At 47.5% G+C, this 114,530-nt stretch overlaps 7 protein-coding genes and 1 non-coding gene across 13 annotated transcripts; 4 read left to right on the forward strand and 4 right to left on the reverse strand.

Moving 5' to 3' along the window:
* Positions 1–1,766: 1,766 nt before the first annotated feature.
* On the forward strand, positions 1,767–7,112 carry LOC118881233 (serum basic protease inhibitor-like). The gene is made up of 3 exons (XM_036825916.1): positions 1,767–1,860; positions 6,026–6,218; positions 6,681–7,112. The coding sequence occupies exons 1-3, from the start codon at positions 1,767–1,769 to the stop codon at positions 6,712–6,714; spliced, it is 321 nt and encodes a 106-aa protein (XP_036681811.1). The 3' UTR covers positions 6,715–7,112.
* Positions 7,113–20,540: 13,428 nt separating this feature from the next.
* On the reverse strand, positions 20,541–25,694 carry LOC118882076 (serum basic protease inhibitor-like). The gene is made up of 4 exons (XM_036827614.1): positions 25,529–25,694; positions 25,163–25,304; positions 21,591–21,782; positions 20,541–21,130 (listed from the first exon to the last, which is right to left on the reverse strand). Exons 2-4 carry the CDS (start codon positions 25,236–25,238, stop codon positions 21,120–21,122), a joined length of 279 nt encoding a protein of 92 aa, XP_036683509.1. The 5' UTR covers positions 25,239–25,304; positions 25,529–25,694; the 3' UTR covers positions 20,541–21,119.
* Positions 22,545–22,617, forward strand: TRNAG-UCC. The gene has a single exon. It is a non-coding gene; the product is annotated as a tRNA-Gly (tRNA).
* A 12,169-nt stretch (positions 25,695–37,863) lies between the features above and the next one.
* On the forward strand, positions 37,864–41,272 carry LOC118881442 (colostrum trypsin inhibitor-like). Its single transcript, XM_036826376.1, has 2 exons — positions 37,864–38,561; positions 40,457–41,272. The coding sequence occupies exons 1-2, from the start codon at positions 38,486–38,488 to the stop codon at positions 40,729–40,731; spliced, it is 351 nt and encodes a 116-aa protein (XP_036682271.1). The 5' UTR covers positions 37,864–38,485; the 3' UTR covers positions 40,732–41,272.
* A 4,010-nt stretch (positions 41,273–45,282) lies between these two features.
* On the reverse strand, positions 45,283–57,293 carry PIGT (phosphatidylinositol glycan anchor biosynthesis class T). The gene is made up of 12 exons (XM_036826567.1): positions 57,054–57,293; positions 56,324–56,501; positions 54,412–54,539; positions 54,010–54,110; positions 53,771–53,857; positions 53,156–53,243; positions 52,950–53,047; positions 52,683–52,848; positions 51,786–51,986; positions 46,996–47,161; positions 46,796–46,879; positions 45,283–46,120 (listed from the first exon to the last, which is right to left on the reverse strand). Exons 1-12 carry the CDS (start codon positions 57,238–57,240, stop codon positions 45,868–45,870), a joined length of 1,737 nt encoding a protein of 578 aa, XP_036682462.1. The 5' UTR covers positions 57,241–57,293; the 3' UTR covers positions 45,283–45,867.
* A 1,143-nt stretch (positions 57,294–58,436) lies between these two features.
* DBNDD2 (dysbindin domain containing 2) lies at positions 58,437–67,682 on the reverse strand. 4 transcript variants are annotated; one of them, XM_036825508.1, is made up of 4 exons: positions 67,607–67,682; positions 65,164–65,310; positions 64,835–64,972; positions 58,437–63,705 (listed from the first exon to the last, which is right to left on the reverse strand). In XM_036825508.1, exons 2-4 carry the CDS (start codon positions 65,300–65,302, stop codon positions 63,500–63,502), a joined length of 483 nt encoding a protein of 160 aa, XP_036681403.1. In that variant the 5' UTR covers positions 65,303–65,310; positions 67,607–67,682; the 3' UTR covers positions 58,437–63,499. The 4 variants fall into 4 exon arrangements, with proteins under 4 accessions (XP_036681403.1, XP_036681404.1, XP_036681406.1 ...); XM_036825509.1 differs by having other exon boundaries at positions 67,507–67,609; XM_036825511.1 differs by lacking the exon at positions 67,607–67,682 and adding an exon at positions 66,992–67,387.
* On the reverse strand, positions 65,196–102,463 carry SYS1 (SYS1 golgi trafficking protein). 3 transcript variants are annotated; one of them, XM_036825515.1, is made up of 4 exons: positions 102,330–102,463; positions 101,871–102,112; positions 100,460–100,527; positions 65,196–65,310 (listed from the first exon to the last, which is right to left on the reverse strand). In XM_036825515.1, the coding sequence occupies exons 2-4, from the start codon at positions 102,030–102,032 to the stop codon at positions 65,304–65,306; spliced, it is 237 nt and encodes a 78-aa protein (XP_036681410.1). In that variant the 5' UTR covers positions 102,033–102,112; positions 102,330–102,463; the 3' UTR covers positions 65,196–65,303. The 3 variants fall into 3 exon arrangements, with proteins under 3 accessions (XP_036681410.1, XP_036681408.1, XP_036681409.1); XM_036825513.1 differs by lacking the exon at positions 65,196–65,310 and adding an exon at positions 98,072–99,306; XM_036825514.1 differs by lacking the exon at positions 65,196–65,310 and adding an exon at positions 98,072–99,306 and having other exon boundaries at positions 101,871–102,133; positions 102,330–102,410.
* TP53TG5 (TP53 target 5) lies at positions 66,802–93,135 on the forward strand. Its single transcript, XM_036825105.1, has 6 exons — positions 66,802–67,156; positions 67,243–67,676; positions 89,632–89,706; positions 89,909–90,039; positions 91,746–92,241; positions 92,965–93,135. The coding sequence occupies exons 1-6, from the start codon at positions 66,802–66,804 to the stop codon at positions 93,064–93,066; spliced, it is 1,593 nt and encodes a 530-aa protein (XP_036681000.1). The 3' UTR covers positions 93,067–93,135.
* Positions 102,464–114,530: the final 12,067 nt, after the last annotated feature.

Consider the following 114,530-nt stretch of genomic DNA (forward strand, 5'->3'; position numbering starts at 1 on the left):
TGAAATGTCTCAGGAGAGAGTAGACCCTCCACACACAGCGGCTCGTTTTGTGAGTACCCCGCTCCCGATGCCCTTCTGTCTGGGGTCAGCTCGGTATTGGGAGCTCCTGCCCTTCTCAAGGGAAAGGGTGACTTTGTGCCAGGAAGGCAGCCCCTCCTGTCCCCTGCAGCTCATCACCCAGCTCTGTGCCCGTTTGACATTTGGCTGGGCTTGCTCCTGGGGCTTCTGGGCATTGAGCCAGCTCCCTTCTCCTTGACCCTGGAAGTGGAGCACAGGGTGTGTGTGTGTGTGTGTGTGTGTGTGTGTGTGTGTGTGTGTGTGTGTGTGTTAGTGGAAGAATGCAAGTCTGTGTGTGGATGAGTGAGGGGGGTGGGGCTTGGTGCTACACGGTTGTAACTGGGAGTGAATGTATGGGAGTGAATGTATGGGAGTGAGTGAAGAGACTGGGGGTGTGTAAGCCCTCACACGTGCACTATAGTTTACAGCTTACAATGCAGCAGAGTGCATGTGCACAGACTCTGAAGCCAGATCCCTGGGTTCAAATCCTCTCTCTATAAGGTATGACTTTAGGCAAATTATTTCTTGTTACCTCAGGTTCCTCCCCTGTATCATGCGGAAGTACCAACAGTTTCTCTCCCCTCTTTTAGGATTTTTGAGGATTTGATGAGTTAATATGTGTCAAGTGTTTAGGATAATGCCTGACACATAGAAGAAGCTAAGTTTTTTCTGCTGTCATTACTCATTATTATTCTTATTACAAGGACTTTGACTTTGCAGGGAGAAGGAATTTATGTCTGTTGTCTCCACTGCTCCCATAGCAACCCTGTGTTGTGGGCAGCACAGATATCAGGTGACACCTGATGACAATGGGGCTCTGGGAGGTTTAAGTCCTCAGGCAGAAAGTTAGGAAAAGACAGAGCTGGTACCCAAACTGAGGTCTAAAAATGCCAAAACCACAGGGGGAGAGAGCAGGAGGAAGGGGGCTCTTGCAGGTGATCTTCCAAGCTCCCCTGAGGTCCACTCAGGCAGGCAGCTCTCCTGTTTCTGAAACCAGGTGAGGGGTGGTGGGAGGTCGTGCTGTGGTGACGTGTTCAGCTCCCTGCTTCCCCTCTGCCCACACCCCTTACTCCTTTTTCTACCCAGAAAACACAGTTGCTTCCCCAGAGGACACGCCTTCCTCCAGTTCAGCTTCAGCCTGAACCGCAGTGCCAGGTAAACAGCAAGTGTCCATCCAGTTGAGAAGCTGTGGCAGCGGTTACAGGAAGGTGTCCTGCGTCACACCTGTCTTCTGAGTTAGGTAGGGGTAGGGGTGCGGGTGACAGGTATTGATGCTGAGATGGGATGACACCTGCAGGAGCTGAAAAGAAGGACCTGAGCTAACATACTTCTGATCACTTAGCTGTCCTTTAATTTGCTCTCGTTCCCCCACTGACCGTCCATCACCTGCTGTGCACTGCTCTAGGTGCTGGGATGATCCCTGAGTCAACATATTGGACAAAATTCCACCTGTGGAATCACAGTCTGTGTTTCCACGAGACCCACAGGCAGAGTCAAGTCTGAGAAGTGCTGTTACTGGGCATTTGGCCCCAGCAGGCAGAAGCAGGAAGCCTGGTTAGGTGGGGAGATTACGCAATAAACAGGACTGACCCCAGCTCCTCCCCTTCCTCACTCCCCTCCTTATTGCCTGATCCCACCCCTCAGCTGGGTTATGAAAAGCTCTGTCAGCCCCCAGGTTTCCTCAGAAGCCCTCCTGCGAGGCCACGAACATGAGACGGCTCTGCCTCTCCGTTGCCCTTCTCGTCCTCCTGGTCACCCTGGTGGCCTGCACCCCGGGGGGTGAACACAAGAGCCGTGCCAGAGGTAAGTCCCGGCTCACCTCACCTCTGCAGGCTGGGGGGGATGAGGCGAGTCCATGGAGGGGGCTGGGAGCAGGGGTGGGGTGGGTGCTGACAGCCCTCTCTGGATTTCTCCTGGGAAGTTGGGCAGTTTTAACTCCAGGGACATTTCATGACTCTCAATAGGAAAAAAATTAAAAGTCAAAATTTTTAAATATATATCCCGCTGACCTCTACCAGATCAGGAATCCCATCTCTGACACTCTCTATTCCTGGTCAGTGCCATGTCCCTGAACTTCACTGTAGTGTAATAAAAAGATCAATATTTGATCCTTGTCCTGGTTCCTGGAACAGACCTCCTGAAACTCCTGGAATTTACTGTCTTTTTTATGGTAATGAGGTGAGTAAAGGAATGGGACCCGAGAGGCCTTCAGAGTGGGGCTGGTCTCCAGAAAAACCCAATCATGTGTTTAGAGGCTAGAACTTTCATCACCCCACATCCCAGCACCTCTGGGGTGAGGGGAGGGTATTGAGATGGAGATCAGTCACCAATGGCCAATGATTCAATCAATATGTCTATTTATTGACACTTCAAAAAAATCCATAAATATTGGGGTTCAGAGAGCTTTCGGGGTGGTGAACAGATGGAGGTGCTGTGAGGGCGGTGTGCTCCCCTAGGGCACGGAGCCTCCGCCCACCTCTCCTCCCCCTTTGCCCTACGCATCTCCTCCATTTCGCTGTCCCTGAGCTTTATCCTTTATAATAACATGAGAACGGTAAGTAAAGTGTTTTCCTGATTTCAGTCACCGCTTCTATTGGTTATTGAACATGGAGGTGGGGTCATGGAACCTATGATTTTTTAGCCAGTGGGTTACAAGTGTAACTCGGGATCATGTGGCTGGCATTTGAAGCAAGGACAGTCTTGAGCCCTCAACCTGTGGGATCTGCACTAACTCCACGGATTTAGTGTCAGAAGTGAATTGACTTGTGGGATGCCCAGTGGATGTTTGGGGAATTGGTTAATGTTGGTAGAGACACCACATATTTTGTGTCAGGGAAAAACCCAGACTCACTCTTCCCTGTGATTCGGGGGCTCAGGTGAGACTCAGAGATAGGGGAGTAATGAACATGGGACACTGCACCCAGAAACTCTTACCAGTTTTCTGTATTTTCAGAATTCCTGGCAGAATCAGGTAGTTTATCAAATGGATTGTGATATGATAGTATCTTGTCCTGACCCTAAGACCCACATGCCGTGTGTCCCGGGGCAAGTCATCTGCAGTTTCCTCACTGAACAGGGGAACCATGTTACATGGGTTCTTTGAACAGCTTACCAGTCATGAATTTAAAGAGTTTAATCACATTTTATGGCCAATTTTGTCCGTTTTCCACCAAGGTGGAAAAATTAATCTGAAAAACTTTCTCTACCCACCTCCTTTGGGCAAGAAAAAATATTTAGGTGTAAAATAATGATTATTCCTCTAGTATTAAAATTAATCAGAAAGACATGGGACCACTGAGCAGAGCAACTGCAGGGAAAGCAAGAAACACAACGCTTGTGTGAGTTGGCTTCTGGGACCAAGGCTGATACAATCTTAGTAAAGGCTCAAGGCCCTTTCCCTTGCCCCGCCAACCTTTTAAAAAAATATTTATTTATTTGGCTGAACCAGGTCTTAGTTGCGGCATGCAGGATCTTTTGGTTGCAGCATGCGGGCATGCAGAATCTTTAGTTGTGGCATTCGAACTCTTAGTTACAGCATGTGGGATCTAGTTCCCTGACCAGGGATTGAACCCAGACCCCTGCATTGGGATCACAGACTCTTAACCACTGGACCACCAAGGAAGTCCCTCCTTTGTCCCCTTTTCACAATTATTTTATTATCCTTTCAAGATACAGAATGTTAAAGGTAGATTGATAATTATGTAGACCTGCCCCATCATCAAGTAGACTTTGCACTAACAGGAATTCCATTATATCCATTCTATTCAGTGATTGTGCACTTGGCGTGAGCATGAAATGGGAGATTTATTCCCTTGCCATATATTTATTAAGTCCCCACAAAGCATGGTTCTTGGTGTGGGGAAAGAACTGTAGACAAAATATGGCAAAATACCTTGCCTTCTAGGAGGGAGACAGACAATAGCAAAAGGGGGGAATACTAAGCTAGGTTATGAGTGTTTTGAAGGTAGAGAGTGATGGGGATAAAGGAGGCTGTGCTCTTTCTGTAGACTGATCAGCGAACCCCTCTGTGATGAGGAGGCACTGGAGCAGAGGCTGCAGCAAGAACATGCCTGGTGTGAACCAGCAGCAGCAATTACCAGGGTGGTTGGAGCTGAGTGGGTGGGGGTGGGGGGGACGTGGAAGGAGATGAGGCAGAGAGGCCATGGGGGCAAGTAGGACTTTATAAGAATCAGAATTTGACTCAGAGAGATGGGGAGTCACTGAGAGATTTGTCGTGGGAGCAATGGGGTAGGACTCAAGTTGTAACAGGATCCCTGCGGCTGCAGTGTGCAGAATGGCCTCTAGGGGGCGAAGGGCAGAGACAGAGAGGCCCAGGGAGCAGGCTGCTGCAGTGGTCCAGGTGAGCAATGATGGAGCGTGTACCTATGTTGTACCCTGGGTCGATGCCAGTCCTTTTGAATAACATGAATGTCTTGCTGTGTTTAGGTTTCTATGGAGGCTTCATTACCTAGTCATGATGCATTAAATCATTAGCCATTGGTGACTGTTCAACCTCCAGCTCCTCTCCAATCCCTGAGGTTTGGGGTTGGGGGACGGTGGATGGAAGGCCTTGGAGGAGAGTAGGAATGAAAGTTGCAACCTTCCTGTCAGGCAGTGGTTTCCCCTGGCAACCTGAGCCCATTCTGGGGTTACCAGGGTCTTCCCAAAAGTCACCTACATCACATAACAAAAGACACCGTTATTGCTCTCAGCATTTAAGAAATATTAAGGTTTTTAGGAACTTCCCTGGTGGTCCAGTGCGTAAGACGCCGTGCTCCCAATGCAGGGGGCCCAGGTTCGATCCCTGGTTGGGGAACTAGATCCTGCATGCATGCCGCAACTAAAAGTTCGCATACCACAGCTAAGAAGTCTGCGTGCTGCAACTAAAAGATCCCGCGTGCTGCAACTAAGACCCGGTGCAGCCAAAATAACTAAAGAAATATAAAACAAAACAAACAAACAAAAAATTCTTTAAAAAGAAAAAGAAATACCAAGGTTCTTAGGAACTCCATGCCAGGAAAATGACAAAGAACAAATGTATATATTTCTTATTATAAATCACAATATGAATATAGTGTCAATATTCAATTTATACAGTCCCCATGAGGTAACAAAAGTGAACACACTGGTATGTTTTCTTCATGCCTTTCTCCATTACAGCCTGATGTCTTCACATTTTTATTAATGGTGGAAACCTTTTACCATACACATAAGTGCAGAGAATAGTATTATAAAACCCAGGTACCAGCTCCAGTAATTATTGATATATGGTGAATATTTTTTTACCTGTATCCTCCTTTTTTTTTGGTAGAGGTTTTTTTTTTTTCCCAACTTTATTGAGATATAATTGACATGGGTAGAGTTTTTTTGTTTGTTTGTTTTTGGCTGGTTTGGGTCTTCGTTGCTGCACGTGGGCTTTCTCTAGTTGCAGCGAGCAGGGGCTACTTTTCATTGCGGCGCGTGGGCTTCTCATTGCGGTGGCTTCTCTTGTTGCGGAGCACGGGCTCTAGGCACACAGGCTGCAGTAGCTGTGGCTGGCGGGCTCTAGATCTCAGGCTCAGTAGTTGTGGCGCACGGGCTTAGCTGCTCCGCCGCATGTGGGATCTTCCCAGACCAGAGCTCGAACCCGTGTCCCCTGCATTGGCAGGTGGACTCTTAACCACTGCGCCACCAGGGAAGCCCCAACATGGGTAGTTTTTTGAAGCTAATCAAAGGCATCATACCAATTAATCTTAAATACTTCATGAAGGAGATATAAACTTTTACATGATTACCATATCATGGTCATGCCTAGCAACATTAATAATAATGTCCCAGAAAGCAGGTTGTCAATGACCTTTTCAATTTGACCAGCCCCCAGAACCCTAACATTCTCTATCGCAAACTGGTGGTTTCAGTTCTTGACCTTGTAGACCGAGCTGTGATGATGGCCCTCATAACTGACCCATAGCCCCTCCCATCCCAGCAGGTTCTCAGCCTGCCTTCTGCCTGGAGCCTCATTACACGGGTCCCTGCAGGGCCCGGAAGATCAGGTACTTCTACAACGCCAAGTCCGGGCAGTGCAAGATCTTTATATATGGCGGCTGCCGAGGGAAGAAGAACAGCTTCCTGACAGCAGAGGATTGCATGAAGACCTGCGGTGGTCATGCGGGGATCCAGGGGTAAGAAAGGGGGCAGGGCAGGGTAGGAGGGGAAGGGCTGGGGAAAGAGATGGCGCTCAGGGGGCCACACACCATTCACATCTGCACAGTGTCTTTCCTCCTCGCTGCCACCCAGGAGAAGTGGCTGCAGTGTCTTGTGAAACCACACACTGAGCACATCCTCCACGGGCCAGCTTGGCAGAAGGTCACCCCTAGAAGCCCTGTCATGAGAATCTGAGCCTCCTCACATGCTCCCCTTTTCTCAGATGGGAACACTGAGTCAGCCGCCCTACAGAGCAGGTCTGCAGAGCTCCTGAACTCCCCACCTAGGCTTGGAAACTCACTTCCTTCTTGTTGGTCATTCCGGTTCTGGAGCGGACTTTGGCTGCATATTTCTGGGAAAGTCTAGGATCTGTCAAGATGAGCGGTGTCCAGGTCTGGGGCTTCAGAGGTGTCAATCAGCAAGTTCCTTTCTTTTTGCAGAGGATCTGCGAGCTGTGCTCCCCCGAAACTCTGAACTCAAAGAGGACGCACACAGGGCTGGGCTGTGGCTGCTTCTGAAACAGTTCAGTCTCCTCTGAGTCCTTCTCAACCCCACCCTCCTCAGCAGAACCCTGCCTCTTTCCTTCCCCCCATGGGTCTACTTGCTTTAGTTCTGTCTCGTCCAGTCGGCTCTAAGCACCAGGAGAACAAGTCTTCCCTTTATCCCTAGCACTTAGCACAGGTCCTGGCACGAAGGAGACAGTCCATAATTACTTGAGGAAGGAAAGAATGAATGCAGATGCACATTCCTCACAGTGGGAGAGATCTTTTCAATAAAGAAGCCCCTTTCCCTCACAGTGATGTTGCACATTTTCCTTTCTATGGCTTCAAACTGTCTGTCTTATATTCCAATAAATTCATATTCAAATTAAACTAAGTGGAGTGGACTCTGTGGTTTGCAACTAAGAACCTGAACCAATAGGGTCCATGGAAATGGTGGTCCTTCTCACTATTCTGCAGAGCAGCCGGCACCTCCCCTTTTCCTGTCCTCAGACTGGGCCCTGCCAGGTATAGGAAGCAAACCCTTTACAGCACCGTCTACCTCTGAATGGCCAGCCCAAGCTACACAAAAACCCGTGGGACAGACACCTCAACATGAAAGCTTTCGTTCCTTACTTCTTGGGCCAGGTCAAATTTGGGTGCACGTTGTTCTCCTGGACTTTCAGAAGGAGAAAAGAAGAAACATGTGGCTTAATCATCCATTTTTCTGAGGAATCCCCTTGCCTGAGGTCACGTGTGGGAGGGGGCTTCTTACTTCAGTTAAAGAAGGGCAACTACCCTTTTAGTGCGCCAGGCTCTGTGTTAGCATTTTGCCTGCATTCTTCGACTAATCATCCTAAGAATCCTTCAAGGGAGGAAACGGCGACATAGCAATGTCACTTAACTGCTGTATGAGTTTCCTAACACAGGAGGTCCAAGCTCTCCCAGGTAGAGTGACTTTGACAATGTTTTCATGCTCCTGCCTCTGGGAAGATGTGGGATGGAGGCACCTTTGGAGAACAGAGTATCTGGTTCACTACAGATGAGCAAATTGAGTCACGGGGACCACAACAAGTGTAGTATTTAAATAAACAAAGATACAGATTAGTGCTGGTTCTGTTACTCACTTCTTTGTAGTCTTGGGCAAATTTCTCAACATCTCTGAGCTTTACATTCTTTAATTTTAAAATAAGGATAATGCTTGTACTTGCTAATGTCTCTAGCCAGAGACCACTAAAATCACTCCCGTTCCTAGTTGAACTAGTTGGGTTTATTACTCACTGCAGCAAGGAAGAGCAATCACCTTGGAAAACAATATGGTATCTTATTAAGAGAATGTTAGAAAGAACTTACAGGACGTGGGCTTGTGTTGGGTGATTTTGGGGAGGGTTTCAGGAAGCTGGCTTTCCTCTGGATGAATGCTGTCAGGAAGTGGGGCAGTTCTCCGAATGGGTATCTTTATCTTAACTCTAAGAAGGGAAGACTAGATAGAAGTTAGAGCTGTATTTGGTAAAGCAGCATCAGTTACTCATATGAGGCAGAATAGGGGGATGCTTGGTCATTTGGGTGGCTTGTGTAATTTAGCTGGTTTTGTCTGTGTTTAAACATGATTACAGAGTGTCCTATTTTTGTCATGATATATCATGGTCCCAGAATGGCCTTGTTTGATGTTGATGTCTTGTGAAATGTTTACATTCATCAGGAGAACTTAAGGCCAGTGATGGTGCCAGGTCAGCCCCCGAATCAGAGTTTGCTTTTCTCCTTCTCTATCAATCTCAGAGAACTATGATGAGAATTAAGAGGATGTGATATTTGTAAAACGCTTTGCACAAGTGTTGAGACTAAGGCCTCAATGAATGACTGTTCTGATAACAATAATAGTAGTAAATAAGTTGCAAATTGTAACAAATAATTTATTTAATATATTAATAATTATTATTTTATAACAGTGTAATGGAAAAGGACTTATTACTAATTAGAGGAATTTGACTTCAGTAGGTGTGGATATTGCTGTGTGATCTTGGGAAAGTCCCTTCACCTCTCTGAGCCACAGTTTCTTTCTTTGCAGAATAGGATGCTGGTATCTGCCTTAAGAAAAACACGGGTATTTTGGGAACTACATTCATTATGGTGCTGAAGTTCTTTGAACACTTCTGACCAACCCACTTTTTTTTTTTTAATTTAAGTATAATTGATTTACAATGTTGTGCCAGTCTCTGCTGTGCAGCAAAGTGACTCAGTTATACACACATAGACATTCTTTTTTTATATTCTTTTCCATTATGGGTTATCACAGGATATAATATAGTTCCCTGTGCTATACAGTAGGACCTTGTTGTTTATCCATTCTAAATGTAATAGTTTGCATCTACCAACCCCAAACTCCCAGTCTATCCCTCTCCTTCCCCGCCAACCCCTTGGCAACTACAAGTCTGTTCTCTCTATGAGTCTGTTTCTGTTTTGTAGATAGGTTCATTTGTGTCATATTTTAGATTCCACATATAAGTGATATCATAGGGTATTTGTCTTTCTCTTTCTGACTTACTTCACTTAGTATGATAATCTCTAGGTCCATCCATGTTGTTGCAAATGCCATTATTTCATTCTTTTTATGGCTGAGTAATATTCCATTGTATATATGTACCACATCTTCTTTATCCATTCATCTGTCAATGGACATTTAGGTTGTTTCCATGTTTTGGCTATTGTGAACAGTGCTGCTATGAACATAGGTGCACGTGTATTTTTTTTTAAGTCTTTTTGGCTATAGTCTTTTCTTTTTTTTGATAAATTTATTTATTTTTGGCTGTGTTGGGTCTTCGTTGCTGCACGCGGGCTTTCTCTAGTTGCAGGGAGCAGGGGCTACTCTTCGTTGTGACGTGCAGGCTTCTCATTGCAGTGGCTTCTCTTATTGTGGAGCACGGGCTCTAGGTGCGTGGGCTTCAGTAGTTGTGGCTCACGGGCTCCAGAGCGCAGGCTCAGTAGTTGTGGCGCACAGGCTTAGTTGCTCCATGGCATGTGGGATCTTCCCGGACCAGGGATCGAACCCGTGTCCCCTGCATTGGCAGGCGGATTCTTAACCGCTGCGCCACCAGGAAAGTCCCTGCATGTATCTTTTTGAATTACAGTTTTATCTGGGTATATTCCCAGGAGTGGGATCGCTGGGTCGTATGGTAATTCTATTTTTAGTTTTTTAAGGAACCTCCATGCTTTTTTCCGTAGTGGCTGCACCAACTTACATTCCCACCAACAGTGTAGGGGGGTTCCCTTTTCTCCACACCCTCTCCAGCATTTGTTATTTGTAGACTTTTTAATGAAGGCCATTCGGACCTGTGTGAGGTGGCACCTCATTGTAGTTTTGATTTGTATTTACAAAGATGCAAGCCTTTGTTTGTGGCATCATTTGCAAATATTTTCTCCCACTCTGTAGGTTGTCTTTTCAATTTTTTGTTTTTTTTTTTTATGGTTTCCTTTGCTGTGCAAAAACTTGTAAGTTTGATCAGGTCCCATTTGTTTATTTTTGTTTTTATTTCTATTGCCTTGGGAGACTGACCTAAGAAAACGTTTGTACGATTTATGTCAGAGAATGTTTTGCTTATGCTCTCTTCTAGGAGTTTTGTGGTATCATGTCTTATGTGTAACTCTTTAAGCCATTTTGAGTTTATTTTTGTGCATGCAGACCAACCCACTTTTTTTTTAAACATCTTCATTGGAGTATAATTGCTTTACAATGCTGTGTTCGTTTCTGCTGTATAACAAAGCGAATCAGCTATATGTATACATATATCCCCATATCCCCTCCCTCTTGCGTCTCCCTCCCACCCTCTCTATCCCACCCCTCTGGGACGAAGTGAGAGAGTGGCATGGACATATATACACTACCAAATGTAAAATAGGTAGGTAGTGGGAAGCAGCTGCATAGCACAGGGAGATCAGCTCAGTGCTTTGTGACCAACCCATTTTTAAAAGTACATGGAGTATTAGTTTCCTTCGTTCCCGGCTGCTTTTAGATTTTTTTTTTGGATGCAGACCATTTTTAAAGTCTTTATTGAATTTGTTACAGTATTGCTTCTGTTTTATGTTTTGGTTTTTCGGCCCCGAGGCATGTGGGATGTTAACTTCCCAACCAGGGATCAAACCCGCACCCCCTGCATTGAAAGGCAAAGTCTTAACCATTGGACCACCAGGGAAGCCCCCCCTGGCTGCTTTTAAAGTGTGCTGTCCACTGCATTAAAAAAAAAGAACAAATAGAATTTGGGGGGATGTCACCTTTCATAAGCCCCCTCAGGAAATTCCTTAGTGCCCAAGGAGTGTCACTGTTTCCTGAAATGGTCCCTTTCTTCCTCAGAGGTCACCTAAAGCCCTTTTGCTTCAGTGATAGATCTCACCCAGTTCCAGTTCCTTGCCCACCTCATCCCACCCTTTATTTGACGCTCTGGTGTCTCAGAAATGTAGGTGGGATTGGGGGCTTCTGCTGATTCTCTTTGGGATCAGGTCACTTGTTCTTCAGCCATTAGGAACCACGCTTTAAGGAAGGCCCTGCCTGCCCCCTTGAGGCAGCATGAGGAAGTGCGACCTCTACCTGAAGCTGCGCACACCCCCTTCCCTGTGAGGCAGGAATATTGAAGTCTTTTGGTAGCTGCCTTTAAAAGCTGTTGCTGTTGTTGTTGTTGTGTGTACACGATGTGGGTTTATAAATCATAGGTTAACATGAATAATTAACTTATAATATTTATTCAGCTACTGAAGTACACAAAGCTGACTCAGTCTCTTCTCTCCTGTAGTCCATTTTCCAGCAAGAAATTCTGAGATAATGTACAAATAAGAAATGTGGTCACGGGACTTCCCTGGTGGCGCAGTGGTTAAGAATCCGCCTGCCACTAGAAAAATGGTACAGATGAACCGGTTTGCAGGGCAGAAATAGAGACACAGATGTAGAGAACAAACGTATGGACACCAAGGGGGGAAGTGGCGGGGAGGGGGTGGTGGTGGGATGAACTGGGAGATTGGGATTGACATATATACACTAATATGTATAAAATGGATAACTAATAAGAACCTGCTGTATAAAAAATAAATAAAATATAATTCAAAAATTAAAAAAAAAAAAAAAAGAATCCGCCTGCCAATGCAGGGGACACGGGTTTGAGCCCTGGTCTGGGAACTAAGATCCCACATGCCATGGAGCAACCAAGCCCGTGTGCCACAACTACTGAGCCCACGCGTCTAGAGCTCGTGCTCCACGACAAGAGAAGCCACCGCAATGAGAAGCCCGCACACCGCAACGAAGAGTAGCCCCCGCTTGCCGCAACTAGAGAAAGCCCGTGTGCAGCAAAGAAGACCCAACCCAGCCAAAAATAAATTAATTAATTAATTTTAAAAAAAGAAAGAAATGTGATCACTTTATTGAGAAGGAAGCACAGGGTGTGAAGAGAGGGTTAGCAGAGGACTGGACAAGTGTGGAGATGGTGGGAGTTGGATGGAGGGACGCCCTGAGGAAGTGAACTTTCAGCTGAGGCCTGAGGGAAGAGCAAGAGGCCCTGAGAGGAAGGTGGGGAAAGTGTTCTCAGCAAATGGAAAAGCAAGAGATGGATGAGGAGGAGGAGAAGGTGTGTGAGAATGAGTGGGAGGATGGGACGAGATGGTACTGGGTATAAACATGGGGACCAGACCTGAGGAGCCTTGTGAGACGAGCTAAGAGTTTGGGGCTTTATCCGAAGCCAGAGGAAGGACCTGGACATCTTAGGAGACTCTGGTGGAGGATGGAGAGGAGGGGCGGGGCCGAGGCAGTGGGTTCGTGACAAGTGTCCAGAGGGCACACGGGAGGGGTCTGGACTCAGCAGAGAGCAGAGGCTGCAGAGGAGACAGTGAGGAGGAACAACCAACAGGCTTTGCTACGAGATTGTTCCTGGGGGTGAGGAAAGGGAAGAAGCACGGACAGCAGGCAGCTTCCTGGGAGAAGGGAGGCGAAGCAAGTCCTTGCGGGAAGGGCAAAGAGTTCAGTTTGGTCAATGTTGAGTCCATGGCGCCTGTAAAACACTTAGGCAAAAACTTTCTCCTCCATCCGTGTGCCCCGTCCCATCCCCTTGGCTTCAGAAAATCCACATTCTGGTAAAAGAGATCAAGTCAGCAGGGGAGCCCCAGAGTGCTGGGGAGGGGTGAGGCCGGGCAGTTTCCTGACTTGGGGTGCTGGCTAGGTGCCAGAAGAAATCCGTGGGCAGCAGTGTCCAAAGCTGAAGTTCCAGTAGGCAGCTGGGTCCACAGGCTAAGACCATTTGCTCATCAAAGTGTCCTCTGCTGCCCTAGACTGAGTTCCAGGAGCCGCCCTGGGCTGCGCCCCTACCTGGCTCCTGCGACATGGCTGTTGACTGTTCCCTGTGCCCAGAGTAAACAGCCCTGGCCCCTCCCAGCCAGGACCTGTCTCCAGTCCCCAGGCTGAACATGGGAATTGGGGAGGCATTCTCAGCCTCTTTCCCCTGGGACCCATCTGTGGGGACAGTGGCTGGATGTATGTCTGTCGCCAGCTCCTACTCACCTGTCATCCCAGTGGTCACTGCCCCCGACCCCTTCTGCCCTCCAGCAGCAAAGACCTACTGAGGCTTACAGACTTTAGATTTTGGTTTTTGTCTGTTTGTTTGTAATCTTTATTTATTTATTTATTTTGGCTGAGCCGGGTCTTAGTTGCAGCATTCAAACTCTTAGTTGCGGCATGTGGGATTTAGTGCCCCGACCAGGGATCAAACCCGGGCCCCCTGCACTGAGAGCGCGGAGTCTTACCCACTGGACCACCAGGGAAGTCCCCAGACCTCAGATTTTTGGGTCAGAAAGGAAGTTTGAAGGCACTTCTTGCTGGGTAACCGTGTTTTGGCATTTACCAGCCTGCACGTTAAAGCTTGGTGTATACTCAGCAGTCTCCCTTCTAACAGGAGACACCATTTTTGGACCACTCACACATCTTTTTTCTTTTTTAAAAAAATTTATTTATTTATTTATTTATTTATTTGGTTGAGCCGGGTCTTACTTGCAGCAGGCGGGCTCCTTAGTTGTGGCTCGTCAGCTCCTTAGTTATGGCATATGAATTCTTAGTTGTGGCATGAGTGTGGGATCCAGTTCCCTGACCAAGGATTGAACCCGGGCCCCCTGCATTGGGAGCTCAGAGTCTTAACCGCTGCGCCACCCAGGGAAATGCACCACTCACCCATCTTTGGAGGTGACAACGTGGCAGCTCAGAACAAGGAAGTGATTCATTCAAGGTCCCTCAGCCGGGAGGTGGTGGAGGTGGGAGACAAACCCAGACCCTTCCCTCCAAGGCCAGTGTCGAGGGCTCCTTTCGTTACTTTCTCTACACCAACTGTGCACCCTAGATGTGTCACGAAGAAGACACCTGGGCAATATATATGATGGAAGGGAAAAAACAAGGGCTTGGTGGGATAGAGACCTGGGATCAAACCTTTTCTCTACAGCTTCAAATGGGACTTGGGTAGGACCTTCCCACGGGACCTCTCAGTCTTGGCATGGGAACCCCGGAGTCCTGGATCTAGCCTTTGGCCTCCTGCTGCCCTGCCCACGGGCCCCAGGAGGGAGGTGGGGAAGGAGGAGTGGACAAGGGTCCAGCTGCAGCTGGTCGAGCTGCACCCGGCCAGGAAGCAGCTTAGGTTCCTGGTTCCCACTGGGGCCAGGGTGACACCTGATCCCCGGGGACTGGGAAATGGCAAAGGTGGCAGCCTGCCCGCCTGCCTTGTCCGCTGAGCCCTGCACTCCAGCTGACTCAGACCCGCCCCCCCAGGCTACTCCCCCGCCCCCTACCCCCGAGGCACACCGTTAAAACCTCCACGTGGGCAGCCCCTCACTCCTGCGCCCGCCGCAAGCAAGCACATGCCTATGTGCAGCCCCGGTCCCCTCGCTGCTGGCCTCCTCCTTGGCCTGCTGCTGAGCCTTCCCCCCCAGGTCCCAGGGGAGAGGCCTGGCACAGTATGACAAAGGCTTAGTTCTGGGAACAGAGAACCGAGCATCCCCAGGGCCAGAGTGGGGAGACCCGTGGTGAATAAAGATTGGGGGTCTCTGGTGCTTAAAAGTGATGACCCTTGGAGCTTCGGGTGTGGGGGACAATGTGCTGGAGGTGGGGAGACCACTGAAGGCTGACATTTGAGGGGAAGCTCTGTGCTAAGCGTTGAGACTCAGTGGCCAGAGAGGGGACCTCCTGCTTAAACATCAGAAGCTCCTAGATGCTCAGCTGTGCGGGGTCACCTAAGGATTGAGGGCTCTGAGGCCAAGGGCTAGGTCACTCCTGTGTGGGGTGCAGGGACCCCATGCCTGGAGGTGGGGCTCTCTGAAGGCCCGTAGGGGGCGCCAGGGCCAGAGATGGAGAATCCCTCAGAGGGAGCGGGGTACTCACAAAACGAGCCGCTGTGTGTGGAGGGTCTACTCTCTCCTGAGACATTTCACATGTATGATTTCATTTAGCCTGATGTTGACCCTACAGCATCTGGGATTCTCATCCCATTTTGCCAGCGAGAAAGCAGAGGCTCAGAGAGGTGAAGCGACTTGCTCAGGACCCACAACCAGCAGATGGCACAACTGGGATTCTAGCTCAGGAGGCCCTCTGGTCCTGTCCCTCTTCCTGCCTCAGTCTGTCCATCTGAGACCAGGGAGCAGCAGAGACCCCCCCTAACGGCAGAGACTCCTCTTTTCTCCCCCCTCCCCTCTCGTCTGTGTGTCTTTCTCTCCCAATGTCCTCCTCTCCTGGTCCTCGTCCCTCTGGTCCAGGTTAGAGGCCCCCAGACCCAGGAGTCCCCGAGGGGCCTGTCCTCCCTCCACCTCCCACCGCCCTGCTCAAGTGACTGAGTCTCTAATTACAAACCTTCCCAGCCCCTGGGGGCATCTTCAGACAAATAACAAGCTGGGAGCATCACAGGGGCTGGATTCTGGGTAAAGATCAGTGACCGCAGCACTTTGGGACCCAGGTCACATCCCTGCTTCTAGTCCTCAGTTTTTGCCTCTGAAAAATGAAAAGCTCAGATTCCACGCTGTCTAAGGCCGCTTCCTTCGCTGATGGGAGCTCCCGTGGCCTGCTGGCCAGTCTTGAACTCCAGCAAGTGCTTTTTATGACAGGCCAGCTTCACATGCTTTCTCTCACTCAATCCTTAGAGTGGAAGAGAGGGTGTTAAAGAGGAGGAAAGGGGAGGGGTGCTCAAGGGAGGGGTCCTGATTTCTTCAAACCACTCAGGCAAAAGCTGAACCCTCTTGCTGTGACTGCTGCCCAGCCAGGGATAGCGGTGTGACCTTGGGCAAGAACCTGCCTCTCTCAGATGCTCACTCCACATCCTTAAGATGGCCTGGGCGCCCTCCGAAATCTGTAAAGTCTCTTTCTGCCTGAATGGAGGAGTTCGGGGTGCCAGGCCAGGTGCCCCAAGTACTTTCCCAGGGCTGGGAGTTGGGGAGGGCCGGGAGGGGGACTCAGAGTGGGACGAGTGTCCTAGGCTTTGGGAGCCAGTCCCCTCAGCAGCCTCTGGCTGCCCTGCGACTCTGGCCCACAGAGAGGAATCTCCAGACCAGGTCCCCAGGCCTCAGGCAACAAAGTCCCCACATCGTGTCCCAGAAGCCAAGACATGCACTAGAGCACGGAATCCAGCCAGGTGCAGGGGACTTCCTTTCCCTGGCTGCGCTTCAGATGCCTTGTCTCCCCAAGGTCCCTGGAGGGAGGGCCTCGGCTGAACTGCTTCCATCTCCTTCCACCCAGCCAGACGCCCCAGAGTTGGGAGCACTCCCCTTCCCCGAACCAGACGCTCCCACCTCTTACCAGTACCCTCTCCCGTCCTGCCTGGTGGAGGCCCCCGGGGTTACCACTGGGCATCTGGCAGACGGTGGCACAGCCGGCCCGGCAGCACTTGAGGTTGGCCATGCGTTCTCCATCCGAGAGGCACGCCTGTGTGCAGTCAGGTCCACCTCCAGCGCAGGGCACACGCCTGATTTCTCTGCTCCTGTGCCTGGGAGGCGGATGGGCAGTGAGGGACCAGAGTCCTAGTCTCAGAGGACGCCCGCCTCCTGTCCTAGGACCACAAATCTCAATCTCCCAGGAAATCTCCGTCTCTGGCCCTGGGTGCCTGCCTACAGCCTTCAGAGAATCCCACCAGGCCCCACTGCTGCCACCAGGGGGCAAGAAGGGCCTTCCTTAAAATATGGTGCCTAATGGTTGAGGTACTGGTGACTTGATCCCAAAGGGAACCAGAAGTCCCCAACCCCACCTACATTTTTGAGGGACCAGAGGGTCAAATAAAGGGCAAGATGGGGTGGGCAAGGGACTGGACCTGGATGAGACCTATCACTGAAGCAAGAGGGCCTTAGGTTACCTCTGAGGAAGAAAGGGACCATTTCAGGAAACAGACAGTGACGCTCCTTGGGCACTGGGGAACTCCCTGAGGGTGCTTATGAAAGGTGGGTGACACTACAAACAAAAGGCTATTTATTCCTTTCTTTAATGCAGTAGACGGCACATTTAAGAAGGAGTCAGGAATCAAGAAAACTAAAAGTCTATGTGCTTTTAGGCAAGTGCTTTGGTCTGTGGTATTCAAAGCACTTTAGCACCATAACCAACATGGTCCTCAAAAATATACAAACCCATGGGGCTTCCCTGGTGACGCAGTGATTAAGAATCCGCCTGCCAATGCAGGGGGCAAGGGTTTGAACCCTGCTCCGGGAAGATCGCACATGCCACAGAGCCACTAAGCTCATGCGCCATGACTACTGAGCCTGCACTCTAAACCCCGCGAGCTACAACTACTGAGCCCATGTGCCACAACTACTGAAGCCCGTATGCCTAGAGCCCATGCTCCGCAACAAGAGAAGCCACCGCAATGAGAAGCCCATGCTCCACAATGAAGAGTAGCCCCTGCTCACCTCAACTAGAGAAAGCCCGAGTGCAGCAGTGAAGACCCAACACAGCCAAAAATAAATAAATAAATAAATAAATGGACACCTTGTAATCATGGTTGAACACAGACAAAACAAGCTAAGTTAACAAGCCACCAAAATGACCAAGCATATCCCTGTTCTGCCGCATATGAGTGACTGATGCTGCTTGTCCAAATACAGTTCTAAACTCTATCTCGTCCTCTCTTCTTAGAGTTAAGAGTAAGATACACAGTCAGAGAACTGCCCCACTTCCTGACAGCATCCATCCAGAGCAAAGCCAGCTTCCTGAAACCTTCCCCAAATCACCTAACCATAGCATATTTCTTTAGGTCTTTTCTAACATCCTCTTAATGAGATGCTAGGTGATTCCCCAAGGTGTGTGTTCTCCTTGCTGCAGTGAGTAATAAACCCAACTGGTTCAACTAGGAACAGGAGTCTTTCTGGAGGTGTGTGGCTAGAGACATTGACAGGTAGACTCATTAGCCTTATTTTGTAAAAAAGGAAAGAGAAACTCATTGATTTGGAGAGAGATTCCCAAGACTATAAGGTAGTAAGTGACAGAAGCAGCTCTTTCTATTTTCTCATATTTAAAGACCCTGCTATGTGAGTCTCTATGCATCAGTTTCCTTATCTGTAGTGATGCAGTTAGACACTGTTCTCCAAAGATCTCTCTAGCTCACGTCTTCCTAGAGGCAGGGGCATGAAAACATTGTCAAAGTGGCTTGGCTTGGGAGAGCTGGGACCTCCTTTTGGGTGAGAACCCAGTGGATTCTAAACAAGTCATTCCCACAATGCCTTGCAGCTGGGAAGGTCTAATAATGAACTTGAAGTGTGGTGCCTCCTGGGAAATACCTCCATAAGCCTTGGATTCCTGCCCCACCTACATCCTACCCGCTCCTCTCAGCCACCCTCACTTAGGTGTTCATATTTCCACAGTATCTGATTGCCACAGCTCTTGGCCTACTGGGGAAAGCAAGACTGGAGGGTGGGGCTTCCCTGGTGGCACAGTGGTTAAGAACCTGCCTGCCAATGCAGGGGACATGGGTTTGAGCCCTGGTCTGGGAAGATCCCACATGCCGCGGAGCAACTAAGCCCGTGCGCCACAACTACTGAGCCCGCTCGCCTAGAGCCCGTGCACTGCAACGAAGAGTAGCCCCCACTCACCACAACTAGAGAAAGCCCGCGCACAGCAACGAAGACCCAACGCAGACAAAAATAAATTAATTAAATTACGAAAAAAAAAAAAAAAAAGACTGGCGGGTGACCTGGGAGCTGTGATCCTACTGACCATCCTCTTATTCTTACACTAACCTCACCTCCAGCCCAGTGAGGGGGCACCTCAGGAAGGTGCCAACCATCCTAGCAGCATAAACTGTAGGGAGCTCTAAAGAGTCATTCCCTTAACTCTGAGTCCTGAGAATCTGAAAGATAGTGAAAGGGACTTAGCAAATGTTAAGAACCGAAAAGAGACTTGGGTGGTGGTGGAGGGGTACTTCCCTCACGGCCATCTCCCAATGTCTGTAGAACTAACACAGACAGCAGAATTTGTCTGTAGTGTTCTTAGGAGCAGAGTCAGGACCAATGTGGAAACACAGGGCCAGAGAGGAGGGGGACTCTTATTGGTTCAATAGGACAGAAGAGTGTTCTATTCATGAATGCTACCAGCTGGCACCTGCTGCCCAAGAGAAAGTGAGCTCCCCCTAGCAGGAGGTAAAAAACACCGAGGCTGGTTGACTAGCTACCTTCTATGAAATTTTAACATTTAATTATTCGGAAGCCTTCTCCAATGTTTTTCCAAAACCTAATTTCTCTTCCACTGGTACCTCTACACACCCACATGGCTCAGCTCTAATGGGTCTGTTTCTTAGAGATGACAAAAGCGGCTGCCTCACCCCCCTCAGGAGCTGGGACTAGCAGAAGGGAGCAGAAAACTCAACCAGGGCTCTCATGCAAATACGGTGGTTCCCCCACCCCTCCTAGGTAACTTCTGTTGCCCTACTCTGTACAGGGGGACTCCCAGGTTCATTGTATTCAGGGCTGGGTGGACTTTGAGGAACAAGTTGAGGTCTCCTCGTGATGCTCAAAGGCTACTTGGAAACAAATACAGACTCCGACTTGGGAAATGGATGGATGTAGAATCTCTGTTCTCATCTCCACCTCTTTGTTTTGCCCCAAAGCTCCTGTTTGCCCTCTTCTCTCTACCTGACAGAATACAACTCACCCTTCCAAACTCAGCTCAGACATTGCCTCTTCTGGGAGGCTAGCCTTGACCTCTTCAGGGAGGCTGGCCTTGACCTCCTCAGGGAGGCTGGCTTTGACCTCTTCAGGTGACAGCCAGGGCCTCCACCTCGGCTCCCACAGTAGCCCCGGGAAACTAATCCTCCAGCTAACTGACATTTCCGTGCTCCCATTTCCTCCCTCGCAGTATCATTAGGAAAATACAAACAAATAATTTGGGGAAAATGACAAGCACAGAGCCTGGCACATGGCCAGTCTCACAAAAGAGGGTAGTTGCCCTTCTTTAACAGAAGTAAGAAGCCCCCTCTCCATACAAATGACCTCGCAGAAGGGTGTTCCTTGGAAAACTGGACAACTGAGCCTCATGCTTCTTCTTTTCTCCTTCTAAGAGTCCAGGAGAACAACTTGCCCCAAAATTTGACCTGACCCAAGAAGTAAAGAAAGAAAGCTTTCATGTTGAGGTGTCTCCCAGATAGTTTTGTAGCTTGGGGTGTCCATTAAGAGGTAGATGGTATTGTAATAGGTTTTCTTCCAATACTTGGTAGGGCCCAGTCTGAGGGCAGGAAAAGGGGAGGTGTCCACTGCTCTGCAGAATAATGAGAAGGACCACCATCTCCATGGACAGTGTTGGATAAGGTTCTTAGGTGCAAAAATCAGATTCCACACAAGTTAGCTTAATTAGGAGATTAATTTATTGATTATAAGGATGTAGAATTTTAAATGACAGATAGGAAAATGTTCAACATCGTGGTGGGGGAAAGGGGCTTCTTTAATGAAAAGACCTCTGCCATCACTGATTCTCAGAACTAGATTCCAGAAATTATACCAACGATACCCACAAGGAGAATAGTGATGGTGGGGAGGGGGATGAAGGTGAGGATGCAGCGAGGATGAGGGTTAGGACTAGGACACTTGCTTCAAATCCCAGGCCCCGTAGTCACTCCAGTCATGAGGAATGTGCTCCTGCATTCATTCTTTCTTTCCTCAAATATTTATGGACGGTCTCCTTTGTGCCAGGAACCGTGCTAAGTGCTAGGGATAAAGGGAAGACTTTCTCTCATGGCGCTTAGAGCCGACTGGATGAGACAGAGCTAAAGCAAGTAGACCCATGGGGGGAAGGAAAGAGGCAGGGTTCTGCTGAGGAGGGTGGGGTTGAGAAGGAAGCCGGGGAGGTTGAACTGTTTCAGAAGCAGCCACAGCCCAGCCCTGCGTGGCTCCTCCTCGGACTTCAGCATGTCGGGAGAGCACGGTTCACTGGTCCTCTGCAAAAAGAAAGGAACTGGCTGAATGACATCTCTGAAGCCCCAGACTTGGACACGGTACATTCTGTTGGGTCCTAGACCATCCCAGAAATGAGCAACCACAGTCCTCCCAGGACCAGAATGACCAACAAGAAGGAAGTGAGTTTCCAAGCCTGGGTGGGGAGCTCAGGAACTCTGCAGACCTGCTCTGTAGGGCGGCTGACTCAGTGTTCCCATCTGAGAAAAGGGGAGCATGTGAGGAGGCTCAGATTCTCATGACAGGGCTTCTAGGGGTGACCTTCTGCCAAGCTGGCCCGTGGAGGATGTGCTCAGTGTGTGGTTTCACAGGACACGGCAGCCACTTCTCCTGGGTGGCAGCGAGGAGGAAAGACACTGTGCAGGTGTGAATGGTGTGGGGCCCCCTGAGCCCCTTCTCTTTCCCCAGCCCTTCCCCTCCCACCCTGCCCTGCCCCTGTCTTACTCCAGGGCCTGATGGCACCACCACAGGTCCTCATGCAGTCCTCTGATGTCAGGAAGTTGTTCGGCATGCCGCCACACCCGCCATATTCGAAGGTCTCGCAGAGCCCGGAGTTGGCATTGTAGAAGTACCTGATAAAGATGGCCATGCAGTGACCAGTGTAGGGAGGCTCCAGGCAGAAGGCAGGCGGTGGGTCTGCAAGGATGGGAGGGACTCTGGGTCAGTTATGAGAATGGTCATCAAAGCTTGGTCTAGGGGCTTCCCTGGTGGCGCAGTGGTTGAGAATCTGCCTGCCAATGCAGGGGACACGGGTTCGAGCCCTGGTCTGGGAAGATCCCACATGCCGCGGAGCAACTAGGCCCATGAGCCACAATTACTGAGCCTGCGCGTCTGGAGCCTGTGCTCCGCAACAAGAGAGGCCGCGATAATGAGAGACCAGCGCAGCGCGATGAAGAGTGGCCCCCACTTGCCACAACTAGAGAAAGCCCTCGCACAGAAACGAAGACCCAACACAGCCATAAATAAATAAAATAAATAAATAAATAAATTAATAATTAAAAAAAAAAAAGCTTGGTCTATAAGGTCAACAACAGCAACACCCAGCTTGTTTGCAATAGAGAATGTTGGGGTGCAGGGGTGTGAAGTGTGAAAAGGCCAGTCGAGGGCCTGTGCTCCAACACGTTACTATTAATGTTGTGGTGTGACCATGATATGGTAATCATCTTAAAAAACTATATCTTCTTCATGAAGTATTTATGGATTAATTGCCATAATGCCTTAGATGAGTTTTGAAACAATCTACAAAAAAAAGAGGACCCACATCAATAATATTCTCCACATGATGATAATTGTTGAAGCTGGATGATGGGTAAATGGGGTTTATAATACTATTCTCTGTACTTAATTGAATGGTTGAAAGTTTCCACTATTAAAAAAAAAAAAAAGTGTGAAGAGAATTCCCTGGTGGTCCAGTGGTTAGGACTCCGTTTTTCCACTGCAGGGGGCCCAGGTTCGATCCCTGGTCAGGGAACTAAGATCCCACAAGCCAAGTGGTGCAGCCAAAAAAAAAAAAAAGTGTGAAGGAATCACGATGTAACGGAGAAAGGCATGAAAGAAAACACACCGGTGTGTTAGCTTTGGTTACCTCATGGGGACTGGAATAATGGAATATTGAGGGAATATTGATATTGTGATTTATAATAAATATATATTTGTCCTTCATCCCATTTCTAGTAACAGACTCCTAAAACCCCTGGAATTGCCAAAGTGAAGAGAGCTATAAGTTGCCTTTTGTTATGGGACAGAGGTGACTGACTATTGGGAAACCCCTAGTAAGCCGAGGATGGGCGCTGGTTGCCACAGGAACTAACTGCCTGACCAGAGGGTTGGAACTTTCATTCCCACCCTCCTCCATGGCCTCCCCCAGCTCCGCTCAGGGAGGAGAAGGGGGCTGGAGGTTGAACAATCACCAGTGGCCAATGATTTAATGAATCGTGACTAGGTAGTGAAACCTGCATAAAACCCTCAACAGACCAAGGCATTCATGTTATTCAAAAGAACTGGCATCGACCCAGGGAACAACATAGGTACACGTTCCATCATTGCTCACCTGGACCACTGCAGCAGCCTGCTCCCTGGGCCTCTGTCTCTGCCCTTCGCCCCCTAGAGGCCACTCTTCACACTGCAGCCGCAGGGACCCTGTTACAACTTGAATCCTATCCCGTTGCTCCCATGACCAAGCCCTCATCTCTCTCAGTCAAATTCTGACTCTTATCCTACATGGCTCCTTACGACCTGCCCCCATGGCCTCTCTGCCTCATCCCCTTCCACTCCCTGCCCTCCACCCACTCAGCTCCAGCCACCCTGGTCCTGGCTGCTGCTCAAACACACCAGGCACTTTTTACTGAAGCCTCTACTCCAGCACCTCCTTATCATAGAAGGTTTGCCTACCAGTCTATGGAAAGAGCACAGCCTCCTTTATCCCCATCACTCTCTTTCTTCAAAATATACATCACGACCTGGCATGTTATTTTCCCCTTTCTCTGTGATCTGTCTCCCTCTTAGGAGGCAAGTTAGTTTGTTACTTTGTGTACAGCTGTTTCCCCACATCAAGAACAATGCTTGTAAGGACTTGAGAAATATTGTTAATGGAATTGACCTCCCATTTCATGCTCATGCTAAGCGTACGTTCATTGAATAGAATGGATATCATTGAATTGCTGTTAGTGAAAAGTCCATTTAATGATGAGGCAAGTCTATATAACTATGAATCTAGCTCTAACATTCTATATCTTGAGAGGATAGTAAAGTGATAGACAGGGGGGCAAGGGGAAGGGCATTGAGTTTTGACTAATATTGTTCCAGCCTGGAAGAAAAACAGCCTTAGGCCCACGAACAAACTCACAACAGTGCTAGATTTCTTGCCCTCCCTGCAGTTGCCTCAGGCAGAGCAGAAGCTCAGCTGTCCCAGACTTTTCTGATTAATTTTAATAATAGAGAAATAATCATTATTTGACACCTAAATATTTCGGGCTGGGAAGGGAAAGGTAGGTAGACTAAGTCTTCCAGATGAAGACATCTTGGGGGAAAATGGACATCATTGGTTATGAAATTCATGATTGGTTGGTTATCCCTTCAGAGAACCTGTGTAACAGGTGTCCCCAGCCAGGTGAGGAAACCACAGACGACTTGCCCCAGCACACACAGCAGGTAAGTATTTAGGTCACCATGATACTATCATGTCACAACCCATTTAATAAACTACTTGATTCTGCCAGGAATTCTGAAAATACAGATAACTGGTAAGAGCTGCTGGGAGCACTGACGCATACTAAACACAACCCTGCCCCCGAGCCACAGTCACCAAATTAAAGGGAAGAGTGAGTCCGGGTTTTGTCCCTGAGAGCAAATATGTGGTGTCCCTACTGACACCAACCAATTCTGCAACGCCACCTGGGCGTCCCACGAGTCAATTCACTTCTGACACTAAAACCGCAGAGTTAGTGCAGATTCAACAATATGAGGGCTCAGTCCCACAAGACAGCCCCCATTTCAAATGCCAGTCACAAGTCCCGGGGTCACCCATACGTGTGACCAACTTGCTATAAATTCAGAGGTTCCATGACCCCACTTCCCATTTTCAGTAATTCATTAGAACCACCCACAGAACTCAGGAAAGCCCTTTACTTACTGCTCCCAGTTTATTACAAAGGCTGAAGCTCAGGGACGGTTGAATGGAGGAGACGCATAGGGCAAAGGGGGGTTGAGGGGTGCAAAGCCTCCAGGCCCTCTCAGGACACTCTCCCCTCACATCACCTCGAATGTTCACCACTCTGGACATTCTCCAAACCCCCAAAGTTTAGGGGTTTTTATTGAGGTTTCCATAGGTCGGCAGATTGATTGAATCATTGGTCACTGATGATTGAACTCAGCCTCAATACTTACCCTCTCCTCTCCCCAGAAGTACTACAGGTTGAAAGTTCTAATTCTCTAATCACCTGATGAGACTTATTGGAGACCGGCCCCATCCTTAAGCTATTGTGGGTCCCCTTCCTTGACTCATCACATTACCGTACAGAAGACAGCAGATTCCAAGGGTGGCAGGACATCTGGGCCAGGAACCAGGACAAGAACAAATATGGATGTTTTCATTACACCACAGTGAGCTTCAGGCACAAGGCAGTGACCAGGAATAGTCTCAGAGATGGGGTCCCTGGTCTGGTAGAGTTAGGGGGGATACTTGTTTAAAAAGCTGAAACATAATGATTCCTTTTGAGAGTCATGAAATGTCCCTGGAGTTAAAACTGCCCAGTTTCTCAGGAGAAATCCAGAGAGGGCTGTCAGCACCCACCCAACCCCTGCTCCCCAGCCCCTCCCATGGACTCGCCTCATTCCCCCCAACCCTGCCCCAGCCTGTAGAGGTGAGGTGAGCCGGGACTTACCTCTGAAACGGCCCTTGTATTTACCCCCCGGGGCGCAGGTCACCAGGGTGACCAGGAGGACGAGAAGGGTGACGGAGAGGCAGAGTCAGCTCATGTTTCTGGTCTTGCAGGAGGGCTTCTGAGGAAAGCTGGGGGCTGACAGAGCTTTTCATATCCCAGCTGAGGGGTGGGACAGGCAAGGAAGAGGAGAGTAAGCAAGGGAGGAGCTGGGGTCAGTCCTGTTTATTGCGTAATCTCCCTACCTAACCAGGCTTCCTGCTTCTGCCTGCTGGGGCCAAATGCCCAGTGACAGCATTTCTCAGACTTGACTCTGCCTGTGGGTCTCGTGGAAACACAGACTGTGATTCCACAGGTGGAATTTTGTCCAATATGTTGACTCAGGGAGCATCCCAGCACCTAGAGCAGTGCACGGCAGGTGATGGACGGTCAGTGGGTGGATGAGAGCCAATCAAAGGACACATAAGTGAACAGCAGTGTGTTAGCTCTGGTCCTCCTTTTCAGCCTCCTGCTGATGTCATCACATCCGGGCATCAATGCCCTTCACCCCCCACCCCAAACTCACTATCCTCAGAAGACAGGTGTGACACAGGACACCATCCTGCAACCATTGCCACAGCTTCTCAGCTGGATGGAACTTGCTATTTACCTGGCACTGGTCCAAGCAGAAGCTGAGCTAGGGGAAGGCAATGTTCTCCTGGGAGACAAACCCTGATTTTCTGGGTAGAAAAAAGAGTAAGGGGCGTGGGCAGAGGGGAAGCAGGGAGCTGAACACATCTCCACAGCATGATCACTCACCACCCCTCACCTGGTTACACCAACAGGAGAGCTGCCTGCCTGAGTGGACCTCAGGGGCTGGAGTGATCTGTGGGAGGCTGGAAAGATCGCCTGCAACATCTCCCTTTCTCGGGTCTCTCCACCTGTGGTTTTGGGGTCGGAGGATGTCAATTTGCATCCCAGCTCTCCCTTTCCCTAACTTTGTGACCTGTGGCCAGAAATCTCCCAGAGCCCCGTGTCGTCAGGTGTCATCTGAGATCTGTGCTGCCCAGGTCGTGGGGTTGCTGTGGAAGCAGTGGACTCAACAGACATATATTCCTTCTCCCTGCAAAGTCAATCCTTGTAATAAGAATAATAGGGACTTCCCTGGTGGCGCAGTGGTTAAGAATCCGCCTGCCAATGCAGACGACACGGGTACGAGCCCTGGTCCGGACTCGAACATGCCACGGAGCAACTAAGCTCGTGCACCACAACTATTGAGCCTGCGTGCTGCAACTACTGAAGCCCGCACACCTAGAGCCCATGCTCTGTAACAAGAGAAGCCACTGCAATGAGAAGCCCGTGCACCACAACTAGAGAAAGCCCGCGTGCAGCAACGAAGACCCAACACAGCTGAAAATTAATTAATTATTTTAAAAAGAATAATAATAATGAGTAATGACAGCAGTAAACACTTAGCTCCTTCCATGTGCCAGGCATTGTCCTCAGCATTTGACTTATATTAACTCATCTAATCCTCACGATAATCCTAAAAGAGGGTGAGGAAATCTCAATATTTCCTAACAATACAGAGGAGAAAATTGAGGCAACAGGAAATCTGTAATTTGCCCGAGGTCATGCTGGGTAGGAACAGGATCTGAACCCAGGAAACCGGCTTCAGAGTCTGCCCACCATGCACTCTGCTGCTTTGTAAGGTATAAAGTGCAGGCACATGTGAAGGCTTACATATCCTCCCCTCTTCACTTGTCCCATCTATTCACTCCCAATTACAACCATGTACCACAAGGCCCCCCCATACACACTCACTCATCCACTCACAGACAATCATCTTCCCACTAACACACACACACACTAACAGCTAACACTGCCGAGATGTGCTGATTACAATTCCCTCTGTGTAAATCTTTTATCTCCTTTAATGATCACATCTAATCTCTCCTCTCTAGGGGATATTTCTACCTTACCACCTATCACAGAGGAGAAAAAATGCAGCACAGAGAGGTGAAGGCCTCACCCAGCATCAAACTGCTGATCAGCAGTAAAAACAAGACCACAGCCCAGCCTTCTACGCAATCATACACACATACACACACACACACACACACACATACGCACACCCTGTGCTCCACTTCCAGGGTCAAGGAGAAGGGAGCTGGGCTCAGTGCCCAGAAGCCCCAGGAACAAGCCCAGCCAAATGTCAAAGGGGCACAGAGCTGCATGATGAGCTGCAGAGGACGGGACGGGTTTGTGGCTGGCCTTTGAAGTGGGGCAGTTTTGTGGCACAGAGTCTTCCACCTGTGGGCTCTAGTCTAACTCTGGAGACTTAATGTCAGAAGGGAATTGACTTGGGGGATGCCCAGTGGGTGTCGGAGAGGTGGTTGGTCTTGGTAGAGACACCATGGATTTGGTGTCTGGGGGAAAAAAACCCAGACCCACTCGTCGCTGGGCTTTGATGGCTGAGATGCGGCTTCGGGACAGGGGAGTAATGAGTGTGGGGCAGGGGAGTAATGAGTGTGGGGCAGGGGAGTAATGAGTGTGGGACAGGGGAGTAATGAGTGTGGGGCAGGGGAGTAATGAGTGTGGGGCAGGGGAGTAATGAGTGTGGGGCAGGGGAGTAATGAGTGTGGGGCAGGGGAGTAATGAGTGTGGGACAGGGGAGTAATGAGTGTGGGGCAGGGGAGTAATGAGTGTGGGGCAGGGGAGTAATGAGTGTGGGGCAGGGGAGTAATGAGTGTGGGGCAGGGGAGTAATGAGTGTGGGGCAGGGGAGTAATGAGTGTGGGGCAGGGGAGTAATGAGTGTGGGACAGGGGAGTAATGAGTGTGGGACAGGGGAGTAATGAGTGTGGGACAGGGGAGTAATGAGTGTGGGGCAGTGCATCCAGAAACTATTACCCATTATCTGCATTTTAACAATTCCCTGCAGATGTCAGGTGCTTCACTGACTGGATTTTGACAGACTAGTATCTTGACTTGAACTTACCACTTACCATGAAGTGACCAGGGGCCACTCACGTATCTGCGGTTTCCCCACGCAGACAGGTGACACCTGCCACGCAGGTTCCAGGAAGGGATTACCTATCGTCACATAAAGAGTTTTTTCACATTCCATGGCCCATGCTATCCATTTCCAGCACGATGTCTTAGTCTGGGGAGTTCGCTGGTGGCACAGTGGTTACGAATCTGCCTGCCAGGGTCCAAGGTTGGCGCAGGGCCACCCACACCTTACCCGCGTCGAAACAGGCCTGGCTCTACCCGAAGGCCCTGTGTGGGTCGGACTCTGAAGCCTCCCTTGGCCACACCCATAGCCCAACCAGACCGTGCCCAGACTCCAGTGAAGCAGGAGGCAGGCCGTGGCTTCGTGCTGCCCCCGCCTGGCACCGACCTTCTGTTCTGACGGGAGGGTGCAAGCAGTCCCGCGTGGGTGCCTGGACCAGCCCCAGCTTCCACAGAAGCTCTGTTACAGGAGGCCCAGTGCCCTGGCCTCAGTTGGGTTGTGGCCTTACCCCAGGTGAAGCAAGAGAAGGCGGATGCCCAGGAGGACTGGCCACCAGGCACAGCCATCCTGACTTCTCCTGTATTGCTGCTGGGCTGCCCCAGCAAGGCAGTAGACCCAGGCCTGCCACCTGTGAAGCAAGAGCCACCTGACCCTGAGAAGGACAAGGATGACTCCACCTCTGACTTGGCCCCAGAGGAGGAGGTAGGAGGGGCTGGCACGCCCTTGATCGCAGAGAGTTTCAGCCTGGGTGGAACCCGCCTCCAGGACACAGAAGTCTGGTTGCCAAGGACAGGCAATCGGGAAGGGAAGACGGATGTAAAGAGTGGGAGACCGAGGATACACTGGCGCCCACGAGCACAACCTGGAAACCACACGGATGGCCCGGAACCCATGTCAGCCTCTCACCACCTCTAACTTCGATGATGTGGGTTTCCTGCAGAAGAAGCTGGGGCCCTTCATCACAGAGTTAAATACGCATCTGGGCCAGGAATTAGAGAAGCTGAAGGAAGATCCTGGGGAAGGTGGAGCAGCTGCAGGCCTGACTGCTGCCCCATACCAACGAGGTGAGCCAGCAGATAAATGACATGTGTGAACCGCAACAGTGCCTGGTGCCCCTGCACCAACCTTCCGAGTGCACTGCTGCTTCACTTCTGCCCTCCAGTTATCACGCAAAATGTCTCTTGTGGCCCATCCTAACCGGAAGCGTATGAGGAAGGGAGTGCTGGGAAACATAGCCTAGTCAAGGTGACACGTTACAAAGCCACCCTGCCATGAATCAGCTCCCAAGGGTCTCACTACTCACCTGAGGATAACTTGATAAAGCTACGTTGCTGAAAATGCAAAGCTGAAGACCATGCATTTCATGGTGACCCCAGCAAGTACAGAAATTCTGTCAAGCCCACCCAGAAAACACTTGCTGGTCTCGGCTATTTATGTGTCATTCAAGTATTGAGAACCTGGCCCATGGTAGGCACCATACTTAATGCTGGGATTCAGGAATGAAAAAGATATAGTCGGGCTTCCCTGGTGGCGCAGTGGTTGAGAATCTGCCTGCTAATGCAGGGGACACGGGTTCGAGCCCTGGTCTGGGAAGATCCCACATGCCGTGGAGCAATTGGGCCCGTGAGCCACGACTACTGAGCCTGCGCGTCTGGAGCGTGTGCTCCACAACAAGAGAGGCCACGATAGTGAGAGGCCCGCGCACCACGATGAAGAGTGGCCCCCGCTTGCCGCAACTGGAGAAAGCCCTCGCACAGAAATGAAGACCCAACACAGCCAAAAATAAATAAACAAATTAATTAATTAAAAAACAAACAAACAAAAAACACCAAATGAGTTAAAAAAAAAAAGATATAGTCCATGCCGTTTTATTAAATACCTTAGTATGTATTTAAAAATGGTGGGGCTTCCCTGGTGGCGCAGTGGTTGAGAATCTGCCTGCCAATGCAGGGGACACGGGTTCGAGCCCTGGTCTGGGAAGATCCCACATGCCGCGGAGCAACTGGGCCCGTGAGCCACAACTACTGAGCCTGAGCGTCTGGAGCCTCTGCTCCGCAACAAGAGAGGCCGCGATAGTGAGAGGCCCGCGCACCGCGATGAAGAGTGGCCCCCACTCGCCGCAACTGGAGAAAGCCCTTGCACAGAAACGAAGACCCAACACAGCCAAAAAAAATAAATAATAAATAAATAATAAATAAAAAATTTTTAAAAAATGGTGAATGGATTTCCAACTTTATTGTGGAATTTAATAGTGAAAATACAGAATTCAGGAAACTGTTGGGAGGACAGCCCTGGCTTGAGCCTTGTTGGGGCACAATAGGCATTGGAAAATATATAAATAGTTTCTATCTCTCTGCTGTTCTATTTTTAAATTATTTTTAAACGAAAAAAAAAAAAAAAGGAATCTGCCTGCCAATGCAGGCAACATAGGTTTGAGCCCTGGTCCAGGAAGATCCCACATGCCACGGAGCAACTAAGCCCGTGCGTCACAACTACTGAGCCTCTGCTCTAGATCCCACGAGCCACAACTACTGAACCCGCATGCCACAACTACTGAAGCCCCCATGCCTAGAACCTGTGCTCTGCAACAAGAGAAGCCACCGCAATGAGAAGCCTGCGCACTGCAACAAAGAATAGCCCCCACTCGCCGCAACTAGAGAAAGCCCACATGCAGCAATGCAGCCAAAAATAAATAAATAAATTTAAAAATAAAAAATAGAGAGGGCAGACAGCAGAAGCAAGATGAACAGTTCTACAGCCTGTGGAACAAAAACCACATTCACAGAAAGACAAAATGAAAAGGCAGAGGACTATGTACCAGATGAAGGAACAAGATAAAATCCCAGAAAAACAACTAAAGGAAGTGGACATAGGCAAACTTCCAGAAAAAGAATTCAGAATAATGATAGTGAAGATGACCCAGGACCTTGGAAAAAGAATGGAGGCAAAGATTGAGAAGATGCAAGAAATGTTTAACAAAGACCTAGAAGAATTAAAGAACAAAAACCTAGAATAATTAAAGAACAAACAAACAGAGATGAACAATACAATAACTGAAATGAAAAAATACACTAGAAGGAATCAATAGCAGAATAACTGAGGCAGAAGAACAGGTAAGTGACCTGGAAGACAGAATGGTGGAATTCACTGCTACGGAATAGAATAAAGAAAAAAGAATGAAAAGAAATGAAGACAGCCTAAGAGACCTCTGGGACAACATTAAACACACCAACATTCACATTATAGAGGTGTCAGGAGGAGAAGAGAGAGAGAAAGGACCTGAGAAAATATTTGAAGAGATTATAGTTGAAAACTTCTCTAACATGGGAAAGGAAATAGCCACCCAAGTCCAGGAAGCACAGAGAGTCCCAGGCAGGATAAACCCAAGGAGAAACACGCCAAGACACATAGTAATCAAGTTGACAAAAATTAAAGACAAAGAGAAATTATTAAAAGCAACAAGGGAAAAGCAACAAATAACATACAAGGGAACTCCCATAAGGTTAACAGCTGCTTTCTCAGCAGAAACTCTACAAGCCAGAAGGGAGTGGCATGATATATTTAAAGTGATGAAAGGGAAGAACCTACAACCAAGATTACTCTACCTGGCAAGGATCTCATTCAGATTCGATGGAGAACTCAAAAGCTTTACAGACAAGCAAAAGCTAAGAGAATTAAAAAAAAAAAAAAAAAAGCTAAGGGAATTCAGCACCACCAAACCAGCTCTACAACAAATGCTAAAGGAACTTTTCTAAGTGGGAAACACAAGAGAAGAAAAGGACCTACAAAAACAAACCCAAAACGATTAAGAAAATGGTCATAGGAACATACATATCAATAATTACCTTAAATGTGAATGGATTAAACGCTCCAACCAAAAGACACAGGCTCACTGAATGGATACAAAAGCAAGACCCATATATATGCTGTCTACAAGAGACCAACTTCAGGCCTAGGGACACATACAGACTGAAAGTGAGGGGATGGAAAAAGATATTCCATGCAAATGGAAATCAAAAGAAAGTCGGAGTAGCAATACTCATATCAGGTAGAATAGACTTTATTTATTTTTTTATTTTTTGGATAATATTGTTCTAGCTTTTTTGTTTTTAACGTCTTTATTGGAGTATAATTGCTTTACAATGTTTTGTTAGTTTCTGCTGTATAACAAAGTGAATCCGCTATACGTATATATATTTCCCCAAGTCCCCTCCCTCTTGCATCTCCCTCCCACCCTCCCTGTCTCATCCCGCTAGGTGGTCACAGAGCACCGAGCTGATCTCCCTGTGTTATGCAGCTGCTTCCCACTAGCTATCTATTTTACATTTGGTAGTGTATATATGTCCATGCCACTCTCTCACTTCGTCCCAGCTTACCCTTCCCCCTCCCCGTGTCCTCAAGTCCATTCTCTATGTCTGCGTCTTTATTCCTGTCCTGCCCCTAGGTTCTTCAGAACCATAAAATAGACTTTAAAATAAAGAATGTTACAAGAGACAAGGAAGGATACTACATAATGATAAAGGGATCAATCCAAGAAGATATACCAATTATAAATATATATGCACCCAACATAGGAGCACCTCAAGACATAAGGCAACTGCTAACAGCTGTAAAAGAGGAAATCAACAGTAACACAATAATAGTGGGGGACTTTAACACCTCACTTACACCAATGGACAGATCATGCAGACAGAAAATTCATAAGGAAACACACGCTTTAAATGACACAATAGACCAGATAGATTTAATTGATAGTTATAGGACATTCCATCCGAAAACAGCAGATTACACTTTCTTCTCAAGTGCACACGGAACATTCTCCAGGATAGATCACATCTTGGGTCACAAATCAAGCCTCGGTGAATTTAAGAAAATTGAAATCATATCAAGCATCTTTTCCAACCGCAACGCTATGAGATTAGAAATAAATTACAGGGGAAAAAACGTAAAAAACAAAAAATTTAAAAAACATTGCTTTAATAAAAAAAAAAAAAGTGCTAAATTCCTTAACTTGGGATATCTGGTTTTCTTTAATTTACAATAATCTCTTGACATTCAGACTACCTGCCCTTTGTTGCAAAACTTCCTTCTCTATATCCTGGCTCCCCCCCTCACCTCCTCAGAGCACTTCTCTCAGGGTTACTTGAGATGCTGCCTCCCGGGCTTGAAGTTCTAAAAATCTCCTCCGAGTAAAACAACTCTCAACTTTTAGGCTGCACAGTTTTTTTCAGTTGACAATGGACTAGTCTCATTTCCCCCCCAGTCTGTACAGGAGAGGTGAGCCGGGACTTACCTCTGGCACGGCTCTTGTGTTCACCCCCCGGGGTGCAGGTCACCAGGGTGACCAGGAGGACGAGAAGGGTGACGGAGAGGCAGAGCCGTCTCATGTTTGTGGCCTTGCAGGAGGGCTTCTGAGGAAAGCTGGGGGCTGACAGAGATTTTCACACCCCAGCTGAGGGGTGGGATCAGGCAATGAGGAGGGGAGTGAGGAAGGGGAGGAGCTGGGGTCAATGCTGTTCATGCTTCACCTCCCACGTAACCAGGCTTCCTGCTTCTGCCTGCTGAGGCCAAATGCCCAGTAACAGTGCTTCTCAGACTTGACTCTGCCTGTGGGTCTTGTGGAAGTAAATACACATTCTGATCCCCCAGGTCTGGGTGACGCCTGAGAAGCTGCATTCCTAACAGGCTCACCGTTACAGGTGTGTCCCCAGCCCCAGTTTCCCCTCCTATAAAATGGTCCACAGGACCACAATTTGATAGCAAGCCTGAAGGAGACTCACCGGGCTGGAGGAGAAGGGCAGCAGACACAGAGAAAAGCTGCCTTTCCCATGCACCTTGGGAAGCAGCAGAGGAGCCAAGATCGGGAAGAGCTGAATCTCAGAAAGCCCCACATTCTCTCCCACTGATCTGCGCCTCTTCCTAATTCTCTGCCTTTACCTTAATTCTTTGGAATGATCACACACTGGTAGCATATGAGAAGTACAAGTCACTGGACTTCTTTTGTAAAAACAAGCATGAGTCTCCTTCCATTCCCTGAGGATGAAATGATTGATTAGATCCCCATCCCCTTCTCCTTCACTCAGGATGGCATATAAGCCTCAACTGCCTGACCGTGTTTGGGTCCCAGGTCTTTGGGGATGCTCTACCTATGAAATTTGGTTTTCTCCTGTTCATCTGTCTTATGTCGATTTAATTACCAAACCAGCCAAAGAACCTAGAAGGGAAACAGGGAAAGGTTTCCTCCCCAACAACAGTAGGAGGACCTGCATTCGGCAAATTATTTAGTGTTCCTGGGCCGTGGTGCCCTCATATGTAAAATGGGATTGTTTATAAAATCAACCCCATTTCTTTGAGATGCTGTGAACGCATTTGAGACTAATGAATAGAGAATGCTCAGCTCTGTGCCCCTGGGTGCTAAATACTCAAAGATTCAGGGCTCCTCTTGTGATCATCAATGTGACACCCAACTCCCAGTAGGAATGTCTGGATCTGATCTCAGGTCTAGATAAATATCTAGACCCAAGATGTCTGGGGTGCCATGTCAGCAAGTTGAAACTTAACTCTGTGTTCTTGTAAATGATCTACAGTTCTTTGGACCCTTGGGGATGGAGACTGCCCACGTCATGAAGTGTTAAGTAAAGTTTGTGTCACCTGAACTGTCTTCTTTAATCATTTTAGACAAGGGAAATGCCTGCTTTCCCTTTGGGGTCTGGGGCTTCCCTGAGGTCAGCTGTGCAGGCAGTATATGCCTGCATGCCTGACCACAGTAAAAACCCAAGACTCCCAGACAGGAGTGAGCTCCCCTGGTTGGCAACATCTCGGATGTGTCGGGCTGAGGGAATCAAGCAGAAGCTTGTGCCTGTGTTCCTCCAGCTTCACCCCATGCTCTTTCCCCCTTTGGTGATTCTACTCTGCATCCATTTGATATAAACTTAAGTATAACACCTTTGTGTCCTGTGAGTCCTTTTATGAATTAAACCTGGGTGTTGTCTTGTGAACTCCAAACACAAGTAGTTTTGCTGTAGCAGAAAATAGTTGAGGCACCCCCATTATGTTAGACCTTATTCAGCCCTTATTCTTTCCACCCATTCCACCTGTCTCCTACAGATGTTTTCTCCCCCTCTCTTTCTTGCTTAATTGCACTCTGAAAATGATTGCCCTCTAGCTAAGGTTGCACTATGCACCTGATGTTTACTTCTCCAAGACAACACTCCTTAACACTCCTTTCCTTTGTGAGCATTCTTCATTCCAGAAAGAAGGTCATGGAACGATAATCTCGAGGACCACCAGAACCTATTCTGGAACCACCTGATGCCAGCCCTAATGATCTCAAGGTCTCCAGGAGGAAAGAAGGATGCAAACATCAGCCCCGATCCTTATCTACAGCCCTATTTTCCACCCTGAAACTATAAGACCCTTTCCTGCTTCCCAGGAAGGGGGGCACAGCCTTGAGTGTGTTAGCCTGCTGTGGCCCCCTTTGCCTGGCAAAGTAATAGAGCTACTCCTTTCTACTCCTCCAAAGCTCTGTCTCTGGGTTTCTATTCTGTACTGGTGAAGAGAGACTGGGTTTTCGGCAACAGTTTCCGTTGTTATCCCCAAATAGAAACTATATCCATAGAAGGTAAATAGCTTGTCTGAGGTCACACAGATAGTGAATAGCAAAGCTGGAATTTGAATTCCTCCGTCTCCAATGGTGAGGTTTTTAACAACTACTGAAGCACAAGTGAAGATAATCTAACATAACTGATATAGAAAACTCAATAATTGGAAAAGAAACTTTATTTCAAGATGTAATACAAGGAAATTTCCCTTACAAAAATCTGTAGATTGGAAAAAGCATTCCATGTTCCAGTACAAAAAGAATGATGCAGAATGATACCAAAATACATTATCTCAAGGATAAGCAAAGAGGTCTTCAAGCTTTCAGGTAGGAAAAAAGTCACCCCTAAGGGAGAAAAACATTCAGGCCACTTCATAGTGACACTCCATGGCAGAATTCAGTGGAACCAGGTCCACAATTGTTCTGGGAAAAGAAAGTCTGATCCAGGATTTTTTATCCCAACAAATTGTCCTTGAAATATAAAGGCAATATGCAAAAATTCAGGGAAAACAATACCTGTAAACCCTTTGTTTTTTAGAATTATTTTTTTATCTACCTAACAAAATGTTTATGAGGATAACTTGAAGTAAAGATATTTATTTCACGTGGTGGAATTTCACTGTCCACTATGGTAGCCACTAGCCACATGTGGCTACTGAGCACAGGAAATATGACTAGTATGAATCAGGATGTGCCTTAAGTGCAAAATACACTCAGATTCCAAAGACTTAGTATGAAGAAAAGTAAAATATCATATTAATCTTTATTACATGTTGATTATATGTTGAAATTATACTATTTTGGATCTACTGAGTTAAATAAACTATTATTAAAACTAGTTTTAGGGCTTCCCTGGTGGCGCAGTGGTTGAGAATCTGCCTGCCAATGCAGGGGACACAGGTTCGAGCCCTGGTCTGGGAAGATCCCACATGCCGCAGAGCAACTAGGCCCGTGAGCCACAACTACTGAGCCTGCGCGTCTGGAGCCTGTGCTCCGCAACAAGAGAGGCCGCGATAATGAGAGGCCTGCACACCGCGATGAAGAGTGGCCCCCACTTGCCGCAACTAGAGAAAGCCTTCACACAGAAACGAAGACCCAACACAGCCATAAATAAATAAATAAATAAAAAATTAAAAAAAAAACTAGTTTTACCTCTTTCTTTTTAATCTTTAAAATGCTGCTGCTAAAAAAAAAAAAGCTGCTAATTCCTTGGCGGTCCAGTGGTTAAGATTCAGCGCTTTCACTGCCGTGGGCCCGGGTTCAATCCCTGGTTGGGGAATTAAGAACCCACAAGCTGGGACTTCCCTGGTGGCGCAGTGGTTAAGAATCCTCCTGCCAATGCAGGGGACACGGGTTCGAGCCCTGGTCCAGGAGGATCCCACATGCTGCGGAGCAACTAAACCCGTGAGGCACAACTACTGAGCCTGTGCTCTAGAGCCCGCGAACCACAACTACTGAGCCCGCGTGTGACAACTACTGAAGCCTGTGTGCCTAGAGCCCGTGCTCCGCAACAAGAGAAGCTATCACAATGAGAAGCCCGTGCACGGTAACGAAGAGTAGCCCCCGCTCGCCACAACTAGAGAAAGCCCATGCACAACAATGAAGACCCATCGCAGCCAAAAATAAATGAATAGATGAAATTTATAACAACAACAACAAAAAAGATCCCACAAGCTATGCAGTGTGGAAAAAAAATGCTGCTACTAGAAAATTTAAAATTCTCTTTGTGGCTTGCATTATATTTCTGCTGCACAGCACTATGGTAGAATCTGTGGGGAGTGATTTTGCCTTTTGTTTATGCTATTCAGTATAGCTTGATCTTTTAAAAATAAATATGATGATTTATATGAAACAATAAACTCATTATCCCAAAATTAAATAAATAAGCCAATGAACAAAGAGCTATGTTCTCTCTCCTGGGATGTTGAGACACTAGCTGGGAGGCTCTGGATAGGAACCAATAATAACAGAATGGAGAATAGATGTGCTGAGCCCTTAGGGACCATGTGGTCTAGCCCACCTGTTTTACAGATGGGGAAACCCCTAAAGGTCCCTTTTCAGTCCAAGGTCACGGAGACTCGAGTCTGCAGTAGATGAGGCTGGGGACTGCATTCCGGATGCTACAGAAGCACCGTCTTAGGGGACTTGCTCAATAGCTATGAAGAGCCCATCCAAGGCCAGTGCACAGCCTCCAGGTAAGAAGTCCAGTTCTTCCAGCCCACACCCCTTGCCCAGGGTGCTTCCTATTCCAAGTAATGAAAAGCGAGTACTTCCCTCAGCCCTGGGGAAGAGGACCCCTTCTCCTTCAGCTGCAGATATAAGTTCCCGCCTCCCAGCCTCAGCCCAGAGCAAGCAGCTACTCACACCATGAAGCTCAGCCGCCTCCTTGCCCTTTGCCTCGCCCTCTGCCTGGTGGGCTTGGCCAGCTCAAGAAAGACCTCAGGTGAGCTGAGGGGTTGGGAAAAGGGTCCCTGAGATCATAGCCTATGGGGTGGGAGGATGCTGGATCCAAGAGGCCACCTGGTCACTTCCCCCTCAGGAGGAAACCAGGGCCTAGGTATGGGAAGGGGCTCCCATGGGGTCACCATCTGGTCTCAGGAAAATGTGGGACCAGACCTCCCCGGTGTCTATGTGACATCTTCACCAAATCCTAATTTTTCTTAAAAAGCAATACACATGTTTGTGTTAAAGACAAACCATATGTAAATGTGTGAAGTTTAAAAAGTGGGTCCCCTGTTTTACACAGCGCCAACAATCCTGCTCTCCAGAATCCTACTCCCTAGAATTCTTAAGCAAGAAAATAAATGTTCATACTGCTTTGAAAATGAGGCCAGATTCTCAAACTTGGCTGCACACTGAAGTCCCCTGAGGAGTCTCTGGGTCCCACACTCAGAAATTCTGATTTGATTGGCCTGGGATGAAGCCTGGGCATCGGGACATTTTTTTAAAGTTCCCCAAGAGATCCTAGTATTCTAACCAAGATTGAGAATGGCTGCCTAACAGAAGGTCTCGAATTCCCTTCCTAGAATGGCCTCTTCCCTATTCTTGGTTAAGTTTCTCCCAGTATATTCAGCATGGTCAGTGTGATGTACAGTGAAGATTCACAAAATGGTTCTGTGAGGTGAGTTGACCCATGTGCTTATCTGTTTGAGGGACGCTGTCCTTATTAGGGAAAGTGTAATTATCAAAGTGGAGTTTGTTGCTTCCCATAAAAGGATACACTGAAGTCCTGAGTGTCCAAGGCTAATGGCTGAGGGAGGGTGTGTGTGAGTGTTTGATAAATTCCTTTGTGTGATAACTGGACCTAGATGTAGTTAGGAGTTAAAATAACAAGTGATTCAGTAAAAGAGGCCAGTTTCCTTATTTGCTGATTACTCATGGATATTTAAGACTATTTAATGTAAATATCTTTTTCCTAGTTATAAAAAATGATACTTGTTCACTGGCATTCAAATGATACTAAAAAGAATTTTTAGGGAATTCCCTGGCAGTCCAGTGGTTAGGACTTGGCACTTTCACTGCCATGGGCCCGGGTTCCATCCCTGATCAGGGAAGTAAGATCCGCAAGCCACACGGCACAGCCAAAAAAAAAATTTTTTTTAGAAAATAAAAATCCCTTCAAATTCTACCACCCAGAGATAACTACTCTAAATATATTGGTGAACAACTTTCATGTCATCATTCTACTGGTTTATACATATATTTTACATCTGCAGATCATACTAGATCTCCTGTTTTGTAATTTGTTTTTTTTATTCAACAAAAGTTATGGACCTCTCTCCATGCTGATGCGTATAGATCAACACTATGCTTTTGTTTTTTGGCCACACTGTGCAGCATGCGGGATCTTGCTTCCCCAGTGCCCCTGCAGTGGAAGCCGGAGTCTTAACCACTGGACCGCCAAGGAAGTCCCAACACTATGCTTTTTAGTGACTGCATAATGGCCCATGGATCCCCTGTTGGTGAACATTTACATTTTTTCCAAATTATAACTCTTTGCAAATTATAAACAAAGCTACAACAAACATCTTGATGTCAAGTTATGAGAGGCTGTAGGACACAGCACTTGGGATTTGAAATTGGATCTGGGTTTAAATCCCAAGCCTCTCTCAATTTACAGGTCTTATGATTTTGGGGAAATTACCAAACCTCTCCGAGCCTCAGTTTCTTCATTTGTGAAGTGGGGACCGTAATACCCTCTCCATTAGGTTATTTAAATAATGGCAAGTATAGCAAACACCTAGGAGGGTGCTTGGTGTAGAATAAATGCTGGGGGAAAAATACTTATCAGTTCTTTAAAAGGACACATAAGTGACAATCCTGTTCTTTACCTTGCAGCCAATCTTCAGCAAGAGGCTTCCCAGGAGTTGTTCCAAACTCCCCCTGCCCTCTGCCAGCTTCCCCCAGTGAGGGGCCCTTGCAAAGCCTCTTTGCACCGATACTTCTACAACTCTACGTCCATTGAGTGTGAGCCCTTTACCTATGGTGGTTGTCAGGGCAATGCCAACAATTTTGAGACCACAGAGACCTGTTTGAAGGTCTGCAAACTCCCTGGTGAGTCCTCTGATGGAAACAGGAGGAGTAATGGAGGTGACAGCATGCTGGGCATGTGAAGGGAGGTGGTGTTGGTGAGAATGCTGGCAGTGATTCAGATGATCATGTAAATATGGAAGTTGGTGATGATGAGAATAATGGGAATAAGATGGGTCACCGTGGGCTGCTGAGGGTGGTAATGAGGTGTAGACAGTAAGGCTGCGGTGGATGGTGGCATGGATAGTAAAGATGAAAGGAAGCTTGGTTATTGCAGTAAGCCCTTTTAAAATACATGGTGGGGCTGGTAAAGGTGAAAACGGCAATGTAACCTTCACACGGGTGATCCTGTTGACAGAGGTGATGAACGTGATTGTAGCACTGATCACGGTGGGAGGTGACAGAAGTGAGGAGGCCCCCAGGTTGGTGGGTGTTGAAGGGGTTGGGTAAGGAGTCTAGCTTGATGGCTCTGGCTCTAGGCCGCCAACAGGCCAGCCAAATAGGGAGCTGGCTGTCATCTCCATTACAGAGAGCAAGGTCAAGAGCAGCTGAAGGTGATATCTGCATGTTCCCAGGCCTTGACCGAAAGCTGGCTCGGCTGCCATTCCTACGCAGAGGCCCTGTTCGGAGCCCATCCTGTAACCCTCCTGGACTGAGTCAATAAAGTGTTCAAAGTTGATGTGACCTGAAGCCTTCCTACAAGGGCCCTGGGCCTGTCCTCCAAAACTGCTCACAGCCACAGGGGCAATCAAACCTGCATCACCCCCACCCCTAACCTCCTTCAGACCCGCACTGCCCTGTGTCCCCAGAATGAAGATGAGGACAGAGGACACAAGTTCCCCTATCGCCAGGGGTCCTCATGCAAGCCAGACGGAATGGAAATTTGGGGACCTTGAGTGTCTGTCCCCAGATCCTGGCGTGCTGCTCTTTCCTGCCCGGGGCTGCAGGATGAGCCAGAAGGTTCTTCCTGTCCGGCAGGAACCATGGCCTGGAGGAGTGTGGAGAGGAGTGGAAATTCAGGGAATCTTGGCCAGCTAGGGTGGCACTCCCCTCTCCACCCAGAGGGATACTGGAAAAATGAAATTTTTACATATTTTTTAAATTGTGGTAAAATACATACAACATGAAATGTACCATTTTAACCATTTCTAAGTGTACAACTTAGTGGCATTATGTATATTCACGCTGTTGTGCTAACATGACCACCACCCACCTCCAGACCTTTTTCATCTTCCCAAACTGAAACTTGTACCCATTAAAAATTAACTCCTCTTTTGCCCTCCCCGCAATCCCTGGACACACCGCTCTAATTTCCGTCTCTGTGAGTTTGCTCTAGGAACCTAAGTGGAATCACACAGTATTTGTCCTTTCGTGACTGGTTTGTTTCACTTAGCATCGTCCTCAAGGTTCATCCATGTTGTAGCCTGTATCAAAATTTCCTTCCTTTTTTGGTTTTTGTTCTTTGTTTTTGTTTTGTTTTGGCTGCTCTGCACAGCATGAGGGATCTTAGTTCCCCAACCAGGGATTGAACCTGTGCCCCCTGCAGTGGAAGCGTGGAGTCCTAACCACTGGACCACCAGGGAATTTCCAAAAGTTCCTTCCTTTTAAAGACTAAATAATAGGGCTTCCCTGGTGGCGCAGTGGTTGAGAGTCTGCCTGCCAATGCAGGGGACATGGGTTCGAGCCCTGGTCTGGGAAGATCCCACATGCCGCGGAGCAACTAGGCCCGTGAGCCACAACTGCTGAGCCTGCGCGTCTGGAGCCTGTGCTCCGCAACAAGAGAGGCCACGATAGTGAGAGGCCCGCGCACCGCGATGAAGAGTGGCCCCCACTTGCTGCAACCAGAGAAAGCCCTCGCACAGAAACGAAGACCCAACACAGCTAAAAATAAATTAATTAGTCAATTAAAAAAAAGTTAACACTCAAAAAAAAAAAAAGACTAAATAATATTCCACTCTTATATACATTTTTGAAAACCAGACGGCTCTGCCTGACCACCATGCCCACCACCCCCTGTAACCGTCTCCTCCTGTCCTGCATCTAATCTAACCACTTCCTCTTGCTGAAAGGGAAACTGCTGCCCAAAGTCAAAGAGCAATACTACAAGCCAGAACCTGGAATCCCTAGACTAGATCCCTGTCCTGGTGATGTCACTTGTACCCTTGGTGTGCCCTTCCCACCTCCATCCCTTTCAGATGTCCTATTGCCCAGGAGCCAATCTAGATCATGTGAAATCACGTCAGGAAGGACATGCTGAGAAGCCAGCCTTGCCCTAGGCTCAAAGTGGGAATCCAAAGTTGAATGGACTGGGATTTCCCTGGCGGTCCAATGGTTAAGACTTTGCCTTCCAATGCAGGGGGTGTGGGTTTGATCCCTGGTCGGGGAGCTAATATCCCACATGTCTCATGGCCAAAAGACCAAAACATAAAACAGAGGCAGTACTGTAACAAATTCAATAAAGACAAAAAAAAAAGAAAATGGTCCACATCAAAAAAAATCTTAAAAAAAAAAAAAGTTGAATGGACCCTTGGGCTTTATCCAAGGCCTGAAATACTTAAATTAAATAGACATGAGTTCATATATATTTGAGACAAAGGGCATGCTTTTCTCTTTATTTCCCCACTCTCTTTCGTGTTCTGAACTGTTACCAGAGACTGAGCTCTGGAAGATGAGTGAGGGTAGCCTTAATGACATGCCAGGCATTGTTCCAGACACTGCAGCTACAAAAGACAAATCCTGGCCCTTATAGAGAGTAATCGTTAATAAACAAGATAAGTAAGACACACAGCACGTTAGATGGTGGTGAGGGCTACAGAGGAAAACAAGACAGGCAAGTGGTGAGCTGGTAGCTGGAGCAGCAATTTAAAATCGGGGTGGCCAGGAAGACCTCATCGATAACTTGACGGTGGAGGTGCTGGAGAGGAGTTGGATTCTGCATTTATTTTGAAGGGAGAGCAAACAGATTTGTTGGAGCACAATGGGGAATGAAAAGAAGCATCAAGGATGAGTCAAGGTTTCTGGTCTGGACAACTGGAATGCCGAGAGCTGCCATTAGCAGAGGTGAGCTGACGATGGGTGAGCAAGTTTGGGGTGGGGGTGGAGATTATCAGAGGTTTGGTTTTGGGGATATTGAATTTGAGATGCCTTTAGACATCCAAGTGGAGATGGCAAGTAGGCAGCTGGGTAAATGAATCTGGAATTCAGGGAGGAGGTCTAGACTAACGATATGGGGTGCTGTCTGTACACGGATTACATAAGACATGGTAGTGGAGGGCATTTCTAGGTGCTGACTTGGCTGGGGGTATAAAAGATAGCCAGGCCACAACTTTGTGCTCTTCTGACTTGGCAGACACCCTGCTCCATGCAGGCAGCCAAGACCACTTCCCTTATCTACCCACCTGCATTCTTATCTCACTTACACCCTGCGTATTCACTGCTTGGAAGTAAACTTGAGTAAAAGCATCTTGACCCAGTTGCTTTTGCCCACGGTCTGGACTAGCTCACTCACATCACCTCCCTTCCTAGACACACACACACATACACACAGACACACACATGTCATTTGTATGTTCTAGAGGCTCTTGGAAAACCTTCAGAGGTAACCTGAACAGCCCCATCTATGTTAGCTGTACAGACATGACCAGTCCTACTGTGTTAAAGACTCTGCACTCATACTTGTGGAGTTTCTAGAAAGCCCCTCACCCTACTCATCCCTACCTCTAGACCCCAGACCCCAAGCCAGAATAGCCCACACCCATTCATACATTTACGTCCGTTGACTGAGCACTTACAACTTGTCCTGAGTGCAGTCAGATCCAGATGGAGGACAGCCCCTGTGCCTCCAGGAAGCTCCTAGTCTAATGGAAGTTAAAGGACAGTAACAGCCAGGGCGATAAGGAACATGAAAGCTAACTCCAAGGAGGGGAGGGGCACACAGCAGCTCGGTGTATCAGGGAAGACTTCCTGGAGGAAGCAACATCTCACCTGGTTTTGTCAGTCAGAGTGAACCTAGCAGTTGAGGGGGGCGTGTGGTTGGTGGAGCAGGGCATTCTGTTTGATGGGCAATCCACCAAACCACTATGATGGGAGAACTGGGGGAGGGAGGGGCAGACCACAAGTAGCTTATACAGTTGATGCCAAGTGTGTCAGAAGAAGAGACAGATGATGGGGGCAGGGCAGACATCTGCCTAAGGACTTGTCTTACAGGAATCCAGGGTTATACAACCAGGAGAGGTAGGCAGGGGTGGGCTTCAAAGCCTGTGGGTGGTCTAAGGACCACCTGCAACAGAAACTCCAGAGGAGCCTGATAAAAACATAAAAACTCGAAGGCTAGGCTACACCCAGAACGACTGAATTCATAGGGTCTGGACCCCAGGAATCTGCATTATTTCACAAGAGCCCCAGATGATTCTAATATGCAGTCTGGTTGGAAAACCACCACGCAGAGCTCTTCCGTCTCTCCAGCCCTACCCTTGGTGATAGGGGACTGGTTCTCAGGGCTCCTAAAAGGCGCAGGATGATTCATTTTCATGGTCATGGAAATGCTGACATAAAACACTCCCAGCCAAACCCAGGGAGTTCTGTGAATTACAGTCAGACGATGGTGGGCGAGGAGGGAAGCAGGAGATGAGAAGGAATTTCTGGCAGGGGTGGGAGGAGGTAGGGGAATTTTATTTGGTGGGTTGGTTGTTTCTTTGGTGGGGAGTAGGGGATGGGGTAGGAGGTCCTGCTCAGGCACCCAGCAAACACGGCCTAGTCCCCAGCTCTTCCCAGGCCTCAGGGACAGGAGGCAAAGAACCAAGGAATTAGGCACTTTTTATTCCACACCCAGTAAACTCCACCTACCGCAGGGCGATACGAACTCCTCAGCACACCCTGTTGCCCAGGCCACCGTGTAACAGAACTTTCCGCAGTGATGGCGACACCTGCCCACGCTGCCCAGGACTGCAGCTGCTGATCACTTCCGGTTACCGAGCCCTTGAAATGGGGCTCGTACGGCTGAGGAAGTACACTTTCAATTTAAATTAATTTCAATTCAAACACACATCTGGCTCGTGGCTACTGTCCTGACAGCGCCACTCTAGGCCCTGGCCCAATCCAGGGGTCAGCTTGGCTCAAGAACTGCCTCGGGGGAGGGCAAGCGGCAGAGAGAGCCTTGGGGGGTCAGTCACCGCCCACCTCGGAGAGAAAGAGCAGCCCGGCTGTGAGGAGGGCGCGCCTCAGAGCGGGGGGACGCCTCGGGCGCGCCGGATGAGGTTGGCCAGCCGCTTGGCCAGGCCGCCCTTGCTGGGCTCCTCAACCTGGAAGGTTCGGGTGAGGAGGTTGTAGAAGGAGCCATAGCACACAGCCACCACCGTGCACGTGAGGCAGATGACGTTGTAGGGCATGCTGAAGTCCGGCGTGGGCAGGTTCACCAGCAGTGGCTCCGTGTAGAGCCGCACGAAGTAGCTGGAGCTGTCGGAGACTGGGAAGCTGGGGGTTGGGAGGGAGAGGTGAGGCTGGACCCGCTGCTGCCCCGCGCCGTCTCGCCACCCCCTCCTCGGGCCGCACCGGGCCAGTCTCGGCAGTAAGGGTTTTCAAAGCCTTCTTAGCCTCAAAGCCTTGTAAAGCTCAACACAGAAATCTGATCACGGGAGAGCAGCTCCGGTGTGCTGAGGGAGAGGGAAGGGACCCTGCCTTCGCTTGGCTGCCTCTTCCTTAGTCTTCTGGTCTCAGCCAGAGGCCACCTCCTCAAAGCAGCCTTCCTGAATTACCCGCCAGATTACTCCCCAGTGACCCCAGCAGCTCCCCTCTAGACTGAGCACGAGAAGGGCAGGGGCAAGTCTGTTTTGTTTACTGTGGTACACATGGTGCTCTCTGAAGTACCTGGCATCTGATAAGCGCTCAATTAAACATTTGTTAAGAGAAATAATGAGTAAACTTGGGCTATACATAGTGCGCTTCTCACCTGTTGATTCTCCTAGAAGCTCTTTAGGATCATTCCATAAAGACTGTACAAATATTAGCGACCACTAGGATTTTAATTAGGACTCAGTGAACCTACTTATTACTTTGGAAGAGGCAGCATCTAGCCCCAGCCCACCCCGCAGGAACCTGACCCTCTGTGCTGGTGTCACCCGGACGCCCAGCGGCTGAGGTCACACTTACAGGGTGTTGAAGAGGGGACTCTCTTCCCAGTCCACGGGTTGGGCGGCCACCTCGCTGGGCACGAGGGCACTGAGGACAGATGGGCTGCAGAGAAGCAGACAGATATTCTGTGAGCCGTGTTCCTCACGGCTCCTCCGTCAAGGGTAAGTGGCAGAGAGGGTGGGTCAGGAGGGTGGGGGCAGCAGGTCGGGGGAGCCCACCTGACATAGAAGCCGTGGTTGGGGTCTGGGGTGTACTCAGTCCACTTAAGCAGCGCCCGCTCAAACTGGATGGAGACCTTGGTGACCGAGCTGGCCGGTAGCTGCATCAGCATCTCCAGGAGGTGGGGCTGCATCCGGTCCTGGGCAGGCTGGTAGTGGATGTAACCTGGGGACAGGTAGGGGCCACCCATAGCTCTTTTTTTTTTTTAATTTTTTAAATTTATTTATTTATGGCTGCGTTGGGTCTTTGTTGCTGCGTGCGGGCTTTCTCTAGTTGGGGCGAGCGGGGGCTACTCTTCGTTGCGGTGCATAGCCTTCTCATTGTGGTGGCTTCTCTTGTTGCGGAGCATGGGCTCTAGGCACGCGGGCTTCAGTAGTTGTGGCTCGTGGGCTCTAGAGTGCAGGCTCAATAGTTGTGGCGCACGGGCTTAGCTGCTCCGCGGCATGTGGGATCTTCCCGGACCAGGGCTCGAACCCGTGTCCCCTGCATTGGCAGGTGGATTCTTAACCACTGCGCCACCAGGGAAATCCCACCCATAGCTCTTTCCTGGGCTCAGACTACCTGCACCTCTCATCCTTACCTCTCAAGGCCCTAGGGCCTGGATCGGGGTGCCTAGAAGGAGGGCTTTGGATCACAGAAGCCAGGCAGGCTCACAGGAGGGAGGAGGATCGCAGAAAAGGGAAAAGGTGTTTCCAGGGCAGCCATCCCAGGACGTGTTCAACCTAATCCATCTTCACATCATGAAAACTGGGCCACCAGACATCAGGTGCCTCACGTGATGTGACAGGGAGTCCACAGAACCACCTGGGAAGTTTTCTTGCCGAAAATATAAGACCTGAATCTAATCAAATTTCTAAATCTAACCACTGATACTCAAGAATACACAAGGGACAGAGGAACATGTTAAACACGGGCAAATCCAGAATGTAGAACATCCTATACAACAAATGACCCAGTTTTGCCAACAAATAGGTACAAAAAAAAAAGCCTGGGAACTGTTTTAGAGGTTAAAGGAGATTTAAGAGTACCATACCAATCAAGACGTGAATAACAAGGGAAATGGGGGTGAGGGGGAGTGTATACGGGAGCCCTGTACTTCCTGCTCAACTTCTCTATAAACCTAAAACTGCTCTAAAAAAATAAAGTAGTCTATTACTTTAAAAAAGAGAGGGAGAGAAACTTAAGAGCATATCAAGCAAATGTAATGTGACGAGGTTATTTTGGTCCAATTCAAACAAACCAACTATAAAATTATTTTCAAGAACACTGGGGAAACAGGAGTGACAATGATAGATTATATATTTGTGTACTTTAGTATTTAAAGGTGAATTGATACAATGTCTAGAATTTAAGATACTTCAGCAGAAACATAACCAAACCAAAAAATAAATAAATAAAGGGAGAGATGAAACAAAAATGACGGGAAGCTGTGGAACAGAATAGAGAGCTCAGAAATGAACCCACACTTATATGGGCAATTAATCTATGACAAAGTAGGCAAGGATATACAATGAGGAAAAGACAGCCCCTTCAATAAATGGTATTGGTAAAACCAGATAGCTACATGCAAAAGAATCAAACTGGACTACTTTCTCACACCATATACAAAAATAAACTCAAAATGGATTAAAGACTTACATGTAAAACCTGAAATGATAAAACTTCTAGAAGAAAACATAGGCAGTATGCTCTTTGACCTAGCAATATTCTGGGGGGTATGTCTCCTCGGGCAAGGAAAACAAAAGCAAAAATAAACAAATGGGGTTACATTAAACTACAAAGCTTTTGCACAGCAAAGGAAACTATCAACAAAATGAAAAGACAGCCTACTGAATGGGAAAGGTATTTGCAAACGATGTATCTGACACGGGGTTAACATGCAAACTATACAAAGAACACATACAACTCAACGTCAAAGAAAAACAAAAATTACAAACTGGGCAGAGGACCTGAATAGACATTTTTCCAAAGAAGACATACAGATGGCCAACAGGCACACAAAAAAATGTTCAACATCACTGATCATCAGGGAAATGCAAATCAAAACCACAATGAGATTATCACCTCACACCTGTCAGAATGGCTATCATCAAAAAGACAACAAATAGGGACTTCCCTGGTGGCACAGTGGCTAAGAATCCGCCTGCCAATGCAGGGGACACGGGTTCGAGCCCTGGTCCAGGAGGATCCCACATGCTGCGGAGCAACTAAACCCATGCGCCACAACTACTGAGCCTGCGCTCTAGAGCCCGCGAACCACAACTACTGAGCCTGCGTGTGACAACTACTGAAGCCCATATGCCTAGAGCCCATGTGCTCCGCAACAAGAGAAGCCACTGCAATGAGAAGCCCGCGCACCGCAACAAAGAGTAGCCCCCACTTACACAACTAGAGAAAAGCCCGCGCGCAGCAACAAAAACCCAACACAGACAAAAAAAAAAAAAAAACGACAACAAATGACAAGTGTTGGTGAGTATGTGGAGAAAAGGGAAACCCGGTGCACTGCGCTGGGACGTAAATTGGTGTAGCCACTATGGAAAACAGCAGGGAGAGTCCTCAAAAAATTAAAAATAGAACTACCATACAATCCAGCAATTCCACTCCTGGGTATTTATCTGAAGAAAATGAAAACATTAATTCAAGAAGATATATGCACCCCAACATTTACTGAAGCATTATTCACAATAGCCAAGATATGGAAACAACATACGTGCCCATCGATAGACGAATGGATAAAGAAGATGTGGTACATATAAGCAATGGAATATTAGCCATAAAAAAGAAGGAAATCTTGACATTTGCAACAACATGGAAGGACCTAGAGGATCTTATGCTAAGTGAGATAAATCAGACAAATACTGTATGATGTCACTTATATGTGGACTCTAAAAAATAAAAACAAATGAACGAACATAACCAAACAGAAACAGTCAGAGATACAGAGAACAAACAGGTGGTTGCCAGAGGCTGGAGGGGGTTGGGGGGAGGAGAGAAATAGGTGAGGGAGAGTAAGAGGTACAAATTTTCAGTAGCAAAATAAATGAATCACAGGTATGAAATGCACAGTGTGGGGAATATAGTCAAACTACGCATAATATTTGTATGGTGACAGATGGTAACTAGACTCATCACGACGGTCATTTTGAAATGTACAGAAACACTGAATCACTATGTTATGCACCAGGAACTAACATAGTGTTATAGGTCAATTATACTTCAAAAATAAACAAAAAAGGGGACTTCCCTGGTGGTCCAGTGGCTAAGGCTCTGTGCTCCCAATGCAGGGGCCCAGGGTTCCATCCCTGGTCAGGGAACTAGATCCCACATGCCGCAACTAAGAGTTCGCATGCCGCAACTAAAGATCCTGCATGCCGCAACGAAGATCTCGCACACGGCAACAAAGATCCCGCGTGCCGCAACTAAGACCCGCTGCAGCCAAATAAAGAAAGAAAGAAAGAAAGAAAGAAAGAAAGAAAGAAAGAAAGAAAGAAAGAAAGAAACGAACTCATAGAAAAAGAGATCAGATTTGTGGTTACTAGAGGTGAGGGGTAGGGGGAAGGGGAATTGGACGAAGGCAGTCAAAAGGCACAATCTTCCAGTTCTAAGATAAGAATTAGGGATGTCATGTACCACATGATAAATATAATAGGCACTGTTGTACATTATGTATGAAAGCTGTTATGAGTAAATCCTAAGAGTTCTCAACACAATGAAAAAACAATTTTTTTTCTATTTCTTTAATTTTGTATCTGTACAAGATGGTGGATGTTCACTAAACTTACTGTGGTCATCATTTCGTGATGGATGTAAGTCAAATGAGTATGCTGAACACCTTGAACTTATAATGTGTTATATGTCAATTATATCTCAATAAAACTGGAAGAAAGACATCAACAACAACAACAAACAAAAAATAGGATATGAATCTGGAGACTGCTGAGGCTGGATAATGGGTACATGGGGGTTCATTACACTATTGTATTTGGGTATGTGTTTGAAATTTTCCAGAGTGAAAGGTTAAAACAAAAAACAAAAAACAAAAAACCTACGAAATACATAGGTAGGATGTTCGAAGTAGAGATTTTGAAGGTGGTACAGATAGTGGGGCTGAAAATAAGTATAACTATTAACCACAGGCTTGAAAATATGGGAAACAACAGACGGGTTTAGAGAAGATTGTAAGTCTAGCTGTTTGGGATGTGCTGTAACCTCTTCCTAGGAAGTCTTCTTCTGTATTACTAGTCTCCCTCCACTCCAAAGGAAAACAAGTGCTTTTGTGCTATGCCTGGCATCTCTTAGAAAGCACTCAGTAAATATTAACTCCTCCTTAGAAAAATAATAGAAAATAAAAACAAATTTTAAAAATCACACCTCTTTACCCCACCCGAGGAAGCAAAACCATCTACTCCAGCTGTTATCTTCTTTGTTTCCAGTACTCTGTTTTTCTTGCTAATGCTTTCTCCACCTGAAAGAGCCTATGAATCATCAGAAAACAAAAACATGTGCCCAGAGCACCAGGAAGCAGGAGGAAGCAAATGAAAAAGATATGGAAACTCCTGCCCTTATCAAGTCCTATTAAGAGTCACCAGAACTATGTGGTTTAACTCTTTCGGCTTTATAAATACTTCCAGATCTGGCATTGGTGAGGTTACCCTTTCCATTTCTCAAACTATTCCTAACTCGTGATGCCTCTGTAGACTGCCGAGGCACTTCCAGAATGACGCTGAGAACTGAGGCTTTGGGGGACCTGGAGGGGAGGTGGGGGGCTGGTTCGGGACTCGGCACTCACTTGGTTTGTTCTCCTTGCCCTTGGAGGTGATGGTGAGGGTGTGCACGTACAGCCGCAGGTACCAGGGCACGGTGTCCAGCAACAGCACGGGGAAGGCCCGGTACGGGTGGGTGTTATACAGCAGCGTGCTCAGCTCCCCGTTGTGCAGCCCGTAGCCGCTCACGTACCGCTGGGCGTACAGGAAGGGCGTGGGTGGGGCCTCTGCTCAGAGAAAAGTCAACAGTTAATTAACCACTCCTTTAAAAAAAAAAAAAAAAAAAAAAGCATCACTCACTCCCCACCTTCACTCCCTGGGCCAGGTTCAGAGTCTCAAAGCCAGGGAGGGGAGGGGGTAATGCTTCGCCATCAGAACTGGGAAACCTGCATTCTGGAACCATCCCTGTCTCCCCCAACCCACAGCAATGAGAACAGAATTACTAATATTTACTAAGTACTTATACAGGCCGAGCTCTGTGCCCCTTCCAACCCAAACCAAGTGCTCCTCACAACATTCCACACTTTTCCTTGGTAACACTGAACATAATCGCAATTGTTTGATGCCTGCTTCAACTATCAGATGTTAATGTTGCTCGAAAGCAGGGCACTTCTGTCTTCAAAAAAAATTTTGTTGACTGAATGAATGAATGCATGAATGACCTCCATGTTTTCCATTAATTACCTCATCTGATCCGCTAGGTATTACTGTCCCCACTTTCAAGACGAGGCAGTAAGGTTAGGAACCTGCCAAGGGCACAGAGCTTAGAAGAGGTGGAGTTAGAACCAGGACGTCTGACTCAAGAGTTCTGGGTCTAAACACAAGCCTGTTACCTCGCGGTGAAGAGGCAGGACTGTGAGTCTCCCCCACGAGCTGAACCCTCTGTAGCCTATGGGGGCTGCAGCCGCCCACCTCCCACCCACCATTCCCTGGGGGTCTCTTCCACTTGAGCTGCAGGTTGAGGCTGCGCGAGTTGTTGATCACGGCCGTGTCCAGCAGGTCGTAGACGGCATAGGTCTTCCGGGTGCCCAGGACGACATCCTGGTATGTGGTGAGCGGGGGCGGGTACACCTCCAATGTCTCATTGTCCTGGGGACACAACGGCAGGGCTGAGAAGCGAGCGGAGGGGCAGGCTGGCCTTGGGGGCTGGGGGGGGCGATGTGTGTGGCTGGAGGCCTTAGTCTTAGTACCTGGCTATAGTTGGTGACGTCCACATAGACTCGGCTCTCCGAAGCCAGGGGGCAGGGCTCTGTGAGGGTTCGGGAGAACATCCGGAAGAGGGACCAGTCTGAGGAGCGGAGAGAGGGGTTGAGCAGGGGTGAGACTAGGCCTGCTCCGCGTAGACGGGGTGGGGCTGGCAGTGGGTGGGCAGAGATGGGCTGCCAAGGTAGCTTACCTTGCTTCCCCTGCCCCGTGACGAAGGCATCAAATACAACGGAAAGGGTCTGCCTCAGCTCCCAGGAGATGCTGGCACAGCGTGCATCCTACCACGAGGGCCAGAAGGCAGCAGTGAGGACCTACCACTCCCCCAGCCACACAGCCACAGGGACTACTACCTGGACTCAATCCCTTGTCTATTCTGTACCTCCCCATCCATCAATTTGCTACCATCCACTACCGAGCACTTGCCCCTGTGCCAGCAGCTTTATGCACATCACTGGGATGAACCATTGCCGACAACCAGAGGAACTGATAGTACTATTATTCTCATTTGACAGATGAGAAAACCAGGGAAATAAAATAACTCACTCAAGGTCAAGTGAGCTTGTGAGTGGCTGAGCCAGCAGCTGCACCCACACGGCTATCACTCTTAACCACGACAAAGACTGAGTGAACGCTTGCCAGGCAACCACTCGGTTTCCTTGGTGTGTGGCCAGTGCCCTGAATCATCATCATCACATCTCCCACTGACTACTGGCTCAGCCCTCGGTAGACACTGGGCTATGTGCTTTACCTGCACCTTCTCTCAGAGCCCCTGGATGGCCCCCATCACCTGTTCCCCGTGACTTACTCTGCAAACAGGGCGGATATGCACTGCCTGGGAGTGGTAGCTCGTGTGGAACAGGCGATCGGCCTTCAGCAGCACGGAGAGGCCTGCCTGGAGGAGGTGGCAAGAGAGGAAAGGTCAGTGCCCCGCACGGCAGGGCAGCCAGGCATGGGGCCGAGGTTATGTCAGGCAGTGAGGGGGCATCTGCCGACTCCATCCACTCTCTGGGGCTCCCACCTACATTTAGGCCCCGCTGGTCTCACCTTGGAACTGCAGGGCAAGAGCTTCTTCCACGGGGTGAGGTTCTCAGTGCAGACGACCTCCCGAGGCAGCACCGCGTAGCGCAGGAAGGAGTGATCCGTGCCTGAGAGACGGAAGCCTGTCTGCAGAGGCTCTTGGGGCGCCCCTCCTCAGGACCCACACATACTCTCTAGCACCACCGCCCTAACAGTGTCAGATCGGGGGGAAGCGGGGACGACACCCTCCTCCCTTTGGAGAAGGCAGTGCGGAGACAGCAGAGTCTCGGGAAACCTTCCTCTGGGGCCTGCACACCCAGGGCATTTATGACCTGGCCCTGCTGAGGAAGAAGGAAGCAGAGGGGAAAGGAGGCACAGGCTTGGGTAGGAGGAACAGGAAGAAGGAAGGGGCCGCGGAGGCTGTCTCACCATTGGCCAGCCCCAGGGGTTTGAAGGAGGCGCTGGGCGTGACTGTGTTGGTGGAGTCGATGAAGTTGAGCGAGGCGCAGAAGATCCCCGAGAGGACGTTACTGAGCTCCTTCCAGGACTCATCCACGCTAAGCGGAGACACAGACCCGCTCACTGTCCCGGGGCTGCGTCTGCTTCCTCCCTCAGAGCCTGCAGCTGGCTGCCAAGCCACGAGGCCAGCCAGCTGCTGGAGCCGGAACTGCCCCGCTCGGCCTGCTTCCTGGGTCTCCCCAATCAGCCCCTTCTTCCTCACTCCCCTCTGGACACCCCTGCATCCCCAGAGGCCTCTGCTTGGGTGGTTCCTCCTCCCGCCTGGTAATGCCCTCCTCACTCCTCTCTGCTCCCCTTCGAAGAGGCTCCCTCCTCCAGGAAGCCTTCCCGCCCTCCTCAACCACAGCCTCCTTCTGGGCTGCTGCAGTTCTGACCATCTGAGCCTCTCACCAGGGTCCTCCTGGGAAATGGCTGGGTGGCAACAGCACCTCGTCCTAAGCATCTTTTCTCCTCAACTAGGCTGTGAGCAACCTGAGGACAGGGAGCGAGTCTGGGTCACCCATGTACCTCCCACAATGCTTTGCAAAACGCCCCACACGCCAGAGGCTGAGATCAGCTCACTGATCCACCCTGAGGTGTGCTCAGCTGGGCAAAACGACAAACTTCCCTGTGAATACCCTGGGTGAGTCCTGGTTCTACCCTCAGGGTGGGAAGTCTTACATCTACAGAGGCTCACTGAGCAAGGGAAAACAAGCATTCTAGAACCCCACAGAAACATCAAATTAAATTAGATTTTTTTCTTAGAGAAATACCAAAACAGATTTGCTCTTTCTACTAATAACAGAATAAAACTAGAATTGCGAACATCACCTCCATATTATAGGCAATTATGAGGGGAGACAGTGACAGCAGAGCAGTTGGGATAAAAGGCAAAGAAGCCAGGGTTCAGACAAGAGAGGAAGCCTTGGCTACTGTGGGGTTTGCTCCTCATTTGACATCACCTTAGAGCCGTCCTGGGGGGTTTTCAATAGTCCTCTGTTCAGAGCTTTCCAATTGCTCCAACCCTTAGGCCTCAAATAAAGATTGCAAACTGGAAGCCTGAAAGCTCTACCCAAACCATAGCCATGTTTCATTCGACGTGCACAACATTAACCCATGTGGCATTTCTTAAATTTTTTAATTACTTGCTGATATTTAAACTTGCCAATTTTCACATTAAAATCCAGATTGCTGGTAATTCTTTAAAAATGAGAGTATCTGATGACAGTAGGCCCCTATTCCCACGTGGCAACAATCCATAGGAGCTGAGTGGCAGCTGTCCTCCCAAGCTCTGCCACAGTCCCCATCACTCCCTATTCTGACTCCAATTTTTTTTTTTTAATCATACACGTGCTACTGATTTCCCATAGTCGGATTAAGAGGATACTGTGGTGCAACCGCAGTACCTAACCCACTCCTCCCCAAATAAAAGCACTTCTTCTCATACAGAGATCTGGTGTCTTGTAGGCCAATTCTAGCCCACATATATTTTGTCTGGCCCTTGTGGCATTTTGTTGTTATTATTATTATTATGTGAATGAATGTCTTTTAAAAGGCTATCCAGTTTGCCACAGCTTCCTACTGCCTTACATCCAAGTAAGCTTCAGATATTTGTTATCTGCCTCTGTAGATATACGCATATGCTACCTCAGGTCTGGAAGTATTAGGGGAAGGAAGTATATTCAGCAAAGTAAAGAATGCCACTAAGTCATAATATTTCTTACTTCCAACGCCATATTTACCCCCATGGAACTGCTGCCCCCAAGGGCAGTAGCAGGAGGACAACACCTGCCCTGCCACGTTCCCACCACGGCCTGCCACAGGCCTCAAGGTGGGCACTCACTCAGTGACGGTGTCTTGGAACCAGGCCCACAGCTCTGCACCTGATGGGGCCTGCAAGAAGGGTGTCCCCCAGTATCGAGTCCTCCAGAAGCCTTGGGTTAACGACAGGTGCAGCTCCCGTAGAGAATACTTGGAGATCAACTGCCCCAGTGCTTTGGGGAAGAGCCTATAATGAGATACTGGAGAAGGAGGAGCAGGTGAGTGATGATCCCGGAGGGAGGGTTCTCAGCCACCCCAAAGAAACAATACACCCCAGTTCTGGGGTCAGAGGAATCTAAATTCCTGACCAGACTCAGTCACTTACAAGCGATGTGATCTTGGACAGGTGCCTTACCTCTCTATACCTCCAATTTCTTCCTTGAAACCGTTCACAGAACTTATCACCTTGCCCAGCACCCAGGATAAACCGTAACCGTCAATAGCATCATCATCAGTGTTGTCAACAGAGGGTTTTAACTAAAGGTTTAGAGTGGCAGCCTGGAGCTGCGGAGAGAGCACTGGTCTAGAAGTCAGGAAGAGTCACTGCCCCTCTCCGGGGCTCAGTTTCTTCACTGGTATAATGGGATTCTTCAAAAACTATCCCATCCTTCTGCAAGGACCATCTTTGTCAGGCCCCAAGCCCAGGGACCAGAACCTCACCCAGGGATCAGTCCTCGCCCCCAAGACTAGCCTCCACCCCACTCCCAGCAGGTGCCACAGATATCTTTCTCCCGTCAGTGTCCTCTTCTCACCTTCTTCCCGCTGCAGCTCCGAATCCCAGCGCGTGCGGAACTGGAATGTGGCAGCTACGTCCCCAGAAGGCAGCGGGGTGATGACGAGCTCCTCCCGCAGGCTGTCGCGTGGGGGCTCTGTCTGGCCCCAGACGCCCGGCCCGAGAAGCAGCAGCACCAGCAGACAAAGCGGCGCTGCCGCCGCCATACCTGCGGCTGTTTCCGCCTCCCAATGGCCCCGCCTCCGCGGAAGGCCGGCCTCCAATAGGAAGAGCGTCTGAGAAGCGACTTCCGGTGCCGTCCCGGAAGCCGGGGTGCGGTTATCACAGCGACTCCCAGGATAGGCCTTTGAAGGGCTGCTGGGTGTAAAGGGGTGCTAATAGGGCACAAAGGGCAGTGGGCACGTGGCGTGGCTGGGACCTGGATTGAGGACCCCCCCTTCCCCACGACAAAGTTTTTAATGATACCTGCCGCCAATGTGCCTCCGTGATAGTTGAAGAAACAGACTGAAAAATGTTATTACTTTTGAAAGGTCACACTGCTGGGCTTTTGTCTCCCTTAGCTTCGTGTCTGTATTTGCCCTGTCCTAAGCCTAGCCAAGAACTTTCCTGCAAAACCCTCAAATAACTCACCCTTTTATTATGAAAAATTTCAAACATACAACAAAGTTGAAAGGATGAATACCTGTTACAATGAACATCTGTATCCCCATCACCTAGATTCCACTATTAACATGTTACTGCACTGGTTTTATCACATATCAGCCTCTATCTCCCCCAATTCATCTTATGTTCTGATGCATTTCAAAGAAATTTCAGACATAAGAACACTTTCCCTTAAATAGTTCAGCATGCATATCATTAACTAGAGTTCAATAGTTGTTTACATTTTTCTTTTGGTGTAAAATTTACAAACAATGAAATGCTCAACTCTGAAGTGCACATTCATTGAGTTCAACAAATGGATACACCCGTGTAACTCTTGTCAAGATATGTTTGGAAAATCCCTGAAAGTTGGCTAATGCCCCTTGCCAGTCAATGTCTGTGACCCCTGCCTTCCAGATGCAACCACTGTTCTGATTTTTCTCCAGAAAATGGATTAATCTGTTCTAGAGCTTCGTATAAATGAAATCATCATATAGTATGTATACTTTTTTGTAAAAGGCTTCTTTCATGGGAAGAATGTTTTGGAGAATCATTCATGTTCTTGCATGTATCAGCAGTTTGTGTCTTTTCATTTCTGTGTAGTATTCATACATTGTCTGAATATACCATAGTTTATCTGCTTTCCTGTCCATGTACACCTGAGCTCTTTCAAGTTTTTAGTTCTTATGAGCTAGGCTGCTGTACAAGTTTCTTTGTAGGCATATGCTTACATTTCTTTTAGGTAAATATTTAGGAGTGGTCAAAGAGTAGGTATATGTTTAATTTTACAAGAAACTGCTAGATCTTTCTCCAAAATGTGTCATTTCATACTTGTACCAACAATGTATGAGTCCCCATTGCTCCACGTCCTGGTGAACATTTAATTTGGGGGGCTTTTTCATTTTTGCCACGTGGGTGTGTTTGTAGTAGTATCTCACTGTGGTTTTAACGTGCATTTCCTTGGTACCTAGTGATGTTGAACAGCTTTTCATGTGCTTCTTGGCCATTCATATATTTTCTTTTGTGAACGATCTGTTAAAATCTTTTTCCACCTCTCCCCTTTTGTGCTGACTTGAGTTGTAGGAGTTCCAAGCAATTCCTGCTTTGGTTTTTCCACCTGCCCAATGGGGTACACATTCATGAAGGATTTCGTACACAGTCTTTTGGTAAAACTGACAACCATCTGGCTCTGAAGAACCAGAAATTTGGTGTCTGCCAGGTCTGCCTAGATATAGCCCTGACCAACTGGAGAGGAAGTGTCAAAAAGATGTCTTTGTCTCATTATGCCCTCATTCTACTTACATCCAGTGTTCCTGCCCCACTAGACATGGAATAGAAGGAAGGCCATGAGCTTAGATGTCAGACAGACACGGGTTCAAATCCCCACACCAGCCTTTAATCCATGTGAGCATTAGCAACCTGAGTGCCAGTCTTCCCGCTCTGTAAAACGGATAAACCTGCTTTCAGGGTTGTTGTAAGGATCAGAAATTAGGTACATGTAGAATCTGGAATGTAGTTAGTGCTTAATAATCTCTACTAACCTTTACTCAAAGAGCTCTATGAGGCAGGCACTATTATCTCCATCTTACAGATGAGTAAACTGAGTACAGAAACTGAGATAATTGCCTAAGATCACAGTGAGTGATGGAGCCAGAACTCAAGTCCACACTATCAACTTCAAAAACAAATTTTTTAAGGGAGTTGCTATTATGATTATGATTACCTTGTACTTCTATGCTTTGTTTCCTTTTGAAATTGCCTGTCCCTATCGCTCAAAACCCAGCCACCCCCAGAGAAGACTTGCCTTCTTCCTCTCTAGTGTGCTACAGCCCACGTTATAGTTCCATTATCTGTGGCCAGGTCTCTTCGTGGAAAAGCTCTTGGCCACCTTAGAGTTTCTGTTGCGTAAGCAAGGAGGCTAGCACATAGTGGGGGCTCAGTAATGTTTGAATGAACAAACAAGACAACATCATAACACCGTTCCATGTTGTCCCCACACCGCCATACTATTCACGGTATCAAGTTCAGTGCACTCCTGGGGACTGCTACAGTGTGAGCCGTCTTGGGAATCTTCCCCTGAGATGTGGTCCCTCCTATTTCCTCCACAGCACAGGATTCTACAGGAGGAGTTTGTCTTCTTCCCTCCTCTCCAGAGTCTATGACAAGTCTATGCAATGGACAGAAGACACCACACTGTGGCTTGGAGACTGAAAGCTGGGCTGCTTGCCTCGGAGTTGGAGCCAAATCATCCCCCATCTCCAAGGGCCCTGTGTGGCCTCAAATAAAACAGTCAGCTGGAGGTGCTGGCTCTGGCTCTGAAGGCCAGCCAAGCCCCTGTGGTTTGGCAGAAGAAGAGGTCATTGTCCAAACAGGAAGTGGTCCTGGGGTCTCAGCTGACCCTAGATTTTCCCAGGCAGGGCTGGGGCTCATAGCAGCTGAACTGGAGGCTCCCCGTAGGCTCACAAACAATTCCACCTCTCCAGAGGGCTGCAGATCCCTCTCCCCGGACAGGCTCCCTGCCCCAGACCCCACAGATCTTAGCATTGTGTGCCTGGGGTTGTTGACATGCTGACAGCAACCAAGCTAGGCTCGCTTCCCATCATTCGCCTTGGAGGAGAATGGGGAGATCCCAGGAGCTGAGAAGCCCTCAGAGCTGAGCTGTGGATATTATGGGGTGCACCCCAGGAGAAGGCTCAGCCGCAGTCAGACAGGAGGCTGAGCCTCGCTACTCCAAAGGAAGGGACAAAGAACAAGAGGACAGAGACCATGTCTTCTGTGTGCAGCAAAGTCATCGGCAACCCAGAAAAACCACAAAATTTAACATGAGGCTGGGCCCTGGCCCAGCTTAGTGGATGATCTCAACTTGGACACAGACACTTTTAGACAAAAGGAACACAGAACTCCCACAAGTTTTTCAGTAGTGCTAGGAAAAGCACTTAAGAACTGTCACTTACAATGGCCTCCTACAGGGGTGGAAGCAAAATGGGGCTATTGGGAAGACTGCACCCCTGTCACTCAGCCTGGTTGGTACAAAGAGCTTTGGGATTTAGGCCGAAGGTCACTGATTCCATGGATGGTTTGATGTATGAAGGGAGGTGGAATGATTTATTTTTTCTAATATGAAAAATGACTTGATGTTCCTTAAGGCTAGGTCCTATAACCCTCCTTTTATTCCAGTCTCTCCCTGGGCAAGCTCACTTGCACCCATACCTACACTTAACTCCTATGCACTGATAACTCACCTATTGATTTTCCAGCCCAATCCTCTGATCTAAATTCCACTCTCATGGGTCCAAGTGCCTACCCAAAATGTCCTCTTGGTCGCAAAAGCAACTCGAACTCAACATGTCCAAAACCCAATTTATGGCCTCTTCCCCAAACCTGGTGCTCTCCTAAACTCCCCATCTGGATGAAGAACCCTCCAAATCATCCTGCCGCACAAGGCAGAAGCAAGGATGGCACCCTTGAGCCCTTCCTCTCTCACATCCACCTATGAAAATATTTTGAAATTTGCCTCCCCAATATCTCTCCATTCCTTCCACTTTTCTACAACCCCCCCCCCCACCTCCACCCTGTTCCATTTTTATCTAGATGGCTGCAATCATCTCCTGGTTTCCAGGCATCCACTCTGGTCCCCTCCAATCAGTACATCTCTACCAGGAGTCCTTGCAGCCATTCTCCCCCTAAACTACTCCTACTCCACCTTCAGATCTCAGCTCAAAACCACTTCCTGCAGGCAAACACCTCGTGACCTCTCTTAATAGGCTATTAACTCCTTCCCAGCACTAGTCCTAGTTGCAGTTTTACATTTGGGCCCCCAGTAGACCCTGAACTCCGTAAGAGCAGGACGGGGTCTTTTTTTTTGTGCCACTACCACATTCCCAAGGCCAAGATCAGTGTCTTACACATGTTAAACACTGACATTTAATATTTATTGAATGAATGTCATTTATTTGTTCATACCCTGCCTCAACCCAGTTAAGCTAATCATCACCACTATCTTCTAGGCCACCGTTGTCTCTTGCCTGGATTACTGTGTTATGTCTGTCTGGAGCCTGTCCTCTTCCAGTATGTTCTCTACACTGCAGTCAGAATTACACTACACTGCAGCCAGAATTGTTAAAAAGATAAAAAATTATCTTTTTAACAAGCAACATCAACCACTTGTAATCCTTCATTACTCCCAATAAAGTTCAAAGTCGTAACGTGTAAACTGCTAGTTATCTACCCAATGACTGCTGTCCTCTTGTTTGTCAGTAACATAACCCTGATTTTATCAAGACAGCAGGGTGCCCTACCAAAGGACTACCCCAGCCTCTGCAGCAGCCAGGGTGCTTCTGAGAGGTTTGACAGGAAGTATAGGAATCAGACGCATTGGTAATTGAAACTTGAAAGGTTATTGTCTTTCCAAACGCCAGAATTTCCTTTCTTCTAGATAATGTTGTGTCCCTATGTCTATAAAACATCTGTAAATGAAACATCCCTCAGGTTACCAAGTTCTGGCCAATGAGATGTAAGTGGACGCTATTGGTTAGAACTTCCAAAAATGCTTGTCGAAGTGGGACTAGGCAGCAGGCCGTGCCTTTTTTTGCCCATCCTTAATTTCTTCTCCTGCTTTCTACCAGCTTCAGAGACATGATGGCTGGGGCTTCAACAGCCATTTTAGCCATGAGGTATCAATGAGAATTCCAGCCATGGGCCTTAGATGGCTAAGCAAAAAGAGCCAAGAAGGACCTTGGTGTCCAATAACTGTGGAACGACCATATAGCCCTGCACTTTGGACTTCTTTTATATGAGGAAACCAAATTTATATCTTAAGTCACTGATATTTTACTAGCAAACTGAAACTTGATACAGGCTTCAAAGCATTTCATGACCTGACCTTTGTCAATCTTACCTCTCCCTTCATCTGCTCAAATTCAACAATTCAGTCAAGCTGAATGTTTTTCAGTTCCTCAGGATTTTTCTCTCCATTTAAAGTCTTCCCAAGCTGCTCTTTCTGCCTGGGTTACAGCCCCACCTGGCTAACTCCTACTCATCCTCTGCATCCCAGCTTAAAAATCAGCTCTTCAACGACCATCAAAGCTAGGTTAAGATGCCCATTTTCTGGTAACAGAACAGTTCCTCAGCATGCTACTTATTATGCTGTGAACTGTGGTGTTTACTTGACTTTCTCCTCCATGAAGGCAGGCAGCCTGTCTTGTTCAAAACTGTATTCCAAATCTGCAGCTAATTCCAAATAACTACTTCTTGAATAAATGGAGTAAATGAGTCATGGGAATATGGTATTGGTTAGAGAGCTAAAGAAATGTATTGGGTTTGATATCTGTACAATGTGAAAAGATGAAGTGGAATGGTTGGCATATTATTATCTGTTTATTATTCATACCGTGCCCTGTTCCAAAAAGGATGTAAGGAAGCAGGATGGCTGGAGTACCATCTCACTGGGAGTGTTAAGGAGTTCACGTCCATTTAGAGACACTGGTTTAGGAGACTCTATCAGGAGACTGCAGGATAGTTTGGAGGAGGGAAGAGTGCTAAGAAAAGCAGTGGCATCTTGTCCTATCTCATCTTCCACCTCCTCACTTGCAGGCCCTACCTCAGGAGTAAGCCAAAACCTGCCAGGGAGGTTGCAGCAGGGAAAGGTTAGCAGTAAAGCAGGAGCGGGTTAATTCCCAGAAAGGTACACCACCCACCATCCTTTCCTCCCTCTGGTGCCTACTGCAGGTAAAGAGTCTGGTCTTCTCCGAAGCGCTCTGGCTGGGCCTGGGGTCTCAAGTGGAGAATAGGCAGCTCAATCAGTCTGTAGGTGGGGGCCCACTGCTAGCTGCAGGCTCCAGGCTCTGCCCTGCCATCTCCCCCATCCTCCTCTTCGTCAGACTGTGCCAAGGGCGTGTCTGCTCCGCCGTCACTCACATCCGGGCTGTGCGGATTGGTGGAGGAGTCAGAGGACGAGGAGGAAGTGCGGGATGTGGTCCTGTCTGCCGTGGGCATTGGCAGGTTCGGCTCCTCGGGACGGTCGTCCACCCCTGCCCAGAGAGAAGAGCCCGTCAGCGCCACGAACAGGGCTTCAGAGGACTCTTAGAGGTGCTCTGGCCAGGAGACACTGAGGCCCAGAGGGGAGCAGGGACTTGACCAGTCACCCGGCCAGGCTCCTGACTCCCAGTTCCTTCCACTTCACTGCACCACATCTGGGCTCTAGAGTCAGGTCAATCAAGTCAAGAGTTCAAATTCTACCTACGTCACTTCCTTGCTACTGAGTAGCTTTGGGCAAGTCACTTTCCCTCTCAAGGACTCTGCCCCTCCTCTGTAAAAAAGGGACCCCGACATTCCAGAGGGTTTTGAGGATGAAATCTGTGAATGCTCATAAACTGTCTGGCACATAGACCACCAATAAATAGCAGTTTTAAGTAAGAGAATATCTATCTTATAGGTTAAGAATGTGGGCTTTGGAGTCAGATAGCTCTGGTTCGAATCCAGCTTTTCCACTTTCTGGCTATGTGGCAACAATTTCTCTGAGTCTAATGTCCCTCTTTTATATATATATATATATATATATATTTTTTTTTTTTTTTTTTTTTTTGGCCGCATGCCATGTGGGAACTTAGTTTCCTGACCAGGGATCGAACGCAAGCCCCTTGCATTGGAAGCTTGGAGTCTTGACCACTGGACCACCAGGGAAGTCCCTCTAATGTCCTTCTTTATAAGATGGGAATAATCCCACCTGCCCTAATAGGACATTGTAAGGACTGAGATAATATATGTAAAATACCTTAGCACCATATTAGAAACCTAATAAAGTGCTAAATAAAGATTAATATTAAGATGACTAAAACTGCTTAAGTTGTCTAATATAAAAATTATACTTTTATGTTATTTTAATTATGTTAATTAACTACATTAATTTCACAAATATAAAATTGACAAAGGCTAAGGGGGTTGGGCCTTCCTAGAGTTTTGGATTAGGAATCTGTAACCCAGCTTCCCTCAAGGTCAACTTCCCTAAAATCAGAACAGACAGCTATTTCATGGGTGGAAACGCCCACTCCCAGCCCCTACATGCATACTTCCCCAGTCCAGCCTTGCAACCTCACTTCAGAGCCCTGACATCCGGCTCTGGCTAACCGGTGCCCAAGTGCCCAAAGTAGAGGGGCATACCAGACGTCTGGGGGGTCGGTGGAGGATCTTCGCAAGGCAAGAACACGTCAGCTCCATCCTGTTCCCCAAGGTCAATAAATTCCACTTGCTCAAGTGTGTCCACATTCACCTCCATGGATGAGATACTACCTATGGGGGCTGCAGATCAAGAAGGGGGCAAGTCAGGAGGAGCCAGGCCAGAGCTGATAGGATGGTCAGAGACATATGTCAGGTCTGGAGATAGACGTTTAGAGGGCCAAGAAAACCAGGGGGGAGGTACCAAGATTCAGGACCTATAGGACTTCCTCCCTGCCCCACCCTAGTCCCTCTCCCCAGGACTCAGAACTTACGTCTGTGCGACTCGAGATGCAGGTGGGACAGGGGGAAGACAAACTCTGTCTCAGGCTGTAAAATGTCCTCAAAGAATTTCTGCCGCTCCCGAAGGCGGAGCTGCTGGCGCTCCAGGGCTGCCCGCGGATTTGGGTCCATGTCAGCTCCTGGAAGAGCAAGTACAGCTATGAAGTTGAGAGGGGATTCCGTGGGCGCCTGGGCTTGGGGAGCCCCCCTGCAGCCAGCATCCCAGCACTGGGGCCTCTGGACTTGACTACCTCCTCCCCTTTCCTAAAACAAAGTCCATTACCACAAACTTCAAGTCTCACGCAGAGGCGGGGCTGACCCTAGCTCCACAAAGGGGATGCCAGTTCCAGGCACAGCAAAAGAGGCTCCTCTGTATTCAGGGAACACAGTCAATGGCCAAGTCTCAGTATCATGCCCTTCGAAGAGGGGTTGGAAGGGCTGGTTCAGCTCAAATGGGGGAGGCACTTTTTCCACTTAATGGACCCAGCCTCTCCTCAGAAGGCTGGGGAAGAGGACAGGGAGGAAGGTCCCTTCCTCCAGGCTGCAGCTCTGGTTCCTGGCCATTCTTCAAAACCCAGACGAAAGCTAAAGTACCCCCTCCCCTACTCTCCCTCTCTACACACACACACACACACACACACGCACACGCACACACACACACACACCCCACCACCACCACCACCAGCATCCCCTCCAAACCCTGCTCTTTAGTCACAGACTTGACTTCTAGACTTGGCTCTGTCCCTAAGGAAGTCATCTTTCCAGCCTCAGTCTCCGCATCTGAAAATGGCATCATCCTCCTACCTGCCTCCAGCACAAGACACAGCCGGTGAAGGTGCTCTGGAAAATGGAAAGCTCTGGTCCCCGTGCTATTTAGAGGACATCATCTCTTCTCTGCCCCCCACAGCTCTTTATTTGAGCTCCTCTCCTCTGACACTTCTCACTGTCTGATCTCCCCACTAGGCATCGAGTAGCAATCAGAAGGGTGCAATTCAGACCAGGCCTTCTGGCCCCCAGTGCTGAGAGCTTTCCAGAACACCATTCACTCGGATTCGCTCCATTCCCTTCCTGAGCCCATCACCCGAGGCAAGGGAGTATCAAGCTTGAGGACCAGATCGTCATCCTCCGCCTACTGCCTTCCCCCCCTCATCTGGACTCGGCATATCCGAGACCCTGGCCAGCTGCACCGGCGCTGGGGTGGGCCGCGAGAGACCCAAACCCAAGTGGGCCAGGCAGGGCCAGGGAAGTGTGGGGAGACCATGTGGCCGGGGCTGGCAGCGGAGGAGGGAGGCGCTGACGCCGATTCCTGGGAAAGGCTCTTAGCGCTGCCGCCCAGGTCACAATACTAAAAATACCCAGGGCCTCTGGGGCTGTCTGCGGGCGGGGAAGGGCGACAAAGAGGGTCGGGGTCGGGGAGCTGGAGGGGACCACGGGCGCCGGGACGCCCCCTCTCTTTCCCCCTCACCCCATCAACCTCAGGAAACTGGAGGGGCTGCCCCCTGGGGAGGTGCGGAGCTAAGCGCCGGGGAGAGGAAGGGGGTTGTTTACATAACTGAAGGTGCAGGGGAGAGGGGTGGAGAGAGCTGAAGAGATTTGGGGGGTCGGAGGCGGCCAGGGGCCCGGCCAGGGGAATGGAGCGCTCCCTCTTCGTCCTGCCCCACCCGCACCGGAGTCAGCGAGAGCGAAAGAATTCCCTAAAAGGGGACACGCCGCGACCGCGGGGGAAGGGGGGGAAGGCGGAGGGGTCCCCCGGCCGTTCCGCTCGCGCTCCGGTCCCCCCGGCCTCCCGCTGCACCTGCGCCCGCCCGGCGGAGCCCCTACCTGCCGCGCCCAGAGCCCCCGCTGACTCAGGCTGTCCGCTCCGGCGCGACGGCGGCGGGGGCGTGGTAGCGGGCCGCGCCGGCCGGGGTGGGGCTGCGCCTCCGGGTCTCCCCCGGGACCAACGGGCCCTGGGAGCCGGGAACGAGGAAGAGGCGGGAGGCGGAAGTGGGGGAGGGGCGGCGGCGGGCACACACGCTTCTGCCGGTCGCCCGGCGGCCGCAAGGAGCCCCTGCGGGCGCGATCGTTCGTAGTTCCAGGGCGGGCAAAAAGTTCCCGGCTCGCATCCCTCCTCCCCGCGACCCGTCGGGCCCCTCGGCGCTCCGCCCGGCTCCGCGCGCTCCCATACACTTGCTGCGCCCCGCCCGCCCGCGCGGACCCGCAGCGGGGATACGCGGGCTCTCGGCCCCTGCGCCCGGCTGCTCCCCGACTCCCGGGCAGCCCCGACGCAAGCTCCACGCGCCGGCACCCGGACTACCCAGCACCCTCGGCCACGCTCGGCACACTTAGGCGCGCACCTCTCGAAAAGGCGTATGCAGGGTCAGAGGGGCTGGGGACTCGCTGCCGCCCATCAGGGCAGGTGCACTGCGGCGGAGGCCCCCTGACCCTGGGACTCACCCCGCAGCCCCCGGTTCCCGGCTCCGGGATGGACAGGGCCGCCGTCCAGCCTTCCAGCGCACTGGGCGGGGTGGGCGCGGGGACGGGGCGGGTTAGGGGGTGGACGCTGGCGGGGAGCCAACTCCTCCGGGGTGCCAAGAGGGGCGCTGCGCGTCCCGGCTGGCGGGGGTGGAGGAGCGAAGCGGAAACTGTGGACCCAGAGGGGAAACGCTTGCCCCTCTCGCAGTGGCTCCTGGCTCAGACCAGGGCCAGAAGTCTCCTGGACCGAGGCTCTGTGCTCATTCTCCTCCTCCTCCCTTCCACCCTGTGCCCGTACGTAGCTCCAGAAACCGCGGGGTGGGGGGGTGGGGGGCGTCTGTCGGAGATGCTTCTGCCGTGGGGTCACTCGATCGTTCATTCAACAAACATCCGCGAGCAAGCCGGAAATTAGGAGTCATCCTTGGCATCTCCCTGTCCTTCGCTGCCCACATTAAAACACATCTCCATTAACTGTCGATTCTCTTTCCTAAATATCTTTCCAATCCACCGTTCCTCTCCGTTTCCACCACCATCTCTCCCTTGGCTCCTACGGAAACCTTCTCTCTGGTTTTCTTGTACTCTGGTCCTGCTGCGCTCCATCCCCACAGCAGTTAGTCGTCACTGTAGAATCGAGAGTGCTAACCACGGAACCCCACATCAGTCATTTCAAAACCGCAGGTCCGATGTGCCACCCCTGCTTAAATCCCTCCTTTGTTAGAATGAAATCCGGGTGCTGATATCTGAGCTGAGTCTTAAAGAAATGAGTTCAACAAGCAGAGAAGAGGGGGAAGGGCATGTACAGAGGGACAGAGGTGTGAAAAGTCCGGACATATTCAGGCTTCCCTGTCAGGGGACCAGCACTCAGTACAAATACCTAAAGCTCTGCCTCGTCTATTGTTACTGAGATCCCTAAACAATCCCGTGAGATAAGTACAGCAAGCAGCTTTCCCATTATTTTACAAGCAAGGAAACCAGTTTGTGGGAGGCAAAAAGTGCAGTGGTTAGGAGCACAGACCTGGGAGTCAGGCCCTCTTGGGTGGTAAGCCTAGCTCTGGTGTCTAGCCAGCTGTGTAAACAATTTCTCTGATCCTTGATTTCTTTGCCTATTAGGTAGGAATAATTAATCCCCTCCTCCTATGAGATAATTCATATAAAATGCTTAGTACAGGACTTGGGCACTCTGGAGATGCTCAATAAACAATAAACACTAGTTGTTTTGACTGTAATCGGTTCTGAGAAAGGGAGGAAACTGCTTTCTTCCACGAATTTCTGAAATTATAGAAAGTAGGCTCTAACCTTCTACAGAGCTTATTATGTGCCTGTCACTGTTCTAAGTGCTTTGCATGTATTAACTCTTTTAATCCTCTTAATAATCCTGTGAGGTAAATACTATTTTTACTTCCATTTTACAGATACAGAAACTGAGATATAGAGAGGTGAAGGAACTTGTCCAAGGCCTTACAGCAACTAAGTGATGGAGCAGAAATTCAAACCCAAGTAGGCTGCTTCCAGAGACTGTGCGTATAACCATGGCTCCCAGCCTGCTCTGCTTTTATCCCATTGCAGTTTTCATCTTCCGAGAAATGTTTTGGTCAGTCTGATTCTTATTCCTCATTAATGGATGGAGTAGATACTTGGTCCCGTTTTCTAGCACAGAGGAATGAGGCCAAGTCAAAAGTACAGTGGATGAGAGCTCAGCTCCCAAAGTCACCTCCCCCCTTTTCAGGCGTATCCCTGGGAACAGGACTGCATGGATTATTTTGAGCCGTCCCCAAGATGGTGACAGATCAGGAACCTCTCTGTCCCTTTGCCAGATATTTGCCACATACAAGGGTGGAAGGGGAAAAAGCATCCAAGTTAGAAATAATTCACAGGGCTAAGCTGGAAGGGTATCAGCCAAGAGAAAGGCCCAGGCAGCAGACCCAAGGGTGGATGGCAAAAGGAGTTGAAAGGATCGGTGAAAAAGTAGATGGCTTAGACTTCTGCGTTCCATCTAGGATGCCAAAAGCTGGGAAGAGCATCATTACCACCCTAATAACAATTTTTTTAAACTGTTAGGTAATTATAAAATTATTACTTTTGTCAAACCCATCAGCGAGCTAAGGCTGCAGAGCAACTAATTAACCTGAATTCCAAAGAAGGACAGGCACCTCCAAGAAGAAATAGGATGTAGGCACTGGCACACCTCTTAAGTAGGAGGAAGGCAAGGTTTCCATGCAAACAGGTAAGAAGAGTTCAGCTACACTTTTTATTGCTAAAGGCCAGGTGTGGCTAGCATGAGAGTATAGAATCCTTGGGAGTCACAGACACTAAAAGTAATCATAGAAACAACAGAACCAAACTTTGTTCAACTCCTGACAAGATTGGCTCAATTCTCAACACTAATGGCCTAAGAAAAGAAGAGATATGACAATTTCCAGGCAAAAATCATTTTGACCTCAGCCTCTACTGTTCTACACATTATGTCCAGGAATCAAAAATTACAACACACACATCAAAAGCAGTTTAAGAGAAACAAAAAAACCCTATTGTCAAGAGACAAAGCAATCAACAGAACCAGATAAACTCTCTGGAGTTATCTGCCAGAAAATTTAAAGCAACTATAACAATATGTGAAAGGCTCTGTTGGAAAATATGGACAACATGCATAAACAGAAGGGGAGTTTTAGCAGAGAGATGGGGACTATAAAAAGGAGTCATATGGAAAATGCTAGAAATTTTAAAAACCTGTAACAGAGATGAAGAATGTCTTTGACAGCCTCATCAGTAAACTCAACACAGCTGAGGAAAGAATCAGTGAACTTGAAGATAGGTCAACAGAGACTACCCAAACTGAAACAGAAAGAGAAAAAAAAGAGTGAAACAAAACAGAACAAAACACCCAGAAGATCCAAAGCTATCATGTGCATAATTTGAATCCCAGAAAGAGAAAGAGATAGAGATAGAAACACACACACACACATTTGTAGAAATAATGGTCAACAATTTTCCAAAAATAATGAAAGAACCACAGAGCCAAGAAAATCACAGAATCAAAAAAAAAACCATTAAATACCAACAAACACACACACACACACACACACACACAAAATATGATCTATCATATTCAAACTGTTGAAAACCCAAGATAAAGAGAAAATCTTGAAGGCATCAAGAGGAAAACGACACAGTACCTACAGAGGAACAAAGATAAGAATTACAGTGGGCTTCCCTGGTGGCGCAGTGGTTGAGAATCTGCCTGCCAATGCAGGGGACACGGGTTCGAGCCCTGGTCCGGGAAGATCCCACATGCCGCAGAGCAACTAGGCCCGTGAGCCACAACTACTGAGCCTGCACGTCTGGAGCCTGTGCTCCACAACAAGAGAAGCCACCGCAATGAGAAGCCTGTGCACCACAACAAAGAGTGGCCCCCACTCGCTGCAACTAGAGAAAGCCCACACGCAGCAACGAAGACCCAACGCAGACAAAAATAAAATAAATTTTAAAAATAAATAAATTTATTTAAAAAAAAGATAATTGTCTAAAGCAAAAGAGTAGCAATACATGGTGGGTGTAGAGCATATATTAAAGTAAAATGTATGACAATCACAGTAGTAAAAATGATGGGAATTAGAAACACACTGTGAAAGAGTCCTTCTGCTATATAAGAAGTGGTATAATATTATTTGAAGATTGACTATGACTAATTGAAGATATATATTGTAAATGCAAGGGAAAACACTAAAAAAATGTTTAGAGGTATAAATAACAAGCCAATAGTGGAGACAAAATAGAGTCATAAAAGTATTGGGAAGCATCCTCCCTGGGCCTCTTTGTGTTCAACATATCAAGATTGCAAGGATCTGACTTCTCTTTCACCTGGGCCCTTGCTCAGGATTAATACAGCTGGCAGCTCTGAGAAATAAAACCAGGTCTTTCTCAGACAAAGGCAGGCTTGCTGACTGCTTGCTATAAAAGTGCTGGGCCTGGGTTCCTCAGCCATGATGCAAAGCCACTGTGTGTGTACCATGCATCTGGGACCACTGTATCACTTGTTGAACTTCAGGCTGAAGGAATCAACACAAAACTATGCTGATGTTCATGTTGTTTGATGTTCTATGAGTAATAAACTGTCTTGATTGGATGCAGTAAGTCTTATTGTCTCCTTTTGGTACCCATGAGGTTTTTCTCTGACAAAACATAATCAATTAATCCAAAGTAAGGGAGAAAAAGAGGAAAAACAAAAAAAAAGCACAGATGAAAAAATAGAAAACAAATAGTGCGATGGAAGATTTTCATCCAATTGTGTGAATGAATAGCAACCAATTAAAAGACAGGTTAGTAGACTGGGGAAAAAAAAGCAAGAGGCAATAATATGCTGTCTACAAGAAACCCAGTTTAACTATAAGGAAATATATGAGTCAAAAGTAAATGGATGGAATAAGATATACCATGCAAACACTAATCAAAGTAAATTGGAGTAGTGATATTAATATCAGAAAAAGTAGACTTCGAAAGAAGGACTATTACCAGGGATGAAGAGGGACATTACATAATGATAAAAGGTTGTTCATTTCACCAAGAAGACTTAACAATCATAAATGTGTATGTGTACATCTATTAACAGAGCTTCAAAAACACAAGATAAAAATAGACCTAAAATAAGAAAGAGAAAAATCCATAATACAGTTAGAGGATTCAGCACTTCTCTCTCAGTAATCAATAAAACAAGTAGAAAATAAAACTAAGGATACAGAAAACCTGAACACTACCAACTAGCTTGTTCTGATTGACATTTTTATAGCACTTTATCAGCAGACTAAACATTCTTTTCAACTGCACATAAAACATTCACCAAGATACATCTTCTGGGCCATGAAACAAACCTCAACAAATTTAAAAGAATTTAAATCATACAAAATATGTTTTATGACTATAAAAGAATGAAAATATAAATAAAAACAGAAAGAGATCTGGAAAACACCCCAATACTTGGAAATAAAACACAACACTTCCAAATAACCCATGAGTCAAAGATGAAGTCCAAAAGGAAATTAGAGAAATATCTTGATTGAATAAAATTGAAATGTAGCAACCAGCCACCAGAAAAGCTCCCAATGTTCCTTGCCTTCTGTTTATTCATACTTTTGTGTCGTCCTCTTCTGCACTGTATCAAGGTTACTTTATGTGGTCAATAAGGCATGGCAGATGATGGTACATCACGTCCAAAATTAGGATTAAAAAAATTGGAAAACCCAGAGCTTCCATCTTGGGTGTGTGTTCTCTCTATTGCTTGGATCACTCACTCTGGGGGAAGCAGGCTATTATGTTGTCTGCAGCCCTACAGAGAGGCCCATGTACCAAGGAACTGAAAGTTCCAGCCAACAGCCAGTGAAGATCAGAGGCCAGCCAGCAACCCCATGAGTGATCATGGAAACAGATTCACTGGCCCCAGTAGAGCGTTTGGAATGACTGCAGCCCAGGCCAGCAGCTTGACTGCAACCTCGGGAGAGACTGCGGCAGAACCATCCAGCTACAGCAGTCCTGGATTCCTGATGCTCAAAACCTTTGAGTGGATAATACTTCTTTTTTTTAAACTGCTAAATTTGGGGATGATTTGCTACGCAGCAACAGATAACACATAGGGATTTTGGTATGGAACAGGGTGCCACTATCACAGCACTCTGAAATATGGGACTGGCAGTGGACTGGCCATAGACTTGGGAAGAGTGTACTCAAAGCCCAAAATGCCTTGAAAAAGCTCTTAATAGAAGCCTCGTGCCTTTGATAAGATTGCAGCCAGGGTATACAGGAAAGTCAGGTAAACACTACTGGGAACTGGGGAAAGAGGAATTCCTGTTATGCTGTGGCACAGTTTAGCAACCCTGTTGCCTGTGGTAAAGTGGAAAGCAGAAAACGTGCCCAGTGAGTTGGGATCTGGCTAAGGATATTTCCAAATCAAGTGCTGAAGGGGTCACCTGGTGTCTTCTTGCTCCTTATAGTAAAACGCAAGAGGGGAGAGAGAAACTAAAGCAGTAGTTCTCAAATGAGAGTGATGGCGCCTGGGGCGGGGAGGCGGCGGGGGTGGGGGTGGGGAGCGCGGGTGTGTGTGTGTGTGTGTAGGGACATTTGGCAATGTCTGGAGACATTTCTGGTTGTCAAAACTGGAGAGGGGACTTCCCTGGCCGGTCCAGTGGTTAAGACTCCGTGGTTCCAATTCAAGGTTAGATCCCTGGTCAGGGAACTAAGATCTCACGTGCTGCATGGCAAGGCCAAAAAAAAAAATCTGGAGAGGTTGCTACTGGCATCTAATTAGTAGAGGCCAGGGATGCTGCTAAACATTTTATAATGCACAAGACAAAACCCTCTTACCACCCACCACCTCCTCCCTCCACGAAAAAGAATTATCCTGCCTGAAATGTCAGTAGTGCTGAGGTTGAGAAATCCTGAACTAAGAGGAAGGACTGTTAAATATGAAGGAGCCAGGACTTCATGGTAGCAAATTCTCACTCTCTCTAAATGACAAATGATAGTAAAGTTAAAAAACGGTTTCCTACACAAAAACAGAAACATAGATCAATGGAACAAGATAGAAAGCCCAGAGATTAACCCACGCACCTATGGTCAACTAATCTATGACAAAGGAGGCAAAGATATACAATGGAGAAAAGACAGTCTCTTCAATAAGTGGTGCTGGGAAAACTGGACAGCTACATGTAAAAGAATGAAATTAGAATACTCCCTAACACCATACACAAAAATAAACTCAAAATGGATTAGAGACCTAAATATAAGACTGGACACTATAAAACTCTTAGAGGAAAACATAGGAAGAACACTCTTTGACATAAATCACAGCAAGATCTTTTTTGATCCACCTCCTAGAGTAATGGAAATAAAAACAAAAATAAACAAATGGGACCTAATGAAACTTCAAAGCTTTTGCACAGCAAAGGAAGCCATAAACAAGACGAAAAGACAACCCTCAGAATGGGAGAAAATATTTGCAAATGAATCAACGGACAAAGGATTAATCTCCAAAATATATAAACAGCTCATTCAGCTCAATATCAAAGAAACAAACACCCCAATCCAAAAATGGGCAGAAGACCTAAATAGACATTTCTCCAAAGAAGACATACAGATGGCCACGAAGCACATGAAAAGATGCTCAACATCACTAATTATTAGAGAAATGCAAATCAAAACTACAATGAGGTATCACCTCACTCCTGTTAGAATGGGCATCATCAGAAAATCTACAAACAACAAATGCTGGAGAGGGTGTGGAGAAAAGGGAACCCTCTTGCACTGTTGGTGGGAATGTAAATTGATACAGCCACTATGGAGAACAGTATGGAGGTTCCTTAAAAAACTAAAAATAGAATTACCATATGACCCAGCAATCCCACTACTGGGCATATACCCAGAGAAAACCGTAATTCAAAAAGACACATGCACCCGAATGTTCATTGCAGCACTATTTACAATAGCCAGGTCATGGAAGCAACCTAAATGCCCATCAACAGACGAATGGATAAAGAAGTTGTGGTACATATATACAATGGAATATTACTCAGCCATAAAAAGGAACGAAATTGAGTCATTTGTTGAGACATGGATGGATCTAGAGACTGTCATACAGAGTGAAGTAAGTCAGAAAGAGAAAAACAAATATCGTATATTAATGCATGTATGCGGAACCTAGAAAAATGGTACAGATGAGCCAGTTTGCAGGGCAGAAGTTGAGACACAAATGTAGAGAATGGTCATATGGACACCAAGGGGGGAAAACTGCGGTGAGGTGGGGATGGTGGTGTGCTGGATTGGGCAATTGGGATTGACATGTATACACTGATGTGTATGAAACTGATGCCTAATAAGAACCTGCAGTATAAAAAAACAAACAAAACAACTAATACTAAACTTTCATTGGGTTATTTGTATGGAAATATGTTAATATAAATGTTTCAGACATTACATGAAATTTCTAAAAATCTTATATTTGTATTTGTATGGAAATATGTATGGAAATATGTTAATATAAATGTTTCAGACATTACATGAAATTTCTAAAAATCTTATATTTGTATTTGTATGGAAATATGTATGGAAATATGTTAATATAAATGTTTCAGACATTACATGAAATTTCTAAAAATCTTATATGTTCTGGTATAATGTTATAAGTAATAATCCTAGTTATTACTTTAAAATGTATATCTCAGAAATAACTAATTTTCTTGTCAACTGCATTATTATGAACTTTCATCAAATCTTTAACCGTGGTCATTTTTAAGTCTTTTGTCATTTACAGACAGTTCTGGGTGTACTCTGATGATTTTGCAAATATGTTCCTATAAAAGGGTTTCATCTTCAAGAAATTCATGGAAAAGACTCTGACAAGTACAGGTTTCTGGTAACTGACTGTACTGCTGAACTGAATGAATAAGCATTTTCAGAACTCTAATGAAAAACTGATGAACTCATAAAAGTGCTAACAAAAGATCAAGATGAAAAAAAAATTAATTACATGGGACTGAGTGAACTGATGAGGATGAGTATAATTTTTGAGACTTTCTGTCTGAATTTAAAAAAAAAAAAAAATCCCACAAGGACTCAGAGGCAAAGAATATACAAATCAATTTTCACTGCAAAGTAAAGGAGCTGTTACAGTGGAGGATTACTGGACTGAATGTCAATATTATGACATAGTATGAGTGTGTTTCATGTTTGGTAATTGCAATAATTGTTGCTTTTGTTGTGGTCATCCATGTACAATGCTTGGTGTCAGTCTATTTATGTCTTGTAAAAATAAAATACAGTGTGTGTGTGTGTGAATAAAAAAAAAAAAAAAAACGGTTTCCTAAATTGAAAAAAGAGGGGATATATGTATATGTAGAGCTGATTCGTTTTGCTGTACAGTAGAAACTAACACAACATTGTAAAGCAACTCTACTCCAATAAAAATTAATTAAAAAAAAAAAAAGGTTTCCTAGCAAAGCTCAAATCCAGAGCATTACCAGAAGAACATGGTCCGAGAATGTGACTATCAAATCTTTTGTTTGCATCTCAGGAAGATTCAAGACAATGCATTAGAGTAGTCTTCAGTCAGATAAAAGACCTCTAAAGAAATGATGGGTGTGCCTCACAGATCCTTTGAATCAAGCAAGAAGGATTCTAGAAAGCTTAAGGGTGTTGCCGCTTAGCCAATTCAGCAGAAGCCTAATAGAGAAAAGGGCTTATCTCAGAGAAATTTGGGGCATGGCTTTTGTCTAATAGTGTGGATCTGAATAAGATTCAGAGTGACCCACAAGTTCTTAAAAGGATTCTATATCCAGAAACATCTCCACTTGGACTTAGAAGGATAAAGAGAGTATAAAATGAAAAAAGGATTTCTAGTTCTGAACAAGATGGAGTAGATGCCTTCCTCTCTTTCCCTCCCACTAAGTGCAGCTTAACATGCTGGGCATTATATATATATATAAAACAAACGTAAACATAGTTGGCAGACCAGCTAGGAACCCGAGAACACAAATGACACAGCAGTGAGTCCCTGGGTTTTCTTTTTGCTAGGGCTCTGGAGAAGCCAAGCAGGCAGAGACAAAAATCCCCCCCATGAAAAGCCTGTTCTCTCTTGTCAAAGGACTGGGAAAGAGGCACCCTAGCAAGACAGAAATCTTTTGACATGAAGTGCCCCCTCCAGCAAAATACTAGAGGAAAAACCTCACTCCCAGTGTTTGTCTCGTGGGAACAAGGCACCTCTCCCTCTCACCTCCAGATGGCGTTATGTGAGAGGAGGCGGAATGGGGAGCCTGGGCTTCATCACTGCCCAGCAGTAACAAGTACCCCTCCCCACAGTTTCCATGATGTCAGTGGAGGCCATGTGGGGAGGCAGGCTGCCCTCCCCACCCAACAGTAAGGAGGCACCGCTCCCTCCCCTCAATGTAAAGGTGGCCAAGTGTGGAGCCTGGAGGCCCACGTCCGCCCAGCAGTAATGAGGCAACCAACCTTCCAACCCTCCCCTCCCCCTACAGGGTGGTGCCAGTGGGGGCCATGTGGGCAGCCTGGACTTTCTGCACGCCCACCTGGTGGTAAAGAGTTGGTGCCCCTATCTCACTGGCCCAGGACAGTAGAGGCATACCAATACAGAAGAGTTAAATGAGATCCAGAGTCTCACCACATAATTTCTGAAATATCCAGGTCATAAATGAAAATAATTCACCATACCAAGAACCAGGAAAATCTGAACTTGGACAAGTAAAGACAATCAACAGATGCTAGTGGATCACAGTGCTGTTGGAATTACCTGACAGGGATTTAAAAACAGTCATTATATTGGGCTTCCCTGGTGGCGCAGTGGTTGAGAATCTGCCTGCCAATGCAGGGGACACGGGTTCGAGCCCTGGTCTGGGAAGATCCCACATGCTGCGGAGCAGCTGGGCCCGTGAGCCACAATTACTGAGCCTGCGCGTCTGGAGCCTGTGCTCCGCAACAAGAGAGGCCGCGATAGTGAGAGGCCCGTGCACTGCGATGAAGAGTGGTCCCCACTTGCCACAACTAGAGAAAGCCCTCGCACAGAAACGAAGACCCAACACAGCCATAAATAAATAAATAAATAAATATTTAAAAAAATAAAATAAAATAAAAACAGTCATTATAAAAATGCTTCATCAAGCAATTGCAGGACTTCCCTGGTGGCACAGTGGTTAAGAGTCCACCTGCCAATTCAGGGGACACGGGTTCAAGCCCTGGTCCGGGAAGATCCCACATGCTGCAGAGCAGCTTAGCCCATGCACCACAACTACTGAGCCTGCGCTCTAGAGCCCGCGAGCCACAAATACTGAAGCCCGTGAGCCTAGAGCCCATGCTCCGCAACAAGAGAAGCCACCACAATGAGAAGCCTGCGCACCGCAACGAAGAGTAGCCCCCGCTCGCCGCAACTAGAGAAAGCCCGCGCACGGCAACAAAGACCCAACGCAGCCAAAAATAAATAAATAATAAATTTATTTATTTAAAACAAAAAAAAAAACAAGCAATTGCAAACTTTTTGAAATACCGGATTGGCCAAAAAGATGTTATGGAAAAACACAAATGAACTTTTTGGCCAACCCAATAAATGAAAAAATAAAAATCTCAGGGAAGCAAATAGAAGATACAAAGAAGAACCACATAGAAATATTAGAACTGAAGAAAAAGTAACTGTACTGGGTCGAATAGTGTCCTCCAAAAATTCATGACTACCTAATACCACAGATTGTGACCTTATTTGGAAATAGGGTCTTTGCAGATTTAATTAGTTAAGGTGAGGTTGTACTGGATTAGGGTGGGCACTAAGTCCAATAACTGGTATCTTTATAAGAAGACTATGTGAAAACATAAAAAGACACACAGGGGAAAACACCATGTGAAGATGGTGGCAGATATCAGAATGATAGATCTCAAGCCAAGGAATGCCAAGGATCGCTGGCAATCACCAAACACTAGGAAAGAGGCATGGAACAGATTCTCCCTTGGAGATTCCAGAAGGAACCAACACCTTGATTTTTGGACTTTTGGCTGCCAGTACTGTGTGAAAATAAACTTCTGTTGTTTTAAGCCATCAAGTTTCTGGTAATTTGTTACAGCAACCCTATGAAACTAACACAAATTAGTTTAAATTTTTTAATTTTTAATTTAAAATTAAAAAAAAAAACCCTCACTGGATAGGCTCAATAGAAGAATGAAAATAACATATGAAAGGATTGGTGAATTTGAAGATAGAACAGTAGAAATTCCCCAATCTGAAAAACAAGGAAAATTAGATTTTAAAGAAGAAGGAAGGAAGGAAAGAAGGGAGGGAGGGAGGAAGGGAGAAAGGAAGGACAGAGCCTCAGCAACCTGTGAGACAATAACAAAAGATTTAACATTTATGTCACTGGAGTCTCAAGTGGAGGGAAAAGAAGTGGAACTGAAAAAGCATTCAAAGAAATAATGGCTGAAATTTCCCCAAATTTAACAAAGACCTACACCCCCTCCCTATTTTTGAATTCTCCCTTTTGAAAAGATCAATAAAATTGACAAACCGCTGACAATACTGACAAAGAAAAAAGAAGAGAGAGAGTGACCTAAACTGTCAATATCATGAGTGCAACAGAAGATATCCCTACAGACTCTGCAGATGTTGTAAAGATAATAAGGGACCAATAGGAACAATTCTACACACATAAGTTGGACAACTTAGATGAAAAGGACCAATTCCTCAAAAAGTACAAACTGCCAAAATTCATCCAACATGAAATAATTTAAATAACTCTATAACTATTACAGAAATTGAATTTGTAGTTAATTAAAAACAAAACACCAAAAACACACAAAATTCTTGAAAAAGAAATCCCCAGGCCCAGATGGTTTCACTGGAGAAATCTACACCACATTTTTAGAAGAATTAATACCAATTTTATACAATCTTTTTCAGAAAAAGGAGGGAACACTTCTCCACTTATTTTATAAAGCTAGTATTACCTTGATACCAAAACCAGACAAAGACAGTACTGAAATAAAACAAAACACAATAGACACATTTCATCTAAGTTAACAGATTTGAGGGCATAGAGTTATTCACGATGTTCCTTTATTATCCTTTAGATGTCCCTGAGATCAGTAGTGACGGCCCCTCTTAAATTTTTTTTTTAATATTTATTTATTTATTTATTTGACTGCGTCGGGTCTTAGTTGCAGCACTTGGGATCTTCGCTGCCATGTGCGCTGGCTCTAGAGCGCACTGGCTTAGTTGCCCCGTGGCACGTGGGATCTTAGTTCCCCGACCAGAGATCGAACCTGGGTCCCCTGCATTGGAAGGTGGATTCTTAACCACTGGGGCACCAGGGAACTCCCTTAAATTTCTAATATTGGTAATTTGTGTCTTCTTTTTTTTCTTGGTTAGTCTGGCCAGAGGTCTGTCAATTTTATTTATTTTTCCAAAGGATCCGTTTTTGGTTTCATTGATTTTCTCTATTGTTTTCCGATTTTCAATTTCATTGACTTCTCCTCTGATTTTTATCACTTCTTTTATTTTGCTTGCTTTAGGCTTAAATTGCTCTTCTTTCTCTAGTTTTATAAGGTGAAAGCTTAGATTGATTTCTGATCTTTCTTCTTTTCTAATATACGCATTTAGTGCTATAAATTTCCCTCTAAGCACTGTTTTCACTGCATCCCACAAATTTTGATAAGCTGTATGTTCATATTGTTCAAAATATTTTTAAATTTCTTTTAAGATTTCTTCTTTGATCCATGTGTTACTTAGTAGTGTGTTGTTTAATCTCCAAATATCTTGGAATTTCCAGCTATCTGTTATTGGTCTCTAGTTTGTTTCCATTCTGGCTTGAGAACACACTTTGTATGATTCCTACTTTTAAAAATCTGATCAGGTAGGCTTTATGGGCCAGAATGTGGTTTATCTTGAGCGTTCCATATGAGCTTGAAAAGAATGGGTATTCTGCTGTTCTTGGATGAAGTATTCTATAAATTTTATAGAATTTTATAGTATAAAAGCCAATTAGATCAAGTTGACTGATGGTGGTGTTCAACTATATCCTCACTGATTTTCTGCCTGCTTGATTTATCAAGTATTGAAAGAGTAGTGTTGAAGTCTCCAACTGTAGTAGTGGATTTATCTATTTCTCTTTGGGGTTCCACCAGTTTTTTTTGTTGTTGTTTTTTTAAATATTTATTTATTTATTTATTTGTCTGCGCCGGGTCTTAGTTGCGGCTCGTGGGATCTTTGTTGCCATGTGTAGGATCTTCGTTGCAGCATGCGGGATCTTTTAGTTGCAGCATGCGAAATCTTGGTTGTGGCATGTGCGATCTAGTTCCCTGACCAGGGATCAAACCTGGGCTCCCTGCATTGGGAGCATGGAGTCTTAGCCACTGGACCACCAGGGAAGTCCCCGGAGTTTCACCAGTTTTTACCTCACATATTTTGCCACTCTGTTGTTAGGGACACACACATTAAAGATTGTTTGTCTTCATGGAGAATGGACTCCTTTATTATTATTTAATGCCCTTCATCCCCGATAATATTCCTTGTTCTGAAGTCTGCTTTGTCTGAAATTAAGATAGCTACTCCAGCTTTTTTTTTTTTTTTTTATTGGTGTTAGCATGGCACATCTTTCTCCATCCCTTTTCTTTTAAATTATCTGTGCCTTTTTATTTAAAGTGGGATTTTTTAAAGACAGTATATAGTTGGGTCTTATTTTTTTTATCTACTCTGACAGTCTCAGTCCTTCAATATTTAATATTTAGGCCAGTCACAAAGTGATTACTGATATAATTAGTATAAACATCTACCATGTTTATAACTTTTCTATTTGTTGCACTTGTTCTTTGTTTCTTTTTCTTTCTTTCCCTCTTTTTCTGCTTCTTTTGTTTTAATTAAGCATTTTATAAAATTCTATTTTCCTCTCCTTCTTTAGCTTATAAATTGTACTTCTTTTTAAAAATTTTTAGCTGTTTCCCTAGTCTGTAACATATGTTTACAACTAATTTAAGTCCACTCTCAAACCATACCAGTTCAAGGGTAGTACAGGTACCATATAAAAGGACCTATAAAAAAAAAAAAAAAAAAAAAGGACCTATATCCATCATAAAAATAGACATAAAAATCTTCAACAAAATATGAGCAAATTGAGTCTAGCAAATATAAAAAGAATTAAACACCAAAACCAAGTGAGGTTTATTCAGAGGTGCAAGCCTAGTTCAATATTCAAGTCAGTTAATGTAATCAACCATAGTAATTAACAAAAGAAAAAAATCACATGATCATATCAACTGATGCAGAAAAATCATAAAATTCAATGGCTATTCATGATAAAAACTCAACAAACTAAGAATAGAGGGTAACTTTGAACTTGATAAAGACCACCTACAGAAAACCTACAGCTAACATCATACTTAATGGTGAAAGATAAGATGCTTTCCCCTTAGGATCAAGAACAAGGCAAGGATGTCTGCTCTCACCACTTTTATTCAAAATAGTACTGGAAGTCATAGCCAGAACAATAAAATAAGAAAAGGAAATTAAAGGTATACAGATGTGGGAAGAAAATATTTGCAAGCCACACATCTTACAAAGGACTCATATCTAGAATATATAAAGAACTCTCAAAACTCAACAGTAAAAAAACAAACAATCCAATTAGAAAATGAGCAAAAGATCTGAACAAATATTTCACCAAAGAGGATATAGAGATGGCAAATAAACACATTAAAATATGCTCAACATCAATAGCCAGTAGGGAAATGCAAATTAAAAGCATGATGAGATATCACTACACATCTATTTTATACCAGTTAATTAAAAATTAGTGACCATACTAAAAGCAGGTCAGGATGCAAAGAAGCTATATCATTCAAACATTGCTGGTGGAATGTAAAATGATATAGTCACTCTGGAAAATAGTTCGGCGGTTTCTTAGAAAACTAAACATATACTTACCATATAATCTAGCAATCATACTCCTTGGCATTGATTACAGAGAAATTAAAACTATGTCCATGTAAAACCTGTACATGAGTGTTCATGTCAGCTTTATTTGTAATAGCCCTAAATGAGAAACAACCCAAATGTTCTTCAGTGGGTGAATGGTTAAACAAATTGTGGTACATCCATACCGTGGAATAATACTCGGCAAAAAAGCAACAAATTATTGATACACACAACAACTGGATGGATATCAAGGGCATTATTCTGAGTACAAAAAAAAGCCAAGCTTGCAATGTTACATACTGTATGATTTCATATATATAACATTCCTGAAATAATAAAAATATAGAAATGGAGATGGGGGATTTCCCTGGTGGCTCAGTGGTTAAGAATCCGCCGGCCAATGCAGGGGACACGGGTTCAAGCCCTGGTCCGGGAAGATTCCACATGCTGCGGAGCAACTAAACCCATGCGCCACAGCTACTGAGCCTGCGCTCTAGAGCCCGCGAGCCACAACTACTGAACCCCGCATGCCTAGAGCCCGTGCCGCAACAAGAGAAGCCACGGGGCAATGAGATGCCCGCACAACCCAACAAACAGTAGCCCCCTGCTCACTGCAACTAGAGAAAGCCCACGTGCAGCCACAAAGACCCAACGCAGCCAAAAATAAATAAATAAATATATTAATTTTTTAAAAAAGAAAATTATAAGAAAAAAATTAAATATGTATCCCGCTTTGAAATATACCCCAATAAACCTAACTTTAAAGAAAGTAAAGTACAAACTATGAGATGAAACAAAATAAAACAATGACAAAAAAAGAGTAGACCCTCACAGCCATCAGGATAGCTACTATAGAAAGAAAGAAAGAAAGAAAGAAAGAAAGAAAGAAAGAAAGAAAGAAAGAAAGAAAGGAGGGAGGGAGGAAAAATAACAAGTGTTGGTGAGGATGTGGCAAAACTGAAACCCTGTGCACTGTTGGTGGGAATGTAAAATAGTGCAGCCACTATAGAAAACAGAATGGTGGTTCCTCAAAACATTAAAAATAGAGGGACTTCCCTGGTGGTCCAGTGGGTAAGACTCCGAGCTCCCAATGCAGGGGGCCCAGGTTTGATCTCTGGTCAGGGAATTAGATCCCTCATGCCTCAACTAAGAGTCTGCATGCCACAACTAAGAAGTCCACATGCTGCAACTAAGACCCAGCGCAGCCTAAATAAATAAATAAATAAATATTAAAAGAAATTAAAAATAGAATTACCATACGGCCCAGAAATTCCACTTGTGAGTGTACACTCAAAAGAATTTAAAGTAGGGTCTTAAAGAGAGATATTGGGGCTTCCCTGGTGGAACAGTTGTTAAGAATCCGCCTGCCAAAGCAGGGGACATGGGTTCGAGCCCTGGCCCGGGAAGATCCCACGTGCCGCAGAGCAACTAAGCCCGTGCGCCACAACTACTGAGCCTGCGCTCTAGAGTCGCGAGCCACAGCTACTTAAGCCTGCATGCCTAGAGCCCGTGCTCCGCAACAAGAGAAGCCACCGCATGTGAAGCCCGTGCACTGCAACGAAGAGTAGCCCCTGCTCACCGCAACTAGAGAAAGCCCGCGCGTAGCAACAAAGACTCAACACAACCAAAAATAAATAAATTTTTTTAAAAAAATTTAAAAAGAGAGATATTTGTACATCCATGTTCATAGCAGCATTATTCACAGTAGCCAAAAAGGCGGAAGCAACCCAAGTGCCCACCAGTGGAGGAGTAGATAAGCAAAATATGGTCTATACGTACAACAGAATATTATTCAGCCTTAAAGGAAGGGAATTCTGCTATAACATGATGAACCTTGAGGACATTATGCTAAGTGAAATAAACCATCACAGCAAGACAAATATTGTATGATTCCATTCACATGAGGTCCCTAGAGCAGTCAAATTCATAGAGACAGAAGGTAGAAGGGTGGTTGCCAGGGCTGAGGGGGAGTAGGGAATGGGGAGTTGTTATTTAGTATTGAGTTTCAGTTTTGCAAGATGAAAAGAGTTCTGGAGATGGATGGTGGTGATGGTTACGCAACAGTGTGAATGTACTGAACACTACTGAACTGCCCACTTAAAATGTTTAAGATGGTAAATTTTGTTACGTGTATTTACCACAACTGAGAAAAACAGAGTGGTGGTTTCTCACTCAAGTGCCTTGGATTTAGTCCAAAAGGCTGACCAGCTGTGTGTCCTTGGGTGTCGCTATTCCCATAAATGGTTTTTCCTGTGTAAACGGAAGAGACAAACAAGACAGAATATGGGAATTTGCTTTAGGAGCCATTGCTGGGGTACAATATCTGGTCAGGGAGAATGCCCTGCCCCCTTGGGGATGAACTCCCTAAGCTTCCAAAGGGAGGGAAGTGAGTGACGATGAAAAGAACAGACTAGAACAGAACGGCGGAGGCGGCGGGCCAGCCCCTGGAGCTCAATCAAGCCCCGTTGCCTCGGTTGCTGGAACGCTCCCAGGATGCTCTGACCCTCAGGACAAACTCCAAGCCCCTCAGTGTGAGATCGAGCCCTTAGCAGTCTGTGTCTCGCTCATTCCTCCGGGTTTGGTCACCGCCACTCTGGGCTCCTACTTTCCACTCCAGCACATACACCAGTTCATAATTCCCTCCCACACCTGTACTTTTAAAATCCCGTCTTTTGAGAGTGCCCTGCCCACCCCACAGCCCTCTGCCTGGAGACCATACTTCTCCTTTGTTCCTCGTCACCATCTCTGTGAAGACTTCCCTGGCCTCCACACACTGCTCCTCTGTGTTCCAGCAGCGCCCGCCCCCCAACCCTTATCATAGGTAATGCCATTTATTTCACTTTTTCACGAAATACTTAGTGGGTACCTATTGTCAGTCAGGCACTATTCTAGGCTCTGAGGGGTTAGCAATGAAGAGAACAGCCAAAAGTCCCTGCCCTTGAGGAACCCATATTCTAGAAGGACCTCTCCCCTGGGCCTGTGTGCCATCCTCAGTGGGGAGCGCCCAGCGGGGCCCCAGCCCTTGGTGCCCAGGTGCTGAGTGGCGGGGGTAGATGACCCTGATGCAGCCCACCAGAGTCCAGCAGGGTCCAGGAAGAGCTGAAATCGCGCAGGGAGAGGGAAGCAGAGGAGACACGGAGAGTGCTGAGGCAGACAGAGGGAGGGGGCGGGGGTGTGCTCTGTGCCTTCCTTCCCAAGTCACCTCCTCGGTTTCTTCCCTGGTCCACAGCGTGTTTTACCACCCGCTTATCTTTGCCCTAATAATAAAGGGCATGTACATGTAAGAAGCTGTTCAGTAGTCTGGTCTTGGTCCATCACCCCTAAAAGGCAGAGCTAAGCACCCCAGATGCACGCACACCCCTCCACCCGGGTATGGTGTGGATTTGGTTCCCACACTGGGTTAGGTACCAGACTGGCTGACTGAGTGAGGTAGTGCCCGAGAAGCTCTATCTCACAAGCTCTTCTGATTATTCAGATGCAGCCAGCTGGGCAGATTACTCAGAGCAGCCTGAGCTGTTAAAATCTCCCATGATCTGTCCCCAGCCCTTCACCACGACTCCGCCTCTGCCCTCATCTCCTGACGCCACTCCTTCCCCCCTTCCCTCACCTCTTCCAGGTCTCTCCTCAAATCTCATCTTGTCGGTGAAATGGTCCCATTCCATCCTTTTTAATACAGCAAAGCTTCTACCTTTGTTCTCCCTTTCCGGCCCACACTGTTTACTTTTCTCCACACACTTACTCCCATCCAACGTTAACAGAAGCATGCTGGAACCGACTCTGAGGGCTTACAAAAGCCTATGACGTTTTTAGGAACTTGGTTGGCTGGTTGTTAAGCAATGCCATCATTAAAAATTAAAGTATACCAACTTCATTAAGTTAATGATATTAAAAACAAAGGTGAGGGGCTTCCCTGGTGGCGAAGTGGTTAAGAATCCACCTGCCAATGCAGGGGACACGGGTTCGAGCCCTGGTCCGGGAAGATCCCACATACCACAAAGCAACTAAGCCCGTGCACCGCAACTACTGAGCCCATGTGCCACAACTACCAAAGCCCAAACACCTAGAGCCCGTGCTCCACAACAAGAGAAGCCACCGCAATGAGAAGCCCACGCACTGCAATGAAGAGTAGCCCCCGCTCACCGCAACTAGAGAAAGCCTGCATGCAGCAACGAAGACCCAACCCAGCCAAAAATAAATAAATAAAAAATAAATTTTTAAAAAATAAAAGATAAAAGCAAAGGTGAAAAATGCTCAAACTCATCACTTTCTAATTTTTACTACATTTTGCTATTATCTATGATCTTGAGAATCTTTACAGCTGTAGAAATATGGTAGAAATATATAATATATAATGGCATTTCTGTTCAACTCTGTTCAACTCTGCATTCAGTGACATCACACTGGTAGCTTGAAATCAGCCCTGGTAGGAGTATTTACACCACAGAAATAGGTAAGTGTGATAAATCAGGTTTTGATTTATTGTTCTGTTGATTGTCTAGACCAGCAGTTGGCCATGGGCCAAATCCAGCCCACCATTTCTGTAAATAAACTTTATTGCAATACAGCCAGGCCCACTCATTTCCATATCTGTGGCTGCTTTCACATCCCAAGAACAGTTGAGTAGATGCAACTACATGGCCTGCAAAGTCTAACATATTTACTATCTTGCTCCTTACAGAAGAAATTTGCCGACCCCCGGTCTAGCCTTAAGAAAGTAATGGAGGAAATGTTAATAATGTAGATTAAATGTAAATGTGTCCTGTCTATAGCTGCTACAGGCAGATCTCATTTTATTTCGCTTTACTGCGCTTCACAGATAGTGCGGTATTTACAAATTGAAGGTTTGTGGAAACCCTAGTTGAACAAGTCCATAGGCACCATTTTTTCAACAGCATTTGCTTGCTTCGTGTCACTGTGTCACATTTTGGTAATTTTCACAATATTTCAAACTTTTTCACTATTATACTTGTTATGGTGATCTGTGACCTTTGATGTTGCTACTACGACTTCCTGAAGGCTCAGATGATGATTAGTGTTTTTCAGCAATTAAGTATTTTTAAATTAAGGTATGTACATTTTTTTAGACATAATGCTATTATTGCACACTTAATAGACTACAGTATAGTGTAAACATAACTTTCATATGCACTGGGAAACCAAAAGATTCAGGTAACTCACTGTATTGCAGTGGTCTGGAACCGAACCTGCCATATCTCTGAGGTATGCCTGTACATTGTAAATAGTCACACACACACAAAAAAAGCTGAGCAAATATACTCCCGCTTTTGAAAACTGTGATCTAGTACAGCAAATAAGTCGATCAGGTCATTGAGAAATCAGTTGAATTCCAACATCTTTGTTCTTTCACTTTTTCACTTTCTTACATCAACATTCATGTTGGAACTACACTTGTTCATCAGTTACAACCATAGGTTGACTATGGATGCAAGAGTTAGGCAAAATTCAAGAAAAGTATACTATAAGAATAAACTGGCTATACCGAATTCACAATAAAGAGTATTGTAGAATTTTATTAGATTTCTTTCAGTAAAATTTATGATAAACACATATTCACACACACATATACACACTTTGTTTCAGAGAGCCCATTGTTAAACCTTTACAAGCACACACACTCTCCACTAGAATGTAAGTTCCTTGATGGTAGGAATTGGTTTTTTTTTATTCCAGCGCTTAGAACACACCTAACACATAGCAGATACACAGTCAACGTATGTGACATGAATGAACAGATGAGCATAGTTGGGAACCCACATTTCATGGGTTGACGGTCAGACCTTACGTTTCCAGCTCCAACATTATCCAGCTGTGTGGATAAATTATTTAATTTCTTTGAACCCTGGCTTCTTTATTAAAAAAAAAAAAAAAAAAAAAGACGGGGGGATCTTCCTACCTCACAGGGAGGTGGTGACAATATACGCCTCTGCCTGGCACCGACTAGGCTTCTCCACACACAGGAGTTTCCTCCTCACCCTCCACCACTGCCACCCACATACTCCTTGACGACTCAGCCCTGCCACTGTCACACATTTCAGTGATGTCACAGCCCCCTCCCTGGGAGCCCCAGCACAATCATCCTGGTGCCCAGCCTGAGCGCTGGCTGAGCTGAGAGGGGCAGGGGGCAGGCAGTGCCTGGTACCAGTCTCGCTCCAGCTGTCTCTGAGGCCTCACAGCTCCAGCACGAGTCCACCAGCAAAGAAGAGGCCCAAGAATAGAGTGGTTTCCAAGGTTGGATTTGGGACTAGACCCAGTGGGGGTCTCAACAAAGAGTCCAACCATGCCCAGGATGGGGGCCTTCCAGCCTGGGGGGAAGAGGGAGAGGTGAAGGGTGAAGGGGGGCCAGGAGAGTTAGAATGGGCTCCCTGTTTCTACCCCCAAACCAAGGTGACAAAACTCCCAGTCTAGGGTTGGTCACACCAAGCCCAGCCCAATGGGGAGGCATTATGGAGGCGTTCGGGGGGTTCCTACTGTGTTAGCATTCCCTCCCGCTCTCTCTCTCCCTCTCTCTCTCTCTCTCTCTCCCTCTCTCTCTCTCTGTCAGATGCAAGATGAGGAAGCACAGGAAAAGATACAGCAGCCTGTCAGCAAAGTAATTGTGCGGAACCGACTTAAAGCGGTGAGAGGTGCCTCATTCCGGTGTCTGCTTAGGAGAGCCTGAGCCCCCATGCAGTGCTGCTCCTGGCTGCCAGGCCAAGTGACCCGGAAGGAGTCACCTGGCCCTGCCCTGAGCTGAGCTGAGCCAAAGTCCGGGGGGCGGGGTGGGCCGCTATCCCAGGAAAGCTGAAGCTTCCGTTTTTCTGGCTCCTCGCCCCTGGCAGGTGCTAAAAAACTTGTCGCTCTTGAAGCTGCTCAAGAGCTCGAACCCTCGGACCCAACAGCTGCATAACCTGGCCAGAAGGTGTTGGAATTCACTGCTCAGAGTTCCGAAGATGCTCGGGGTCTCCTCCGGGTGAGCATGGCCCGCCCATGGCCCCTAACACGGGCCCGATAGCCACCTTTGCTAGGAACAGGCACTGTGCTAAAGAATTTCGAAACCTGCATTTTGACTAGGCTCTGCGAGAAAGGTAGTTATTTATTAGCCCTATTTTACTGATGACGAGCTGAGGCTTAAGAGATGTTGTAACTCGTCCCGTTAACTGGACTGGGAAGTGGCGGAGCTAGGATTGGAAGCCGTTCCCGGCTGACATCAGAGCTGCTGTCATCACCCTGGTCATCCTCATCCAACCACGGGACTAACCACCACCTGGTGCTCTGAGCCAGAGGGGCCACCCCTTCTGCCTCTCCCAAGTCAACACCGCGCAGAGATTCACCTGCAAACTAGTCATCCTGCTGAGGCTCAGTTTCCTCACAAGTCACATCAGGATGCTAAGAAAGCTGACATGAGGCACCTGCTAAGTGCAAAGCATTTTCCCACTTGGTTTATTCTTCACAAAAATCCTATTAGGTAGACGGAATTATCCCAGTTTTACACATGAGGAAACTAAGGCTCTGACAGGTTACCTTTCCTGCCCCAAATCACACAGATGGTAAGGGGCAGAAGCAAATTTGAACCCCAGTTTGTCTCCAAAGCCTGTGCTCTCCAAGCCGCTCTGCCACTTCCCTGCCTCCTGCTTTGCAGGACTGTTGTGAGGGTCCTGGGCCTGACACCCAATGGGCACCCAATCAGCGGTGGCCATTATTAACCTCAGTATTGTCATTATCCTGAGCCTGAGGCCTCTCTCTCTCCACACACACTCAGCTAGGACGGGGGCTGCCACATTGCAGGGGACTCAGTCTACAACAGGCACCCCTGGGGAAAGTCTCCTAACACCTCTAGTTAACTCCACCCCTCTGCCTCCTCCCTCTGAGTTGGCCTCCTAGATGCAGGCGCTCAGGGAACACTGAGCCAGAAGCGTCAGGATCATCTAGTCCCAGAGATTTCCAACCCTTTTTTTTTTTTTTTTTTTTAATATTTATTTATTTATTTGGTTGCACCAGGTCTTAGTTGTGGCAGGAGGGCTCCTTAGTTGCAGCTCGCCAGCTCCTTTGTTGCAGCATGCATGTGGGATCTAGTTCCCTGACCAGGGATCGAACCCAGGCCCCCTGCATTGGGAGCACGGAGTCTTATCCAATGTGCCACCAGGGAAGTCCCTCCAACCCTTTTTAAAGCAGCAGAGCCTCTCTTCAAATTTCTGTCCCCAAGCCCCAACTGCGTTGTTGGAGGGAAGCTATCCTGCCCCTCACCCTGCCCCTCCAGGGGTGGGGGGGGGGGTGGCCATTTGAGATACTTTCTAAGATTTCTTGGAACACAATTTGAAAAAAAAAAAAACAAAACAGAAAACAAAACACTGGACCAGTCCACTCCATCTATTGAAATCCAAAGAGGCAGAACCCTAACCTAGTGGCCGATGCAGGCAATATATATTTCTAGGTGGCCTAACTACTAGCCATTGCCTTAGGCCTTTCCAACCTCTCACATCCCTTCTGGCGGTACTTATCACCACATCCCCTGCCCCCAGGAACAAGACCTCTGAGTGGTAGAGAAGCTTGTTTTGAGGCTCTCTCTAGCTTTCCTAACAGGCTCCCTGAGCTGACTGCAGAACAGCCGTCTCGGGGCTAGCTGGAGGACCAGGGCCTTGGTCTTGCTCTGCTGACTGCCGTTCCTCTCCCTGCCAGGTACGACGACGTCTGGGATAAAGCAGAACAAAATAAAAAAGATCTTCAGGAGGCTGGGTGTCCCAACAAGAAACTGGACTCCAAGAAATCAGAGCCCCTAAGGGAGTCTGAGGAGTCAAGGCCCAAGGCGGCACCGGGGGAGAGGCACACGGCACAGACAGCAGTGCCACAGAGGGAGGAGCAGATGCAGCCTGAGGTCCCCGTGACATCAAAGGGTCATGGCCTGCCCACTGACCCTGGAGCCCAGCAGGGGCAATCACCCACTGGGGACCCCCGAGTCGTCTTCCTGAAGACCCGCCAGTACAGAACTCCCATGAAGGACATGAAGCAGCTGGAAACAGCAGACCAGTGTATCTGGTTTGAGGGGCTGCCCACACGAGTCCACCTCCCAGGGCCCCGGGTGATGTGCAGATCATCCGCCCTGCGCTGGGTCAAGCGCCGCTGCACCCGCCTCTGCTCCGCATCACTTGAGCTGCCAATGGTCCGTCCATACAAGGTGTGACAATGCCACTGCCAGGCTAGGGTGAGACACAAGCCCCAAGCCAGGCCCTGAGCTGGGCCCAGAGTCAGAGGGCTTAGGATCCAGAGTCTTGGGGGCTGTGGCTGGCAGTGCTGGGAGGCCCTGCCTTCATGCCCAGAGAGGGAAGCGCAGAGAGGCGGAAGCCATTGACCAAGTCCACACAGCAGGGCAGTGGCCAGGCTGGGCCCCCTCAGGACCCAAGTAGGGGCTCTGGGGAAGGAGGGCACTGGGAGTGGGGTTCTGAGGTGGGTCATCCACTGCCTGGAGGCCTCAGGAGGGGCCATCTGCTATGGCTCAGAATCTCACAGAAGTCTGAGTAAGTGAGTTTAGGGATTTCCAAATGTGGGGCTAAGGGGAGGGGGCGTGGTCAAGTAAGGCTCTTCTGCATCTCATCCCCTCTTAGATAAACTCTCCATGTTTTATTTATTCATGCCTCAAATAAGACCTACTCTGAACAAAAGTTCCTTAGCAAAAGAAAAAGAAGAAGAAATACTCCAGCCCCTCCACTGAGGTCCCGAGAAAGGAAGGGGGTGATGGGCCGGGGGGTCCAGCTGAATGGGAAGCTGCCCCTTCAGCAAACCGGACATCTCCAATCTGCCAGACACCGCAGCGCCCTGGTCCCTGAGCCCTCTCCCTGGACGCCAGCGCCCTCTGGGGGCGGTCTTAGCTCCTAACTGACGCTGAGGTCTCTGCTCGCAGGTGCGACCTTGGATGGGAGCCAGAGGTGTGCGGAGAGGGCAGAGATTGCGCAACCATCTGAACGGGAGGGATGGGCGGGAAAATTCGCGAGTCTACAAATAAAATCTCCCATATGGCGCTGAAGAATACTGCCGCTGGCTCTGCCTCTTTATCTGGGGCTGGAAAGGATGGAGGAAAGAGGCCCTCCGCGGAGGTAAGGTGGGGGAGGGGGGGGAGAGTGTGAATCACGACTTCAGGTTAATTCCACCCCATCCCCAGGTCCCTACGGTCAGTGTAGAAGCCGTAACAAAGAAGCAAGCGGGCTGCTCCCCTCCCCCGCCTCTGCAAGCTGGCCTCCTGAGCGGTGGCGCTCCGTGAAGTCATAGAAGGGGAGCGTTGGTTGTGCGCTTCCTGGGTGCCAGGTGCCTCACAATGGCCCTGCAGGCCAAGGAGAGGAGGAAACCACCGCGGCGCTGAGAAGGGAAGGGCTTGCGCAGGCTCACGCCGCTGGGAAGTGGCACAGCAAGAACTCTAATCTAGGTCTCCTGGCTGCTCCCCGTTCCATTTCCCGAAGAAGGGGAAAAGGTGCAACGCAGCATCCAGCCCGTCACGCACGTGCATTGCGCGCTGATTATCACGGCTCCGGGTGTCAATAAATGCCAGCCGGAAATGTGAAATGTGCCCCGCCTGGGTCACGGAAAGCACCGAGTCAGGCAGGGAATTGGTACTTCGTCCTACTGCTCCCGTGTGACAAAGCACGTCCATCCTCCAACCCTAAGTCCGGTCGGGGTCACCCTCTGTCGGTAGGAGCCACAGGGCCCTGAATATGCAGTTGGGGAGAGGAAAACAGAGGGGGCCCAGGCTTTCTCTGGACGAACACTATGATCCTGATCCTCCGTATTCCCCTGGAGACAGGCTGTGTGCAGCGGGCGCCCTCGGGAGAGCAGCAGAGCCATCGGGGGGCGCAGAACCCTCCACCCTCGCTCCCAGGGAGCCAGGGCAATGATGGAGATCCTCAGATTGGGAGGGAGAGAGAAGGATGAGAAAGGCTCCCGCGAAACCGGCCGGCTCGCACCCCTCCTCTCCACTGGGGCTCAGCACCGTGACTGAGCATCCGCCAGGCGGCCGCCAGCGGAAACCGGGCCGCGAGAACAGCCTGAGCGGGGCCTGGCGCTGGACCGCTCTGCACCGCACTGCTCAGCCCCGGAATGGCGACCTAACGCCCCCGCAGCGCGCTCCCTACCTGCGGCCACTCAGGCGCGGCGCTCCCGTCCGGAGCATCCTGCCCAGCCCCTCCGCGCAAACTCCACTCCCGTAACCTTCACTTCAAGCTGTCTTCCCGCTAAGCTTGCAATCCAGCCCATTTCCTGGGTAGTCTCCATTTCGGTTCCCTTGCTGGGCATCATCAATCACATCAACCTTCTATTCGATCTTTCCTCCCAAGCACCTTCCGTTCCATCAACCTTCAAGTAAACTTCTGTCCAGCGTGCTCTATCAGCGGGCGATTAGGGCAGCGCGCTCCCAAACAAAAAACCAAACCCTGTGTGTGTGTGGCGGGGGGGGGGGGGGGGGGGCGGGGCATGCACTAGTCTTCATGGGAACCTTCCCCGGGGAGCCCCAAATGGGGGCCCGAATGGCCTGAGCCTAGGCGAGATTGGCAACTCCTGCTTTGCCCAATTGGGAGCCAGAGCTGGGCCCCAGCTGCCCACGGGCAATGCCATCAAGTGAGCAGACAGAAGCCTGTGTGCCTAGGCTGGGACCCAGCGTGGCTGGGGTGCCGCTGGGGAAGCAAGGATGCAGGCCTCATGCGTGTGAATGACTCCCAGCAGTGCAATCCTTCCAGCCTTATCCCTTCAACCTGCTGGCATTTGGGCTCAGGCAACCTGCCTCCCATAATCCCAGAACTAGGGTCTCCCCACTACCATTCTCCCAGTGTTTAACCACTTCAACCTGAGGCCCCTCTTCAGGGCTCAGTCAGATCCTGATTTGGGCAGGATGCTGCAACCCATCATCTCAGGGATAAGAGACCGCAGGAGAAACGGCTCCCTAACAGTTAACTGGGGGAAAATCTTTAATGTTTGAATTTTAACAAGGCACATGACCTCTCGGAGCCTATTCCATCTGTTTATTAAAAGAGGGATACTAATAGCCATTCCAGAGGGCTTTGGGCAAATCAGGCTTGATGTAGTTGAAACCAGTTTGTGGGACGTTGAACGTTCGGCCTTTTTTCCAGGGCTCCTTGCTGTAATAAAGCCAGTACTTGCCCTGTTTCTCACTTAAGAGCAGCTGCCTAATTGCCCACCTTTAGGGAACTAGCTGCTTGTTTAAAAAGCCAATCTTATGTTCACATTCACAAAATAGCATCTGGATCCCGGAGACTGTCTCTCTCCCAATCTGGGCCATGTACTACTTAAACATGATTGGAATATGAATGGGGATGAGGTGGCTGAGGCAGACAGGCCTAGCTTCTTATGAGCTGTTTGATGCTGGGGAAAGCTGTTTACTCCTAAGCCTCAGTTTCATTGTCTGCAAAATGGGGAAAACGGTGGTGCCTATCTCATTGGATTAAGTTAGAAACATAAATCACTTTACAGTGCATGGCACATAGGAGCTCAATACTTGGTGGGTGTACCTAGGTCATGGGCAAGCCTGTCCCCCATCTAACAGCTGAGGCTTTGAAGAAAGATATCTCCTCTGTAAAACGGGAAGGGGGCGGTGGTCCCATAATTCTAACTGCTTAGATTCATGGATCACTTTCTTATACGTCAGGCACAGCACTAAGTGCTTTACATTATGACATCTCACTGAATCCTCACAAAAACTCAGGGGAGTTCAACCCAGGGAAGGTTAAGTAGCTTATCCAAGGTCTCACAGCTGGTAATGGGACTCCAGGACTTAACCTTGCACTCCATTGCAGCTCTCTAAAGCCTTCTAACATTGGGCCCCTAGAACTCTCCCTGGCTTGGCCAGGTAGGCAGGTCAGGGATTAAAACTCTCAGCTCCCTCTACTCCCCTTGTTTCAATGTTGTTCCACCATCCTTTGCTGCTTTCCTACAGAAAACCTCAAGCACGCAGTAGCTTTTAATTCCCTGTCCACAAAGAACCTCTCTTGTGCCCGGAACTGGCCTCTCCTCCCCCAGTCCCTGGGCTACAGGCTGACTGCCCCCAGGGACTGCGAAAAGGAAGCTACCCTGATCTGGGAGTTGCTGAAGAGAGTCTAAGGCTCTGCTTCCAGGGGAACCTAACCTGTTTGAGCCGTGCCTCACATAAGACTCACGGGGACCTGGAGCTTCCCGCCTCACTGGTGCCTGCTGGCTGCCATTCTGGCCCCCATTTGGCTCTGATCTGGACAGGCCTGCCTAGAACTAGGGGTTAGAGGCACCCTCTGAGCTAGATATCCCTTTCTCCTTTCCCGTCCATCTTGCGGGTTATAAACCATTCTGAGCACCGGCTATGCACTAGTCTCCACTTGTCTCTCCAAATGGCCCGAGTTCAGGTAGTGGACGGGATGGGGCGGGGGGCGGAGGGGGTCTAGACGTCAGACCCCTAGAAAGTCAAGAGCTATACCAACTCAGTGGTAGGGTGGAGGTAATTTTCTGATCTAGGTACTTTCCTTTATCCTTTGGAAATAAAAATATTTCCAACATTCCTATGTTCACTTGGAAATCTGTGGCCATATTTAATGTGCTGCCTATCAGTTTTTCTTGGAAAGCAAGTAATATTTATAAAGCTTTTTACATCCTTAGTATTTAAAACAATACAGTAGGATAAGAAAGTATGATTATAAGGTGCAGATTGTTTAACCAATAAGAACTTAAACATCTTTAACTATTAATGTCTTCAGAATTAGTTTATTAATGTCACTACCGGAACCCAAATCCTGGCTCTGCCTGCCAGCTCCTAACGTGTAACCTTGGGCAAGTTCCTTACAGTTTCCTCATCTGTAAGATACAGATGATGCTATTTCCTACTTCAGAGGGTTGTTGTGAAGATTAAGTGAGCAAGGAGATGTAGAGCACTTAGTCTACTGCTGGACATCTCTTTATGAAGCACTCAGTGGATGTTATTTATTACTTCCGTTGCCCAGTCCTCTCTGGAACTTGCCTCCAGACACTGCTTTGTCACTTTAGAATTCATAAAAATCTCAGGAAACTCACATATTTTTGACCCCCAACTGTCATTCAGCTTAGTCATGATATTATTAAAAAACAAAAAAACCCCACCTTGGCTCCCCTGACCTTTGGCAGTTTTCATAAATCCAACTGACACTCAAGGGGCAGAGATCTGTCATCGAAGATGTGCAGAAGGACGGCACCAGCCTTTGTGGGAAACTCCCAAAGAGGTGTGCCAACACAGCTGGAGCTACCACCGCCAGAGCTGGCCACAGGAGGCTGCGGCCACATGATGTGAGCGCTCTGAGGCTTTCCTCAAAATAAAGTTAGTCACCTGCCTTTAGAGTCTGGGGTGTCTGGGGGGAAATCCATCCACCCAGGGGAAGCCGTTTCAGCTGGTCATACCTCCTGGACCCCACAGCCAGGATTAGAATCCCATTAACAACCTTCCTCCAAGCTTGGCTAGAGTGCCCTGAGTTACTGAGGTGCCTCACCCGAGCATTTTCCCAGCCTCTGCCCAGGCACGTTCACTCTTAAACCTTCATCCTGTCGGCCTCAACTTCCTATTCTGCAGGGCTGGGAGCCAGGAGGCTAGAAAGGCTTCCTGGGGAGATGGCAGAAGTTCCCAAGTGTGTAGCCCTAACACTGAAAGCTGAACACTGCCAGCTTTCTCAGGCAGGCTCTGGAGGACCCAAAGGGGAGCAGCAATGGTTTCCAGGCAGAAATGGGTCTAGACCAGTGCATTCCACTGGGCACGTTCAGAAGTCCCTGGCAAATGGGAAAGGTACCCTGAGAGTCATGGCAGTTCACCCAAGGCGTGGCGGAGAAGGCCGCAGGCGGGGGTGGGACACAGGTGTCCCCGGCACTTAAGTGTTTTAACCAGTTGGAGGAATACTCGGGTTCAGGAAAAAAAGAAGGTGGCCTAATCATTCTTTATAGCTCCTGGCTATAAAGAATGTTTGGCTATGCTGATCTCTCCCAGTCCCGAGCACAGCATTACAAAATAAGCACAGGCAGAACCGTGGAAAATACTGTATTTATGTACACAGGAAGGGCAGCTGTAAGCCCCTCACAGAGGACACTCCACCCCAAAGAAAAATCTTAGTAGCAGATTCCTATCTCCCTCGGCACTATCAAGCGCACCTCAAGCTGGAAGGCTGGGCTTCCTGTGTCTGGGCGCCCACTGTACCCTTCCCACTGTGTAATTCCAAACAAGGCAGGAAAAGGGAACTATTGCCAGAACGGAGGTCCAGTGGGAGCTGGGATGCCCGGTCATTCCTAGAGAACAGGCAGTGACTCTAGTTCGAGGGTTAGATGGGGAGTGACGCTAAGATCCTTCTCTGGGTCCTACGGCCTGCTATGTTGAAAGCTGGCAGCAGGGTGGAGACCCAGTAGAGAGAACCGGAAGAAAGTCAGTCACGGGTTCATTGGCGTACACACACATGTGTGTTGCAGGACACAGGTTGTGCGTTTTCTTTCTGCTTGATGCCTCCACCTGCCGTCCTCTCCCTGACAGCAGCCTGCTACTTTGCGCCTACATCTCTTTCTGTGGCTCTGGATCCAGAAACCAAGTGTTGCTCCAAACAGAATAGCTGCAGTTCAGCAGCATGGCAAAGCTAACAGCTGTCCCAGGGAGGTAAGACAGATGGCTAGAAGAGTCGTTCACTGTGATCAGATATCCTTGATTATTATTATTTTTTCCTTTTTAAAATAACAGGCTGGTGACAGGTATGGTGGCTCAAGAGTGACATGGTTCTGATTCTGTTATTACCCTGAAAGAGGTCCCCCTTGCCGACCTCCCAGATACCAAGGCTTCAGTGGACAGAGGCCGCTCTTGCAGCTGTGATCCTGCCTGCTACCTGCCTTCTTGACGGGGCCTCACTCTCTCTCCCACACCAACAGAGACTTCACATTTCCCGGGTTCCTCTCAGGCCTGGGCTGGACCTCATCTGGACAGTTGGAGCAGCCCAAGGTGTCAAGTGCCCAGCTGGGTGTCCAAAGGACCCGACTCTAGACACTGGACTTCGGGGCTGAGTTGAGGGGGATCTCCTTGAGCTCCGACCGCATGCACAGGTACTCCCCGATGACAGCCATGAGTGCAATGCACACGGCCTGGACCAGCCACCAGGTCAGCGCCGAGGGGAAACGGGAGCTGTAGAACCAGCAGCCCAGGAGGTGAAAGAAATGGACAGTGACAGTGAAATCCAGACACTGCTTCCCTCGCCGGATGAAGTACAGCAAGCCCAGGGCACTGTGGGGAGAGGACAGCAGTGAGTTGTCACTGGGTTGTCCTGGCCTTAGATTAGGTTATTTGGGGGAGCAGGGACAATCAGGATGACAGCATAGTGGTCAGAAGCAAGCGAGAGAAGTGGGAGGCAGGGGTTACATTATCAGATGCCCAGAGGAACCTGGCAGGTGATGCTGAGAGTGGATCAGGCTGGGGAGAAGGAAAAAGTACGAGCTTGATGATCAATGCAGCTGCCACTCAAAGGGATCCTAGAGATTGGTGGGGATTGTGGCAGCATGAAGCATACATGTTTCATCTAAAGTGGGGCCTGCAGCTAGGCAAGTCACCATGCTAGAATGTTGGCCTGGAATCAATCGATCATCCCATTTTTTAAGAGAAGACAGAAATCTGTATTTTTAACGTAAAATATCCTGATTTTCAACTAAGTGAAAAAAGTCTTAAACACCCTGCATGGGTTGACAAGTGTGTAAGCCAAAAAGAACATATCTGGGAGCCAAATTCAGGTCAAAGTCACCCCACCAGTTTTCAACCTCCAGTGTAAGGTCAAGAAGAGTAACGTGAAAGGCATCGTTCTAAGTACGTCCTGTGAATTAACTCATGTAACCCTTACCACTATGAGGTGGGTAATATTATTAGCCTGATTTTACTGATGAGGAAACTGGGGCTTAGACAGATTAACCTGTCCACAGTCACTAGACTAGTGGTAAAGCTGAGAGTCAAAGCCAAGTGAGTCGGCTTCCAGAGCCTAAGCTCTTAATCACTTCCCTAAACCACCTCTCAGTCAAAGCCCTCAGGGTACAGATGAGGACCCAAGGCCTAGAGAGAAGGGAAGGAACTTGGCCAATGGCACATGGGCCAAGAATAGACTGACTCCCAGTCCAATCCTTTCCTCATCTGATTCCACATCAGGGAAGTGATCTGAGATGAAAGCTGTCCCAAGGCAGCATGCACAGAGAGACATAAGAGCTTTCCAGCTAAGTCAAAACAGCGATCAAAGAAACCCTATAGTGGAGCCAGTCCCAGAATTGGCCTCTGCCACCCATTTTAATCCACCACTGCCCAGGAACAAGTGCCAGCCTGTTTCATGTCCAAATTTAGTAAGTTAGTTCCAGTGCAAAGACCCCAAAAGCTGGATAGCAAAACTGGTGATACTCACCAGGTGAGGGCGTTGAGGACGAAGGACATCGTGGAGAGCCGGCCTGGAGGGGTGGAAAAGCCCAGGATCTGAGGGGGAATCACAAATGGAAATATGCTGGAGAAGTGACCTGGCAGAGCCCCAGGCTCCAGGACCCCAGCAGCCCCCCTCAGGAACAAACATCATTCCAGGACCACAGAAGCCAATAGGCCTCTTCATCTGTATGGCAGCCTATTTCCACCAAGCTGCTTTTACAGACATCCACCACTGTATCTCATCTGACCCCTCACAGCAGCCGGGAAGGGATCATTATCCTCATTTTACAAAGGAGGAATAAAAATTCAAAGAAGTTAAGTCACTTGCCCAAAGTGACAGGGTAAATAAACAGCAAAAGAGTTAGAACGGGGTTCAGCAAGGCTCCTAAGAAGGTACTACTAGGCACCTGGTGGGTGAGCGACCTCCACCACTGTCCATACGGTACTATCCAATACCAAACATCTGCACACTTTCAGCTTTCAAAGGCCTTGACATTCATTATCTCATATTATCCTCACAACAACCTCATAAAGTTGTTATTGTTGTTGTTGTTACCTCTGTTTGCATAATAACTTGCTTATTATTACCTCTTTTTGGATAATAACTTGCCCAAGGGCTACATAAAGAATAAGCAGTAGGAGGAAAGATTCCATCCCAGATCTCCTGGCTCCAAGAACTGTGCTTATTACCATATACCACAGCTGCCTCTCTGAAGCAAAACACCTCTCCACCCTCCCATTACACTTTATAAGGCACTTTCTTACTCCTAGGCCCCTCTGGCCCTCATAACATTTTGCTGAGGATTACTCTATTCCAGAAGAGGAAACAGGCTCAGAAAGATAAAGCAACTTGCCCAAAATCCCACAGCTGGTATGTTTCAGACTACATTGGACACTAAGCATTTCTGAATCCAAAGCCAGGCTCTTTGTACTGCAGTCCACGACCTCTATGCCAGCGGTCTCATGATTTTGCAGACAGGAAAACTTGAGGTTCAGAGAGATGACAACACTCGCCCCAGGTCACACAACTAGTACATGGAACTTAGAGGCCTGACTCCAAAGTCCAGGAAGTTCCCATTATACCCCGTGAATGCTCTTTTATCCATCCCACCGTCCCCAATTTGGCACCCGAGAATCTGGGGCTCAGAAAAGTGAAGTCACTTTTTCAGTGTCAGAAAGGAGATGTATCAGGTTGCCTGGAACGCAGGCCCCTTCCTTTGTACTAATCTGCCTCCCTGTCATTCCATTTTATGGATAGGGCAGCCGAGGCTCAGAAAGGTGATATCCCTTTCCCAGGGCCACAAAGCGAGAAGGTGGCCCAGCCAGGTCTAGAGCCCAGTAGTGTCAGACCCCCCGGTGAGGCCGAGACGCCGCCCGCGCCGGCCCGGGGACCATACCTCGGCGTCGAACATCTGGTCCAGCGAGGGGCTGCTGCGCACCAGCCCGTCCACCAGCGCCAGCCACAGGCCCAGCGAGCCGTAATACACGGTCTGCATGAGGACGATCTGCGACAGGATCAGCAACGGGTCCCACACGTAGCTGCGGAACTGGCCCGCCATGCCGGCCCGCGGGGCCCGGCCGCCGCCCGGGCCTGGGTCAGCGCCACCGCCGCGCCATGGGCCCCGGGCCGCCCCGGCACCTGAGAGGACACACGCCGGGCCTCAGCCCGCCGGCCGTCACCATGGCAACGTCGCCCCGTCCGGGAGGAGGGACTGGGACCGAGGGGGCGAGCCCATTCCGGGAGTGGGGGGGAGGCCGGGGCGGACAGACCCATTCCCGGAGTGAGGGGAAATCCTGCCCGTTCCAGCAGCTGCTCGGGCCCCGCTCGTACTCGAGCTCCTGTGGGGTTCACTCACCGGGTGACGGACTCGAGGATCGAAGCTTCCAGCCTCACCGACTGGCCCCCGAAACGGTGCTGACAGGCAGGACCATGGAGGAGAGGCCCTACCGGCCTAGAGAGGCAAAGCTCCAGCTGCTGCTGCGACTGTAGCGGCTGCGTAGGAAGGAAGCGTTTCCGGGGACAGCGGTGGAGGGGCGGGGCTGATATTGCGCAGGCGTAGCGGGTGCGGTCTTCGGCTGAGCCACCTAAATGAGGTTAGGGAAGCACGGAAGCGAAGTGTGCACATGCGCACAAGAAATAATGAAGGCGAACGGAAGTGGGGCACCAGAACGGTAGAGCTTGCGTGCCCTCTAGAGGGAAATCTTCAAGAAAAGGAGGACGGCTAGGGTAGAAGGTAGAGGACTGGTCATGGGCGAGGGAAAGATGTTTGGGAATTAACGAGGTGATAATGTCGACTCTGTTTTCAGCCTAGATTCCCAACGTTTTCTTTCTCCTAGTTAAATCCTGGGATAACTTGAAATGAACTTGCCAGCAATTCCACACATGATTTTGCCACTGTTTCCGGGTTACAGATGGTAAAACTAAGGGTCAGAGAAGGAAAGGAATATACTGTCTCGAAGACATAGAATTAGTGGCAGTCAGAATTAGAGTTCAGGTGTTTCCAGTACCACAGCACTGATTTCGTGCCCTACTGAGTGCCAGGAAAATTTGCACACGTTCGAATGAGACAGCCCCTGCCCTCAGACACAACCTAACTGTATTAGAAGGCAGAATAGTGGGTGTTTTATCATGTGGATATCCATTTATATTTATATATCTATACGTATTTAAAATGGGGGGGAAAAGCCCAGGTTCTGAAGTCATACCTGGAAGCAGATCCCAACGCTGCCTGCCGCCATACCTGTTTCTCTCTGCCTTCTCTTCTGAGTCCAAATAGTGTGGACAGTCAGTAAATATTTGCTGAATGAGTCAAGAATAGAGAAAGGGCCACAGCAAATTGATGAGTCATTTCACTCCTGCCTCAGCAGACCAAAACCCATCGATTTCCTTGATCCTAGGTTCCCCTTCTCCGGAATGGAAAGAAGGGAAGTAACTGGTTCCAGGAAAAGAGTCCAGGTTTTCTAGCCTGCTCTACTAGCTGTGTGATTAGCAAGCCACTTTCTTCTTTAAACCTCAGCTTCCCTGTTTATGAAATGAGGAATTAGACAAGATTTCTGAGGTGATTTCCAGTTCAACTGTTCTTTTAGGCACCTCATTTCAGCTCACCAAATCTCTCTGGTGTATTAATGACTCACATGATCTAGTGCTTCTGAGAAAACATCTTCTGTTTATTAAGTATCTATGTGATCTTGTTTCATCTTCATAATCAGAGAAGGTATGGGAGCTCCCTGGCAGTCCAATGGTTAGGACTCTGCACTTTCACTGCCGAGGGCCTGGGTTCGATCCCTGGTCGGGGAACTAAGATCCCACAATGGCCAAAATCATCATCATCATCATCATCATCAGAGAAGGCAGATATTATCCCCCACTTTAAAGGTGAGGAAACTGAGGCTCTGAGAGTGGGGCCTGACTCTACCTAGGTCAGAGAGCTCATAGGAAGCTGAGCTGGGATTCAAACCCAGGACACCTGACTCCAAACACCAAGATACCATTCCAGAATTCTAAAAAAGAAAAAAGAAAGAAAGGAAGAAGTGAAATATGTGTGGGATAGTGGGAAGGGGGAAAGGAGCAGTGAATCCCTAGGCTTAAGTGGTTCAGGTGAGGGATTAAGGAGAGGTTGGAAGAGAGGCTCAGGAACAGTGCTTGAGAGGTTCAACTTAGTTTCGGCAGGCAGCTTCCTCTTTCTTCCAGGTGCTAGATGGTGTGTCTCTTCCTGAGTTGGGCCCCCTCAAGTCACATCTGGGCCTTCTCCACCCCTTCTCCTCCCACAGAAGGAAGGCGTTCCCTCCTCTTTCTCCTGAAATGGAAAATGCAGGTAGCCCTGAGGCGTTGGGGCTGGTGGATAGCTGGTGTCTGAGTCATCCCTGGATCCTGGAGCTCGCCTTTGGGAAACCCCAAGGGCCTGCCAGACAGCAGTTTCCTTTTCCCTGTAGAATTTCAGCTCTTGAATTCCTACCTTTCCAAGCCCCGGAAATGGGCAGTGTCCCAAGTCTTAATTTGGCTACGAGAAGGAAACTAAGCTGGGGAAAACCACGGTAATACTCTTGGCCAGTCTTCGTGACCCATTTTGAGAATTTGACTACAGGTGGCCTGGAAAAGGAAAATGAGCTTTGGGTTCAGACCACAAAGCCTGTGCTAGGGCCCCGCCGATTTACCATGTGACCTTGGGCAAGTCCCACGCTGGATCTTAGTATCCCAAACTATAAAATCAAAGAGGTTCGTTGGACTCCAACTTCCAAATGCAGTCCATGGCCCTGAGCCATCTGAGTCACCTGAGGAACATATACAGTCAGATTCCCAAGTCTTGCTGCAAACCGAAGTCTGAATCTCCAGAAGCAGAGTACAGAAATCTGTAAAGAGCTCCCCAAGTGATTCAGAGGTACATCCGCATTTGATAATTACAGAACAAGATGATCTGTAATTGACCTCAAACTAACTCTCCTGCTAACAGAAAATTGCGCTGTGACCTTGCCATGTCCACGGCTCTCTTTGGGCCTCAGGGTTTTCTTCCCCTGTCTGTAATATGAGTGGGTTGGACTAAAATAGCTGATCTCCAAGGGCCTTTCCCACGCTGCCAAGTTTGTAGTTTTCAAACTTATGAATGAAATTTTAAACTTTGGGTCAGAGGCAGAATGACAAAAAGCCACAAGCTGGGACAAACTGTCCTCTGGGCGCAGAGGAAGAGACTGCCTCTGGTCACTTGGTCATTGACGTCACTCTCACACTGGGCTCCCACTGTGAGCACTTAAAGACAACTCCTGCTGGGGTCACTTTCTAGATCCATCCCCGTAAATCCCTTGGGAAATGCCCTCTTAGAGGTCTATGGACTTTGGAACCCTTCTTGTCTTTGAACACTGGCTCTACTACTGTCTTACTGGGTGATCTTAGGGAAGTTACTTTATCTCTCTGAGTCTCCTCCTCTATGAAATGGGGTCAGAATATTACCCATGTCCTGGGCTTTCCTGAGAATCAAATGTGTGTCGGGCAGTGTCCCACTGCCGGATATGTAGTCAGCGTTATGTAAACATTAGCAATATTAATTACTGTTATTATTTCTTTCCTTGGAATGTGGGAGTGGTAATAGCTGTTCTCTCAGATTTATGGCAAGGATCTAAGTAGATAACAGACACAGTGAGCTCCTATTACCTGGCACGTAATAGGAGCTCAGTAAATGTGGTACCTTCTCTTCCTAATCCCATCCCACCCCTGAGTTCTCCAACCCACCCCCCCCACCTTTCTCCCTTCTTCCTCCCCAAGGCTGCCCTACAGCCTCCGCTCCGTGATCTTTTTCAGGGAAGGTTTGCAGGAAAACACTTAAGGGAGACACGTGTCTCAGGTTATGCAACTCTGTGCTTACATTTTTTGGAAACTCCACGTGGGAGGCTAGCGTTTGGCTGCCTGTCCTCTGCATTGGTGATCATCCTGGGCTCTGGCCAGTGAGTCACTCTCTTAGAAGGGAAACCAGAGAGAGTTCATTCATTGCCTGCTTGTTTTTTCCTCTGGACTGAGAACCCTTTGTTACCTTCACTGTTTTAAGGGCTGCGTGTGCCTCTGTTTCCAGGGAAGGATATTTGTTGAGCACCTACTGTGTGCCAGACACATATTATCTCACTGAATCTTTTCTTTTTTTTTTTTTTTTGGCCACGCTGCGCAGCCCAACCAGGGGTGGAACCCATGCCCCTGCATTGGGAGCCGGCGTCTTAACCACTGGACCGCCAGGGAAGTCCCCATTTAATCTTTATTTAATTTCCAAAACGAGCCTGTGAATTGTAGGTACAATGAATGGTGCTACTTAACAGATGAAGAGCCTGAGGCTGAGGAAAAGGACAGTTTACCCAAGACCACACTGCCAGTGAGTGGTAGAGCTTGAACTCCAACCCAGGTCAGCCTGACTCCACACAAACCTCTTCCCAGCGCACAGTAGAAAGTGCACTGGAGTTTACAGTTTACATAGAGCTTTCAACTACATGATCTTATCATCCCAACAGCCCTGGGGAGGTGGGTATATATACATTTTCCCCATTTTACAGATGAAGAAACTGAGGCTCAGAGAAAGAAGTGACTCAGCTCAGTACACAGCTGAGGTGTGGTTGGTCTTGTCAGTTGGAATGATCAGAGTTAAGAAGCCTCTGGAGCTTTAATCTTTCCACTCCAGCCTCCCACTTCTTTACACCAGAGGGGGTCGAGGAACTGGTTTTCTGTGTTCTGTGCTCAGTGGTCAGTGGTTTCTACAAACCACCTCTCTGTGGAGGATGGACGATGCCAAGCATTCCAGTGGGTGGCTGGGCCTCCGAGCAGAGGGTGTTGTTTCTCTTGAATCAAGAACTCTTTTCCAGGGATTGGTTACCCAGGCCAAAGACACTCTGGAGAGAAGTGAGATTTTTTGAAACAGTTACCCCAGCCCTTCAGGTTTTCTGACCCCACTGTGTACTATACTCTCTGCCCCTCCCTAGAAATTGCTCCTTACTCTGACCTTGAAGGATTCAGGGCTTTATTTTAAGAAGAAAAGATGTTTTCTTCACTTTCCTTTTCGTCTTCATTCATTCAGTCAGTCATTCAGTCATTCATTTAATAAATATTCATTCAGCATTTACTATGTGCCAAGCACCGGTCTGAGTATACAGATAGAAATGAATAAAATGGGGGAATTCCCTGGCAGTCCAGCAGTTAGGACTCTGCCATTTCCCTGCTGAGGGCGTGTGTTCAATCCCTGGTTGGGGAACTAAGATCTCGCAAGCCGTGCAGCACAGCCAAAAAAGAATAAAGAGAAAATCTCTGCCCTCTTAGGATTTATTTTCTCATGGAGGAGAGAGACAATAAACAAGTCAACCAACAATGTAAAATTGAACATCAAGCAGTGAGAAACACTATGAACAGAAATGGGGGTCAGGGGACAGGGGCAGTAGAGGATGGAGGGTGAGAGCTGTCACTTCAGAAATGGCAGTCAGCAAAGCCTTCCCGGAAGAGGTGGCATTTAAGCAGAGATCTGACTAAAGCAAAGGATGAAGCCAACTGGATATCTGGGGAGAATATTCCAGATAGAGGGAACTCAAGTGCAAAGCCCTCAGGCAGGAATGAGATTGGCATATTCACGGGAGAGCAAGGAGGCCAGTGTGGCAGGATCTGAGTGAACAGGGGGAGGAACGGAGGTTACACCGTCGCCCTTGACCAGGAATTAATGGCTTACAGTTTATTTTCAACTTACAACACCCCTGGGAGGTGAGTGGGGTGGCTGGGTGGGGGTAGCTGGGAGGGATGGGAAGAGGAGGGCAGATTCACTCATTCACAAATATTTATTTATTCATTATTCTTTTAATAACAAAAAAATTGGGGGGTGGGCCGTGCCACACAGCTTGCGGGATCTTAGTTTGCTGACCAGGGATCAAACCCAGGCCCCCTGCAGTGGAAGCGTGGAGTCCTAACTATTGGACTGCCAGGGAAGTCCCCACAAATATTTATTGAGTGCTTACTATGTAGCAAGCACTGTGTTAGCCTATGGGTATCCAAAACAGACGTAGTTCCTCCCTTCAGGGATCTTCTGATCTAGCGGGGGAGATACACAATAAAGCAGGAAAATCAAGAAATAATTGAATAAAGATAAATTGCAGTGAATGTGATAAAGGAAGCCATGTAAAAGAATTTGGGCAGGAACATAATTTGGCCTCAGGGGAAGGTCTGTTTGAGGAAGTATTATGAAAGGAGTAGCCCTGAAAGATGAGTGGAGTTAGCCAGGACAAGGATGTGTCAGCGCATTTATACCAGTCCCTATGTCATCACACAATGATTCTCGTTTATTAAAGGAGAAAACAGACTCGAGACATGGGATGTAAATCGCCCATGTGATAAATCAAATGGCCAAGCCAGGCTTCCACCGAGGTTCTTTACCTCCCTGCCCTGTTACCTTCTGTTGCACCAATAGCTTTTGCTGTTTGCGAAGAGCAGATTCTGATTGCTGTGGCATCTAGAAAATAATTGTGCTATCTCTGCCTTGACCAGATGTGGCTAGAGCCTGGGGAAAAAGACCTCAAGGGAACAAGGAAAGATGGGAGAAAATGGAAAGCTGAGCTGAATGATTGGTGAAGGGAGGTGTTGGGCTGAGGATGGAAGTGCCCTGCTCTGTGCGCTGCACTCCAGCCCTTGGCCTTGGCACTGCCAGGTGTGAATCACATGGCACTAAGCCAACCACATCTAAGTGCTCAGAGGATGCTCTCTATCAAGGACTCAGAAGCAATAGGGTGTTGTGGAAAGAGCCCAGGGCTAGAAACCAAGGGATCTGGGTTTAGATGAAATCTTCGTAACCTGGGAAACTCACTTCATCTCTCCGAGCTTTTGTTTTTAAATGGTTATAATAACACCAGCCCTGGCTACCCTCTAGGACTGTTTGGGGTGTATAGACGCAATAACCTAGATGAAATCTCTTTGAAGAACTACATAGCACTCTGTGAATGGTTGGAATTATTAATATCTGTGCCTTTCTCTAGCTGTCAGAGTAGGGGACTGCAGGGGAAGCAGTATGCAGGAGGTTCTCAGGGACCAATCTCTCAACCTCTTTTCTAGCATGTTCCTCTCTGCTCCCTTGGGGACAGTATACTTCAAAAACGTTTTTGCGGGGAGAGCAGGAATGAGAGCTGCAAACTCAGTGGGACAACACAGTGAGACAGAATCAATGAAACCTGATTTCAATCCTGTATTAGTCAGCTGTTGCTGTGTAACAACTCCCAAATCTCAGGGGCAATCAGCATGTATTTCTCAATGGTGGGTTTGTAGGTCAGCCAGGGCAGCTTTGTTACAACTTTGTTGTCATTTCTCCTCTCTGAGCCTGTTTTCTCATCCGTAAAATAGAAGTAATACTACTTTACAGAGTCAGAGTGAGGATGATGTTCAACCTTCCCTTTTAACTAAACAAACCCTCTGTTCAGGATATGTTAGAAGCTAGATGATGTTCACCCTCTAGGCCCACTAGTAATCCAAGAAGTGGTCTGACCTGAAAGCTCTCACTCTAGGAGACAATGAAGGCTACTGGCCAAGCCAATCAGACTGGCTGTCCCCCAAATTCAGACTAGAATAGAGAGCCAGTAAGTCAGTAAAAGAGACAGAGGCACACATCCAGGAAGAGGAGATACCCTCAAATAAAGATCAGGCAGGCTTCAAGAGCTGAAGATAAGTCTGCCAACCCCTGGAATCACCTCAGCTATTGATATCTTCCTTTCAGTTTGTCTTTTTTTTTTTTTTTTTTAATTTTATTTATTTATTTATTTATTTATGGCTGTGTTGGGTCTTCGTTTCTGTGCGAGGGCTTTCTCTAGTTGCGGCAAGTGGAGGCCTCTCTTCATCGCGGTGCGCGGGCCTCTCACTATTGCGGCCTGAGGGAAGCCCTCAGTTTCAGTCTTTAGCCCACCTATATCCCTCTAATAACCCCCAAGCCCTTTTTTCTTAAGGAGTCCTGAGTGAAACGTTGCTCCCTGCACTTGGAAGCATTGCACTAACACAGAGAAGATGCATATAAAGTTGCCAGCCCTGAGCTTGGCATATAGTATGTTCTTGGCCCCTGATAGCTACTGTTAACTAATCAGGGAGCTGCTTAAGAGCAGGGATGGGGTCTCATCCACCATGGTTTTTCAAAAGGCCTCTCACATAGATGTTCATCAAATGTTTATTACAGGACTTCCCTGGTAGCGCAGTGGTAAAGAATCTGCCTGCCAATGCAGGGGACAGGGGTTCGAGCCCTGGTCCGGGAAGATCCCACACGCCACGGAGCAACTAAGCCCGCGTGCCACAACTACTGAAGCCAGCGCGCCTAGAGCCCGTGCTCTGCAACAAGAGAAGCCACCACAATGAGAAGGCCACGCACCGCAACAAAGAATAGCCTCTGCTCGCCACAACTAGAGAAAGCCTGCGCGCAGTAACGAAGACCCAACGCAGCCAAAAAAAAAAAAAAAGAAAAGAAAAAAACGTTTATTACATAAATGACCAAATGAATGAATTTCTATGTCTGAGCCCCTACGGAAAAACATTCAAATGGCATTTATCCACTAGCAAAGAACAAAGAGTCACCGAATATCCACTTGTGCCAGATCTTGGGCAAGGTGCTAGGGATCTCTCCGTGGACAAGACAATATCCCTGCTCTTGTGAAGCTTATGTCTGGAGTTGAAGTGGATGATAAACAAGAAAAAGGATCAAAATATGATGTCAAGTAAGAGAAGTGTTATGACAAAAAAAGTAAAGAAAAGCAAGGAAAAAAGAGTGACTGAAAGAGGGGAGGGCTGTTTTGAGAATTCTTTAAAATACCTTGTGGATGCTGACTCACTGTGTGGGCCTTGGTTTGCCTGTCTCACAATGGGAGTGCTGTTGGATTGAATGGACTGGGAGAATCCTTCTGAGCCCAGTGTTCCCAGTTTCTGTGGTTATGCAAGGCAGTGGCTGGACATCCCACAGCCTCTGGAAACCCCAGGTTGTCATTATCCGGAGCTGAAGAGAGATTTGCATGGAGCAAAGAAGACCAGAGAGGGTTGGTGCCATTCTGGGAGAGAGAAGGCCCCAGGACTCACTTTCTCAGATATTCTGAAAATAGTGACACGATTCCCTGTTGTTTACTGTGTGTGAAGACCTGTTGGGGAGGGAGCTTCCCAACTCGAGACTCTCACAGGTAGACCTCTGTTATCATAACAACGGGTAACATCTATGTGCAAGGTATGTGCTAAGAGCCATACTCTCAACACTCATGATATGGGAAGTATAACAACTCCCAAGTTACAAATGAGGAAACTGTGACACAGAGAGGTAAAGTATCCTGCCCCAGGTCACACATCCAGGATTACAGCCCAGATCTTTCTGACCCTGAAGCCTGGGATCTTAATTTCTAACTCTAACACGAGTGAGAAAGGGATGTCTGCCAAAGGAGAGGGACAGATGAAATACAAGTTATCTCAGGGGAAGGAGGGATGAGAGGTAGAAAGAAAGAATGAGGGATTTGCAAAGGCTTCCTGGAGGAGGAGGCCTTGGAGGTGGGTCATTAAGGACAGGATTGGTCGTAGCTTCTTGAGCTTGGCGTCTCAGTCTGGTGCAGGGAATTGGAGACTTCAGTTCAGTTCTGCAAACCTTGGACTACTGCACTTTGTTTTGTGAGAGCCAAGAAGAAACCTATTAGAACTTTTTAAAGGGGCCCAGGGTCCAGTCAAGTTGTTTTTAACTCTTCGGGAGTCAGGACTTCTTTGTGGATCTGAAGAGAGACTCAAATTTTATGCCCCAGAAAACTTTACATAGAGACACATACCGAACAGAAGTAGGGACCATCCACGTACTTTTATCCCCAATTCAAGGAGCACAGTTTAAAATCCCACAAATTCACAAATAACTACATTCAAACATGTTGGATGCCTTCAGAGAGATTCTCAGAATTTGGACAAGCAGAGATTAATTTCTTTCTTTTTTTTTTTGATGGTTAGCTGAGATTAATTTCTTAATTTCAGAAGGTTAGGATAGATTTATAGAAGAGCTTCCACTAACAGTCTCAACTTAGCACTCCTCAATCCTTTCTGCTAGTTACTCGCTAATGATTATTGAAAAACTATGTAGAATGGGCATCATCAGAAAATCTACAAACAACAAATGCTGGAGAGGATGTGGAGAAAAGGGAACCCTCTTGCACTGTTGGTGGGAATGTAAATTGATACAGCCACTATGGAGAATAGTATGGAGGTTCCTTAAAAAACTAAAAATAGAACTACCATACAACCCAGCAACCCCACTACTGGGCATATACCCAGAGAAAACCATAATTCAAAAAGACACAGGCACCCCAATGTTCACTGCAGCACTATTTACAATAGCCAGGTCATGGAAGCAACCTAAATGCCTATCGACAGACGAATGGATAAAGAAGGTGTGGTACGTATATACAATGGAATATTACTCAGCCATAAAAAGGAACGAAATTGGGTCATTTGTAGAGACGTGGATGGATCTAGAGACTGTCATACAGAGTGAAGTAAGTCAGAAAGAGAAAAACAAATATTGTATATTAACGCATATATGTGGAACCTAGAAAAATGGTACAGATGAACTGGTTTGCAGGGCAGAAATTGAGACACAGATGTAGAGAACAAACGTATGGACACCAAGGGGGGAAAGTGGCGGGGGGTGGTGGTGGTGGTGGTGTGATGAATTGGGAGATTGGGATTGACATGTATACACTAATATGTATAAAATGGATAACTAATAAGAACCTGCTGTATAAAAAATAAATAAAATAAAATTCAAAAAAACGTTTTACAAAAATTTTAACTGTTTATAGAGATATAACTGACATAAAATAAACGACATGTATTTAAAGCATACCGTTTGACATACGTATACACTTGTGAAACCTGTCCTACAAACTTAGATAATTATTAAGCAGAAAAAGTAAGGTCCCCCCCTCCATGAGTCACATATCCGTGAATGAATATTGCTTGTGCTAGAATGAGATAGGTTTTTAGCAATAATTTTATGCCCATTTTTCTTTTTTTCTTGCTGTCAAACAGTGGTGTGCCAAAGCCAGCTTGTACTGGTTCAATTTGGGGAAATTTTGTGGGTAGTTGTAACACATAATGATTACTAAAAATTAAATTATATAAACTTACAGTTAAATGAACTGTATTTAAAACAACGGAAATAAGTACTCAAAACTCGTCACTTACTAATTATTTCCCTACATTTTACTGTTATCTATGCTCTTGATATTATCTGCAACTACTGTGTCTGTGTGGTAGAAATACTGCTCATCTCTAACCAACTCTGCATTCAGTGACATCACATTGGTAGCTTGAAATCAGCCCTGGGGGAGTATTTACACCACAGAAATTGGCAAATGGTACAAATTAGCACTACCCACCTCCCCCAACCTATTGTTACACATTTACCAGCACAGGGCTAGCTGTAAGTGCTGAGAAACCTTCTTCAGTTAATGAAGTTGATGGGAACAAAAGGAGTGTTGTTACAGGATGTGGGGACAGATAACTGAAATTGCATAGTGACCTATCATCAAAAATTATTTTTAATGATCTATCTACTGACAACTCGATTAGACCCGCCTTCCATTTTGTGGAAATCAAGGATTGCAAAAACCATCTGACTTGCAAAAGGATTTCTTATTCTGACCTGAAATTCATTTATTTTCTCAGTTTATTTCCAAATCCTAAGGAAGAGTATTGAGAAGAGCTGAAAATAATTGCTCACCTTTAAACCTGTAGGGAAAAACATGATCTGGGTTGGAAGCTTGCTTTACTGTCAAGGCTCTCTGCCTCAAAAGATTTTCATCCTTTGATAATAATTAAGGGATGGAAGAGGGCTTTGGGCACTTTGATTGATTGTCATAGGATACTCCCCCCTAATAATTCCAACAGTACTTGTACTTGGGGCCTCAGAGAATTTTACCAAACCTCTCCCCCACCCACACACACATACACGCTGTAAGGAGGATATTCAGAGGATAAGGAGAACATGAAGCTATCTTTTACAAAGGGTGGGAGCAGATCTCAGAATTAAGATAAACTTGTCCACCAGTTCTCAAAGAGATCAAACTTTTTAAGAAATTCAAAATCTGGAAAACAAATCCCTTAAAACAGAGGTCGGCCACCCTAAGACCAAAAAGTCTGCTCTGCAGCTTGTTTGTGTTCAGCCCACTAAGAATAGTTTTACATCTTTAAATGGTTGGGGGAAAAAAAAAAATCAAAAGAAGAATGCTATCTCGTGACACGTGAAAATTATATGAAATTCAAATTTCAGAGTCCATAATAGTGTTTTATCAGGACACAGCCACTGTCCTTCTTTTAAGTATTAACATTTAAGGCTGCCTTTGAGCTGCAGCGCTAGAGTTTGAATAATCGTGACAGAGACCATCTGGCTCGCAAAGCCTAAAATATTTCACTCTTTACAGAAAATGATTGCTGACCCCTGTCTTAAAACAACCCGCAGTCACTGCCGATTTGGAAAGTCTTCTGTCCCTCAGAGGGCAGCGTACCCGGTTGGAAGGGCGCTGATGTAAATTCACGACCTTGGACAAGTCCTTCCTGTCCG

This window comes from Balaenoptera musculus, chromosome 15 (genome assembly GCF_009873245.2).
Source record: "Balaenoptera musculus isolate JJ_BM4_2016_0621 chromosome 15, mBalMus1.pri.v3, whole genome shotgun sequence".
Lineage (NCBI taxonomy): Eukaryota > Metazoa > Chordata > Mammalia > Artiodactyla > Balaenopteridae > Balaenoptera > Balaenoptera musculus.

What these genes read in the sequence shown, in the direction of transcription:
- DBNDD2 (XM_036825508.1), bottom strand. Translation starts at nt 65,302, where the DNA reads ATGGACCCAAATCCGCGGGCAGCCCTGGAGCGCCAGCAGCTCCGCCTT. An exon ending in GCATCTCGAGTCGCACAGAC is followed by an intron (nt 64,973 to 65,163) that starts GTAAGTTCTGAG and finishes CTTGATCTGCAG; the next exon opens with CCCCCATAGGTAGTATCTCA. An exon ending in ACCGACCCCCCAGACGTCTG is followed by an intron (nt 63,706 to 64,834) that starts GTATGCCCCTCT and finishes CTCTCTGGGCAG; the next exon opens with GGGTGGACGACCGTCCCGAG.
- LOC118881442 (XM_036826376.1), top strand. Translation starts at nt 38,486, where the DNA reads ATGAAGCTCAGCCGCCTCCTTGCCCTTTGCCTCGCCCTCTGCCTGGTG. An exon ending in CAGCTCAAGAAAGACCTCAG is followed by an intron (nt 38,562 to 40,456) that starts GTGAGCTGAGGG and finishes TTTACCTTGCAG; the next exon opens with CCAATCTTCAGCAAGAGGCT.
- SYS1 (XM_036825513.1), bottom strand. Translation starts at nt 102,032, where the DNA reads ATGGCGGGCCAGTTCCGCAGCTACGTGTGGGACCCGTTGCTGATCCTG. An exon ending in ACCAGATGTTCGACGCCGAG is followed by an intron (nt 100,528 to 101,870) that starts GTATGGTCCCCG and finishes ATTCCCCCTCAG; the next exon opens with ATCCTGGGCTTTTCCACCCC. An exon ending in GTCCTCAACGCCCTCACCTG is followed by an intron (nt 99,307 to 100,459) that starts GTGAGTATCACC and finishes CTCTCCCCACAG; the next exon opens with TGCCCTGGGCTTGCTGTACT.
- LOC118882076 (XM_036827614.1), bottom strand. Translation starts at nt 25,238, where the DNA reads ATGAAAACATCCATATTTGTTCTTGTCCTGGTTCCTGGCCCAGATGTC. An exon ending in CTTGGAATCTGCTGTCTTCT is followed by an intron (nt 21,783 to 25,162) that starts GTACGGTAATGT and finishes CCATCCTTGCAG; the next exon opens with ACCCACCGCCTGCCTTCTGC.
- LOC118881233 (XM_036825916.1), top strand. Translation starts at nt 1,767, where the DNA reads ATGAGACGGCTCTGCCTCTCCGTTGCCCTTCTCGTCCTCCTGGTCACC. An exon ending in ACACAAGAGCCGTGCCAGAG is followed by an intron (nt 1,861 to 6,025) that starts GTAAGTCCCGGC and finishes CCATCCCAGCAG; the next exon opens with GTTCTCAGCCTGCCTTCTGC. An exon ending in GGTCATGCGGGGATCCAGGG is followed by an intron (nt 6,219 to 6,680) that starts GTAAGAAAGGGG and finishes TTCTTTTTGCAG; the next exon opens with AGGATCTGCGAGCTGTGCTC.
- TP53TG5 (XM_036825105.1), top strand. Translation starts at nt 66,802, where the DNA reads ATGGAGCGCTCCCTCTTCGTCCTGCCCCACCCGCACCGGAGTCAGCGA. An exon ending in TGCGGAACCGACTTAAAGCG is followed by an intron (nt 89,707 to 89,908) that starts GTGAGAGGTGCC and finishes CGCCCCTGGCAG; the next exon opens with GTGCTAAAAAACTTGTCGCT. An exon ending in CAATGGTCCGTCCATACAAG is followed by an intron (nt 92,242 to 92,964) that starts GTGTGACAATGC and finishes CTCTGCTCGCAG; the next exon opens with GTGCGACCTTGGATGGGAGC.
- PIGT (XM_036826567.1), bottom strand. Translation starts at nt 57,240, where the DNA reads ATGGCGGCGGCAGCGCCGCTTTGTCTGCTGGTGCTGCTGCTTCTCGGG. An exon ending in CACGGGGCAGGGGAAGCAAG is followed by an intron (nt 53,048 to 53,155) that starts GTAAGCTACCTT and finishes TCCGCTCCTCAG; the next exon opens with ACTGGTCCCTCTTCCGGATG. An exon ending in AACCACGGCTTCTATGTCAG is followed by an intron (nt 46,880 to 46,995) that starts GTGGGCTCCCCC and finishes GCTTCTCTGCAG; the next exon opens with CCCATCTGTCCTCAGTGCCC.